The 144179-nt window shown below is 41.1% G+C and overlaps 2 protein-coding genes across 4 annotated transcripts; one reads left to right on the forward strand and one right to left on the reverse strand.

The window, feature by feature from the left end:
• Positions 1-31067: 31067 nt before the first annotated feature.
• On the forward strand, positions 31068-46977 carry ENO4 (enolase 4). Its single transcript, XM_058810160.1, has 13 exons — positions 31068-31202; positions 32424-32552; positions 33751-33941; positions 34760-34911; positions 36543-36706; positions 36907-37038; positions 38425-38490; positions 39439-39486; positions 41314-41481; positions 42698-42823; positions 45017-45212; positions 46159-46226; positions 46753-46977. The coding sequence occupies exons 1-13, from the start codon at positions 31068-31070 to the stop codon at positions 46942-46944; spliced, it is 1767 nt and encodes a 588-aa protein (XP_058666143.1). The 3' UTR covers positions 46945-46977.
• A 2525-nt stretch (positions 46978-49502) lies between these two features.
• Positions 49503-105014, reverse strand: SHTN1 (shootin 1). Of its 3 annotated transcripts, none has more exons than XM_058810158.1 (17): positions 104855-105014; positions 98144-98196; positions 91683-91743; positions 87515-87609; positions 85183-85351; positions 82570-82667; positions 81549-81630; positions 79719-79813; positions 70892-71038; positions 69459-69612; positions 68314-68419; positions 66134-66216; positions 63179-63288; positions 62475-62528; positions 59632-59752; positions 58536-58719; positions 49503-51407 (listed from the first exon to the last, which is right to left on the reverse strand). In XM_058810158.1, the coding sequence occupies exons 1-17, from the start codon at positions 104910-104912 to the stop codon at positions 51197-51199; spliced, it is 1881 nt and encodes a 626-aa protein (XP_058666141.1). In that variant the 5' UTR covers positions 104913-105014; the 3' UTR covers positions 49503-51196. The 3 variants fall into 3 exon arrangements, with proteins under 3 accessions (XP_058666141.1, XP_058666140.1, XP_058666142.1); XM_058810157.1 differs by having other exon boundaries at positions 63179-63291; XM_058810159.1 differs by lacking the exons at positions 98144-98196; positions 104855-105014 and adding an exon at positions 87738-87837 and having other exon boundaries at positions 63179-63291.
• Positions 105015-144179: the final 39165 nt, after the last annotated feature.

Below are 144179 nucleotides of genomic sequence, written 5' to 3' on the forward strand. Positions count from 1 at the left end.
CCACTGCTAAGTCTCCTCTTTATAGACACTTTAGTTTGTAATATTTCTTTATATGTGGCTGGCCCTTCTCTGAGCAGGAGCACCAGATAAGAGTGATGGCCTGGCCTCTTTGTAGGTCTCTTTGTTCACCAGACAGGGACCACTGCTCTCACCAAGTGCTGCTGCAGCATGTTTCTGTGTCTGTAGGTACCTGAATTCCTGCCAGCTGGCAGCTGCTGGTACTCCTGCACAGTTAATAAGCTGCCTGCAGCTTCAGCTCCAGCTGAGGCCTCAGGAACAGAAGCAGGATTTTGAAAGTGTGACTTTGTGTGTTTTCACTGCCTGTGCTTTCTGATCCTTTCAGGTGCTCTGAGCACACCCAGGCCAAAAGCTGTCCAGATGTGTGTGGTGGGGGAGAGAGGTGCCTGTCACACAGGTGTTCTAACACCGAGGCTTGAACTTGTTCATGCTATCAAGATTTGCAGGTTCAGGACCTTTCCAGATCATGCTGAGGAAATATCAGCGTTCTGCAGGCATATCTACCACTCCCTTCACGGCTCCTGTTCACACACTCAGGGTGTGCTCACACAATATGATTGAGACATAACCCTGATTCTAGAAAATCCCCAGGTTTAGGAATCCAAATGGAAGTGTCTGCTTACTCCAAGACCATCTAAGTTCTCATCTCAGTTCCTGATGTAAATATCTTGTTCACTCAGATTTTCTCTCCATGCAGCTGACATATGTGGAGCTGCTATGGGTCACCCAGCCCTTCCCTATAAATTGCTGGAGGGAATTCTGGAGCTGAGGACTTGGTTTAGCTTCGAAGCTCACTTAGAGACATGGAGAAAGGCAGTTCCAGGGACTCAAGTGTTCAAATACCTTTAAAGGTCTAGGTTGAAGCCAGCTGGATTTCTTTTTATCCCAGCAAGAGGTCTTTTAAATACCTTCATGTAAGTAATGTCGCTTGTCACAATAAATAAATCACAACAATAAGCCTGGAAAGCATTTTCAATTTTAAGTCTTTAAGGGAAAGATGACCTAAACTCTCTCTGAAATTCAAAATCAATGAGAACTCAGAAGAGTTTGTTAGTTTCTGTGTGCGACACCCACCCTGAACATGAAAAGAGAGGCAATACTGTGAATCCATTGAGGGATGAATTTCTGCTCAGTATCTTTGTTTGCAGGTAACCAACAGGTAGACTCCAACTTCAGACTTGTTTGCCTGACAACCATCCCCACAAACCAGCAGGCATTCCACCCCCACTAAACTAAAAACCTACAGAACTCAGATAAAAAGATCCAATTTGAATTCTTCGCAGAGGCTCCTTGCTCCTTCCTACTGAAAACAATCATTCCTGCAGGAAAATCCATGAGAACAGAAAAATATTATGCTCAATATCAAAAGCTCAAAAGCTGCACAGAATGCAAGTTAAACACATTCCCATTGGCTCAAAGTTCCCTAAATCCTTGTACCAAATTCCCTCGAGGTTTAAAGCAGGGAAAGGATGCACATGAGCCCCTAGGCCTGTACTCTCACTGTAACATCAACATCCAGACATGTGACTTCAGAATCGTGCTGGATCCAAATCCTTCAGGACTTTGAACACTTCATCATTCTCTTTAAATAAGGCAGCCACCACTTTCCACAGCAGCCCAAGTTCCCAATGACTGCAGTGTGTTACTCCAGATACCATGTACTCCCCATATCTCCTCAGGAGGTGATGGAGGCACAGAAAACCCTGTAAGGCCAAACTCTGAAAGGAAAGGTTGCAGACTCCTGGGCAAACAGGGATGATAAAAGCATTCCTGGCAGCTGTTGCTATCTAAGCATTCTGGAACAGTCAAGGACATCTTCAGATGGCACAGTATCATCTTCAGAAATCCACTCCCGTTATCTATTTTGTTTTTGCCCCTCAGTACCCTTGCATGACCCTATTTAAAGCTAATGCATGTTAAACATACTCAGGCAAGAACAAAATGGAAATCAACTCCTTGCAAAACATACATGCATAATCTTTGGGCTAAAGGCAAACCTGAATCCAGTAATTCATTATCCAGTATCCATTATTTTTGGATAAACATCACTTTGATTTGCCCCTCCAGACCCAAACATGTAACAGAGAATCAAAACCACAATTGCCAACATATTGGCAATGAACTGAACATATGCTAAAAACAGAAACAAAACCACACACAAAATTCAAATTTAAGATCAACAAAAATCTGAACCAATCTGAGAGAGCATAAGTTTGAGACCACGTCCTTACATTTCACAAAAGCCACAATGCTCAGACCAAACTCCTCCCAAGGCCTGAATTTTACAATAAATTTGTATCCTTAGGTTACCTTTTCTTCTCCGGCATAAATGAAAGAGCCTGGAGGTTTTATTCAGTTCTCTCTACAAAATCTGTAAGCACTCAACCACTGACAAAAACACTCATGCCATCTCAGTGTTATTCTCACTGTATCTGCTTTTGGGCATCCCCATGCATGGCATTAAACATGCCCAAAAAACTGCTATGACAGGAGCTGCAGAAACACAGAGCCAGGGCTTTCTTGATAGCCCATGACACTGGTCCAGCTGATTAATCTGTGCCCTGTGATGTGATCTTTTTCTTTCAGCCAAGTTGATATGCAAGCTTAATTTTGTGGAGGAAATCAGTCAAGTTCTGCTTACAATTCCAGCAGTGAAGGCAGTTCACTGTTCCATTCCCAGTGTCGCATTTTAGACCTACAGCACTGTGAAAGGTGATGCATATCTAGAATCAGACACTGGTAATGCAGAGAGATTACATTTTAGATAAGCAGCAATGTCCCAGTGGTGCACAAGGAAAGCAATGCAAGGAAGCTTCAGGAAGAATAATTTGAATATCCTTACATACAGTAAATTCCAAATGAAAAGTGTTGAGCTCTTCTATCACCTGCAAACTGAGTAGAGTCAATGGGGAAGGAGTTCTCAAACAATGTAGTGAACAGCTTTCAGCTGCACATCAGTGGGACAAGTCTGACCTTTCCTTTCCCAAACTGACCCAAAAGATCTCATGTATCTAATAGATAAATATGTGCATAAACACATGTTCTAATACATAAACATGTGCATAAAACCACACCATTTAAGAACTGTGTTGATTGCTTCTTGTTGTCTTTTCACATAGAAAAGATTTGCAGAAGCAAAAGGGCAGAGGAGCCCCAAATTCTCACCTTCTTTTGGAAAATCTCTGCTGAAATATCATCATGGAAAGTCCATACTTTTATCACATATTTGTTTTGCATATCTTGTTCACTATCCCATAGATTTAGCTTGTTGAAAATTCTTAATGCCATTTTGGTGCTATGAAACACATTAGCACTGGTGTTTTCTCTGGATGGCTCCTTTAATCTTTTCCTAGTGGCCCTTCAGTTTTATTTTTCTAAAGAAGTTCCAGCTTATTCAGAATCATGCTGCTCTTTTAATCTCTTGCTGAACCTGCTGTTCTCTTTGTGATAACAATGTTATGTCTTGAGCTACATTAAGATGACTTGAAAACTGAGAAACAGGATTAAATCTTTGTTGGTAATCTTTATGACTGTAACAAAGCCTAATGGGAAATTGGAAGGGATTCAGAGAAGAGTGAAAATTATGAAGGTGCTTGGGTAGTACATATTTAATTACCTTCAGAAGGCAGCAGCTCACTGACATGGGTGTAACCAGTGTTACCCAACCTTCAACACAAATCCGAGGAATATGAGGTCAGACTCACAGTAATGGGAGGTAATTTTTTTACTCTTAAAAAAACTGTAATGGGATAAAAGGATGAAAGTTGTTTGTACTAAACACCAGAAAGTATTTAAATCTGATGTTTTGAACAGATGATGTCACCGAGGAAATGGTTTGAAGGTGGAAGTGGGTGGCTGTTGTCAACTGCCCACCCAGGCGGCAGCCTGTCCCCAAGGCACTCTCAAGAAAGGCATGGCCCCAGCAGCTCCTGGACTTTGTGACCTGCTCTGCTGCACAGCTGGAATCCCACTGGCTGGAAATCCGCCCTCGTGCTCTCTGTAAGGTGCTGCACATACTGGCTGCACCTGTGCAAGTCCTTAATGGCTCTGTTTGCAAAATTGCCTGTAAACCCACAGAGCTGGGATTCTTCTACAGCTCCTTAAAAAAGCTGGGCTACACAACCCAGCAGAGTTTAAAGCTGAAGCATTTTGCCCACCTTTGAAAATCCCAGCCCAAATGACCAGTTTGGTTTCCTCAGAAACAGCCCCTCTCAGCAGTCTGGGTAACAGCAAAGATTCATCAGGCCTTAAGCTGCAACACTTCTCCATTCAGAACTGTCTAGGGGAAGGGAAGGAGCCTTAATTCTGGAGTTTGCTTTGCCTCTAATCTAGCAGACCTCAGCTATCAAACCACACTGTGACACTCCTTGATTACACAAAGTTAAATTTCAACAAATGTGAGAGGAAGGAGGGATGGGCTGTTCCCCACTGAAAACTCTGCTACGCTTTTTGCATGCTCTGTTTTCCAATTGTTTTAAAACTATGCTGAGGATTATGGATAAGAGTATTTTAGGCCAAATAAATAAATGGGACAGAGCAATTCTGCAGCGTCATTCTCCCCACTCTCCTTTTTCTGTGCTTTGAACAGCTAAGCCCACTGCAGAGAGTATTTGACTTGGCAGTTAATCACCAAGGCAAAAGGTCATGTACAAAATCTCAGCTTCCAAGAAACACTCAGTTTAGCAGCTGCCACTAATTGACACCAAGAAAAGATCAGACTCCAAGCACTCAGACACTCCATTTCTCCCCATCAGCAAGTTAATTGCTGCCTCTTTCTCCACCTTAGGAGACGCACTGGCCTCTGCAACCAGAGTGCCCAGCTTTTGAAGGGAGTCACACACAGTGACCCAGACTTTTGCAAATGGCCCTTCAAAAGCCATTCTCCGGTGCTTCTTACAAAACACATTAAAATTGTGATCTTTCCTTGCTGTCCCTGATTATAAGGCTAATCTAATTCTCACTAAATGTTACAGCAGTTTTAATACTGGCCCCAGCAGGAGCGGAAACATGGAGTTATATTTAGCATCCAAAGATGATCCAGTGTTCACAAGGTCACAGAGCCTGGAACTGAGAAGAAGCTGCCACTTCTTGAAGTTACTCTCGTGCTCTAGGGTTTATTGGAAAGGAGTTTCTGCTGTTTTTCAGAGATTCTTTGTGGATATTTTTAACCAGATCCCTGGGAAAATCCTCCTAGGGCTAAAATGAGGATTCGATAAGCCTAAAAACCAAAAGTTTCAGTAACCCTAGGTGGAAGTACATTCAGCAGAGTTGGTGTTCAGCCCAGTTTAGCAGTCCTTGTCTTTAGCCAACAGCACACTGCCATCGTGTGGTTCAGGTTGCCACCGGCAACTGGTGGAACATTGGGATGTTTTAATTTTAATTATGTTAATAATGTACCAACTTTATATTTTCAGGGTATTTATTGAAAGAATTTTTTTAGTGAAAGTTTTTACTGTGGTTCCCTCTTCAGTCTAGAAGAGTCAAAAATGTTCAGTAGCATTATTCAAAATGAACTGTATTTTGTTTGCTTTACTTTAATAGCGGGCTATTTCTAATGCAGAACATTGCCATCCTTCCATTTCCTTCAGTTGATCCAAAATTTATAGGTTATTTAAATAATTACATTATTTTTTATATATGTGTCTTCATGCACATAACTTCAGTGATCTGTTCAGATGCTCTTCTAAACTGAGAATGAACTTTCTAGTCATTCCCTCAATCAATTTGGAGAAGTCTTCTAATAATAACTTGCCACTCCTCTCCCAGTTTATATTCGTGCCTGGTTTTACTCCATCCTGGGAGTCCTGGGATTGCCAAATTTCATCCCATTAATTATTGCCCAATGCTCCAACCTATCAAGATCCCTCTGCAGGATGTCTTGTCCCTCAAGAGACTCAATAGCATCTCCCAGTTCGATATCAACAAATCTGCTTGTGGTGCATTCCACTCCTACATCCAGACCATTGAACAGAAATGGCCCTAAAATTGAGCTTTGAGGAACACTGATGATATTCTGGTGTGGTATTTTTTAGGAATTTGACTGTCAGCAGTTGTCACTCATAGCTGTTATTGCAACAGCTCACTCTAAAAGGCTGGCTTTATTTTATTCACAAGGATTGCAGCAGCACCTCCAAGGGACACTCAGTTGTTACTATCAAATTAACAACTTGCTTGGAGAAGATAGCATTCAAAGCTCATACCAGGTATTTGTTATTGCATGCCATGGAAAAAGGTCTTCCTGACCTACCACGAATCCTGGCTTTTTTCTAAGCTGGAGTTAATAAAAAGTCAGATTTGCTTTCCTTCTGGCACTTCTATATTCAAACATTTAAAAGTAATTTACATGCATACAGTTATGTATATATAAACATACACATTTATATCCCCTTTCAGTTTCCTTTTTTTTATAGTGTAGCCTTTAACTGTAGTACTGAGATGACAGATACACTGGAATATCCCACAGGTATGTCATGCCATACATCATTTTCCGTTTGGTTCCAGAAAACAGAATTTATAAAGAAGTCTTTCACAAACCCTTGTCAGTGTCTTGTTTGTTTCCAAACTACACACCCACAATTCAATTTTGGAAGCCTTCTCCATTGCCTCAGGTGAAATGCAGCGTTCCCTCGGGGGTCTGTGCCTTTGGGCACAGCAAGCGCAAATTTCTCAGCGTCAGGGTTCCAGCAGGGGCTCTCCCTTCCCTGTGCTGCTCCCATGGATGCTCCGTGCGCAGGACGTGCCCTGGACACGGCGATCCAGAGGAGGGCGTGCTGTGGCTTCGGAAAGTGACCGTGTCCCTGGAGCCGGGCACAATGCGGGGCAAACAGCCCGAACGCAGCGTGGGGAGCGGCACTGGCTGTGAGGGGAGGCAGGAGAGTGCGGGGAGCCGGGACAATGCATTTCCCCTGGGCACAATGCGGACAAACAGCCCGAACGCAGCGTGGGGAGCGGCACTGGCTGTGAGGGGAGGCAGGAGAGTGCGGGGAGCCGGGACGATGCATTTCCCCTGGGCACAATGCGGACAAACAGCCCGAACGCAGCGTGGGGAGCGGCGCTGGCTGTGAGGGAGGCAGGAGAGTGCGGGACGATGCATTTCCCCTGGGCACAATGCGGGCAAACAGCCCGAACCCAGCGTGGGGAGCGGCGCTGGCTGTGAGGGAGGCAGGAGAGTGCGGGACGATGCATTTCCCCTGGGCACAATGCGGGCAAACAGCCCGAACCCAGCGTGGGGAGCGGCGCTGGCTGTGAGGGGAGGCAGGAGAGTGCGGGACAATGCATTTCCCCCCGGGCAGAGTGATCTCTGTGCCCGCCTCTCTCTACGGATGCTGCCCGCCCGCATCCCTGCGCTCCCAGCCTTGCCCTTGCTCTTCCTCGGATTTCTCCAAGCAAATCATCACACAACACTCAGATTTCAAGAAGTTTTGTAGCGTGGGAGGTCTGCAGTGAAAGGTGAAGGTTTTAAACCTGGTCAGTTTTCTGAGCTGCTAAACACTAATGGCTTCTCAGAATTTTAGGCTGAACTCACAGCAAAATACGTGAAAAAACATATTCAATATTGAACCTGAGCTCTTTTCCTACCAGAAAAAGAGTGTGCAGGTATTTCCTTTGGAATTCAGAGATCCAAATCCTCTGATAAGCTTTTTATGTTGGTTCCTGTTGCAAAATTTCATAATATTTTGCAGAAAATATTCTGAGTTGGAAGTAATCCAAGGAAAAGAGCTGCCATAATTTCATATTTTTTTACAGAAAATATTCTGTAAAATTTCATAATATTTTACAGAAAATATTCTGAGTTGGAAGTAACCTACCAGAAAAGAGCTGCCATATCCCTTTTATGAGAAAGACTGTTCAAAATTGGACACTTAGCAGGTCGTACAGTCATTAAAAATAACTAATTTGTAAACAGATAGAGGAAGGGACATCCCAAAGACGAGCTCAGGTGGTCAGAGCATGGTGCTGGTAACACCAAGGTTGTGGTTCCATCCCTGTAGGAGCCTTTCACTTAAGGGTTGCACTTGATGATCCTTGTTTTACTTGATGATCCTTGTTTTACTTGACGATCCTTGGGTTATTTCCGCCTCAGAATATTTTCTGTAAAATACTATGAAATTTTGGGACAAGAACCAACATAAAAGGCTTAACAGAGGATTTGGATCTCTGAATTCCAAAGGAAATACCTGCACACTCTGCCCTCCCCAACAATTTATGAGATTTACTTTATCAATCTTATGCCTTTGGAAACCCTTAAGAATCATGAAGGAAAGAAATCCTGCCTTGAATAAAAGTTCTCTTTAACATCTTTCCTATGGTACAAGAATGTTTTTAAATGGGAGAAGCTAGACTTCTTAAAAATATTTCACCAACAGCTGGCTCCTGCCTTTTTGCTTAAAACAGCAAATATATTTCAAACCATTCAGTGATGAAAATAAAAGAAAATGTATAGGAACAATATATTTAAAGAAAATTATAATGTAGATGAATGTCGCATTTTTTAAAGCATGAAGTATTTTTAACCTTATCAACATCCATATAATTATATTATGCAGAAATAACTATTACAGGCATTTTTAACATTTAAATTCTATTGCTTTTCAATTATTTGATTTGGTAAGGATTTTTACTAAATGAAAGCTAGGATAGCTTTCATGTCTTCTAATGCATTCTGTTGTTGTATTACTGAAGTCAAGGGCAGCTTTTCCATGGACTTGAGTAAGAATTGAACTTTACAGTTCCAGTCAGAGGGAGGGATCTTAGTTCATCTTGATCAAAAGTGGGTACTTTGAATTATAAATATAATATAGTTTTTGATAACTTTTGAACAAATTAGTATCTTGGGGCACTTATCAAAAGACTAGACAATGTCATACTCTGCTGCCCTGGAAATATGCACTTTCACTTTTTCAAAGTCCTTTAAACCTGAATTTCCTATCTTGACCTGTGAACTGTTATGATGCACAATTAAACAGTTACAACCTTTTATTTCTGTGATGTTTCATTCCACAAGACCTGCATTTCAACACCTCACATGCTGGTGCTGTGTCTGCAGGACAGTTTGCAAAATGCTCTGAGGTGTGGATTTAAGATGGTCAAGCTGACCACTGTAACACATCAGAGAGCTGGCATATATCAGCTGATATCTGACCAATGGAAAATCCTCATTCTTTCCACAATATTCAGCAGGTCCTGCAATTTTTCTCTCAACAGGAGACAAAATGTTAGGTTACAGAACCCTTAAAATTCCCTGCTGGATCTCACAGAATCTGCAAGTCCCACCCCGTGGAGAATGCCACTTTGTGGCAGTCTCTGCACATTCCCTGAAAGAGTTCAAATTCTTTACATCAATTGAGTGCATTTCTGTCTCCTTTGAATGGCAGAGTGAATGGGGACACTTGAGAGTTGTTGGTCGCAGACATTCTAATTGATCTCTTGGCTGCAGTATACTGTAATTTGTATGGAAATATGCATTTCTCTCTGGAGGCTGTCCTGCAGTGGACTAAGCATAGCCATGTCACCTAACAAGGGCACTCTATGAACCATAATTTTCTCGGTTCAAATTATATCTCTCAACTTAGGACATGCATGAAGAACCTTTGCACATACACACACGCACACACACAGGAGAGAACCTGTCAAAACATGTAGCTTTGATAACATTGACTCAAAACTTGAAGGCTTAACAGGAGCTCTCTGTGAAACAAATGGAGAAGAGGCTAAAAATCATGTTCTCTTAGGCTAAACTGCTTTCCACACTATCCACAAGACAGCCTCAGCTGTGGTGTCCGTGGTGCAAATCTCATTAGATAGGCATGCAGAACTCACTTCTAAGGAGGGCTCTGCCAGGAGGGGGAATTGGCAGCACACAGAGCACTTCCCCTTGCCATGCTGTGGGATCTGGTGAGTCCCCAGCTGTTCTCTAGGGCAGAGCTGTCGGGTCTCATGCCCTGGCTGACTCCTTTGTACCCCCTCTGCCACCAGCACACCGCACGTTTCCTCCCGGCCGGAGCGCGGCTTCGCTCCCACTTTGGGGTCCCGCACAGCTGCAGGTGCTCGGTGTGCTCGGGGATTATCTGACCAGCTGCACTGCTCCCAGGGTCAAGGAGCAGGAGAAAGGTCACAGCCCTGCCTCTGCAGCTGGGGAATGTGCTCTTTAGCAGGGCCCAGTGCTGACAGGAGCCCTGCTAGAAGGCGTGCTCCCCTCTCAGGGCTGCGGGATTTGGCTCTGTAATGACTGGACAGATGCTTGTCACCCAACCTTGCACTGGAATCTGTGCCCCAGCACATGGAATCTCATGTCTGAAGACCAGAGACTTAAGAGGTTTGTTTCATAGGCTTAGCTTTCCCATGAAATTTCTGCAAGAGACACGAAGAGACCTCAGAGATCTGGCTGGTATTTCCACAAGGAACCTTTTGTTGACCTTACCTTTACCCCTGTGCTATTACTGATCAGCTATTGGAGACAGAGAAACAACTACATGAATTATGATTTTTTTTTTTAATTTTATTTACAGAATAGAAAGGCAATAAAGAAGTACTTATGGTGAAGGTAACAGTTGTGGACTGATTTATGCTTATTTCTGAGTCTCTCTTGGTGGCAATCAAAAATTACATGTCATAAATACATGTTTGTATACAGTTACTTAAAATGAAAAAGGCAAGTTTTCCATTGCTGAGATTTTAAATGTCATCCACCCAAAAAAAGAACTGTTAACATTTTAGCTGCCCTCAGTAGAGGAGGCCAGTGACTGACATATTAAAAGCCTCAAGGCTGTAGTTATTTACAAATTTTGATTTTCTAGATTCTTCCACATGTTTAATTCTGCTCCTCACCATCAACCTTCCCACTCTATTTCATTGACTGGCATTTTAAGAATAATTTTATTTATTCCTAACATTTCATTTTCTGGCCTGATCTTTCATCACCTTCAGTACCATGCCAAGGAAGAACAAGAACTGGGAAAAATCTTTATGCAGAAAACTTCCATTTGGTCTTGTGTACCATTTATTCCACACTGATGGATGCAGCAAGTTTTCACTGCTGCACATGACCCTCTGTGGTATTTCCATAAAAACAGGAATAGCACTTCCTAAACAGAGGCATAATAAATTAGCAGAATTTAACAATTTTCCTCACAAATGTAGCTCCAAAATCCAGTAAAATGAGATCGAGGGAAAAATTAGATAATCTGTACTTTATATTAATTAGAATCTTATGGTTTATTTGTCAGAAGAACTTTGTGTGGCACAGTCTCCACTGACAATCACATTTTGTTTAGGGTATCATATTTGTTGGAACATAAATATCTGTTCTTTAAGGCATTAAATCTTTCATTATACAAAAATGCACAGTCCTCACATGTAAGGAGAATTTCTGATCCTAAAGATTTATAATTTCTGTTATATTTCCTGAATCTCAATTAGCAGTGTGCAATTGCATTTATTTTATGTCCTGAGCACTAAACATCTGCGAGGCTGGAAAATCTTAGTGCATTTTAAAATTTCATTTCATCTAGAGATGCAAAAACAAAAAAAAACCCCATAAGAAACCATAAAAATGCCACCCTATCCAAATAATCCAATGCAATTAAAATAATAATGTTATTTTGTAAGAAAATCCCAGTCAGAGAGTCTTTTAAAAAGTTAAAAATAGTAGTTCACAGTAAAAAAACTTTTAAATGGAATGTGTAAGTTTGCTATCCATCTTATAAGATAACAACACAGAAAAGATATAAAAATTAAGTATTACTTCAAGAATTTAGAGTATGTTTCAAAGACAGGTGTATTAATAATTCCCCCTCAGGAATCTGTATCCATATTCAGAGGAGTCATTAATTATGCTCAACCTTCAACAGCAGTCTGCCTACAATACTCTTCTGCAGAACTTAATGTGTATCTGCTTTCTCTAAGCATTTTCCTCCTAGTTGTAGCATTTTTAGCAACCACTGTTGACTGCTGTATCTGATCAAAGTGAAATAAATATTAGCCCCTGCAGATATCATCCACCCTCCTTTTTCCTATGGTCAAATGAAGCCAGGTACTCAGGAGCAAAACCAGCAATCAGAATTCCTCACAAGATCTAAACCCTCAGTTGTCAGGTTCCAAGAACTTGACAATCCTGTTCCCATACCTTTATTTGCTATATTTCACCCATTATATTCCACTTGCTGTCTTTCCATGTGCTACCACCAGCTACAAGTGGGTTTGCTGTTGTCATTTCACTAACACTGAAGAAATTTAATTCTGTCTTCAAAGTCCTTGTACAGGTGGAGTCTCAGGCATCTCCCACAATGTGTAAAATAAAGCAGAAGCAGGTGGGAACTTGCTGGGCATTTTTTCTGTGGCTAAAGTTGTAACCTGCATGCAAGAAGATCTCAAGGAACCTTAAATTCTCCAGAGCCAAGCACCCCTTCTAAAAACATTCCCACCAGTTCACTTCTTCTTTCTTAATTTTTCTCACAGTTCTAACAATAGTTCATCTTACACATCTGCTTTAACACCAGTGGAAGAAAGAATGGGATCTACATTTCCTGGGCATTATTCAGCTTTGAGCAATGCACCCCCATGCCTCCACTCAGAAAGGAAAATATTCTTGGGGAGGTTTGGCAGATGAGCCACCTCGTGCAAAATTTTTAAATATCTGGTTGCTTTGGTTCCCTGCACTGCACATGTTGGAACCAAGCCCAAAGGAACAGCCTCACATCCCAGCCCTCAGCAATCTTCTCTCCCCTTCCTCCCTTCTCTCCCCAGTATTCCCAGTGAGCTAATCAGTTCTTCCACAGCTGCACAAAGGGCAGCTTAAAAAAACTCTCATTATTACACCATGCAGTACATCACAATGGTGATAAAAGGGGCATCTCTATTTAGCCTTACCTGGTTTCTAGGTTTCAGTCAAAAAAAGGCTTAATTTTAAGGATGACTCTTGCTACTTTCTCATTATTACATAAGATTCAGATATTACATTTCCATCTTTATTAATTGATAATCCATGCTGCTCTGGATGTACTTTATTTACTTAGTTTCCTGAAGAGAGAATAAACAATTTGATCCCCGAAAGCTTTCTGATTTCTCCCTCCCCCCCCTCCTTTTTTTTTGTTTCATTCTGCTATTGAACGTAAAACAGATGGACAAGAAAAAAACAAGGGTGGAAAGAGTGTTCTAATGGACAGGATTAACTAATCAAAGAAAGATGAGAATAATGTTTCCTACTGGCAGGTTTGTAACTCTGTATTTTGCTATTTTGCTTCAGCAGATCCTTAGCAAAATCTAGACTTAAACATAGGACAAGGAAATGAAAAGAATGCAGAAGCTGCTTTGTGTTTGGGATTGATTCTACTTCCTCCTATTCCTTTCCTCCATTATTTGAAAATAAAGAAAGAAAAGATACACACCCCATGACTATATTTATTTCCAGTTAAAAGAAGATTCATGCTTTCTTTTTTTTAGATACTGTAAAGGCTGAACGCTAAACTAACCCCCTGTGTTTAGGTTTTCCTGAGTGCTTCACAGAGATTTGTTAAAGATATAAAATAGCACACCAAACAATGAAAGAGCTTGTTTCCCCAACCATTTCTGTTGAAAGCTACTTTGTATTTGTTCCTATGCAACAAAAATTAACTTTATGTGTAGGTGTTCCATGTTTTTACAAACTCTACACTCCTTAGTTGTTATAAGATTAAAACAATTTTCTCCCTCAGTAAATGCTTCCCTTGAAAACCGCTGGAAGCACACAATTCATCTGTCCATTTATAGCTTCTATTTTCTTCCAGGCACTGAGAAACTACTGATTGTGATTGTTGTTTTCCCTTTTAAGAAGCTGATGTTGAACAAGTGACAGATAAGACAATTTAATGTTTTGGTGACCATACAGATCGATTTTTCATTTATTCTGAAGTTTAAAAGACAAAAAAGACAAGCAACTAAGGTATGATTGCAGAGATTTTGTTTAGCAAATTACTCTTCTATACCCAGAAAATTTAACAAGGCACTCTCATTAAACCTGCAGGGAGTTTTAAGGTAGCTTTAGTACCAATATTTTTCAAAAAATGCATTCAAAGATTTTTTCCCCTGAACCATTTTCTTCTCTATGGAATCTATCAGAACAGTTTAGAGATACAGTATGAGTCTTTAGGTGTGAATAATAGAAAAAGAAGAAAATAAAAAAGAAATTTATTACCACAGGCTGCAGAAGGTCTCAATAAAAAGATAAGTGAAAAGGGAACATTGTGGGATTTCTGAATTGGACAGAGAAATGGAAAAAACATTACAAATTTGGGAAAATGTTTGCATGGAAAAGGTAAGGATTGGTGTCACACTTTACATAAAGACACTAAACACTGCTGAAATTTGCTGTTCTGTATGAAGAAATCCTTCTGGGGAGAGCAGGGGGCTTTGGGTATCTGACCTGGCTGTCCTCAAGACGTTTAAGAATGAAGAACACCGAAGTCAAAATATTCTTTCCATTTATTCTTCAGGAGTCTAAACTTGGATGCCAGAACTTTTTATCTGTACCCAGTCCCGATGCCAGGTAAGGTGCCACTTGCAAGGAATTTATGAAGTTTTCATGATATTACACAAAAATAAAAACTGAGATGACTGATCAACTCTGAGTAGTCAACAAAGACATTTAAATTGCTTTCAGCATTATCCTAAATAGCTTTCAGTCATGTTTCAGTCATATCCACCATTTTCAGCTTACTGGATATTTGCAAGAAATTAAAAAATTATGTCAAGGATTTGACAGTGATATCTCAAGCAATCCTAGAAATGTCCTGGAGATACTATGTTGTTTTATATTCACACATCTTACTGCATTCACAATGTTAAACATCACAGAATCACTAGGAAAAAAGCAGAATTTTAGGTTCAGCAACTCCAGAAATAATTCTAGAGATAAGCCTGGTTCCATCTATCTCTAGATAGATAGATATAAAAAACATAAGGCTACTAAAAATAGCAGAAAATTCTCATCTTTGTTCTTATGAAGCAATTTTTTTTCTGCCTGCTCATTTTACTGATGGAAATTTTACATCCCAGGGATCAATATCTGTGAAAATAATTTAGAACATGTGTCTGTAGATAGTAATTTGGCACTGGCATTCACTATGAGATTTTTCCATGGGCTCAACTGTTATTCTCATTATTAAAAATACTACAAATCTTAAGCCATATTAATGAACATGTTTCTATGCAAGTTTTGCAGTACAATAGAATTACATCACTATCAGTATCCTAAAAATAACCATTGGCTCTGCTAAATGCTAGAAGCAGATTTTATTGCCTCATATACTACTCTTGACCACTTAATTAACTACCACAAAAGCTAATTAATTAGACATCACAGTCTCTAATCATTCTGGAATTTGCTCCATTATGTTCAGCTGGAATATCCTCTTTCCTCAACAGACCCCCTAAAGTTTAGATGAACACAATAAAGCACTGTGGGGTTTTTATTTTCATCTTTCCAGATACTCAAGATCAGGATTGATTCTTTTTTTTTAAGATTTTCCCTATTTAACTCTGTCTTTAATTCAGTGGATGTTTTTGTGAGCTTTAAAGCCTTCAGCCTGTTTGGTGTTAGCGTTCCAGCATTTTAACCTAACATTGCCAAAAAAATCATTCTTGAGAAGGCAAGAATTTCACCAGCTTAACTCAATGACTGCCTACTGCTGCTCTATCACAACATGCATGTCACATGCGCAGGTATTTTATCAAGTGACTTATCAATTAAACTCAAAAGCTGCGCCTCCACCATTCTAAACTGTTTTGTCAACAAGATGCAGCCGCTCTGTAAAGTCAGCCAGTGTATCGTGGTGGAATGAAAGTACCAATGAGAAACAAGCTGATAAATTGGTTTGACTAATCATTAAAACCCATCCAGTATAATCGTTTTAGCTGATCTTGTTTAAGTCATTCCGAGGAGCTGCCAAGAGAGTTCAGGGACAGGTCGATCTTCTATTCGCATCATGCAAGGATCAGGCAGATAAAATCCGATCAGTTACCTGACCATTCTTGCATTTATATGTAATTATTCCCTGTTGTTTTAAAGCTTCCATCTGGAGGAAAGAAATCTGTTCTGCTCCTGACCTTTTCAGACCTCATGTCACTGTATTTAGCTTTAACAGATGGATTCCACTGATCTGATATGAAAATAGAAATAAAAGATTGAAAACATGAAAAGAGCGGAAAAATATAGAATCATTAAAGCCCTGATTCACTGCTAAGTGCAGGTCAGTGGGTGAATCTTCACTGGATTCATGGGTCATTGGTCAGGCCTCACAGCTTGTTCCTGCCCTAAACTGCAAAAGAATTAAAGAGACTCTATTAAGAAGGTGACTGGCACTACCTTCCTCTGAGTGGGAGAGAGCAGCAAGGACTGCTAGCACACACTGTATCCCCAAGGTCATGACTACTCCAACACACAGCTCCAGTCTAAAGTGCCAGCTCTGAACAACACTCACATCTACCTTGTGGCAGCGAGAGCAATTGCTCTGAGCACAGCAGATTTCTGCACAAAAGTAGAATTCTTCCTGCCTGTGCATGTCTTTTTGTCAATTTATTCCATTTCTTATTCAATTTCACTGAATGCAACAGAAGAGTATTTGTTGTCTCCAGAGTGGAATGTTTTTTGAGTTGTCTCTTGGATCAGAGATAAGAGCAAACAAAATAAATAATTTTTTTTTTAAAAGGCAGTGTTCAACATCATTAATAAGAAGGGATGCAACTGTTTCCTATTTTATTCTTCCTGTTTAAAAAAACCCTTAACATCCTATCATTACAATATAGCTACAACTATCAAGTGATATAATTTCCTTTATTGTTTCCTGCCCTTAATACTATTGAGTATTATTAACCAGTTGTCTGTAATTCTCCAACTGCTGCCTTTTACTGCATTCCATAGAGGCCAGAGCAATTCCTGCACGTAGTGACTTTTATGTAAATGGGGAATGGTTAAATTCACCAGCCTAAATTTAGGAGTCACAAGTCTTGGTTGTAAGTTCTAGAAACCAGACAACTACTGAAAATTACATTTACCTTACATTAAAGAAATCCAGTAAATTATTTCACCCTTCATCAGTCTAATGCTTTGTGCCATTTATGGGTAAACAAGTTTGAAAATCTTCACTTACTTTTACAATGGTCAGCAATGTGTTTATGTTTTAAGGGCTATTTTCTCAGTTAACATAACTCAGTTGAAGTCAAAGTGCTATCAGCTAAGTGAGAATTTATGTTTTAAAAGCCAATTCTCCAATAAGTTTTTAATGCAAAATTTTCAAGACTCCTAAAACTGGCCAACTGTTCCAAAGCATGTGGCCACATATGAAGGCAGTCAGTATGCCACTAAAAAACAGGTGAGGTCAAAGGAAAACTTTATGTATTCTATTGTTCTTGCTATTTTTAAGAAACTCATTTTTCTACATTAGTAATGACATAAAATTTTAAACATGTATCTAGGCTTTTTATTGTGACTGCAGAATCATTTTATGTTTTTAAGTGCTACCCAGGGTGTTTATTTAATATACATTAATAATAAGGAATAAGTTTGCAACAAAGAAGTAGGAGGGATATTATTTATGCAAGGATCTACATTTATTTCTTTTCTTTTCCATATCTGGACTGCCCAGTGCCTGGCTCCTGGAACCTGTGCTGTTTCTGCCCCAGTGCCTAAGGTTTATCTGGGGAGGGGAGGGAGAAGGGCTGCTAATGATCTCCCAGAGATAAATGAAATTGCTGATTTAGTCAAGCTCATTCTTGACCTTGACACAAGATGGGACAGGCAAAGGGAAGAGCTCAAAATAGAGCAAGTGTAAGAAAGGAAGATCAAACGAATGCTCAGGTCTGGCCAAGACCCCCCCTACATTCAGCTAACACCTGGCTGGGTTAGAAAACATGACCAGCCCAACCTTCCTGTAGGAGCCGATTGAAGCTGTCAGCTCCCGGCTTGTCACCCACTGCATCAGGAGGCCTCTGGGCTGCCACAAGAGCCCTAATTAGGCAGAAATGGCACTTGGGCAACTGACCCGCCAGGACCTTTGGCAAAGCATTTAACATCATTAGTTAACATTTTTATTAAAAAAAGTGTGAATGTAAATGAACAGCCAATGCATTTCAATAGGGTTTGTCGGTGGCATTGCACGCCCCCCCACTCTCCCAACCACACACACACTTTTTTGCATGAATAGTTCACTTGTTTTCTCTAAAGGGGGATGGGGAGGTAGAGACTGTTTTTCAAAGGGAACAAGACATGTTCAAAGCAGAAACAAGGTCTTAAACAATCAGACACAAACTCTTGCCTTTTGGGAAGCGTGTTGGGGAGTGAACAAACAGCCAAATGCAATCCTACCTGCAACATGCCTAAGGGGATGTCTGAAAGGGAAGGCAGGCATAACCCACACCTGAGCACAGAGATACAAAATCACATGTTCGTCTGATTGTTCCAAGGGTATTCATTGTGCTCTTGTTCTTTTCTGTTACATCCAAGAATAGGTGCCTAATCCAGTAAGCCTGCAACCCTTTGCCACAGCTATCAAATGCTACAGCAGTGGAAAAGAATGAACATCTAAGAATATACTGTCCTCCTCTTTCTTTGTAATTCCTTTATTCATTGCACATTACCTTTGACAGAAGATTACCAAAAAATACCACTCAAGCATATTAGCAACCTACCTTAATTAAGTCCCCACTAGCAGCAGTTTATCTGTGAAAAGTTATTTATTCATACAGAAGAGTATGCAGCCTTGAGGCACTTTATTGGTACTCCATTTTTTCTGCGGGTTATTTAACTGAAGAGTTTCCATAATTTATCAATACCTGCCCAAAATCCTGGGACAGATTTTGGAAATAAGAGACATATGAAAATTAAACTATTACAAATACTTCCCAATAAAGAACAGGACAGGGCTTAGAAACGTGTACTGCCCTGTGATATTTTATGTCTGCTTCCTAGGAACATTCCCCAGTCCAGGCAACTTTTATTTTCTTTGAACCCATTATCTCCTTCTTCCTCCAATGGAAGCTACAAAATTCAGTACTAGGGCTGATTCCTTAGGCCAGAAAAAGCCCATATTACCCCAGATTTTGGAATTTCCTCCCTCAGTCTATAAGAGCCATACATTACCAGCAACACTTTTTTCCCACCAAAGAAAAGATTTTTTCATTCCAAAACATTCTACATACATTCCATTACATTCTATATACATTCTAGCTATATGGCCTATCACTTATGCTTTCTAATTAAAGTACAAATGTAAGAAGAAAATAAAATAGATCTCCCACAATTTGGGACTCTTCAGGTACTGAAGATATTGGTTCAAAACCCAACTCATCAGTCTTGCTCTGAAGCCCATGGAAGTTTATCCTTTCTCAGAACCATGTTTAAAAAAATGAAATAATAATATTATCATTTTATCATACATTGGCTTACCCAGAGATTCCAGTCCCTGACTGTTTCCAAGTCATGTACATGCCATATCAGGGAAAAAAAAACCCAAACTCAAAACTTGGCTATGCATCTCTCCTGGTTTGGGCTGGGACAGAGCTCATTTTCTTCCTAGTAGCTGGCACAGTGCTGTGTTTTGGATTTAGCAAGAGAATCATGCTGATAATGCACTGATGTGTTTAGCTGTTGCTAAGTAGTGTTTACTCTAAGTCAAGGACTTTCAGTTTCCCATGCTCTGCCAGTGAGGAGGTGATCAAGAAGTTGTGAGGAAGCAGGGCCAGGATATGACCCCAGCTTGCCAATGGGATATTCCACACCACAGAACTGGAGGGAGTTGGCCTGGAGCCACTGGTCACTGCAGGAGGATGGGCTGGGTATGGCTCAGTGGATGGCAAGCAGTTGCATTGAGTATCACTTGTTTCTCTTTCATAAATGCTCTGGGACCTACAGATTATGTCATGTAAATTCTTACTCTCTTTGTGTGTGTATGTATACACAAACAAGAGTTTGCATTCTCTTTTTAAACAAGTTTGTGTAGCCTTTGAAACAACATGGATTTCTAGATATACATTTTTAAAGCACAATACTAAGTCTTGGAATCCATGTAAGAAGTCTGGCTTGATGTCTTGACTCAGCTGTTGACAGCAAGAGTCATTACAATTACAGCAGGTAATTTTGGCAGCACTGAAATAATTTTTATCAGTGAATCAACAAAACCAAAATCCGTGCCTTTCTTTCTACAGCAGAAATAAGGTGAGATAGATACTTTAAAAATTTATTTGCTAATGATACTCATCTGGTGACTTGTCTATCCCCATGATGCAGGTTTTTGCCTTGTAAGCAGTAATAGGGAAAAAAAATCCTTGGGAATTGCCCAAAAGCAGAATCATCCAAGGCTCAGAAAGTTGGTAACTGTAAAGGGTCTATATGTGACCCCTTTTCCCATCACATGACTATTTTCCAGTCTGGTTCTTCAGTATGGCTGCTCCTCTCCCGCTGGGAGCTCGAGGGGTGGGTGAAGGGAGAGAGAGGTGACAGCCCATTGAAAAGCCACTGCTCCCTGCCTAGTTTTGGCACATTTTCTGCAGGTGCCTCGCACTATAGCCACAATAGGCTCTGGAAGAGAGGATTCAGACCTGTCAACAGCTACAGGAGGCAACTGCACAGCTTTGTCTTACAGGCTAACTGCATTGTCTGCTGCTGTGAACCCTGCAGCACAGGCACCCGTTAATGAGATGAGCCCCTTTTCCCTCCATTTGTTCCTCCCTCTGCTTCTCCTGCCTTTCTGTAATGATTTCACTCAATCGCATTGGTTGCTTTCTACTGGGGATTGCTCCAACAATCAGATAAGATAATTGCCTGTAGAATACTGCTCAGCAACAACTATTACTTCCTTTGCTGAAAATGTCAGAGCAATTGAAAGCTCTTAGTGAAGTTCAAGAACAAGGAGGCAGAGAAGAGGCAGCTCCTCTATAGGTACCTATCTATGTATATTTAGCAAGTTTGCAGTGGCCAGCTCTCCTGGGTGAGAGCTTTATAAGCAACATTTTGAGCAGACTTTATATTTCCATGACTTAAACATACCAAGTATTTCTCACATTTACTTCAGCCTTGGAAGACAATATTATAGAATTGCTTGATTTGCATTTCCCCCAATTCCTATTTCATTTCTACCGACCAAATTAATGCAATTTCTTTTTAATCTTAAATTTTAATCTTAGAATACTGTCTTCATACAAAAGTTTCTGAGGTGAAATGACAGCTGATAGACAAGTGACATACCAAGAGAAGATCATTTACATATTGCACTCCAAATGTAAGTACAATTAAAATACCAGAAATCGTTTGGGCCACTATTTAATTCACTCCTTCACCTGAAATACACACTGCCACTGCCAAACCACGTGATGTTACGCCCTGATGAACAATTCAAGAGCAAACCCACAGACATAATGCTTTTTATCACTAAAGTATACAGGCTCTAGAGATTTTGTATGACATCAAGATCTCCATTTATTTGACAGACAGGGCAAATAAGCAAGAAAAAAAACCACACATGCAAAAATTTACTCAGAGCACAATTGGAAAAACTGCACAAAACCTCATCCTTTATCCTTTTCCCTTTCCCATTTTCCTGTACTGTATATGCACTGTCAACAATAACACACCATCACATAGCCATAGCCATCAATTCTTTTTACTGTGAATTTCATAAAGAATAAATAGCTTTTGAAAGCTTCTTAGAGTTCTGTGAAAAGAGCAGAGTTGAATCAGCAGCTGGATCATTACAGGCTATTCATATGCTGAGTTACTGAGGAACCAACACAGGGAAATTCCTTATTCTTTGGAGAGGAACTTCAACATAGGCAACCATATGACAGTTGGTTTTTGCAGCATCATGGGATTACAGCACCTAAATCAGTGACTGATATCTGGAGAGATATAGGCCCCAGTCTTGCAATATTATTCAACCAGACTTACACTAGTTTAACTCTGTAGAGAGCCAGATGTACAGCTTGTTTATACATTGGATGTTTCAGAAACTGAACACTATTTGAGAGTTAATTTCATGGTTATGTTTTGCTATATAAAGCTATGTGCAGTAGGACTTGCTCCTCAAAAAACTGAATTAATCATAGTGTGGGTATCCAATTAAACCAAGCACTGATTTCTGAAGTCCATTTTAACTTCTTCTCAGTTACTTAGAGGCTTTTGCTGGATGATAAGTTTTGCAGCAGTGAACTAAAAGGATTCTCTAGACATATTAAATATTATTTCCTCATATTCTTTTAATGAATATAGTTTGATCATTGCAATAGGCACATTTTTTTTAAATAGTGCCATAACTTGTTTGTCAAAATTAAAGTTAAAATTCTGCCTAAAACTTCAACATGAAGAGCTGCCATACAGAAAATGGAGAGTAAGTGATCTCTCTTTGTGTCTGAAGCTGAGGCTAGCAGTCTGACTCTGGAGCCCTCGACAAAAACTCACACTTCTGGAGAAAAGCTGGAAGTGGTAATTGCTACTGATGCTTGTCCTGAAACAACTTGGCCTTTGAATGAACTCCCATTACAGGGCAGACTGGTGCAGGAGCTTCACAAACACTTCATGACAGTCCTGAAAAAATGACCCTTTAGAAGCAGGAAACACAAAAGAAAAGCTCTGCTATCTTCTAACAAGGAGCCAGGGAATTTAAGATGTTCCTGTGCTCTTTTTCTTGATTTTAATCCTCACAAAATGTGGGTAGAATTAAAACAAAATTGAGACCCATGCTGTTTATTAAGATGTTTTGCTGCAAGCAGGCAATAATCCAGCTCAGATTTAAGCCTAAAAGCCTTTCAACTTGTTCATAATATTCTTGATATACACAGGAGGTGAGGACTAGATGATCCAACAGCCCTTTGTGGATTTCAGCTAGTAAGTGCCAGGATACCATTTAACTTTTACAACAGAGCAATAGCGAGCACACTTCTTAAAATAATTTCATTGTGTCACCTACTTATACACAGAATGTTCTAGTCTGTGTGTGATGGGCTGCTTCTCTCCCCATGGAGCAGGTGTCTGAGAATTATTAAACTGGCACAGTCAAAAAACCTGAAGGTTTTACACCCTGACAAAGACAACTGTGTACATTTGGTACTAATCTTGGCTTAATAACTAAGCACCAGGAACATGATGAATTTTATGATGGATGTTTGGGCACATTAGGTGTAGTGATTGTTTTCCTGTTGAAGCTTCATGAGTTTTACACCCAGTCCTTCTCATTGCTTTAGGTGCATTTCACAAAACACACAAATGTAAATTTACTATTTCTTCCTGTTCTACAGTCTTCTGTCAAAAACCTCTTTTTCTCACTCCTCCCTCATTTTGTTACATTAGCTATTTTCAAGAAATGGAGATTAGAAAAAAGTTAAAGGTACATTCCTATCAGTGTAACAGACAGCAAGTAGACAATATTTTGAGTGGATAGCCAGCACATTTTCTAATAAATAATACATCCTGGCAGAAATCTGACACTGAATTCTATTCTTCAGCACAATTCCAGTTACGCTCCATTGAGCCATGACTTTTCTTACACTAACATAATGAAATACACCATATCAATACACCACAACCAAAGAGGGTTGTGCAAGTCCATCAGTGCAATTAATGCAAGAGAAGGACTTACTGGAGTGAGTCCTGTGCAGGGCACAAGGAGGATTAAAGGGCTGCAGAGTCTTTCATAATGGGAGAAGCTGGGACAGCTGGAACTCCTCAGTCAGGGAAGGGGAAGGCTCAGGGGGCTCTCATCAGTGTGTATAAATACTTGATGGGAGGGAATGAAGAGGAGAAAGACAGACTCCTCTCAGCAGATCCCATTGGCAAAACAAGCAATAGGAAAAATTTAAAAATAGCACATTTAGTGTAAGACAAGAATATAATTTTTGCCATGAGTGCAGTCAAACACTGGAGCAGGTGGCCCAGAGAGGTTATGGAGTCTCCCTCTGGGGACATTCCAAAGCTGAGTGCACATGGTCCTGGGCAATCTGCTGGGTGGACCCTGCCTGAGCAGGTGAGATGGAGTAGATGATTTCAGGAGGGCTCTTCCAACCTAAATTATTGTGAGTCTGTAATTTACATCGTAGGATAGCTTCAGGAAAGAAAGATCAAATTTTGTGAAAATTCATTCAATTTGAAAAGTGTACCCTTGTGCTCTAGGAATCTGAAATGCTGTGTTAATATTAAACAGCATTTTCTTCTAAAAGTCATCATGTTAATTACCTTATTTATTTAATAAAGTTTACAATTGTTCAGTTGAACCAAAAATATTTTCCAAAACCAAGCCACATTCAGAAGCAGAATATTTCTACATTTGTCCATATGTGTTTGAATTTTGAAGCATTTCTATCAATGTGTGAAGATAATGAATGCAGGTTTTCTATTAGAAACATTCACTATCTCTATATTTATATCAGCCACTGCTAAATTTTAGAAAACAGAGATATTTGAAATCTGAACTAATTCCTTCTGTGCAAATGGCCATGCCTGGTTATTGCTCCAAAAGTCACATCTCTTCCAAAACACTACAAACCCAGGAGACTGACCTCATGGCCATGGAACTCTTTAATTTCCAGCCTTTCTGTCAGAAATGCTATGCATTTACAAGTGTCATCGATTTTCAATGGAAGTCAAAGGTGCACAGGCTCACTCAAAGTCTTCTGCTTTGAGACAAGCCACACAACAAGCTTCTAATGGGATTCTCTCAGTACAAAAAATTTATAAAAATAGTATTTCATGGATGAGTACACCCCTGAGCACTAATGCCAGTCAATGGATTCTTTTGCTACAAAATAAGGTATATTTCATTGCAGAAGCTGAATGCCATTCAAACATGTCTGAGTGTCTTATATGGAACTGGTAATATTATGTATTCTTCCAAAGTCAGACTTCGAAAAGCTTTTCAGTTTACAATACCATCTCACTTCAAAAATGTGCATAGAGTATGTAAGATCATTATTTTCTTTTCTTTCTTTTTTAATTAACTGAGTCTTGAAGTGAAGAAACAATTAATGGTAACAACAGAAATAGGGGAACATCAGGAATTTTGCCTCCACACCTCACACAGCATATCCCTAGCCTCAGGGGAACTATTTAAAACTTGTTTGTAGAAAAAAAGGGATCAAAATGGTTATAAATGTCACAACTTTCATAAAATATCTGAAAATTTTGCAGAGTTGTATAAAAATACTGCAACAGGAAGAAAGTTTTTTGAAAAAAACAGACCAAATTTTTGAATTAAAGAAACCTAAATTAGTGAAATGGAAGAAATGAAGTGAGTTATAAATTCATATGATCTTATGGGCTTATCACGAAATGATAGTCAAGCTTTTGCTCCAGATGGTGCAATAGTGCTTGTGACATCCACTTTGAACTGCAATCTAGTTATGTGTCAGGCAGGAGAGTCCATTATTCACTGCATCAGTGCAGGGGAAAGAAGGTTAAAAGTTCAAGACATGCCCCAAGTGATTAAGGTTGTAAAAATCAGGAGATATACCATGGGGAAAAAATGCCACTCTTCCTTTTCTTCCATACTCAGTTTGTTCCCCAAAAAAATGTGCTTAAGAAAAAGAAAACCAAATCCAAACAAAACACCAAAATCCCAAACCAACAACAAAAAAAAAAGAATAATAGGATGCAGGAATACCACAATTCCCGACAGTAATGTACAAATTATCTTTTTATTTTAACTCCTTAAACCATTCTGCCACCAGCTTCATTTCACCTACAAAGAAACAATAAGGCTTCTCTTAAAATCTGTCCACAAGGACTTGAGTACTGAGTTAACACTTTCTCACTCGTTGTGATCTTCTTCTCAGATATTACACACTTGTAACTAATTCAAATTTAAAACTTTATTTTTCATGTACCCCACGGATCACCAGTTCATCTGCAGCAGTCAGGCTTCACTTCTCAGCCATGGAAACCTTTGCTCTGCTGACCAGTAACACAACCTACAAATTGCTTCCCACCACCCCAAAAGTTTCTGCATTTGGAACTCCAAGTGCTACTTCTCCAGTACTTAAGCAAATTTAGATTTCTAATTCAATATAAAAAGAAGAAGATGCAAAACTTAAATGGTGAAGCTAAAAACATTCCAATTAAAAAAAAATCTTCTGCAAATTCTTCATAGTGAGAGTAATGTATGGAAAGTATTGGGAAAAAAGGTGCTTTAGTGCTCAGAACCTTTGAAAAGGAATGAAGTAATTATTTTCAGGAAGGTCTCATCTTTCAACAAACAGGTGTAGAAGAGAATAATTCCATTGTAATAATTTTTCTCTCTGCTGTTTTCTAACTCTCTGTTTATCTTGAGCTTGACTGCACATTTGTATAAATTGTATTATGTATTATGTACTATAAATGTATTATGGCCATGTTGCTGCATCCTCATTGAAATTACCTCATATGCAGTAACTGATGTATTAGCACACATTTCATGTAAAGGAAAACACTGAATATGAATCTCACAAAGCCTGATAACATTCAGACTCTGTATATATTTGTAAGTGTGTTAATGTGTTACATTTCAGAGTAGCATATTGACAATGCAGACAAAAATCCTTGTAATCCATCACATCAGGGTCCTTGAACTATGTAGGATTTAGTAATGCCCTAAAGTTCACAACAGTTACTTCAAAATGCACACACAAAGAAATCCTGTAGCAAACTCCAGATATCCAAGACTAAACCTAGCACTCATCAATAACCCATGCATTACATTAAAAAAACCTACACACTACAAAACTATATCTAAATTTGAGGACAACCTTCTGCAAACTCAAAACTCAGCTCAAAAACTTGTCTTTAAATACTGTGTGTACCAAATCACCTTTGGAGCTAGGATGATAAATGAAAGCCTGTGAGCTCCCAGCCTGCAGATCAGCAGGCTCCTGCAGACAAGGCCAGGCTCACCCTCGCACAGCAGGAGCTGAGCAGACCCACAGGAAGGATCCTCAAAGTTTAGAAAGAAATTAGTACTGAAGCCCACTCAGCTTGAAGTAAGCACTGGAGCGGAGAATGATTACTCAAGGCAAATGAACTCACATAGGAGTACTCAGGAAATTAAAATAATAGTGCTGGGGGAGCTGGGGGAAGTCTTAAATAATTATTAGAAATTTCCAAACATGCCATATATATGTTACTTAAGTCCCTGCAAGTTTTTATCTAGACTAAAAGTCTAATCTAAATGTTGAGTTCAGCCACGTCCAAGGACAGAATCTTTTGTTTAATCTTATACATAAAGTTATATTTAGCTTTGTTACTGGAGTTTTTTTCTTAAGAGGATCTAGAATATTAAGAACAAAAAGAAACACTACAGAAGCATTTTATGTAAAAAAGTAATTTTAAAAAAGCCTTTAGGAAAATTAAAATGTGTCAAAAGCAGTAATATATCTGTAGAAGAGAATTTGTATCACCAAGCTAAAAAGACAATCCCAGTTTTATTGGAAATGTCATGCAGTTTTTATGTACTGAGAGCTGACTTCAAAGAGGCCCTTGTCAGTGGAATGAGCACACATTACTCCTCTGTGAAATCCTACAAGAACACAGACGGCAGTGAGACCATGATCTTAATTGATTTAAGGGTCAAGTTTATATCTTTAAAGAAGAATTTTAGAACAGCAAAAAGCAAATCCTTCATACAACCCTTAAGCATGTGGTTTTATATTTGGGTTTAGAGCATTAGCACCACATATTTGTACCCAAAGGAGATGCAGGTGAAAAAGGGAACACACACAACACAGTGTCACAAAAAAGAAAAAGCTGATTGTCATTTCTGTCCTGGCACAAGAGTTATAATAAAGGCTTGAGGTGAGATAAAACTGTACAGTTGCTCTCAAAAGCATTTCATTTGTCTCTGAAACCAAAATAAGAGACAATCTAGAAGATTTGGGGCAAAATCTGCTGAGAAGAAACTAAAATATGATGCCACCCCTAGGAATGTCATGATTGCAATTACACAGATGGGGTTTTAATGTATGTGTTGATATAAATGAAGTATCTTCACTGTTTAAAAACAAAAACAAAAGAACTGCTACAGGGTGTCATTTGTACCCAGTCATTTTTCAAAGGCCAGAGTTACACCAATCACAGGCTTTTCCTCACTGGGCTTGTTCCTTGGCTCTTGTTACATATACTTTGATTAGAGAGTTTTTAATTACACTTTAGCCTGTTAGCACCATGGGGCCAATAAAACTAAGAGAAATAGAACTAAATTCTTTTCATTCAACACAACTGGTAACTAAACACCAATTAATTACACCCACACAAGCCTAATGAAGATAATGGGGTTGCAGAGAGTTCACGGATGGTATGAAGTGGCTTGTGGTATCCTAACCTTAATCAGTTAACTACTTTGTAATAGGGAGGATCACAGGATAAGCCACCCTCTTTCTACATGCTTACAATTACTATTACTGTTAATGGAAATTACATGGCCATACAGATAATTCATGTAACATTCACTTGATCAGGAAACAAAAATGATAAATACTTGAGGGACTCCCTAGTAGTATTTCCAAGAGTTTATTGAAAACAAGAGTGTAGTATCATTCTTTTTCATCCCATTGCTTCACTTAAGGCAAACCTGACGAATTTCTTCTTTTCCAGGGATGGGACATCCATAGCATCTCTGGGAAAGCTGTGCCAATGCCTCACCAGTCTCACAGTAAAGAATTTTTTCCTAATATTTAATCTGTATCTATTTCAGTTTGAGGCCATTGCCCTTTCTTCTATCACTAAATACCCTTGTAAAAAGTGTCTCCCCATCATTCTTGTAGGGGGCCTTTTTAGATACTGGCTCTAAAGTTCCCCTGGAGTCTTCTCTTCTCTAGGCTAAACAATGCCAACACCCTCAGCCTGTTCCTCAAAGCAGAGGTTCTCCAACCCTCTGTGGGTCCCAGCTGCTTTCCTCATTCTAACATTCTACATCCTCCTCATGCTGTGCCCCCAGACACAGCTCTAGTGCTCCAGGGGTGTCTCAAACAATGGACTGAGAGCCACAATCACCTCCCCTGGCCTGCTGCTCCTCACCCCTTTCATGCAGTGCCCAAGGGTGGCTTTTGGACTGGCAGCACAGATTGCTGACTCAGGCTCAGCTTCTCCTCCACCCACAGCCCAAGTGCTCCTGCTCAGCCCCTGCCCTGCCCAGCTCCCTGTCCCCTGCAAACACCATACTCCAGGGGAGCTCCATCTGCTCCCTGTGCTACTGGCAAAGCCATTCAAGAGCCCTGGGGCCAAGGGCAGAGCCCTGAGGGACACCCTTCATCCCTGGCCTCCACTTGGACATGGAGCCAAGTGGTCCATCCATCAAATCCATCTCTCCAGTTTAGAGAAAAGGATGTCATGCTGGCAATGTCGAATGCTTTGCACAGGTACAGGCAGATGACATCAGTTACTCTTCCCTCAGGTACCAGCACTGTTACCCCTTTGTTCTCTCAGTCCTTAACTTTTCTTTTGCAACTTGGGTGGTGTAGCTGCAGCACTTGCCAGTGAATGGTAGCACAATAGCCACTGAGTGTATCAGCCTTCCTCGTAATCCTGGGCAATCAGTTCTCCCACTCCCTTCCAGAGAAGTCTGACATTTTCCCATGTCTCCCTTTTATCTCCAACATGTTCCTTCACTGTCACTCTGAGTTTTTAAGATTTTCTAAGCCTTCTGATGTTTACATTCTTGTAGCAAACTTTCTCACATACTTTCTGTAAATAACTTGTTGTTTTGCATTCTTTTATGGAGGAGGAGAAATTCGACGGACTATTGGTTTGTCCAGTGTAATTGGAGAGGTGGCACTTTCAGCCTCGAATCCACTGTCACTTTTGGAAAACTATAAATCTTGGAGTCAGAAAATAAACTTCCCTTTTTCTTCACCTTGAGAGCAGCAGTGTGCTTGTGTTGTTCCATGTCCTATAGCCACATGTCACATTTTGTTTAGAGCCTGTTAAAGGGCAGAAGGTGGGAAACTGGTAGAGAGAGGCACTTAAACATATCAGAAGGCGCAGCTCTCACAATGGATGGTATTACACAGCATATGATCGTGCTCAGAGACCACCACACCAGCACCATTTACCTCCAGAAGCCTGCTCTTCCAGGACCATTTAATTAAATTGGAGCTTTCTGGGGCAAGCCTGTGCATGTGACAAATATCTGGCATTATGTCACTACTGCCACCCAGGCCTCTCACTGCACAAGCTTCTCCTGAGACAGTTGTGTGCCCAAAGGACCAGCCACCCACCACATCAACTCTTCCTGAAGTAAGAAAATCTAATGAGGCATTTTGCTACCCACTCTCCTCAAGGAACAGGTAGTGTCAGTTTAGAAACTTTTTCAGAGGAAACAGCTTTTAAAAAAAAAAAAAAAGAGGGTTTAAATCTCTGGAGAGGTACCATAGTGTTTCTAAGGGATGTGAAAGGAAAAGAAAATGATTCCTTGGGGATTTTTCTTCATTATCACCCCACCTGGAGAAGTGAGCACACAATGGGCAAAGGTCCACACATATTGATTTTAGAGCTGGGGAAGTGTGCAGCTAACAGCTTTTAAGTATCTCCATTTTCAGTTACTTCAACAAAATTACCAGTGAACAGTGTAAGAAAGTGAAAGTTTTTGTAGGAAATTGCGGGCTAAAAATGATCATTTAGGTCGCGAAATGTTTCCTTTCATTGAAAATGGAGGGCTTTCAAACGTAGGAGTTACTGCGGGCGTATTGCAGCATCGTCTCCACCAAACGTTTCCCAAACCACAGCCTGTCCCTCTCTCAGAACCATAATATTACAGAGTTTTGCTGCTCGGAAGCTTTTAAAACCGAGGAGCGCTTGGTCGGGGTGTCCCGACTCCGGAGGCGGTGACCGGGCTCTGAGGGAAGTGCGAGCACCACGCGGCTCTGAGGAACCAAACCCAGACGGAACCAGTTCTGCCCCAACCCTGCGTGCTCCCTGAGGGAGCAGAGCCTCGGGAGCAGAGCCTCAGGAACGCGGAGCCGGGCACAGCGCCCTGCGGGGCCGCTGTCCCGCCCTGGGGCAGGCGGCGAGCGGGGGAAGGGGCGGGCGCTCCCTGGCTCCGTTGCCCGGCAGCGGCCGCGGTGCCGCGATGGAGGCGGGCGAGAGGCGGCGGCTGCGACAGGAGGCGGCTGAGTATTACCGAGGGCTCCGGGTGCCGGAGCGGATGGAGGAAGTGCTGAACGCCCTGTTCCCGCTGCCCCCCCAGGATCTCTACGGGGAGCTGGTAGCGCGGGGCGGGGAAGCAGCAGGGCGGGAGCGGGGCGGCCTCTCGGAGGGGCCGTGTGGGTGCCCGCCGTGCCCGTCCCTTTGCGGTGCCCGTGCCTTTGCTGTGCCCGTGCCTTTGCTGTGCCCGTGCCTTTGCCGTGCCCGTGCCCCCTCCCGGCCCTTGCCTTCAGCCAGGGCGTGCAGCGAGGGCCTCGGCGTCTCTCTGGTGGCAATTGAGTGGTTTGTCCCCCGGCCCGGGCAGGCATTGCCATGGTTCTGTGTTTGAGGCCCGTGGCAGCTGGGTGCTGTGCATGTCCGCAGCAGCCGGGATTCTTGTCTTGACACAAAAACAAAATAGTCCACAGATGGACTAATGTTTGTCCCTAACAAAGCTGCTGCTCAGCAGGGTTGGCTCCCGGGCCAGCGGTGGCCGGAGTCTGGGTGCTGTTCACACTGCAGCTGCTCGTGAAGGGCAAATGGGCCCCCATGGAAGGGTCAAGAATCAGACCAATTTTATCTGTTCCCACTTGACAAAATACTGTTGACAATAGTCATAATGAAACTTCAATTAGTGGCGATACTGAAATCACCAATACTAGAATAGTGAGCAGCTCTTGGAAAAGAAAGTTTTCTAGTATGGTCTTTGATGGGAGAGTGGCTGTGGGATGGAAATATTTCATTCCATCTTACACTGTTTCCCATCTCCAAGTGTTTTGACATCATCAGTGGAAGGGACTGGAGCTGGTAACATCTTTCCTTGCTTTGCTTGGAAGTTGGCATGTTCCTCTTCTTCGTAGCCCTACTTCATACTTTTCCCACTTGATAAACCATGGTTTGGTGCCTCTCCAATACTGGATTAAATAATGAACTAAACTAGTAAGGAAGTATGTAGTAAATATTACAGGTTAAAATGCAATCCTTTTTCTAAACCAACATTAGTGTTTATTAACTACGAACTCACACCCAGATGTATTGAGTTATGATATTTCATCAGGCCCAATAAAGACCATGTTGGAAGAAGAATGAGGACTCTGCCTATCAGAAGTCATGGTTTTCACTTTCTCACAGGGCTCAAAGCTTGCTGGAACATATAAATCATGGAATAATAGAATATGCTGGGTTGGAAGAGACCTGCAATGGATTTGTTTAGTAGTGGATTTGATTCTAAGGTATTTCATGGAATAAAAGCCTCTTTGCTTGGAAATAGACTTTTAATTGAGTTCTTTCTCTTTCATTTAAGGCTAACTACTTTTCTAAATTTTCAAAAGCTCCAGTAATATGCAAAGTAGTTGGAAGAAAAGTTATTGATGGAGTTGGTGAGCCAACGTTAGAAGTGGAAATATATTGTACAGTTAAGAACTATGAGAAGGTATGAGCTGTTTCTTCTTGTTTTATTTATTTTACTAGGGCAGTATCTGAGAAAGTTACTATTCTTCTCACATCCCAATGTATGTTTTATTTTCCATCTTTATGACAAGACATAAATCCCAGTTGAGTGTTGTAACTTGGAGAAAAAGGTGTAATGAAAAGTTAGACCATGGCAGCAGCTATGAAAGCTTTATTTTTCAGGAATTAGACAATATTTTGTGAGTGGGACCTGATAGTGTGTCTCTGTATATTAATTTTTTTTCTATCTTAATGATCATGTAGGTTTTCCTTACACATCTACTAACCTTATACATTCACTTTCATTTCACCTTTTCCTTTAATTTTCAGATCTTTATATTTCTCTTTGTGTGACACTTTCAGAAAAATACAGTACAGCTGAAAAACAGTATGGATAGAGGCTCTTCTTTTACACTGAGCTAATAGGTTGATGTGGGTGACAGTAAAGTCAAACATACCCATTTAGCACCTGCAGTGCAGAATTGATGGCTCATCTCTTCCCCAACCTGAAATATTCAAACTATATCTTTGCAGCTCTAGCTATTGTGGAGTAATTATTTCTACTTTCCCTCAGTTGAACTCTGGTTCACTTAATTCTTGAATTACATGTAACCTCATAGATATTCACAGGATATAAAGTTAATACTGTTAATGCAGGCAACTGTGGGAAATTTGTAAATTATGTCTTCCTTTAAGTGAATTTTCTTAATATCATTTGTTGTTCATCAGAACAGAAAGATAGGTTTGAATTATCTAAGTAGGACAAAAGTAATTGATCATGAGGGATGGCATTAATGCTGATGAATCATGGTACAACAGGCTACCAACAAATGCAATAAAAGGTGTCCTAATGACTGTGTGGTCCTTAAAATAACTTCATTCTATTCTGATAGCATAGGGCAGATCTGTCAAGAGGGGTTTTGCCTATGTAGTTATAATTTTAGGTCAAAAAGCTTGAGTAATGTCTGCACTTACTAAAGTCTAAAAAGAAGGTGCTGGATGAGAAAAGACAAGTGGAGCAAATAGATTTGGAGATATGTACTTGTAGAGTTGGCAAGGAGATACCTCTTAGCATTTCAAAGGACATTTCCAAGATAGAAATTAAATAGTGTTTTAACCCTTTTACATTGTTTTGGTGGTTTTTTTTTTTTTTTTTTTTTTTTTTTTTTTTTTTTTTCCAGAGGATTTGTTCCAGTGTAATGGCTACTCATTCTCAAATACCAGAAAATGCTTTACCTGAAACAATTGAAGCTGATGAGAGAGAAAGAAATGAGTCTGTTTATACTGCTGTGGAATGGGTCTGTGACTCACTGAACACAATGTTAAGGGACTTGGACCCTACTGACCAGTGTCAAGCTGATAAGATCCTTGGGTAGGTCTTGCATATTATGAAAATTATTGCATTTGAATATTTGAAATATTCACCATTAATTTATGGTGCAGTGAAAGACATGTAGAATATTCAATGTTTTCTACTTTTTAAAAAATATTTTTAGGATATAAGGTCTGTCTCAGACCCATTTCACTACATTATTGCCTGCTTTTCATAATTATTATATAAAAAGCATGCTGGTTTGGGTTGCAAGGCTGAACATAGGCTGTAGCAAGCAGACCTAATTGCCTTCCATGTGCATTTGGGAAAACCTTGATATAGGGAATAAGGACTCAGTTGGAAAATGAGTCAAAATAAGATTTTAATGCATTGTTTACACTACTTTATGTATCTCACATACTCAGTTTGCCTGAATTGGCTTTCTGTGACCCTTGGGTGAAGATTTCACTTCATGCATGTAATTGAAATTCATTTCACCTCACTGTCTTAACCTAGGCCAGGCTGATGGATGTCATGAAGTCATGACAGGATCTGTTCCTACCCATGCCAAGGAAATAAATCCTTCATGCTCAGTCTGCTCAGAGCTGACTTGCAAACCACAGTGATTTACAAAGCTTGTCCTAAGGTTTGCAATCCTTGTGGTCCTTTTTTGTTTAATCAGTGCTGCAGAAGACTACCAAAAAAGAATGATATAATAAATTTATGGACTTCTCCATCTTCCCACAAGGAATCTATGGCAGTAGCTCAAATACAAGCACTTTTCCTCCTAGCATGTTCTTTACCCTGCATCACATCTGTCTGCATGTCATACGTCTAAGAAAATTTTGACCCAGTAATTTTTATGCATCCTCCCTCAGTGAGTACTTTGAAGAGAAGGTAGAAGAAAGAAAGGAAATTGAAAGGCAAGAAAAAGAAATGAGAGAGGAAGAAGAATCAGGAAAAGTCACTACTTCCCCTGCTTCAGGCCATTCAGGCGCGACGCCTAAGCAAAAAAAGGGACGAAAATCAGGTTGTACTTTATTTAATTTTAATATTTTCTGCAATACAGATATTGAAAAAGGTCCTAAAAGACACCCTGTCTCATGTTCAGAGGGTTTGGTTACTCTCTCCTGACCTTTTTGATCACAGCAGTTTCTGCAGCAAAATGAGGGAGGGGAAAATACAGTTTCCTCATCATTCACATGCATTGGTTGAACAGTTTCTGCCTTTGTTTTACTGTTGGTTTAGACAGGAGGTTATTATTCATCAGAGTGAGGAATAAGAATGGAGGAGGATGCAAATGAAGAATGAAAATGATAAGGAAAGAAAAGGAAATCACAGAACTGAGTAGTAAAAAGGAAATAGAATTAAGATAGAAGCTGAAAACAATTGAAAGAGGAAGGAAAGTTTCCTTCTAACACTGAGAAAAGGAGGAAATACAGAGAAAAGCAAAAGAGAAAGAAAAGGGTGAGACAGGAATGAAGGGTAGTATAGAGTAAAAGGAAGTAAGCAAACATCCTACTAGAAGAAAAAGGAAAAAATTATGTGAGACTAGAAAAACAAGGTAAAAATACACAGCCAAAATGAAACAACCCAAAGAAAAAAACCACCACATGTTATCTCCATCTATACATTAAACTCAGACAAAAAAGTGTTGTTGTCATTTGTTGGAAGGGCAGAAAAATCTGGCAAATTATTATTCTTATCAGTTTACTTGCAAGTATCATATACTGTCAGTAAAACACCTCCTACTTCGTATGGGGAGGTATTTTACACTTCATATTGGATGTGTGCACAGTAAGTTCACCTTTCACCTGAGATTTAACTTCTGCAGTTGTCAGGTCCATCCAGATGTCATCATGGTGTGTTTGATATTTGAGTCAAGCTCCTGCTGATACATCTATTATGTGTTTTCACTAATTGTGGCATTGACTGTAATATTATTGTCAGACTCAGTGCATGACTATTTGGAGCCAATATCAAACAGTTCCCAATGCAGTGATTCTTGGGAATCATCACTTATTGCAGCTTCAGAAGGTGCTCCCTCTAAGTGTTCATGTAAGCAGTGTAGGCAATCAATATGGTAGTGGAAACTGCTTGGTTTAAAGCATTTTGGACAAAGTTATTGTATCTGAAAGGGAAATAAATTCTTCTGAAAATTTAGAGTGTAATATTTAAAAGACCTGTTTTCTCTTTGGGAATTCCAATTGTAATAGGCCTGAATTTTTTCTCACAGTCATTACTAGATGAAATCAAGTACTCCCAATCAGGTTATAATGTAATCTGAAATTTTAATGCAAAATCTGAGCATTTAAGGAACACAATAAAGAAGATTGAAAACAATACTTTTGAAAGGAACCTGAAAAACGATATAATGTTATTAGATTCAAACACAGATAAATAAAAATACATATTTCAGTGGCTGAAAGATCTCCAAAAGAAACAGACTTGAAATGCATTAGAAACCAGAGTGAGGACAGGTACTCTTCTTATTTGTAATGTCATTCCATATAAAACAGCTGACAAAATTAAGTTTTTAAAAAATAAATTATTGTTCTTTAGTGCATTGAGTACACAGTGAATATTTACTCACATAACTCTGATCCACAAGCATATATTTAGCAGCAAGAAAATGTTTAGCTACTCTTGTCTGTGTTATAGGAAAGAAGGTGTCAGAAGACACTCCCATCCCACCTGCAGAGCCTGCTGAGCCAGTGCTGTGTGGCAGCTTGGCCATTGGGGGAACGTCACTTGCCATAGCCAGGGCTGGGGCCACCATCAGCCGTGTCCCATTGTACTTGTACACTGCCCTGCTGAAACACAAGGTACATGGGGCTTTGGTCATTTGCTTTATTTCATCCCAGTTACCATAATTATTGCAGTTGTGACAGTGTTATTAAATCTGCCTCATAGAATACGCCCTTAACACCATTGCCCATGTTTGAATCCTGTACCATAACTCAAATATGTAAGAAATTATTCTGATTTTTACATTTTTATTTTCACCTGGCGCTCCCAATTACAGGAGACACCTAAAGAAATTACTTTACCACTCCCAATGGTTACTGTGTTGTACTGTGAAAAAAATTCACCTACAAAACTGAAGTTAGTCAAAGAAGTTATGCTTATACCACCAGTTGAGTTATTACTCCATCAGGTACTGTTTCCTTTTTTTAAAAGTGTATTCTATAGACATCATACTAACTACATATGTACATAAATATATAGGTCTTTTCAATATAGTCCTTACAAATGATAATTTTCATTTTTTCTTAGCTTAGAAGGCCAAAGTTTTAACAGATGTTAGTGCAGAATTCTAACACTAATAATATTAAATTAAGTAAAAAGATGATTTAAAAGAAGAACCATTAAGATTTAAGTTAAAAATGGATGCTTGTATAGAGGAGAAAATCAGTGCATTGAAGAAGATGTCAAGGAATTGTGTTACACAATAATAGATTTTGCATTAGTGGATTATAAATATTACCAGTTGTTTGATATAGCATACAAAACAACAAAACCCGTAACAAATTCACAGGAAAGCAGGAAATATTTGGGAATAAGTTGCTTTAAAATGAAATTGTGACACTGGAAGGGAATACAAAGAGCAAGAAGGATGGGTGAGACAGATGGGATCAGCCCTCTCTCTTTTTGTTTAGCCATGTGTTGCATTAAGCAATGTATCTGCACAAGATGCCTCCATTAGGGCTGTGATTTCTGCTTTGTGTGCTGCTGACCTGAACAAATAGCTGAGCTCGATTCTCTTTCTTTTTGCTTTTCCTTTGACTTTTCTGGATTGTCCCCCAGAGCTGATAACAAGGTCCCTGATTCTGCCCCATTCAAAGGCAGGATGGCTCCCAGTGCCCGTGGCAGAGCAGGAAGGTGTTTGCTGCACTGCAGAGCTCCAGGCTGTTTGCCCTGTGTTGGTGCCAGCTGTGACTGACTTCTGCCCCCTTCAGTATTCCTGTGCTGGCACTGTTTGAGAAAATCTGAAATGTCCTTTACAAAGTTCACACTCAGCATTTACTAGCTCAGCTGAAAAGGAAAAAGAGCCTTGCGTTAAAAACAATGAATTCATTTAATTGGAGTGTTTAAAGTCCAGACAGTGATATTTTTTTTCCTGCTCCTTGGGAGTATTCTGAAGGTAAATGCACTCAGTTCTTGTCAGAGTTTAGGAAGTCTCAGGCTGAGTCACAATTGGGAGCAGGGATTATCACCTTCCCACTTCTCAGATAGAAATGCACACCCAGATGTTTTTTACTTGTTAGATATCTGAAGGGCTGCTTCTGGGGAGGAGAGTGCTTTCTTTGACATCCCATAATCAAATATTCCTGCTCATTCCACTGCTACTAACCCTTTATCATTGGACATGGCTGCATTTTGTGGATGGAGAGATTGTGATAAGGAGTCTGTAATGGTCTGACCTTTTTTGAAGACTTTATATTAAAATTTTCATTTAGAATGAGTGTTGTCTCTTCTGATTTAAGCTGCTAAAATGAATTAATATAACTTTCTTTTGAAGATTACTGTTGTTTCATTTCAGGGCATAGAAATAGTCCTGGAAATTCAGAAAGAAATTACAAGAAAGATAGAGTCTCCAGGCAAAACGGTACAATAAAAAATGTATTCTTACAGTGAGATGTACTTCATTTGATCTTTTACTACCCTTGTCCTTTCAAACATCCTCATGGAACACTTAGCCTGTTACAGACCTGTGACACAGAACAGAGGATGTTTTTCTCTCACAGATGAATAAAACACTGCCCATTTGATGATACTCAATTAAAATTTAGAACAAATCATTGTTCTAAGCATAAGGCTTTCTGTTTATCTGAAGAAATATACTGGGAGTGAGTGGTATCAGAGGGCATATACAATATATATTCTGATCTTGCTACACCTCTCACACAGAACATATTTTATTCCAGGTACTACTACTGTAGCAGCAAATCAGACTCAGTGTGTGCATGTGCTTTTTGGAAAGCAATGTTGTGTTTCTCCAAGTACAGAGTCTAGATTCTCATTTTTGATGGACTGGGTGAGAAAGTCTTGAAAAACAAATGATGGTTGGACAGATGTCCACCTAGAAATAAATATATTAAATTAGTAACCACTGCAAAATAAAACTATTAAACTATTGAATAAAGCTATTTCCTAACTGAAATATTTGGTCTCTTTTGACCAAAATTCAGTCAATTCCTTTCCTTTCCTTTCCTTTCCTTTCCTTTCCTTTCCTTTCCTTTCCTTTCCTTTCCTTTCCTTTCCTTTCCTTTCCTTTCCTTTCCTTTCCTTTCCTTTCCTTTCCTTTCCTTTCCTTTCCTTTCCTTTCCTTTCCTTTCCTTTCCTTTCCTTTCCTTTCCTTTCCTTTCCTTTCCTTTCCTTTCCTTTCCTTTCCTTTCCTTTCCTTTCCTTTCCTTTCCTTTCCTTTCCTTTCCTTTCCTTTCCTTTCCTTTCCTTTCCTTTCCTTTCCTTTCCTTTCCTTTCCTTTCCTTTCCTTTCCTTTCCTTTCTTTGTATTTTTCCATGGAATTGATTTTATCTTCTTTCACTCCCAACAGCCTGCTTCACGAGCAGAGAGTAGGAGAGGAAGAGGGCACAAAGCTCAGGTAAGAAAAGAGATTTTATCTCTAAGCCTTCAACAAGGTATTAACAGCAGCAGGGAACTTAAAATGTTCTTTAGAAAGGAAGCATTAATCTACATCACCATTTTGGAAAGGTCAAGGCAAGACTTAAATATTCCAAATGCTCATATTTTACATAAAAATTTAAATTCTTCTGACTATACCTTCCCTTCGGGGGCAGTAGAGGAAATAGGGAGAAACTTCTGGAATCTGATAATTTTTCTCAGATAGAAATCCTGGTAATTTATCCAGATGAGCATTTTGCAGGCCTGTGGCACCAGCAGAGAACTTTTGATTGTGTAGACCATAAAGCTGTTACCTGTAAGATTTGTGGATTGTGCTGTTTCCCAACCCTGGGAGCATCACTCCCCTCCTTATCCTGCTGCATTCAGTGCCCAGTCCAGTCTGAGGTTATAGATAATGGCAGATACAAACCAGTAGCTAAAGGGCAGCACTCACAGTAGTCCACAGGACATTATTTTATATGGCTCAAATGATCTTTTTTGTCCCTTCAAAACTGGTAGTTTGTTGATGAGTTTTCCGAACAGTGGGATGGAAATAACATGCAGGTTTTGCTCTTCATTCTGAGATGATTAAATATTATTAAATATTATCAGGTGAGAGGCATTACTGTTGTGAATTTAAAAAGGAAGGATCAACAAAAGCTTTCCTATTTTATTGTTGCTAAAACAACAAAAAAACTCCTCATCATGAAGTGCTGGCCAGTGTTTTCCTGGAGGGTAGTTTCCATATCAGTACCACAATATGTACAGCAATTATAAAGTAGAACATTTCTGTAAGATATACACAAGGAAACAATGCATTAGATTCTCTGAAAAAAATTCCATTCATTTCAGTAGGAGAAAACTAAAGGAGACAGTAGTGAAACTGAATTTAAAGCTGATAAGGGCACCATGTTAGTTTGAACTTTTTTGTGAGGGGAAAAAAGGAGAAATTACAAACTAGGCAGTGAAGAAGAACTTGTTTAGGTTAAGGGAGTGAAAACTAGATAGAGAAAAATGTTTTTATACAGATAAACAATGCTTTTAATAGAATGTAACAAGGCACAGCATATGGGCATCTTGAAAACCACATGAAACTGCAGATTTAACCTCCATCTGAAGTGCAGGAAAACTGAGGCATCTTTTGCTGTCTATTGCTGCATCTTTATAATCTAAAATTCCCCAGACTTTAAAGTTAAAAATCAATGTTTGGAAAACTACAGAAAAGCTGACAACAGAGGGAAATACATGAAATATTTGCTCAATACTTGCAAATGTGGCTGATGTGCAGCAATACTGTCCCTGAAGCAGACAAGTGTGTGCAGCTGGGCTGGAGGTATTTCCCTTCTATGAAATTTGTTCCTTCTAGAACTCTTGGGAGATTCTTGAGGTTTCTTGAGCACTCTCCAGAGTCAAAATCAATGTTGTAGTTGAGGATTAATGAGTAAAACTATTTAAAAGTGGAGGATGTGTTTTTTTTGGAAAAGAGTTGGTCCACAGTACCAGAGCATTTATGGCAACCCAGTGGTTGTTAAGAGTGCCTTTAATATAATTTTTTAAACCAGTGCTAGCCATGCAAGACTGAGATCTGCATGAGTAGAAATATTTCAAGGACTGTTGCCCTCTACTCATTAGCACTTGATAATCCCTCTTTCCTAGAGAATTGTCCTTAAAGCCACTAAGGAGATTTGTGAGAACAAATCTATAATTTGATGACTAAATGCAGACTGAAATGACCGTGAAAAAAGCCCATAAATATGTATAATAACTATGTGTGTAAACAAAATGATTATTTTTGTTCTGCTTTCAGCCAGGATCCTTAAAAAGAATTTCACACTTAGGCTGCCTGATAACAGGATATGATAGTCTGGAACAACTGCTACTCCAACTGCAAGCAGCTTGCAACAGTTTAGGTCTGGAGCTGGGAACAGACCTGTACTTAGCAATAAATTGTGCTGCTCATGAATTAATGGATTATGTAAGTTATTTTTCAATTTCAATTTTCTTGGGTTTTAAAACAAATGTACCTTTGTTAACATTATTATTATTATTATTCTGTTACTGACTCACCTACAAGCACTTAACTCCCTTTTTTAAAGCTAGTAATCAAGCAAACAGAAAGAATTATCTCTGCAAGTAAAATTCTGGCTGAATCTGCTTGTTTTTCCATTATATTAAGCTACATCTCTTGTTTGCTTCAAACTGTCCTAACATTTGCTTGTATTTTTACTATGGTGCGTTTATATACACATTAGTGTCCATCTTATCAACATTAATGTTTTAATATCAGTTTTTTATGTTTTTATTTGACAAAATCTGTTTATCTCCTGATAAAGTCTTACAGTTCTTGCCCCTTATTCCAAGATCAATCAGATTTTTTTCCAAGCAGAAAAAGAAACTTCCAATTCCATTTAGTACCTTATAAGCTTTTGTGTGTTGGGGTGTTCTGTAGTGCCAAAGCTTCCATTACCAATATCTTTTGTGAAAGCAAAAGATATCACCTGGCTGTTATATTTGTATCCTGTACCAGAATGTGCAAAATCTTAACCATTGAATTACCAGTAATTCTGTAACTTTCTGCTATTGAACTGTCAAAGCCACTAGAGCAGTGGATATCCTGGCGCAGTTTTACAGGCTGCCCTTAAAATTCCTCCCAGGCTGCAGTTTGTGCTTCCCAGAATGATGAGACTGGTTTTAAATTAGTCTATTTTTTTTTTTTTTGAAAAGGGAAAGAAGCAGGGAAAGGCACTATCTTGGTTTTAGGCACTGAGAGTGCACTCCTTACCCTAGCAATATTTTCTTCATCAAAATGAGGAGAAAAAAATCACTTTTTTTTTTTTTTTAAAGAGAAAAATGAGATTTTTTTCCACACGAGATTCAATAAAAATCTCAGATATTGCCAACTTCATACTGCAATTGTGTCAGACTGGCAGTGTTGCCTAGAAAATGCTGAAATAGATCTCTCTTCCTTTGGCATTGTTCAGAGCCTTTGGCACGAGCCCGCTGGAAGGCACGGTGTCACTTGAGGCAGAGTTTTGTGTAACAATGTGCTGGCAGCTCAGACCCAGGGTGAGGCAGATGAGTGAATGCCTCCTGACTGGAGCACACACAGCCCCTGCCTCACAGAGATGGGTGCACTCTGCTGTTCAGGCTCCTAACTCCTCATCTTTCATGCTTTTTACTTTGCTTTCTAGGATAAAGGGAAATACGAAATACTCACTGGAACATTCAAAAGTCCTGATGAAATGGTTGCCATGTATGTGGAAATGATTAAGAATTTTCCTTTTATTACTGCATTAATAGATCCCATAAGAAAAGAGGTAAGATACCATAGTGCAGCCCTTTAAAAACTGGTGGTACTGTTGAATGCATATCACTAACCTTTTCTCATTTTTACAAAACATGTAAAATACAAAGCTTCTGATTTTCAAGTTTTTAAGCACAAAAATATTCCTGAAAAATGCATCTAACAATTAATTTGAATATATTTTATTAGCAATATCCAAATTTTTCAATACTTTTTACATAATTTCTGATGGAAAATCCTGACAGAATACAGTCAGTACATATACCTTAAAGAATTACAAGAATTTGCTTTTTAAATCTGATTCTACTTGCTAAACCACTGTTATTTTGATTACATTTTCCTCTTTATGTACACTATTCAAATTATAAGGTGAAATTGTAAAATTCAAGTGTATTACAAAAAATTGATGTGTAATGCAATGTTATATTAAGCTGGAGAAGCAAACATTTGAATGTTATTGTACATTCAGCCAAAAATTCACCAGAATATGTTATTGCTGCAGTTCTTTGTGATGGATATTTATAACCAAAGTCCTGTCACTGGCAGCATTGCTCAGCAGAATTTTTCAGGTGGGAGTAAGACACCTCTGTTATCAAAGTTAGAGGAGTTAATTAATGTGGCCAATCAAGTACAACAATAAAGCACAATAATATTAAGAATGTTATCAAGCTGTAGATGGATAAAAGAGATTGTGTAACTTAAAATATTCATATTTATACATGAGGTTAAATTTCCATGTGTTAAAAAAAGAATAAAAACTTAATTGCTGCAGAACCTACAGTTGTAGACTGAGATTCTGCAGTTGCCCAACTTAATACAAAATTTGCTGTTGGTGTCAAATTTCACTTTATCATCTTAAAAATAAATATAGGGAGTTCATTTTCATGAACAAAACACAAAGACTGTGATTGAAGGGAGAAGCAAAGTGATGTTGACTCTGTGAATCTGTCCAGTGCCTGAATCAATAATTCTAAAACTGATGAACTGCAAAATACATCTGATTTTGTCCTGAACTGGAACTTTAAAAGTTCATTTTTTGAATAACTGTGTTTGGTATTACCTCACTCTGGTTAGCCTTGCCTCCCTGTGTTGTTTCAGTCTGACTCTCTGAATTATCACATTCCAAAACACCAGGTCACTCCCCACTCCTGCCAGGGCTGCAAACTTCCTTGAGAATTCTTATGAAGGAAAATCTGTGCAAGATGAGAATCAGCAGGAGAATTACAGCCCACAGTGAAGGGCAGTTGGGAACAGAGTCCAGAGTTAAGGGAAATGCCTCTGCTCCTCCTCCTCCTCCTCCCAAATCTCCAAGGTTTACCCATGCCACATCTTTGCCCCTGATAATCAGATCCTTCAGGATTAGCTCTGGTACCAATTCAATAATTCATTGCCAGACACCAGACCACTTTGGTGTTAAAATTTAAAACATTTGTTCAGGTGTCAAAAACTTCATTTTCTCTTATGCACAGGCTTGAAATCCATGCAGGAATGGCATCTGATGTTGATTGCAAGTACATAAGTACAAAAAACTGATCCACAGACCAAGAATGGCAGAATTATGAAATAGAGATGTTTCTAATGTGAGAACTTTGCATTCTGTGCATACAAAGCAAGCAAATTTATTCGTAAATTTCTTCTTTCAAATTCTTTACATATCCTTGTCCTTTATTTGGCATGTGGACCATGCATTAAAATAAAGAAACAAAGACCCTGAAAAATGGAGCTTTGCTAGAAAAGAGAGCATTGTATTCCTCTGTTCCCTATGGGTCCTGCCATTGAGTCTATGTCTCCTGTCCATTATTTTACGTTCAAACAACTGTGACACTTGAAATATAACACAAAAATGAGTCATTTGAATAAAACAATAAAAAATTATTTTATGTTCCATCAAAATGAAATACATTTCAGTAGGGAAATCAAAATAGCAGACCCCTACATTTAATTTAAATATTTTAGCTATATTTTGTGCAAATAGTGTTGATTAATTTCAGATTAAAATTTATGTTTTCTAGCAAAATCTTAAAACTCAAGGAAAATCCAAGTGGTATGTTTTTCTTAGGCAGAAGATTTAAAATACAGTATAAAATGTAGTATGTTTATATGAAGGGCATATTTAGGATTAAACCCAGATTATTGTTTGATTTTTAGAGTTTCCATTCAGTTTAGTTTTTTAAACTGAAGTTGTTTGCTCAATTTGTTTCTGCAGGACAGGGAACAGTGGAGTAGCATCTGTCGTGCCCTTGGTTCCAAATGCTTCCTGATTGCTGAGGATGCTGCCACACAAATTTCCAAACTCAAAACTGACCAAAACATAAACATAGCAATGTGCAGTGGTGTTGTCCTGAAATACATTAACCAGACCACGGTGTCAGACCTCATAGAACTGACTGGAATTCTGGATGGTGAGTAGAGGGGGGAAAGGCTGAAACCAAACCCTGCAAGCCACACCAGTAAATATTACGTGTTTTTATTTAATTATTCTAATTAATAAATTCTAATTTAGAAGGCACTTGTCAGAACAAACTGAAATTCAAGTTTTGATTCAAAAATTGCTGTCAAGGGTCTTAAAACAGCAGTAAAGGCTTCAGCTATTGCCAGTTAATACACTGTGAGTGTTTTGAACGTGGGTGCCCTTTGACACTGCAGCTAAGTGTCATGCAGTTAGATATCAGAATTAAAGAAAATAAGAGAGATGTGGTCAATTAATGTAAATTTTGAATTATTTTAGCATGAATAATTTTAAAATTCAGACACGTGAAAACTGTTTAAAATTGCATTTAGATAGATTATTGACTACATATTATCGAGCCTTTGTGGTGAGTATTAAGAAACTGTCCAGCTTCATATGTAAGATTTCTCTTTGTATCAGATTTCCTTTATTCATTTTTACCTAAGGAATAGATGGACAAATTTAATATAGTTTAGTTTTTTTCTTGTTCCTTAAAAACACCCAGAATTGCTGTATCAAAGTGAGTAAATAGCAACTAAAAGATTCCATTCAGTCAGGATGGTAAAGTCTTTTTTGAATAGAAGAAAAATAATTACTATAGTGAGGAACACATTTAAAATAAATAGCACAGCCTGATCAGACAGATCAGTGAGAGGCAGAGATCAGGACAGGATATTAAATGTTCCCTTATCCATCTGAAAATAAAACAGAATGTTAATGTAGCAAAGAGCAAATATAGCAATGCAGTTTACATTTTTGTCAGGTGGGGTTTACTCCTGTTTAAGCTTGCATAGCCCAAGGGTAAAAAAAAAAAAAAAAAAAGAGAGAAGTCCAAACAATTTCTGTGTCAAATATATAAAATATACTCTAATGAAGGTGTTCCCTCCTGTTATATACAGGTCAAAGACATATTTCCATATTAGGAAGTCCAGATAGAGAATCTTCAGATGAGAGCCTCGTGGATCTGGTAAGTACTGAAAGCTGTTCAATTGCAGAATTGCAAAAATACTGCTTTTAACATGCACTATTTTTTAAGGAGAAAGCCTTTTTGTGCTTGAGAAAGAAACAACATTTTACAAAATGGGCTTTTTCTAGGGGGTTGGGTTTTTTTTTTCCCACAGAGAATGGTTATTCTTTTGAGTGTAAAGAGAGCACACAGGAAATTTGCCAAAGCAGGGAGTATATTCAAAAGTGTGTATGATCCATTTGCTTGCATTAGTTTATAAAAACCTGAGTTACTTACAACATTCCAGCGTAGTAACAACACTTTAAGCAAATATCCTTAACACTACTATATTTAATCTTTTGCACATAAAATTTCCCTTCACGTGCCAGCTAAAATTACTGTTTGCATCGGGCAGATCTTTCACGGGGAGGTTTTATTTCCCCGTTTTTCTCAGCAGAGAGACGAGGGTGTTCAGTTAGGCTCAGGATACGGTGTTGAATTTTTGGGAATGACTTCACTTGGCCAAGTGAGGATTTTCTCGTTGCAGGCCGTGGGCCTGGGTGCCAGGTTCCTCAAGTTGGGAGGTCTGTCCCGCGGAGAAAGGGTGGCCAAATACAACCGGCTGCTGGCTATAGAGGAGGAACTGGCCGCGAATGGAGCGCTGCGTACGAGCTTCTTTCTTACTTTGTTTTCAGCCTGCCATGAATACGGGCACAAAGATTGGAGGGAGAATGATTGAAACTGCACCCCAGGAGGGAAGCGGAATCAAAAGGCTATAAATAAGGGCTGACAAAAAAAGCCTAGGATAGCACTTGCCACAATGTATATTGTTGTCCTAATGGATTATCTGTTTACTGAATGTTAAAATAGACCCCTTCTTGAGGAGTAGCCTACATTAAGCTTTTTTTCCCCCAGAATTAATTGGTTGGAGTCTTGAAGCCCACGGTGCAAAAAGGAACAAAACAAAAAACCGTGCATATAATGTGTCGAAAAGCTGCCAAAATGGAATTTTAGGCCAAATACCCCACCTCCCTCGAGGCCCGAAACATATATTGCTAACAAAACTTCATTTCACAACCCTCTTTTGTACGTTACATTTCCAGCAAAATGTGTTTGGAAAGCTACAATTGCGTGGGTAAGCCTCAAATAAAACCCAAGAAAACCCCAAGTTGACGATGCACATTCAGCCTTAGCCACTTGTATGCATCTGCCTGCCTGTTTCAGGATCTGCATCTTCTTTTTACACTGTACCAAGGCACTGTTAAATGCTTAGCAGTTCATTAGAGCCACTTCTCAACTTGCTCAGGTATCAATCAAGCCAGAATAAAGACATGCAGTCTAAAGGGGAGGCAGAGAGACAAGGAGAGGAAGAATGGAAGGAAAGGGTTTGCAGGAATTGTATTATGCCTAAGAAAAGGAAACACGAAGCAGAATTAAGTCATTTTACCCTCTTGTTTGTAATAATTTCCAGTGTTCTACACATAGGGTAGCAGCACGTGACATGCACGCTATAGAACAAAGTTTTAAATTTTTTTTTAAATTGAGAATATGGTGAGTTTTTTCAAAGCTCCCCCTTGCTCATAAATAACCATTGTAAAAAACAGAAACATAGAAATTATTTTTTTTGCTGATAGTTTCACAGAATGCACTTTTCAAAGATAAGATAGATAATTCTAGAACTATGAATTTTAACTGCATCAGCAGTATTAATATATTGCCTCCTCAAATAGTATAGTCTAAGCAAAGGCTCTCGAGTCTGACAAACATTTAGACCTATATCTGGTGAAATGAAGCAGCAGCAATCCCCGACACCGTTAATCACTTGGCAGAAATAAGATCCAGTGGCTAAATCAACAGCAGGGCAGGAGTGGAGCCGGTCTGAGCTGCATCCCAAGCTCCTCATTTGCGGGGCTGGGAATGCCCAGGAGAGCCCAGGCAGGGCACTCCCGCGGCTGCGAGGTGACTCTGGGTGACATCAGGAGCCGTGAGGAGCCTGCTCGTGGCTCAGGAGCATCGAGCCGGCTCTGCCATGGCCTGGCCCCTGTCCCGGGGTGCTCAGAGCAGCCCCGGGGCTGCTGGGCCATCACAGCTCCGGGAGCTGCTCCTGCCGGGGCACAGCAGCGTCCCCTCCCTCCCTGGCACTGCCCCTCCTGCAGGGACACCGGGCAGGGCTGGGGAAGGATCACAGGGCTGGGAAAAGCAGGGAACTGAACTGCTGCTGGCTGAGCTGCCAGCGATGGGATCAGCACTGGGACAGGGCTTTGTGAGCACTCAGCTGGTGGGAACGGGGCAAGAGCAGCAGTGCAGGGGGAGAACAGACGGCAGCAAGGTGAGAGATCAGTGAGGAGAGGAATGCAGTGAATATCCCAGCTCAGGATGCAGTGCACCGTGGCCTGGTCCTGTAATCAAACTGTTCTTCCTTTCTAAGGAAAGACCAGACTTCTAAAGGTGTGTCCAGTCTTGTAAGCATCACGTGGCATTTCCAAAAGAACATTACAACAAACCCCATTACAGCAAACATGAGCTGCCTTTTTCTTTTTCTTCTATTTCAGGTAAACCAAAACTTGAATTTGTTGATTTTGCTGAAGAAAAGCCAGCACAACTTCCTGATGTGCTTTCTGCCCCACAGAAGGTTTAGTTGCCTCCACAGCTCTCAGCCAGCCCTGCAGATTCACAGCCTGCCTGCTCAGCTCCCTGACAACAGCACACTAACCTAGGCTGTCAACACTAACTTTGGGACAAATTTCTAAGAAAAAAGATTTGCTAAGAAACTTATATATTAACTATTCCTAAATCCATTTATTTTTGAGCAGTTCAGCCAGATATCTCTAAAAGATTTCAAATACTGGCTTCTCTTTTCCCAGGGACCATTGCCTTCAGCTGAAACTAAATTAACTGAGCAGTGACTATAGTCACTGAAAATACCACAAAATTCTGTGCTACGTTTACAAATTGACAAAACAAATACTGCTGTGTTAAGTCCAAAACAAAATGTTTGTTTTGAGAAAATCAGAATCTCCCTCCATACAAAGAGCAAGCTGTTGACAAACAGTAAAAAAACCCCAAACACAAACAGAACACCACATTTTACAAAAAAACAAAGGCCTTGAGTGTTCTGCTGCTCCATCCTCCCCACCCCCTCAGTGCTGCTCTGAGATCCAGCCTGCAAAGAAGATTTTGCTCCACTTGTAGCCTTCAAGACAAGTGCAAACCCCAAATGCTGGGCACAGAGCTGGGACTGCCTGCTCCAGTTGGCAGCAGTGAGTAACAAGTCAATGCCACAAGGTCTGGGAAACTTGTCAGGAGTCTTTTTAATAAGCAACAATGAAAAGTTAAAGAAATAATTTATGTTCTAGGTAACAAAACAGTTTAAGTAAAAGAAATGCTTCTTGAAAAATTTCTGGGTTTTGCATAATTTGAAAATCTGAACATATAATACAGCAGCAATAATTTGAGGAAAAAATACATATATGAAATTTTGCATTTTAAGTTCAATGTAACAGACAACTAAGTAAAAAATTAACAACCAGAACCAACTGCCCCCAAGAAATGAAAATATCAGTGAGAGACAAATTCCTGCAAGTTTATGAACTGTATGTAATTCAGTCATTAGATCAAGTCCAAGATTTTCGTAGCAAACATGCAAAAACCACCAAAATAGATGTGAAACCACCACACTCATTACTATCATTTTATTTTTAGGAAAAGCACCAGACAGTTGCATGCAGAGCCAAACCAACAAACTCAGAACATTCATCCTTTCAATACTATCACTGTTTCAAATAATTAAATAAAAAAGAATCCAAGTGCATTCAAGTACGTGCCCACCCAATTTCAGTTACACCAATCTTTAGGTAAATCCCTGATTCCATTTGTTCATTATAAAAGAATGAGATCCTGTGCTGAATTTAAAGAGACCACAATGGAATGTGAATTGGCAGTGGAGCAAATCAATGATGTTCCTATCTCACCCTTGCCATAGAAATAAGGGCTGAGGGAAACTGGGATTTGTGTTATCAAATACAGACACCTGAAGTGTCACCTAATAAAGAAATTAATGCCACCAGTGTGTGCCAGGTTCAAAGCAAGGGCTCATTTGTGAGCACTGAGCTTTCAGCTGGGAGTTCTCAGAATGTTGATGATTCCCAATAACTTTCAGTCCTAGAATGAATCCCGAATGCAGCCCATACCCACTGGAGCCTAAGGCAAGTTATTTTTGTGCAGCAGTAAAAACAGACTCCAGCTGCAGCAGTTCCAAAAGCTGCTGTGTAGCATTGAAACAAAACTCAGGGACAAGTCTTTCTTTGCAAAGCTTTTAACCCAACTGAGAGCACCAGTCCCAGCCCACAAAGCCCTGACTCTGGTTATCACTGCCAAAAATCCTGGTACCAGAATGAGATGCTGCACTGCCTCTGCATTTCAGTCTCTGTCCCCTGGCAATCTGAGACAGAAGGGTTGTGCTTGTGCTTTTCATTTCCTGCCTGTGTGGGGACAGCAGGCAGGGGACCAACAAGATCTTGGTTTAAGTGGGTATCTTTAGAGCAATGCATCTAAACACATTTTTATTAATAATCAGTAACACCCCCATACTGAAGCTGATGAGGGTGTAATCACTTCCAGGGTCTAACCCAAACCTGTCCAGCTCAAGAGGGATGCAAGGGGCTTCTGACAAGCTTTGGAACAGACCTTCAACAAGGCATCTTCTCAATAAAAGAAGAGTTTAAAAAGCCTCTTCAAATCCATTTTTAAAGGTAACTGACACAATCTAAGAAATTAATGACCATACCTGCAAAATTAAAATGGGAAAGGGATTTTGAGTGACACACAGTTATTTAACACTTCAGTGCATGTAACAAAAGCTGCATACAAAAGACCATTTCAATCTGTATTATTTCTGTCTGGAGTACAGACCGTGGCCCCTAGTAACACACCTAAGCAATTCACATGTCCAGATAATGATTCCCAAAAGGTACAGCCTTGCAGAGTAACAATTAACAGCTAGAACTATCTGTTTCTTTCATTTTCCCAACGTTAGTTTCTTTATGCAGTGGCTTGCTTTTTTCCTCTTTCACTTTGTTCTGGTTCAGGGCATTTTCAGACACTTGATCCCCACTGGTGGACACAGGATCTAAAACTACCACGGATTCTGTCTCTTTTTCACTGCTAGAAGCTTTTCTTGTCAATTCTGTGTGACTAGTTGATCTAGAAGAAAAAGAATAAATATATAAATACAAATGACAGTTCACATATGCAGAAAAGCATAAAAACACAGAAAAGCATTTCTATTAGTAGCACATACAACAAAGACAGGTCTGCTAAGCTAATAATAGATTTATGGATTTAACAGCTGTTATGTACAGATAGCAGTGCACAAAATGCAACAGTCACATTCCCTCTCCTGAATCATTTGTTAAGCCAGGCATGGAAGATGAAAAATGAACTCACAAGGCACTGAAAAATGGTTTCTGCACACCTTTAGCCCAGAGCCACCTGTCTGGGGGCTGCACTGCATGACTCTGAGGCACAGAGTAACCAGATGTTCCCTTGGCTGCTGCTGGTCTCACTGGGAGCAAGCACTGAGCATTTCTGGAGATTCACCTACTGGTTTGCTGAACTGTCAAGGGCGTTTGACCCACGCTCTGTGCTGCAGAAATAGGGTTACACCACCATTGTTTGCAGAGCAGGGATTCGTGGGGATAAAAAGCCTCTGAGCAGGGAGGAAGGAAAGGTCAGAGACACCTGGGTTATTTGTCAAAGCTGGCATCAGCCTATAAACACTAAAAGCACTTGTGTGTATTCAGAAGCTTTGTACTGATGTTGAAAACATGCAGGCAAATCCTTAGATTAGCTGGAATGCACCAGCAGAGAACATGGCAAACACTGGGAATTCTCAGCCTGAACAAGTGGCAGACTGGGGTGTTCCCACTGCCACCTTAACCCTGCTGGGTGGGCACACAGAGAGCCTGAGAGCACAGGCTGTGCCTCCTGCACCCTGCATTGCAGAGCCTGAGCCCCTGAGCCCCCAAAGCCTGGGCATTGCAGAGCCTGAACCCCAAAGCCTGAGCATTGCAGAGCCTGAACCCCAAAGCCTGAGCATTGCAGAGCCTGAACCCCAAAGCCTGAGCATTGCAGAGCCTGAGCCCCTGAGCCCCCAAAGCCTGAGCATTGCAGAGCCTGAGCCCCTGAGCCCCCAAAGCCTGAGCATTGCAGAGCCTGAGCCCCTGAGCCCCCAAAGCCTGAGCCTTCCAGAGACTGAGCCCCTGAGCCTGAGCATTGCAGAGTCTGAGCCCCAAAGCCTGAGCATTGCAGAGCCTGAGCCCCTGAGCCCCCAAAGCCTGAGCATTGCAGAGCCTGAGCCCCTGAGCCCCTAGAGTCTGGGCATTGCAGAGCCTGAGCCCCTGAGCCCCCAAAGCCTGAGCATTGCAGAGCCTGAGCCCCTAGAGTCTGGGCATTGCAGAGCCTGAGCCCCCAGACCCAGTTCCCCCATAGCCTGAGGCCCCCAGAACCAGATCCCCCAAAGCCTGAGCCTTCCAGAGCATGAGCCCCCCAGAGCATGAGCCCCCCAGAGCATGAGCCCCCCAGATTCTGAGCCCCCAGAGCCCCCGGCCCAGTGCCTGTGGGCAGGGAGCTGGGCAGGCTCAGGGATGGCAGCCACATTGCACTGGCCCATCCTTAGGCTCAGCCTCACACCATCCACACCCACAGAGCCCAAACTGGGCAGGTGCTGAAATCCTCCAAGCTGCAAGGTCCTACATGCACTGTAGGCTTGTCCTTTTTTCCTCTAAATTTTCATGTTTATTTTTAAGGAACAGTTTTCCATTCTGGTAAGGTAACACCCTTGAGAGGAAAAGGTAGAATCAACTCGGGGCGAGGGAAAGAAATTTAGCTACAGGATCCATCTGCCATGAACTGCCCTTTATTATGACAGTCTTTGTCCTAAAGAAAATGACAAAGAAGAAAAAGGTCACCCCACTCAAAAATCAGAACACTGGGTGGGGACTGCACCAGCTCCCATGTGATGGGGAGAGGGTAAATGAACAGGTTAAAAATAAAAAATAACCACAGAAACAACAGTTGCTGCACTTTCCATTTCAGAAAGAATTTACTCAGCTTGCTGCTGCAGCACTGGATAGAACAAATGAAATCCATGTTCAAGCTTTAATTACAAGAATTGTCTCTAACATTAGAATTTTGGTATAAGTTAATTAATGCAGAAATTGGCACTAATAGATACAGTTTCAGACTCATTTGATTATCATCAGAAGCTAGTGATTTCAAAAGGAAAATAATGCTTATTTTATGCAAAAGTTGTCAATCATTCCAGAAAAATACAAGGCGGGGTATTTTGAATGTTACAGCAAATTAAACTTTTTAAAGCAGTGTTACCAGAAGAGGGTTATTTTAAAAAGTGCTACTTTTGAAAAGCTGATTGCCCAACACTATAAAAATGGTCAAAGCCATAAATGCCAAGTTCATTTTTATTTCACTTTGGAGGTAACTATCTTTCAAATCCCAACAGCTGGACTATTTAATACAATCTGGTGAATCAAAGTATAATTCTTCACTGGGCTCACAGTGGGGAGTCTGCATTAGTGTATGGCAGCATTCCAACAACTGATGCACAGCCAAACGCTCTGAAGTCTGTTTCATTTGTAACAAAAATGGATAAAATGGCAATCATATTTACCACCTTCAAAGGACAGAAAAATGAAAGATGTCGATATAAAGTAGTTTAATGGAGAAAACCGGTGATTAAATCAGTGTTTGCAGCATAAAAATAAGAATTACTATCTGACTTTGTTGTACCAGTATTGCCTTCTTCAAATCCTTCACACTGGTGCAGCACCAGCCTGACAATGCTGCTGTTACAGCTGAGGCCTTGTTAAAAATTATTAACCCTATTTATCAGTTATTCACAGCTTACTTTCAACAGTTTGCCAAGAGCAGAATGTTTCAGTGGGAAAAATGAACATAATTTTGGTGCTCCTTTTCAAAAAACAGCATCTACTCATACAAATAAAGCTGGGAAACGCAATGAGCAAAGACAGAGTTTGCTACAGTTCTGAAAAACTCAATTTTGTCCAGCCAAGGTATTTGCATTCAGTTCTGTGCAAAGCTTTTCCCTCACTGAGATTATTAATGCTGTTATCAATATTCCTGTTATTTTTCCAGCTTTATATTTAAACCAGAAATTGAGACCCTAGTTCTATTGTACTCATGCACACACAGTTGCTCACAAGTCTGCATGTATTTTTTAATGACTAAACACATCAAATCTGCACTGTGAAATATGGATTTAGATGAGAAATGCATTTGAGATTAATTCTCTGGGATATGCAATGTTCCATGCTTTTTAATGTAAGAATATCAGAAGCAATCTGTTCTGTTTATATAGTTACAGAACCTACAGAAAGTGTAAATACTAAAGGGTTACTGAAGCCTGTGACGTAGCACTGCTGTGACCTTTGCATAAAATTTACAGTAGGAGTACAAAAAGACAAACTAAGGATCAGATTGTCAACTGAGACTTGGATTTTCTTTGTTTCCTCTGGTAATATTAGAACCTTGGCATTATTTAACCTGGGTCAATGTTCTATTCATGAAATCATTGTAAAATCATTGTAATATGTATCCATTAGAAAACAGAATTTTATGCCAGTACTCACTGAGAATAAAAGCAAAAAACTGCACGTGTCTATTATTTCAGAATTCTTAACAAGGTAGGAGAATAAACCAGAGAAGAGCACAGGCTAATACTGAGCAACAGTAAAAAACACCAATTCCAAGTTTTGAAAGTCTTAGATGAACAAAGAATTCCATCACAGCACTACCAGTATTAGTCCAGCAGTGCTTATAGGGAATATTCACAGTGACAGTGGTGAATGAGCCCTCTGCTCCCTACTGAAGTACCAGTGCCACCAGACATCTGTGAGGGAAGGCAAGAAACCTTCTCCATTTCAGAATGCCCCTGCTAAACCCAGCTGAGTACAAAGGGGGTCAGCACAGCAGCCAGCAGGACAGAACTGCAGACAATCTTTAGCATGGACATTGTTCCCACTTTCAGGTGCTTCTTTTGGAAAAGCTCAAAAAGATCAGAAAATTTACTTAAATGAAGAATCTTGGAGAGGTTCTGCCTGCACTGAGAGGGCACACAAAGAGTACAAGCTAAGAAAAATGCCTCAGTGGCTTTTAAAACAGTTAAGACTGAGGAGACCTCCAACTCCCAGAACATCCCATTGTTTTCTTCATCTGTTGTTTGAACTAAATTGCCACGTTCAAGCTGCACTGGAAAACCTTTGCAGTTCATTCCAGCTGAGGCTGAGCTGCTCCCTGCAGAGCTGGTGGATGATTTGGGGTACTAAGATTACAGCTGGGAGAGGGAGGACAAATCCTTTAATTGTATAAAATCATCAGATTAACCCTCTCTGTGGTGCACTTTGTCAGCAGAGAACTCTGCACCCCAGAAACACAATGTTTACCAAGTGCTGAAAAAACCCCACCAAAAAACCCAAACCCCAGGGGCCGGGCCAGACACACCTTTCCCTTCTGTGCCCACACACTGCAGGGGGTCATGGGAACTGGCTTTGCTGCCAAGGAAAGTAAATTGTCACCTCTTCTAAGCAGCTGTCCCAAAATTACACTCATGCTGGGTTAAACACTGGGGAAGAGATCTGCAGAGGAAGTTACCTGCACACTCAGGTGAGGCCTCAGTTTCTCTACAGGACACAATTACTGATGTCTCCCCCCTAAGCACCACCTCAGCAAAATTTCACACATTCCAAACCATCTCCTTAATGGCTTCAGACACACAAGAACCTCTTGCACTGAAATGACACCTCACCTAGGGGCTCTGAACTCCTTCTATAGCAAGTTGTACATTAAAATCTAGGTGAAGAGAAAAGAACAAACCCTGCCCTGCAAGAGACACCTGGCAATGATGAGACAGGCAGTGCTCCCTGTGATGGGAAAGGTTTGCTCAGCTGCTGCTGCAAACACATTAACAAGTCCCACCTTGGTTAGGTTGCAAGGAATTGCAAATGATGGGAGCTGCATCTTTTAATCTCAGGTGGGAATAAGAAGAGGATTTCTCCTGCAGGGTATCCAGTCCAGGCAGGGCACTGTTTGTCCTTTAGGGAATGGGGTGGTGCAACAGGAGCAGAGTGTGGAGGGAGCAGCCCCTGGTGCAGGGCACACAGCTCAGGGTGATGCACTGTGTGCCCCCCCAGGACATCCAAAACCATGGATGGATCACATGCCCTGGTTTAGCTTCACTCATGCCATGAATCCAGGGATCCAGGATGCACTAGGGGCACTCCAGATTACAAATCAAAGCATGGCAAGCACAGACAATAGTGAGATTTGCTTCAGAAGTGCTCTGCTGATCCAAACTAAGCTGCTTGTAGGGAAATCCAGAAAACTGCCTGGTTACAGAGCTGAGTTGTGAGACCTGCTGGCCAGAGGAACTGCCCTCTGCTGCCTGCTTCCAAGGAGCCCTGCTTCCAACAGCTTTCACACCTCAGAGTCTGGAGGCTGCTTCTGCCAACCTCTACTGCAAACAGCCCCCAGGAGAGAAAAGCAAAGCAGCTGCTCTGTACTGTGGTGTGGGGCCTGCAGGTCATCCCTGCTCCTCCTGCCAGCCTGGCACACAAGAGGAGGAGAGCCCCAGCACCTCCTCTCTCCTGGAAATCCATCCCCAAAGATGAGTGTTCCCAATTAAGCAGGTTTACACCAGTGACTCAGAGCAAGCAAGCCCCGCAGCACTAAGGACTCTGGCCCACCACATTTGTTTTAATGCTTTAAACAGATAAATTCAAGTGAAATGTGTCTTTTGGGATGTCACTGAATAGGCAAGCTGAGAAATAAATTGAGCTTCACATATGCTTTTCTAACACATAACAACTGTGACTGTCAGCACAAGATCCTTTCCACAGCCAATTCACCACGCATTCTGAGAGACCTTGGGGCCTGCAATTATTTCATTTCCTTTCTTGTAAATGCAATTTCCACTTAGTTCGTTGAAATAAAGGTACACAAAAGGTGGCAGGAGTTGTCTTGTGTTTTCTGGTTTGTTCCAAATCACAGAAATCCACAAACTACAAACACAATTTTCAGGATCAACCTCACCTTTCTGTCAAGGGTACCTGCTCAAGAAAATGCAATGGCATTATTCATGCCTAAACAACTGCTGAAAATATCTTCATCTTTCTGATTAAATTAAAATGAAGATAATTTTTCTTCTAAGGATACTTAAATGAAAGGGGAAAATGCATATGAGTGAAAATTGCATTCTGCTTTTAATTCTCTGTGGGAATTAAATACAACTGCAGAGCACAAAAGGAAATTGGGCTCTTTATCCACTCAAAAATAAATTATGAAAGTACCTGCATAAGAGTGAAGTATCAGTTCATAAAAATACATGCAAACTGAATATTCAGCTCATTTGTCATGACTTCTTCCTCTGAACAAAACAATGAACACTTGCTAGAATAGGTACTGGTGGTATGAGTTTTCTAACTGACAGAGCAGGAAATCAGGAGTTTAATTAGCCATAACTACAATATTTTGCCAATCTGATTTGTCTCATCTCTTTCCTTTTCTTGAAATGACAAACTGTCAAGCAACCTGGCAAGGCAGCAGAAGCAAGTGCACAGCCCAATTCCAAAAGGAGCATGGTACTGTTGGAGAACAAACCAATCCTGCAGGGAATCTGAAATAAATATTGCTGAAGTAGATTTAACTCTGAGGCTGGTTTCAGGTCTTCAGTTTGCTGTGATGAAAGATTCTGAAGATTCTGCTGTCCATCTGTGCAAATGCAGCACCTTTTTTTTTTTTTTTTAACTTGAGATTTCAAGGTAATTCAACCTTTTTACCAACAAACTTTTTAAGAGTAATAGTCAGGACTTGTTTTGGTTCAACAGAAACTGCCCTGCACACCAGCATATAGACCAAGATGACGCACATGATTGTATTTTTTTGGAATATTTGCCAGAACAACTTTTAATCAAGAGTTAACAATATAACTATCATCCCTCTTCAGGATATGGAAAAAACCTTTAACCTTGTTATTCTTCAAAATCTCTTGAGGGTTTTTTTTGACAGAGAAAATGAACTAATTTTTTGGAGAATGTTTTTTTGGAGAAGGTTTTAGAGGAAAAGAACTTCATTAAAGAGAATTTAATTTCTCCTTTCACATGAGATGCAAATTATCTGAGGAGTCGGTGGTAAACAGCTGCAGACTGTGCCTTTATCTTGTTAACTAAAACTGATATTAAATCACTTCCCAAACACATCTTGTACTACAACATATCTAGAAATTCATGTTCTACTTACTGTGAAGTAGGCTTGGAGCCCGTAGCACCCTTAGGCTGGCTGGGGACAGGACCTGAGTTGGGTACTTTGGAAGTGAAATCTGTCTCCACATCTTTCTGGTTCAGTGCTGCCTGTGGGGCACTGGCTCCTGAACCCAGCACAGGCAGAGACTTTGATTCTGATGTGGCCAGGATTCCAGTGGGACCTAAAATCCAAAGAAAGTTTAATACTTCTGTTACCTAGATTGGTCTGGAAACAACACAAGAGCAGAGCAGAACTCAACTAACTGCAGAAATCAAAATGGAATTTTAATGAACAGCATCCAGTGCAAGAGAATGTCAAAATACTTCATTTTCAGCTCCTGCTCTCCCTTCCTTGTACCACAGGCAGCACTTGCTGTGTTGATCCTCCTGCCTTTGGGGGGACGAGTCCTGCTGCCCCCAGCCCCACCCAGGCACAGCTTTGGTGCTCTCCCAGCCTGACTGCAGAAAAGCTGCTCCCAGTACTAATGAGGAGCCAGTGAGCTGTCTGCAAATCCAAGATAAAGCTCTACAGTGACATTCAAACCAGCCACAGACTCACATTTGTACAAATTGTGTTTGCAGCCAAGCAGAACATCAACAGTTTCTTACAGAAGATGACAGTAAAGCACAGCATAAAAACTGGAGACCACTGGTCTGCAGAAGAGGTTAATTCAAATCACCACTCCTAAATCTCATTTCTCTGGCTAGCATTACTCTCAAGAGAATTTTCACAGTAGGTCTGTCATGGTTTGATGCTGGTGCAATGCCAGTGCCCCTATGAAAATATACTTTCCCTAGTGCCTACTGTGAGATGTGACCAGAAATAGAGCAAAGCAGAGACAAGGTTCAAGCAAATAACATCTGAGCTCCAGGATGGAAAGAGGAATTTATGTGTCTGTGTGTGCATAAAATCCTGACAGAAGCATCTCTTGGAGAAAATGGGACGAAAAGCAACAGGTGAGACAGGGAAGAAGAAGAAGAAGAAGGTGAAGTTCTCCTAGTGGCTGCAATGGCAGTGGTCTGGAAGAGCATGTGAAGGTTCAGGAGTCCCTGGGGGCAGGGAGGGGAGGGGACTCCTGAAGGGCAGCACTCACTGCCACTGTCCTGCTCAGTGGTCACTTTCCGGCGCCGCAGGACTCGCTCCAGCTCCGTTTCACCACTGTCTGTCTCCAGGGACTTCAGGCTCCGGGAACTGGTGGATTTATTCAGGGTTTCCTACAGCAAGAGAAAGGCAGGAGAAGCTCTCTGAGGACAGATGACGCCAAGCAGCTCATGTGCACAGCTTCAGAATCTTTCACACTGCAGCTCCAGAGCAGCTGCCAGGCTCTGCCATTGGTACAGCAGGAGCAGCTGGAATTCACTCCCCACAGCTCACCTTGACCTGGATTCATGATGCAGGGACAAACCACACTCACTACACATTAGGGGAGTGATATCAGGCTGAAGAGAGATGCCCTGGCCCTGCCACTGATGAACAAATTCTGATGTTTGTGGGAAACTGCCAACTTCCTCCATCTTAACGTGTGAAGGATCTTAAGAAACTGCTGGAGAGTCATCATGCACATAATTAACCTCTGCTAACAAAGAGCCAAAGATCCATCTTTTGCTGCTCCAGTGGGTTTTATATTTTAACACTGTCCTGTGTTGCTGCATCCTGGTGTATACATGTGCAGAAGCCAGTATTTACCAGCTACAACTGCAGCAGATGATATCCTATAATGTAACTGATCTGCCATAAACCTGACTCTATGTCTATATACTATATACTCTATGTCTATATACTCTTTTGCACAGAGTTAGATCTCAAGCTGAAACAGTTTTTTATACATACAGAACATAAATAAATTATATTAATAAATATTATTAAATAAATGCTATTAATAAATACATAAATAAATGCTATTACTGCCTTGTGCCAAGGCCAGCATGTGGTATCGGTGAAGCTGCAAGTCCAGGAGCACTTTTCTTAAAGTGGGAGGAAAAGAGGCTTTAAGCAAAGCCTGAAACTTCACAAACTTGCCTACATGAATTTAAACACACATTTAGCGCATACTGCATGCATTTCCCCACTCCCAAAAATCAGTTGTTGGATCAGAACATACTTGATTGTAAAATTTGCCCCAAATGTTTATAATGCAACTGGAAATTTGGTGCCCATATACTATTTCATTTTCCCTCTGAGTCTTTCCATAAATCTTATTTATTCAGCCTTCCAAAACATTTCAGATTCATACAGCATTTCACCAGATCATAAATAACATTCTATTGACATCTTTTGTTGATAAGCACATAACCTTTGATCAGAAATAGCCAAGGAAATAACACTCTAGTTGCAAAAGCTGTCCTATTTTCAGGAACCCTGCAGAGAAGCCCTTAATTCTTCACTCCTGCCTAGAAGTTAAAACATTTTCTTTCAAAACTATTTGAAATTTAACTGAGCAGGTTATTCATTAGTAGTATGCCCCAGATCTGTACAAATGTACATGTACAAAAGCAACTTAAAAAAGGGAGTCACTCAAACTCTGGAATTTGCACAACATAAATGTGTTTTGTTTGTAACAATTATATGGAGGTCTACACAAAATGCATAATTAGCATAGTAACAACAAATGTTTACTCCATCACATTCCACCCCCATGTTTGTTGTCTGACTGTGCATAATCACTGCTCTCAAGAACAGACTGGAGCTGCATTTTATCCAGTTTGTCTTGCACTGCAAATACCCTGAGAGGCTCAAAGGCAAGGAGCCTGGCACAGACATGCAGGGCCTGCAGGATTCTCCCTGCTCCCCCTGAGTGCACAATCCAGCTTCCCTGGTGTCAGTGACACAGTGCTGGAGAAATAAAACAGCTGTTGGAGAAAGGAGCCTGGACAGGACAGCCCTGTCCAACCCTCACTACTATGCAAACAGCACACCACTCCTCTAATTATGGAATTCTGCTTAAAGAACACTCTCACTGTTGCATTTTATTCCTTTCCTATTTACTGCCACATTTAATGAAGTGTCCCTCTAATTAGGGCTCAGCATTAGGGTCTGGTGACTCTCTAGACCATTTCTTCCTTTCTTCTCCTGCTTTCACATGACTGGAGAACAGCAACTTTAACCCATCACTGGTGATTTTAAATCCCACTCTGCTGTACTGCCTTGCATCCCACAAAACACCACTGAACTGTTTTTTGTATGGGCTGTTTAACCACAGGGTGATGAGAATGATGAGCTTCACCTTCTAGAGTGGAAGTGAAGCATTTTGCTTCAAAACTGGCAGAATTTCACCTGCCAAAGTGGCACCTCAAAAGTTTCAGTGTTACAGAAGCCAGGGAGCAAGAACTACAGCTCCTTCTGACACAATTTCAGCTCTTGTGCAAAAGAAGCAACAAGCAATGACTTGAGTAAAGGACACAACAGGAGCACATTGCTCTCAGCTGGACCAAACATGCCTAATGTTTTTATTTTGTGGTGAGGGGTTATATGGACAGCTATTCAGAATCCATTTTTTCCACATATAAATGCAGATAGACCAGAGCTATTGCTTTATTTAAACCTCACCTATGCTGACAAGAAATCTGGTGCCACAGGTAGGAGACCAGTTGATGAGCACAACTTTGCAAATACTGTATGTGCAGTCCAGGGGCTTTACTTTGGACTAGGTATCCTCCATCCTTAAGCATCCCCACTGTGAGTATTTGGAATTTTTCCAAAGAATCTATGGCAGACACAAACCACAAAATCCCCTCTAGTGGCAGGAGCACACAAACCCAGAGAAGAGTGCAAAAACTAATTCTCCTTAAGTCCTTAAGTCAAACCAAATCAAAGGTGGAACTGGGGAATTTGGTTTTATGGCTTCAACCCAAAGTGCAGAAGTTTCACAGTTTGCACAGAAGGCCCTGCCAGCTCAATGAGAAGAAAATGAAATTTAATATGAAAGTTTCCTCTTACCAGAATCCCTTTTAGTTCTTTCATTGCACTTTCAGAGGGCTTTGGTGTTTCTGGCTGTAAGCAAACACAAGACACAAATGTTAAAAGCCACATGAAGTGGCCCAGGACAGACTCTGTACCTGCAGACAGACCTCACCCAGGGACTGAGTGACATTCCTGTCCCCTCCTCTCCTGGGCACAGGGCTAACACTCCATCTGTTTCCTTACTCAGATGAAGAGAAGAGCCTCAGCTCTCAGCACTGTGAACCACAGACTCAAATAAAGATTATGCTTTTGTGAAGGAGGTAAGCAATGTTCTATAGTAGCCACATCCACGTATAAGTTGTGTTGCATAAAAGAAAAAAAAATGTGTTAATGCAGCCCACTTGTTGATCATCCCCTTTAACCACTTCAGGTATTCTCTCTGTGCTTTTTGTTTCTTAGCAGCTGTTTGTTTACAAGCTTCTTTTATGTGTCAAAGAAACTGGCCTTTACTTACTTACTGCTGTGTTTTTTGGTTTTGTTTTTTTTTTTGCTTTCTCTTCTTTTTTTTTTTTTTTTTTTTGTTCTTCAGGCATATGCTGCTCTAATCCATTTTATCCAAAATCAAGCAAAGTAAACGAGGGGAGGAAAATGTATTCTTCTGAATATTTAAAAGAAAAGTTTATTTTCAGTGTAAAGTACTGTACTTAGCTAAAATTATTGGTCTGCTACTTATTCCAAACCTTTGTTTTAGGCCTGCTTGACTGGTTGACTGGTCTCAGGTGAACTCCCTTTTTAATCCTGTCCATCATTTCTTCCACAGCTTGCCTCTTCAGATCTGTAACTTCTTCACCTGCTAAAAAAGGCAAAGAACAGATCACATTTCAGACAGGAGCTGCAGAGAAATGGTACAAAGTGAAAACCATGTTCTTATTCTGGATACAGGGATCTCTGCTATCAGCTCAGCTGCCCCCAGCTCCTCAAGGATAAAATTCCACCCTGCACTGAGCATCCTGACTTTGCAAATGCCCAGCTGCAGAAGTTTGGACAGAAGCAGGGCCCTCATCATGACAAACACAAAGCTCCAGGACTGTTTGGGAATTGCACAAGCTCAGTGCTCAGGATGAAGCAGCAGGGGCTGGAAGAACCCAGCTCTGCTTCCACTGGGGCTCAGCAGGAATCTCCACAGCTGCAGTGACACAGGAGAAGCTGATAATGCCCCAGGACAGGGACTCCCCCATTTCTCATGGGTTTGAGGAGCTGGCAGGAACAACACACCAACACCTCAGCCTGGCCTAAACCCACCCCTCCTAAAAACACTGCATCACCTTAAAGGGAAAAATTGAAATACCACGGAAGGAAATGGCTGCTCTCTCAAGAGATTTGGTATCAGGACTGCAAATTATTGAGATGACAGGAAGCTCTGTGATGAACCTAAATAATGCCTGTTAACTTATTCTGGATAACAAAAGAAAAGACCCTTAACATACCAGAAAGGGGAGGAGGGGAAGAGCACTTAAATACTTGGAGAAATAGGGCTGATGCTATTCAAAGCTGCCAACCTTGTACCTTATGTAACAGGAATTTTTTAAAAAGACTTCTGCTCTCTCACTTGTCAGGGTACTCTTGATGATTCATAGAAATGTGGTTTATGTATTCTAAGTTGATTTAATGTCAGCCTTTAATTTCACAAACAGCCTGTTTCAAATATAAAAGCTTAATTGTTGGTATGGGATAGAAACCACTCATTCTAAGTCCTTAACAGGGATTAAAACAAGACTCAAGTTTGATATAATAACTAGATAAAGAAAGAATTTTCTCCCTTTTTTTTTATTTTAAGGACAGCTCAACTATTAAGAGGAAAAGCAGTTTATACGTAATTGAAGAAAGGTCAGAACTGTTAGTTTCCTAATAAATAATGAAAGAATGAGGAGTTGAGAACTTAAGAGTGAATTTCAGAGTATTTCATGCAATCACTGCTTGTGACAGTCTCAACAAAAAGTTGTAATCAAAACATCTAGGATGCTTCAAGGAACTCTGACAAATCAAGGCACCATAATTGGACTTCTACTGAAAGATAAGACTGACCCTTCATCAGAGATCTCAGACAAGGTCATCTCTCTAACTATTCTATCCAGACCAACAACCTTGTTTCTCTCAGACTGGTAACCAGTTCCCAGAAATTCCCCCAGGGACCTGCCCAAGTCACTACACTCCTCAGTTCCTCACCTGAGAATGGGAGGAGTAAAACTCTCCTTCCCCCACTTCCTTCCTGTTGGTTCCATGCAACAATCCAGCCTGACTTACATACCATTAGTCTGCTAACAGCAGGGGTCTTTTTAACAGTTATATCCTATAATTTCAGCCAGGTTCCCTTCTTTGTTTAAGTGGCAGCAAATGAGTTAAGCAATTCACTAAAAACAAACTCCTGCTGCTTCAGAAGGAAGAGAGAAACAGCAAGAAAACCCTTGGTTATTTAACTGGCAATGCCTGTCTAACTAGCCCTGACTCCTCAGGCACTCACAGTCATTTGCAAATCTGTACTTAACTCCTGTTCTCAACCTGCTAAGTTTCCAGCTTCCATTAACAACAATAAAATGCAATTTCAGCTGTTACTTTGCATGCAGAGCCACCTTAGTGCAAGACTGTTTTGTTTTAGGTTTTCAGTGTTATTAAAGGATTAGAATTACAGTCAACTCTGAGTGGTAATTTCACAAGATATGAATTGAGGGACAAAAACTTAAGTATTTAACAAACAAGCTCTGTGGAGAGGCTCTGGACAGAAGAAATTGCCATGTGGAAATTCAGAAATTTCCCTGTATTATGCTGAATATAACCTGCTCTCTGTTTAATGCTTGTAGGTTTGGTCTTCTGCCTCTTGCAGGTAACCTGTAAAAGCACAATGCCCTGCACATGCTGCAGCTCAAGCAGGATTACAACTTTTCTCCAGTTACAGCAAATGTCAGGTGTTCCCTTGAGGTTTTTGACCTCAGCCTCAAAGACTGTTCATACTCAAATCCTTTTGGAAGAAGTAAATTGGATGCTGATGACCAGCTCAGTTGTGGAAGCAGAGATGGCTATGAGGGCCACACAAATTACTTGGGATCTCGAGGAAATTTGGAGTACAATACAAGAAAATGTTTCAGCTGTGACCATCTGGTCTAACAGCCTGACCACTTCAGGGCTGAACAAAAGTTACAGCCTCAAAACCTTACAAGCTTGGGGCACCAGCCACCTCTCTGGGAAGCCTTTTCTAGTGTCTGACCATTCTCACCATAAATAAATTCTTCCTTATGTCCAGTCTAAGCATTCCTTGATGCAGTTTTAAACACTCCCATGTGTTCTGTCACTGGATCCCAGGGAGAAGAGCTCAGCATCTCTCTCTCTACCTGTCCCTTCCTCAGGAGCTGTAGAGGGCAATAAAGTCACTCCTTAGCCTCCTTTTCTCTGAACCAGACAAGCCCAGAGTCCTCAGCCACCTCTCCTAGGAATACCAAAGCTAAAGTACCAAAAATACCACTTCCCATCTTGGTGCACATATTCCTGGGCTGCAATCCCATTTCTGGGATTGTGCTGGATGTGGAGATTTGTAGTTAATGCTGACAATCAGAAGCATCTGAACCACCGTCTTTATGCCCAGCTCCTTTCCTGCAGCCCCAGAGGATAACCCACACAGCCTGAGAAGGGATGAGCCATACCTGACTCCTGCTGAGGAGGTTTCTCCTTCTTGCTCACGTTGGTGTTGGAGTGAGATCTCTTGCGAATCATTGACATGAGAGACCTTGGGGGGAAATGAAACTGCACATTGTCATTGTGTCCTGGGCCCCCACTGTCATTCTGTCCTGGGTCCCCCCACTGTCAGAATGAGCCTGAACATGACACACCAGCAGCCTGCTTACACCTGATTATACAGCCACTCACAAAAGACTCATTTAATGATTCTTGAATGCAGATGCACTGAATTACCCCCCACAATGCCTCCCATCAAAATGCACCAGAGAAATTTATTTCTTTTTAACAGGCATTAGGCACAAATCAAAACACTCCAGATTTGAATATTAAAAGCCAGGGTCTCATTGTGACACATGACAAACAGAAGCTGCTCTGGCATAATAAACAGAAAGAAGAGCTGTAGATGTTGAAGTATTGTTCTCCAGAGGACACTTAAATATGGTGATCAGTATCTCCTCACCATTTCCAAGTTTGTAATCTCTTACAGTGTCAAATAATTATCCCCTCACTATATTCACAATGTATAAGTCCACACCAGCAAATGATTCATCTTCAAGAACAATACAAGCTCCTGTGCACATCTGATGTGTCAGTGAGGCCAGTAACTCCCTACTGAACATCATTCCTTACCCAGCAGTGACATCCCTGCCTAAAAGGTCAAAACTCTGTCCCAGAAAAATGCAGCAGCCAGTGCCTATGTCCTAAAACAACTTCTATTCACATACACATCACAGTGCATGAGGGAATAGTCTGACTTTGCTATGACAGGGCTTAAAATTAATAGTTTCACCTACTCCAAACAGTAAAGGGCACAAATTTGAACAGAAAAATCCCACAACACTCCTACACAGTTAATTCATGCTATCCATCAGTGAGAAAGGAGCAGGCAAGCCAAATGAGTTAATGGACATAAAAGAAGCAAAAGGCCAAACACAATCTGCCTGAATATGTTTAGTTTCTAAAAACAATGCAAGATGCACAAAGGGATGAATTGTCCCCAGTAATCAGATCTATTCATAAGTTTAACACAGTAGTTAACAAGACTCCTGGATGTCATTTCTATTACAGAAGGTTGCAAATTGTCATCCAAGTCCATTTATTTTTAAAACCAAGCAGACAATGTGAAGATTAGCAGTTTTTAAAATTAACTAAGTGCCTTTTAATGTTTTGTCAATTAATTTGGGTCTAATGCCTGATACATCAGCAGAGACTGGTCATCCTCTTTTACAGTCCTTTGTAGAAATCAAGCCAAATTTTGATATTTTTGCCCAAAAATGCTTGATGACTGGGTGGTGATTTTCATTTGTTATTTTTTCCTCCTTTTTAACTTATGAAAGTAATTGTGAGAACTCAATAGAGTCTGCATTTTCATCATCAGTATCTGACATGAAGGGACACACAATAATCCAACATATCCTTTGGTTCAAAGGAGTTTTCTTGGCAATAGAAAGCATTTCACAAGTCTATAATTACAGCTATCAGGTGAATAGGAAAAAAAAATCTCCTAAATTTAGAGGAGACAGGTATCCCTCCTCCTCCAAAATCACAGTCTAGACAGTCTGTTAGGCTTGGCAAGGCAGGCACTGCTCAGAATTGGCCTGGCTGTTAAGTCTGGGGGCAGGTGGGGCACTGAGCATGTCCTGCAGTAATACAGTAAATAGTAAGTATAGTAAATACAGTGCAACCCTGATGACAAAGGGAGAAAATGATGCATCTGACTCCACTGGTATCAGGAGGCTAATTAATTACTTCCTTATACTATATTATTTTATATTATATTACACTGAATCTGCTCAAGCACTCAACTCCACTCAGCTGAACTACACAGAATCTTGTGACCGACTGCTGACCAACAGCCTGGACACAAAACCCTCTCACTCAGGGTAAACAATCTCCATATTGCATTCCACTTCTGCACAAACACAGGCACAGCCAATGAGACAAGATTTTTTTTTCCTTTCTCTGAGTTTCCCTGCTGCGATTCCCACAAATCTCCTTGGGAAGTTGTGCCTTGCTTTTCTCGGGGAGGAGAAACGCGGCCACACTGCAGGTGGAGAAAGCCTTCTTTGCTTTGAACACACCGTTCCTGCCTGGATGCCAGCGATGAAGGAGCGGTCTCTGCCCTGCCCTCACTGGGAGCACTCACCGGATGGGGTTGGGAGGAGGAGGAGGAGGGAGAGGAGGCGGAGGAGGAGGCGGCGGAGGCGGGGCAGGATTTTCAGACTGCTGGATTCGCTTCTGGAGCTCATCAACTGCACGGGGGCGAAGAAACAAACCACAGTCAGCTCTCTCATCCCCTCTGCAAACCAGCTTTGAGAAAAAAAACTCTACTAATTGACCAAAGAACAAACAAGAGTAAACCACACAACTGCCCAACGTCAATTTTTTGACATTTTCTACCAAGAACAACGCACAGGATTCCCATTTGAACAGCTGCCTCCGACCTGAGTTACCACTGAAACTCTCCCTCACACAGGACTCTTCATATAAAATGACAGAGCAAGGAAAACTTGATCCCATTTCTGCAACAGTGTATCAGAGGTTGTATTTGAGAATGAACTAACAGGAGATCAAAGAAATGGACAATTTCAACCTCCAGACCTGTCTCTGTCTTGCTGGTGGTGTGGGCTTTCTCCATAAAAATGGATGAAATTGGGTTGTGGTAAAATGGATTTTTTTCTCTCCTGTTTTCATGTCAGACCTAAAATGCAGAAATTACTTTTCTGTGCTTGAAATGCTGTCAAATATAATTAACTGGGGATGGGCAGAAACAGAGAAAAAAAAATCCTAAATTTCTTTTAGTTATAAAAATCCTTAGCAACTGTTTTGTGTGCAGTAGGTTATGGGAGAAGTAAGAACATGATTTCCAAAGTGGATATGGTTCTTTGTTCTTGCAATGATGGATTCAAATTAAAATTGCAGTATTTTAAACTTGCTTTTAAATTTTAAAAGGTAAAAAAAAATTAAAAATCAATTGAATGACTTTAAAGTCCAGGTATAATCTTTTGTGTCTTTCACACAGACACCTATTCCCATATATTTATCCATCTGTAAGACTCAGGGCAACCAAACCACAGGATTTTTGTTCCTTTACAGAAGTTTTACAGGGTTATTCCTTCACACACATTTTGGACACAGTTGTTCTGCAGATGAAGGCAGCTGCTGTACTTTGTCTAATGAAGCAAAGCTCTGGGCCACAGCTACACAAAAGCTTCTAGGGTCTCAAAGGCAGATGTGCACCAAGCACACACACACCTTACGCCTAAAATCAAAGTTATTACACAGTTTTACCTGAGTGCTTTAGGTCTCTAGCTTTTTCTTCTGCATGCTGACACTTCTGCTCCAGTTCTTTTTTATCTTCTTCCAGAAGTTCTAGTTGCTGTTTAAGGCGACCAATCTCCTTGTGCAGTGACTGATTCTCTAGTTGCTCTTCTAATTCTTTAATCTGCAGTTGGCAAACAAGAGCATTCATCCCAATAAAAGACATTTTCTGTCCCTCCTGTTGACAAATAACCCACTAGGCACAGTTATGCCTGAAAACATCATGTTATAGTACAGGAGTGAAGCAAAAGTCCCAGAAGAATTTTGAATGAAAGCTGGAAAGATTTTTCTGAGAGATGTCAGAATTTTCTGTTATGATCCCAACTTGCTTTAACTCTTCTTTAAAATATGTATTTAGCTCCAAAGTACTTAAGCTTTACATTGTTCCCTTTTCTTTTTACAGAGTTTTTATCACATAATTAATTTCAGAACATTTCCTCATTTGAAGCACGAGAACGTTGACATTTTTGTTCTTTTACTGCTTCCACTGACAGGCTCATTATTTAAACTCCCTTGTCTCAACTCATGCAGATGCCAGTGGGGGAATTATGGAATATCTGAATCAGAGGCAGCATTCAGATGCAGAGCAGCAGTAACTTCACAGCTCCCCAAATATGTACATTTTGTTCTAGACTTCAAAGTAGCTGAAGATGCAGAGGTTTTCTATAAACTGGAAATGATTCTTCCAAAATATTCATTCAGAGCATTTGAGAATGCAGTCTTAGTATTGCTGCATTAATGAAAGAACATCTTTACCTATCCCTAGTACTACTCTACTAACAGAGTTTTAGGAAAAGGCCTCAGGGCTAAAGCAAAGCTCATTTTCAGGCTTTCCTGGGAAGCAATGGTGATTTCTCCCAGTTAAGAGATTGATCTAGTCTAGTTTCAGAGAATAAATTTGTTTATATCCTATCAGTTTATATCTTCTCACAGCACTTTGCAGATTCATCTTACACGTCCCTGCTCCAGTGTGTCTGTCTGGCTTTCCCCCATCCATTTTTTCAGCAGGAACCAAACCACTGCCCACCTCTCACCTCCTGTTCTTTCCTTATACCCCCAAGGCACCCTTTGTATTACTCAATGTCCAAAATATGCTCTTGCCATCTCTTCACTTAATGGAGCCTGACTCACTGCTTGTAACTGCACTTCACTGGCACCCAGAATAAAATACTTGCCTAAACCAGAGCCTCTTCAGGCTCAGGAGCCTCTGAGTTCTGTACTCATATCTGATCAGTGACTCAGAAGGGAATCACAACTTTCTCTGAAATTTAAGTTTTTAAACTCGAAGCTCTTACAGGGGATGTGATTTCAAGTAATTCTGAATGTAATTAAGACACAGCACTCCTTAAATTCAGGAGGTTTTCAAAGACTTCCAGAAGAGATGAAAAGAAGTTCTGCTTTACCTTTTGCTGGTGTTGAAGCCTCTCTTCTTCTAATGTGTGGGTTAGCTTAGCATTGTCATCCAAAGCCTTCAAAAGCTGTTGATCAGGAGCAAAATTTTGCAGAAGCAACTGACTCTGCCTTTTCATCTTGTTTTGTTCAATAAACATCTGCCAAAACAAGCCCACACCCAAGAAAAACAACAGTCAGGCAAGCACAGTCTGATGCTAAAATGGCAACTGGAAAGAAAATGAGATACTAACATTGTGTTAATGTGGAAGAAATAACGAGTAAGAAGCTGAAAAGGAAGGGGAGAGGAAGTTTGAGAGCAAAATTCACAAGGGCTAAGCTCACACTGAAAGGAACCAGGTGTTTGCTCAGAACCACCCACTGCTACACCTCAATTACCCACATGTTGGCAGCATTCAGAATTTAAACACATCTCTCAATTCTGTTTCCTGGAAATGGGAACAATCTGAGCCCCATGCTGGGAGCTCTGGAAGGACTAAAAGAACTCTAGGTGGAAGATAAAATGTCTATGAATTCACAAGCTATCTCCTCAAACACATCTGCAAGCCTTGGCATAAAGCCACTGACTTGAGGGTGAGCTGGGTATGTGAATGATGGAAAATCATTTCTTCAGGAAACGAATTTCAGTCCATGGCTGTGTAATCAGTGTAGGCACTTGCCCTGGGAAAAGGCTTTTTAGGACCATTTCAGCCTTTTAGTTCTGATCCTTGTGTTCCTTCCCCTTCCCAAGTTATATTTTTGATCTTGCAAATGAATACATTGTGGAGGGCAGGCAAAAATCAAAAGGTCTGGAGACCTGACATTGATAAAAAAATCCCACACATCTCTAGGCTTCACTTAAGAGGTGCAGAAGCTGTCAGCATATGCAGTTACCCTGACAGATCTGTTCCTCCCAGACTGTTCAGGAACTAGGAAAAAAAAAAGATTGCTTCCCAACAACAAAAAATTCCTAGTGAATTTGTTCTGCACCTTGACATCTCTTTCAGGTGGATGTTTGCCCCCAGGCAACGAGGGCTTCCACTCGACAAGCTCAGCTGTGCCTGTTCTTGGAGCAGAAACGGGGACTGGGTCATGCTGAGGTTTCAGGTGAGTGTGCACAGGTCAGCAGAGCCACTTCTGGCAGCAGCACAGAGAATAGCCTGAGAATGCAGGTACTCCCTCAGACTGCAAAAACACTGTTGTAGAGCTCAGCAAAAGCAAGGACATATTTTAAGAATGAAGTATTAGAAATATAAAAGTGCTGTGACATCTTTTCAGATTCCCATTCTGTTTATTCACAAACCAGAATTACAGAAACAACACATGGTTTCTTCCCCTCTGGTGCCACTGCAGTGCTCTGTGATTTATTTATTTAATACAATTAGATATTAAGTATGAGCTGATGCTTGTGGCAAGCATTCTTTGCACAGACACTTCAGCTGAGCCTTCCCAGCAAGCAGCTCTGTGCAGACAGACTGAGAAAATCACTGAACTTTTCCCTGCCCTGGCAGCCTGTGTGACCCTGCATGCCAGGAGGAGTCAACTGATGCAGCCCTAACACCAAAAACCTGCAGTGAACACTCCACTGGGCAAAGCTGTGCCAGGGGGGCAGGCAGCAAAGCACGGGAAGCATTTGATGGAGAGGAAATGATGAACGTGGGCGCTGGTGCTGCAATTTGTTATACAGCAAACAGGACCAAACTGCTGACAGTGCAAAGTCAAATGTGCACTGGACATCAGCTCTCTGTCCCCACCAGTCAAACCAATTCATGCTTATGTTATCCTTTACTAGTAGGGCTGGGGCAAAAACAATTCAAGGGCAAGAGAATTTCAGAATCAAAGCTACCCACAACAATCCATAAAGGTTTGCCTTTGTACTGCAACTGATTTAACACTTGGGAGTATTCTTAAAAGAAACAGCATCTTTGAACCTTATACTTGAGAAAGGCCTCTAAATCACTGCAAAACAACTCAATACTGTCTCTGAGTTTTCTGTGTTCCTGTCAAGTCACTCACAGAAGTTATCTACCCCTGACAGAAAACAACCTCTCTCCAGAAGCCAACTTCAGCAAACATCAGTTTACACACTTTCAAAGCAAAGCAAACCTGGATTTTTAATTTTTTTTTTAATATGAAAAATACTTCAAGGCGATCAATTCCAGATTTTTATTCACCAAGTTTCTGCCACTAAATCCAACCAGAGTTGTTCCAGCCTGAGGGAGCAGAAAGCTGCCAAAACAAGAAGAAATCAAGTAGAGCAACTTGATTTCTTCAACGTGAGCAGATACTTCACCAAGTGTAGAAAATTCATATTCACTTTGTTTCATGTTCTTCTGCAACAGAATGATAAAAATCCTTTTGAAGACCTGGATGAAAACTTTTTCATTCAGAAGCTTTCACATCAAGTCCTGCATTTTCAATTAGCTTTATAAACTGCTTTAGTGATATTGCAAATATTTTCCTGCTCACAAATATGAAAGCATCTTCAACATCACAGAAGAATAATTTTGATTATAAGGTAATGCTGCAATCAGACACATGGGAACCAAATTCTCACGGGGAGTCCCATCCATCTCAGAAGTTACTTACATAATTTCAACAACGAGTGCCAGCATATTCTAAGTGGAAGGGACAAAACCAGACAGGACAGTTGTGTCAAGCAAACTAGTGGTACCGATTCCAAGTTTTTGGGAGGCTGCACTGTTTGACATAGGACAAAAAAGACCCTTGCAAATTAATTTTAACTTAAAATTTAAAAAAATCAATTCTTGCTTTAGCAGGGTAGAAACCTGCTGTCTGCACAACCCTGAATATTAATTAAAGTGACTGCTGAAAGGGCAAAACAGCTACTAACAAGATTATTTGGACTAGGTGGAATTTAACCAATTGATGGATTAGTTCCGACTTTGCCACCTGCTAGACAATTATCTGCAGAGCATCCCAATCAATGCTGGAAACACAAGTCAATGGTGCAGGAATCTGCTGAAAACCACATCTGCAGCTGAAGGCAGACCACAAAGAAAAACAATTTGGTTACACCTATCAGTCTCATTTTTAAAATCACCCATTGTTGTGCAAACCAGCTATGCATCTTCCTCTCCCTGAGTTTACAAAGAGAAGCTGCAAAGTACAGGACATCTGGGAGCTGGCCACTTTCTATCAGCAGAGTTTTCACAAGAGCTGGGGAGGTGGAAAGAAGGGGGTGAAAATAATGGAAGGTTTTCCCTCAGCCTCAGTGAGGCCACAGCTCATGCTCAGCCCCTTACCCGACAGAGCGTTCACTGCAGCTGGTTTTTGTTTTTACAGCAGGGCTGAAAAAGGAATTCTTCCTCATTAAAAATGTTAGAAGGCAACTCTGTTAGTGTCAAATCCCTGGGAACACCAAGCCTTGTTCAAGCAAGGTTCAGGATAAAACTGGATACTTTCCAGCCAACCCTTCTCCCAGGGGCAAAACAATGACAAAGGGAATTCTTTAATATCCATGTGAGGCTGCACTTCCATCTATGCATCCTTTGGGTATTTGAGCAATAATCTTTTTGTCTTAGTTACAGTTTAAGGGAGAAAAATGTCCTAATACAGCAGGTGTTGTTCTAATAAGGTAATCAATGGTTGCATAAACTAAAATAAAAATTAGTGGCATGATGTCCATTATAAATAGAGTAAAAAAAGGTAAGTAGTAAGGCAGAGTCAAACTTGGGAGAGTCAAACAGAAGAGAAGATCACTCAGCTGAGCAGCTGGTCATTTCTTCAATCCTTAGCAGCACTGCTCCATCCCCTCCACAACCCAGTGAGTCACAGAGGGGTAACCCATCCACATCTGTCACAGTTTACAGGAGCTGATGCCTTTTGCATTATGTGTACCCCAAAGCCCCACAGCTTGTGTTCACACCTCAGCTAAGTCCCAAGAGAGGTAGGTTCTAGGTATTTGTATCTCCCCAAAGAAGAGGCTGTTTGAAGGATTTTATCTGATGGGGAGGACAGAGTGATCATGTCTAATTATGGCTTGACAGGGCACTAAGTGGCACTAAAATTAGGATTAAAATATAACTCTAGGTATGGTTTTTAGTTCAATGGCTAATCAGGAAAAAAACCAAAAAAACTCCTTTACAGGAGTCAAAGTCTGATCTAGCTGTATTAAGTGAGCAGTGTGACCATGAGACAGCCAAGAGTCACTCATAGATGATTCATAATATTTCTGACCAATAAAGATAAAATCCAGTTGATTTTAGTTACCTGGCTAATTGCCAGACAGCTTCTGAAGGGACTGTTTAAAGAGCTACAAGCGGCAGCAATAGTAAGTTTTGTGGCTTAAAAGAAGAGATCTAATTCATTCAGAATGGGAGAATTGGAGTAGATGAGTTAAGCCTATTTTCTGTCCATCATTTGCTTCTCAGCACAGAGGTGCTTGGAGCATGTACTTTGGAGTGTGAGCAGACCGTACTCCCATCAACAATGTGACTTCCTTAAAAACAGAGCATTATTTATAAACTTATAATAAACATTATTTATTTTCCCAGCCTTCTCTGTACAAAAGGGTTTCTCAAACTACAGCACTCATTCTTCACTTATCAGGCATAACTGCACAAAACACAGAGGAAATATAATCTCAATTGTTATTTATATCTTAATTTCCTGCAGTTTTCTTTTTGTTATGGTAGAAGCATAGTGATACACTCAATAATGCTCACAGCCTTACAGCATTTAGACACCATCTAACAGATTCACAACTAGATCATACACCACATGAAAAAGGAGGAAACATCTTCACTTTTTTTCCCCCCACAGACTAATTGCCTGAACAAAAAGAGATGGGGGAAAAGAGACCAAAGATTTTCCTGGAGCATACATCTGTTACCATTCCCCAAGCCTCTTCCTGGGAAAAAGCTTGATGAAACAAATTAGCATTACATCATGCTTCAAAAGTGGTAACATCCAAGCTCAGGAGAATTCATGTACTAACTACTTATGTCTCTTTAATTATTAAATCCAGTTCAGTCAGCTGGACTGTAAATTAATTATCCTCAGATACCAGCTGCAGTTGAACTATATCTGGGTAAAGCACAGAGAGTGGCACTGGCAAGCACAGAGTTGCTTCTCCAGTGCTGTTTTTGCAGTATCCACTCACAGATGCAATATGTTAATGCAAAAGTCCTCACAAATTAACCCAAAATGTCACAAATGCATCTCAGGAAGAGGTCTTTGGGAGCTCATGTCATCAAGATAACCAAACCCATTGCATTCACCCTTCTGAGTAGTGCAGACACCTGCTAAGAGTGACAATGATTTTCCCCAAGTTGACAGCCACCTTTGATCTTTCAATATGGGAAGATTCAGTCCCAGAGTAAGTAAAGTCAGCTGTGCACTGGCCCAGGTATGGGATGCAGGTATTTTTAGGAAAACAAGTTAAATACACACATTTTGTTGTGCAGTAGTTACTTAAAAGCACAAACAGCTGCAGGATGGTGAAGGCATTGAGGAAGGAAAGTCAATGAAAAAATGAATGATGCACATTAGAGATTCACTGAATTGTTTTAATTCATCTGGATCATATTTCCTCTGAATGCAGCCTTTCAACTTTTTAACTGCAAACTGTTTTACAGGTTACCATAAACACTTGGGAAACCTTTCTTTTCTTTTTCCAGTTGTGTATTTTGAGCAAAAACCCTGTGTGAGCCTCAGAAGTGAAAGGAACCCCAACAAACTGCTCAGCAGTTTCACACTTCATTTCTATTTGTCCAAAACACAGAGGGCAGGGAAAAATCAGCTCAATGTCATCTCTGAGAGCACACTGCTCCTTCTCCATGAGGTTTCCAGAGCACTTCAGGTGCAGGGATTATCTCTCCACCAGCATACACTAATAATAAACTGTTCACTTCTGCTGGTTTTGGCTGGAAGAGTTAATTTTTGTCACAGTAGCTGGTATGAGGCTGTGTTTTGGATTTGATAACAGAAAGATATTTTCATTATTGCATGGAGTCAAGGCCTTTTCTGCTCCTCACCCCACAGTGAGTGAGCTGGGGGGGCACAGGGACGGGACACAGCCAGGACAGCTGAGCCCAAATGCCCACAGGGACGGGTGCCACGTGGCACCACGCTCTGCATCTGAAGCTGGGGGAAGAAGAAGGAAGAGGGGGACACTCAGAGTGATGGTGTCTGCCTTCCCCTGTGGCTGTTGTACCTAAGGGAGCCTGGCTTTCCTGGAGAAGGCTGAGCACCTGTCTGCCCATAGGAAGCAGTGCATGAATTTCTTGTTTTGCTTTGCTTTTGGGTGCAGCAGCTTTAGCTTTACTTAGGACACTGTCTTTATCACAACCCATGAGTTATCTCATTTTTAACTTCCAATTTGCTCCCCCATCCTGCTGGGGGAAGGTGAGCAAGCAGCTGTGTGGGGCTGAGTGGCCAAACTGGTCTTCAACCCCAACATCACTTTATAAAATATTGTTGCAGGGCAGGATGTATGTTTAATAAACAACTTATGCAAGATTATTTTGTTAAACTCATGAGATTTTGGCATGTCTAAGAGTTTCAATTTTCTTCTCACACCGTGTTCCTCTGCTTTTGGCCTGCTTTGGCTGCATGTACTGTATTTTGCTCATCTTTGTGGGAGAGTGCTTTTCAGGGCTACCTCTATATTATTGCAATGGCCTTCAAGATACTCTCTGCCTTCCTTTGTTTTCTTATAATCTGCTTCACAAACAGCTGAGAGATCTTCAAGTGTCTCTTAAAACCTGACACTAGAATTCTGGTTAAGCTTGCCAAGATTCCTGTGTTAACAACCCTGTTTTATTCAGGTAGGTACAGATTTTTCCATGCCTCCGCCCCTTACACACTCTATTTATTTAGTTCTTTTATGCAGATTCCAGTACCTTTCACAATGGATTGTGACTCACTTCAAAACCTCTCTCCTTTTCCTTCCCCCTCTCCACACCACGGCTGACAATATTTACTCAGTTTCTTTAGAACCTCTAAAGAGCATGAATTCTAATGTTTGAAGTTGGATCACTTTTGATTAATTAAATATATATTATGGTGGTGCCAGCAGCATGACTATAATTAAAGCTGTATTGGGCTTTTTTTTTTATAATTTTAATCAAAAGCTCTGATTTTCAAGTGTTGCCTCACTCCTATATGTGCCTGCTCCCTCCATGTCTCTGCTCTCCCCCATCTGTGCTGGCTTCTGCACACAGCTCACCTGCCCTTCCCCGTCACACCTGCACTCCCCAGTGCTCCTGTTCTGGGAACAGAATCCTCCTCACCTGCCACAAGGGCAGGAGGCCAAGGGCACCCCTTTGAAAAGCAGCCACAATGCAAAGAGAGAAGATGAAGCCATGCCATGGAGAGAGGGAAAGGGCTGAGTCTGAGTGCATGGGCTGACCACACCATAAAGGCAAACCTAAGGTGCTTCAGCCCCTTGGACAGACAACGTGCCCACCACCACACAGGCACCTCCATGGGATGTAGTTCTGAATTTCACTGAGCTAAAATAAAATACATATTTGGCTGTTTGAGACATACAAAAATACAAAACACTAAGATGTGCTATTTTTCAGCTGCAGTGACAGCCACATTACTTGGAGCCTTTTCCACTTCTCTAAGTGCTCCATACAAATCAAGAACAAAGCACTGCACATGCAGTGTTGTCCTTTACTCAAAGCTCTTCCTTCTGTTGACACTGCACAGCTTAACACAACCAACTACAGTGGCTTTTGCAAAATCCAAGCAAAATCCTGCAGAAATTTTGAGGTTTAAAAGAAACATTTTACAGAGACAGAGAAAACAGGCTAATGCCAGCAGGCAGAAAATCCCTGAACATCCTTACCATAATCCAAACATAGCTCCTGTAAGCACATCCTAGAAAACTTAGCTCTCCAAACAGAGCTGTGACCTTGCAGCATGATCCCTGTGAGAGGAGGCTGACACAGCCTCACTCGAGCAGAAAGCTGTGCTGCTGTGGATGCAGTTGTGGCCAGAGCCTCTCTGATGCCTCAGGTCACTCAAGGGACACCATCAGTGTGAAACTAGGCCAATGACAACAGGTTTTTAAAGCCATTTTAAATATTGGTTCCCCAAACGTGAATCAGCAATGCCTTTGTTGTCATGTGGTCATGTATTTTAAGAACTGTTCTAAAAAATCTTTCTGAGCAGCACAATACCACAGGAAGACAAGCAGGTACAGAAAGGGAAGAATAATACAGGCCTAAAGTTCACTGTTATAGTAATCCCATTTTGGATAAGAGACCTTTATGGAATTTAAACCTTCAAGTGAACAGCTTCTCTGACAGTCTGCACCAACAGGGCCCCATAGTCTGGAAGTGGCAAAAACTAAATAATGACAAAACCCAAGAAATAGCTGTTTAAAAATAATCAGCATTTTTCTGGCATTGTACCTAAGTTGCCTGTCAACTCATCAGTCAATTACAGAAAGTACTTTCAACATAATCTTTCAAAATGTGTCCCTCAATTGATACTGTAGTTTTGCAATGTCATTTTTAGGAGTCCACGTATTTTTCAAGAAAAAAAAACAGCCCTTTAAATTATATCACTAGAAAGATAGCTAATCCCTCCCAGCTCCAACCACTACATATTCCACACTGGGATGTTGTAGCAAACTAAGCCCATGATAAATTTAAAACCCTGCCTTGAAAGGGGACATAGGTAAGACTGCATGAATAATTCCAAAGTGCTTTATAAATGCTTGTTGAAACAGTAAACTCGTTTGATGGATAAAATACAGATGTTACCTAAGAAGAATGGATGAGAGCTGGGAATTGAAATCAAGTCATCCAAGCTGGCAAGGTTTTGCCCACTTGCAATGTCTTTGATTTTCCCTTGACTACTCACCTCCTGTGCAAATGACTCTGCCTTCTTCCGCAGGTTCTTTTCCAGCTCAAAGTTTTCATGAAGCTCTTCATATTCCTCTACTGCCAGCACAGACACTGTTTATATGAATTAAACAAGATCAGAAGGAAAAGTGGAACAGATCAAAAGAAGTACTGTTTGATTTTCACAGATAAGCTGCTATTCCCTAGCACCATGGAGCCCTGACTGACAGCATGACCTAGTTTTACATTTTCATATACAATCTTCTTTGCAGTATTTGTCCTAAACCTCACCACATATATGCACAATTACTAATCTTCTGAACAGAGAAATAGTCCTCCTTTTCAGACTCAAAATCTCCAGTAACAGGCATCAAGTACCACAGACCAGATTTTGCCTCTCTTTGCCTCAAAAGAGCTTTACTGAATCTATCAAAGATTATGTTATTCTTGAGAAATCCATATTTGTTTACCTGGTTTGGAGATGAGCGTAACAGTTTTCAAAGTGGTAATTTAGTTAATTTAATTTAATTAAAAGTAAGTGGTCATTTAGACAGTGGGATACACATCCCAGCATACCTGACTCTCAGAGCAATTCTAACTTTAAAAAGCAAATAAACAAAAACCAACCGCATACACAAAAAATACCCAACAAACAACCCACATATTTAGAAAGATTTAAAAATCAATTCATAAACTCTGACTGAAATGCACTGAGTGCACAGCTCCAACACAGTGCCACATAAACAGAGGGTACAGGAGGTATTGAATACTTTGGTAGCACATTTTATGCACACAAAAAAAAAAAAAAAATCTTCCTTTAATTTAACTCTTCCCTCCAGGAAAACAGGCAAATGTGAAACTAGGGGTTGTTCTTTCCATAATGCTTAGAAAAAATTTCAGAAAATTTTTCATCTGTCATATTATCCCATCAAAATCTTCAAGCTAATCTGTTTAGTCAGCTGTTCTGAAGTTTGGTGTTTTGAGAGCCTTCAAGTACTGCCTGTCATAGGTTAAGAAATGCAGACACATGGAAGGGGTAAGAGATGGACACCTGGAGAAAGCTTACAGGATATGCTCTAGTAGATTTCAGCCACTTCAGGAAAATGGAAAACACCCAATGATGCTTTTTACCAAACAATTTTTAATTTTTTAAGGCTTAGTAAGCAGCAGAAGGAAAAGGCAGAGTAATCTAAAACCTAAAAACTTTTCCCTCTCCTCTAAATTTCTTTGGAATCAACCATTACTCATATAGAAGCATGCACCCTCATTAAGCAAAACCTTTCCTTTTTTAAGCTATATCTCTTTTTGGTCTTTCCCTGCCCTGGTTTTACCTCTCTTTCCAGTAAAAGAAACTTCATTATTTTCTTCCATAACTTGGAAATCTTAATTCTCACATTCTAGCCCTCCTGCCTTTTTCTCATCATCCTCTGAACATAAAACAAGTTACTCCCAAGACATCAGACATTCAAAATGAGAAGCTGTATCCCAATGAAAAGGAAGACTGGTGTAATAATTTAGGAAAGCAGGAGATTAAGGTTCAAACCCCATGTCTGTGAAGGACTGTGCCCCTGCCCTGGTTTCCCACTTGTGGCACACGGGAAAAGATTTCCCTGTTCTCACATAACACCTGCTGCTCACTTTGTCACATTTTCCTGGAGTACAGAGAGTCTGGAACAGTCCAGGAGTTGGTGTAATGCCTGCAGCAATCAGGCCAGGTGTCAGATCTGAACCACAGTCACTGTGCTGTAACCTACTCTGTACTGCAGCAGAAAAGCTCTGCACTTCTGCAAAGGATGAAGCAAACTCTTGGAGATGCAGATCTCTTAGAGAACCTGCTGAGACTACACACCTCTGTTACATTTCTCCAACAGTTTTTGTTGCTTATTAACTTCGGTCGTCAAAACAGCCTTTTCTTCTTTCAACTTATTTACCTAGAAAAGTATAAAGAACACATCAAAACCAAGAGCATTTCAGTTAATGGCACCAGGCATACAGCACATACAGAATTCAAGCAGTATTTTGCTGTCAGTAGCTCTGTTTCCTAGGTTTGGCTGGATGCTGGGGTTTCCAGTGGGATGGAAAGCATTTTTACTCCACCTTACAGATGTTGTAACAGATGTCACAAAAGGGTTATGAACTAATCCTCCCATGGCATGTTTCAGTCACAGCTGCAAATACATGATCTTTGGAACCTTTCAGGATCAGGTGCCACAGCACCTGGCTGGAAAGTTACTTGACTCTTTGCATTTTAACACAGTCAGAGCCCTGTTTTGGTTGTTTTTTTCCTGGGCTCTGTCTATTGTCCAAGTGCTGTCAGCTGTGTCTTTCTGAATGCAAGTGCTGCATGGACAGGAAGAACCACGAAGTCCTGATTTGCATCAGTACATGGCTTATCCAGTTTTCAAGCAGGAATGAAACTCTGCTGGCTTAAAAAGCCAATTTGCTGGTCTAATTATGATGACACAGCACTGCCAATGGCTGAACTTAAGGATATACTCAAAGAAGCAGCACCAGTGATTAAACTATGTGTACTTCAAAAGTATTTCTGACACATCTATGGGTTTAAGGAAATCCAGAAAACCCTGCAGGCTGTGATGGGTGAGGGGCTGTCAGGAAGGGGACCTGACAGTTGTAATATGGGCTTAGATCAAACAGGTAAGGAGAAGTCATGTGCCAGCTACAGTGGCACTGGACTGTGATGCAGAGGATCCCTTCCAGGGACATGCCCTATGTGATCCATCACTGGCAGGACTTGAGATTAGACAGTATTCAATTAACTTCACAACTGTTTTCAGCAAAATAAGCTAAAAGTTACAGAAAGGACAGACTCCAGGCTAACATGGTCTCGCCTTCCATGGTACAATACATACTTCTTCAATTACTTCTGCAAGTTTGCACCTCAGGTTTTCCAGTTCAATGGCCAAGGTCTTCTTTTCCTCATGAACAGATATGATTTGATCTCGCAGCTCTAGGGTTTGAGGAAGGAAATGAAGAATATATTTCATTGGAAAAACAACAACAAAGGAAATGTCACAGCAATGCAAGTACAGTTGAGTATGAAACACCTGAACTACGTATCAAGCATCAGTTGTAACCAAGGAACATCCTCAATAATTTATGAGCTTTGCATAAGTGTCAAGTAACAGATCTATAACTGGGTCACAGTTTCAGATTTACTCTGTTGAAGTAAGCTCCTTGTTCAGGCCTGCTGTCTTTATTTGCATTTTGAATGATTCATTTCCTGCTACAACATGGCCAATCCTGCCACCACAGAGGGTCCTAAGTCCTGTTCTTGAGACTGTCACATCACAGACACTCTGGTATGGAGGCAGCAGAAAGCAATTTTTAAGAAGCATCCTTTAAAACAAATTAATACACTTCAATTCTTTTTGGATCGTGAGCTCTTGTCACAAGGGAAATAAACAAAACAACAGGCAGTTAATACTTGGGAGGTTTTCACAGAAGAAATTGTCCTGAACAGCTGCCAATTTATAGCCTTTGTAACATTATGTGAACAGAGTCAGAATATAACCTTTACTGATGGAAGAGCTAATGCTTGTAATTTTCCCCTCAGAATTTTTGTTCCTTAATTATTAAAATATGAAATAAATTAAATTCACAATGGAATAAAACACTTGATTATAATCACTTCTTAACAGGAGATCAGTTTGCATACATAATATATCAAGGTTTAGGTTAACATAAAATCACCACAAAAATCAAAATTTATTGATATATATTAGCTTTCAGTAAGTGCTCTCATTCCCCACCTGCTTCCAGTATTTCACAGCACTGCTGTTCATTGAACACCAGCCATGAGTTGAGAAAATTGGGGCTAATCAATTGCACATGATGATGGTGACATGCTGGATGTCATTCTGGTAGGTCTCACATCTTGAAAATGTCCATTCTACACCAGCATCCCCCTCCCAGTTCTGAGGCCTCAGATTTATTTTCCTCTAAATTAAAAGCCTACACTTTTTAAAGTAAATAAAAAGACCTGTTTTCCCAGAACATTTTTGATACAGCTTGTCCATTTTATGGATTTGTGTTCTCCAGAGAAATTAATGGGGGAAAAAGTCTCAGTGAAATTTATGAGACTTGGATTAATTCTGATTTTACAATGCATGTATCAACCTCACTATGCAGAGAAGAAATCATATCTACAGACCACAGAGAGCCTCAGGTTTTACTACCTTATTTGTGTATCCTTACAGAAAAGTGGTGGGGGAGAAGGACTTACTCCAAGGAACAGCCAATACTTTCTGGAATGGTGAGAAGGCTAAAGGACTTAGAAGATTCCCAAAATACCACTTTCCATGCTTTAATGAATGGTTCATCAAGACAGAAAGCAGATACATCAAAACCTTTCTTCAATATTTCTCTAATTTGACCCTACTACACTCCTCCCATCTGATCTGTAGCCAGTGTTTATTCTCTAAATGTATTCCTGACACCCTTCTCCACTACAAAAGTCTCATTTCCCATTCAGATGGGTTGCATCACACCATTTGTTGCCTTTCCCTACATCTAGAGGATGGAAAACTGATTACAGAAGGGTACTATGACACCCTATTTCTTCAGTGGGACTGTTTCACAAGCATTTTTACAACACACACACCATTTTTCTTCAGTGATACTTTGTACCACTCCTTACAGCTGCTGCATGCAAAAAGACAACAGTTAATAAGGTCAAACTGAAAGTTCAAAAAAGTTGTACTTAAACATCATGTGCTGCTCCAAGTTACAACAAAAAAAAAAACTGAAAGCCTTTTTTTAAAGAAGTTAAACACTTAATCTTGTCACAAAATCCAGAATGCTGGCATTCCCCTTTTTTGGATACTACGACACAACAATATAGAAAACCATGATGACTTCATCACAGGGATGAGAAATAAGGCTGATTTTGGACAATGGAAATATTAACTGCCTTTCAAAAAAGAACCAAAAATTTCTGCAAAAAACCCCCCACAGATCTGTCTTATCAATATCTTTCCATGTTTACCAGCTGTGCTGTTTTACTCAGTACAACAGTCCCTCTTTAGGCTGCTTGTTTGGTAATAGCTCTGGAACATGAGTGAAGTTTGTGCATACAAAGGTACATAATGGAAACAGAGTTCTGTCTGACAAGCTCTGAAATTGTGACATTGCAGCTGAAGGTGACCTTGTCCTTCTACGTAACTTTCATTTTTTTAAGAGTTTTAGGAAATGTTTCTTTTACTGATTCAGTAGCATTGAACTCTCTTAGCTGGGTAGTCTCATTTTCCTATTGCATTCAACCTCCTCTGCAGGCTGTGCATCCCCCACCATTTATGTTACACTCTACCAACCCTCAGCTCTCAGCCATTCCAGGAAATCCTTTGATTCTGACCACTCCCAGAAGCATGACTTGGAACAAGACCAGTCTCTGGTCCACACCAACACTGCTGTTCTTGAGACAACTTCTGCCCTGCAGGTGGTGCAGGATCAGCAGCAAGGCTCACCTTTTATTTGCTGCTGACAGTGCACAGAATTGCATGATCCAGAGGTAGCTTCTGTATCCGTGGATGATTCATCCTCATCAATGTTAATCTCTTCAGTGATAATTTCTGGGCCCAGTTTGGCCATACAAAGCATACTAATTCTTTTCAAGGTTTTATTTTCCTTGTTCAGCTGAAAGGTGAGAAGTACAAACAGTAAGGACCTAGTTAGTCTGTCTTTAAGCTGCCGGACAAGAAAAAAAAATTCAACTGTCTTTTGTCCTTTATCATTAAAAGATCTATCAAAGAAGACAAAAGTAACATTAGATTAAGTTCCACTGAACATGAGAATGGTCTGAAGACGGGGTGGTTATCCACTTTTTCCTCTGAGAGGTTTCAATTCAACATGATGGTTTATCCATGCCTTTTTTTCCTTTCTGGTACTTCTGTTTAATAAATACTGTGTAGGTTTAAATCAATCAAATCAACTATCAAGCTGACTTAATGCTACACAGGCTTTGTGACAGCTGCTCACCTTTAAACATGTACCAGGAGTCCCAACTGAATGACCTCAACAAGAGTTTGTGCCCTGAAAGCTCATCTGGTTTTTCAAGTTGGATCGATTGGTTAAATAAAAATCCTTGCTTCTCCTATATATAAACTACAAATTATATAATAAAATAGAAACTATAATAATAAATAATATAACAAACTATATTATCTATTATATAATTATAGATATTATAGAAATTCTCTCTCTATATATATATAATATCTATAATATATATATTCTACAAATACTACTACTACTATATTCCTAGTCACAAAAGAATTATCTCAAAATTCTTTGGAGTTATTACTGTAGAGTCAACATACATAAGATGAGAGCCATCTCATGAACCAATTCTTTATGGGTCAGACCACAAGTCAGAAACCACTTAAGGCTGGATGCCTGAACACATGGCTGGCTGCTGGATGGTACAGAAGAGATTCTACAAGGCATCTTTGTCTTAATCAACAAAAACTGAACAGGAATCACTGCAAATATTTAATTCTCTTTCACTGTCCTGCATCCAGACACCCCAGGGGTGTTCAGGTAAATGTCAGGGTGACTGCCCACCCATCAGCCAAGCATTCCCTGTGCTCAGGTTTAAGAATGAAACTCCATTTTCTACTATTGATACACCATGTGCCAAAGTCAACACAGACTTCAGAACTCCAGTATGCATCTTCAAAGAAAATATACACTATACTGTTCATCTGACCCCAAATTTTCACCTAAACAATCATCTCTGATCCCCCTTATCCTCAGCCCTTCAGTTATGGGAGATTTATTCAAGAATTTATCTCCTTCCTAAGGAATGAAAGTGAGACAGTGGGGAGAGAGGTGTGAGGAGCCCTACATGGTACAGCCAGCTCACAAACAGCCCCATGGAGCAGAGGGAGTCTTTGAACTGCCCTTGTCTCTGCATTACAGGCAAAATGCAGAGAAGAAGACAAGTTGCATAAATGTGTTCATTTTCTTACTTATATGCTGATTGTCTATCTTATGAATTCTAATATAGTGTCATTATGCAAACAATTAAGTAAATACCTCCAGAAAGTACATTGCTAATGCATCTAAATTAAAGTGATTTCTTGCTGGTGTGATTTTTACCATAACTAAGGATGTACTTTGGGCAGGGAATGGGGAGGGAGGGAAAAAAAAAAAGGAAAAAAAAAAAGGCAGTCAGCATTGCTAATGAAATTTGGTTCAAAATTGCTGTAATCCATTTTCTGATGAAGTGGCTCAGATGCATTTTACACAACCAAAAATATATAAGAGAGATAAAAACATTCTTTAATAATAATGCACTTCTGATGAGATGGAATATAGAAAATTACACACTTGCTAAATTCATCAGACTAGACGCAATCAACAGAGCAGTGGAGGTCACCTTTCCCCTGCCCTTGCTTTGCTTTCATAAACAATCACCTGAAATGTAATGCAGTGGTTGACTTTTTCCATTTGATTTAGACACTGAAATGCTCATTATTGTTTTCACACAGAGGAGTTCTAAAACTTATTTTCCATTTAACCTAAATGCATATGAAAGCTAGAGATCAGGATGCTGGTCCATGAAAATAGAAACAACATTAAAATGGTTTTTTTTTCCTTTAAAGGCAGGAACAGTATTTTGCATCTCGCATCTGGCTGTTAGTTTTTTTCCACTTCTAAACTATTTCACAGCTCCACAAGGTTATACAGAAATATATAAGGGTCATGCATACATTCTCAAGTTTTAAATAAATAAATAGATAAACAGGTGAATAAATAGATTTAAAAAAAACCCAGCATCACCATAATTCTTCTCACCTTAGAAGCCAAAGCCTCAGCACTTTCACGGCATGTCTTCTCAATCTCAAGATGGTTCTGAATACAGTTCACTTCCTCAATAACCATGTGAGAAACTAAGGGAAGAGTTCAAAAATTAGTCAGTATTTTCCTGAGATTGACACATGCCTCCCATGATCAGAAATAGAATATCTTCCTTTGTTAACTTTCATTGTGAGCAATTCAAACACAGGGAGGTACATACTTAGATATCTCCATGGATAGGAACGGTTCTGAGCATCGGATATTTGGGTTGTTCCTTTAAGCAGTTCTCTCAAGTCATGTTTGCAGCATTAGAGGGGCAACTGTAGAAATGAGCATAAACTTATGGAAGCAGAGGAGCAGCAGGAGCCTCCTTCACAAAACTCATTCATCATCTTTATTTCACTGACACTTGAGGAATCAGAATGACACCTTTAGGATAACCCCTTAGGAGATGTTTACAAAGTTCCTCTTCACTTTCTGGTCTGTTTCTCATTGCCAGTCTCTCTGTGCTTGAGCAGGCCCCAAAATGAGCACCACGGTCTCACCTACCTCCACTGTTCACAACACAGATTTCAACACACTCCCAAAATCTTCCCTGAAACCAAGACTGGGCTGTCTGACTGCAGCTGGAATGCATGGCTGCACATTTGATGTCACGGCTGGAGGAGCAAGTGCCACATCTGTCCTCTTCACTTAGAAAATCCCTATTACAATTGTGGGTACACATCACTCTGCCAAAGACAGGCAAAAGAGTGACCAAACAGTTCTGGAACAAATCTTGTTTTATAACATAGGAGACCAATGTGAATCAGAAAGAATTTAAAAGCACAGATACATTTTATCTTGCAATTCTACTCATCTCCCATCGGTACGTATGTACTTCATGAGTGTTCAAAGTCTTAAGGGACAGGTTTTAGGCTGCACAGGGGAGCAAAGCAGAAAACTCAACAATAGTTTTCCATTTCTCAGGCTCATTGATGCAATTCCCCCTTGGCTCCTGGCACCCTCATCCCATCCCAAACAGCAGCCTGGACCCTAATTCTGCACGTCACTGCATGGCACAAATTCCTCCTCAGCCCAATGTCAGGATTTCAATGCACAGAAAACTTGGAAAAATGGACAGGTTACTTGCAGCTGAACAACAGTTTGAAGCAGGAACAAGGCTGGAAAATACAGTGTAAATACAGAAGAATTTTTCTAGTATTTTTCCTCTTTTTCATCAAGATAAGCTTTAAAACCTAAGGATTTTATACCACTGGGTAGAAAACCCTCCTTGCCCTATTCCAAGAGTTTTGACCAAAGACTGAAGAGAGATATTTAAGCCATCTTTGATATACAGAGGTCATCTTAAAAACTACAAAACAGAACTTCATGCTAGGAAAAAGAAGGTCACTAACATATGTTATTTATGCAGCTTTATACTTAACATCTCCTGAAGCTTTCATTATTGAAGTTTTGATGTTGTCAGAGGAAACTAGCAACACATTGGTTTGCTGAGTAGCTGCATGAAAGACCCAAAATCTACAAAAAAGAAAAGGCAGGGCAGTGTACTGGTAAATCTTGGTCTAAAAACTATATTCACATGAAGTCTTCTACCAGGAGTGCAACCAGACCTCTTTCTTTGAATGTCTTTTTATTTTCATTTCTCCTGGAGAAATTATCTTAGTTTTATTTTATTTTCATTTCTCTATGGAGAAATAATTGGCTCCAAATGTGTCCTACCAGCTGCTACATTTGAGAGACATACAATAGACACAATCAGAGAGAGGAAAAGTTTCAGGCAGTACATCTCCCTGTCTCTTCTGGTTTTATACTACTGAGCCCTGAAAGCTTTGAGCAGTGAGATGCTTTGGGCTGGATGAAGGAGCAGTGGAGATACAGAGCTGCTCCCATTTTACAGACAGGAATCCAAGGGCCTCAAGCAAGGCTAAAGTTGGGAAACAAGGATCGGGCTCTCATGGCAGAACTAGGGATTACTCTTGGTTCATTTAAACTTAATTAACCTGCAATTATGATTAGCTCAGGGGAAAAAAGTCTTTCCAAATTAAATACAAAAAATATATTATTTCCTAAGTCTGTCCAAAGTTCTTATTATGTTAATATTAATATTCATAAAGAAGCACTAAGTGGCCTGAAACATCTCTAACCTTGACAGTTTTTTTCAGGGGTAATAATAATCCGCAGCAAATGCAGGCCAACCAAAAACCACTTAACTAATTAGTAGTTGCAGTCACCGAGAAAACATGAATCAACACTGTTATTACAAGTGGCACATTTGAGTGGCATCTAATTATGACTTGATGAGCACGATACTTGCATTATCAACATTACTACTGCATCCCATCAGGGACTAAAAGCCGCTGATGGCATTGACTGCGAGAAACTCCCCCTCAATGGTACCGCAGCACCCAACAATCTCCTTGGCAGGGGCACCCTCACTAAATGACATGTTAAGCATAATTACTGGTAGACATTGTAAATAAACAGGATTGGAAGTGAAAATTGTACCAAGTGCATAAGACACAATCTGACACATTGGAAGTGGCAGCCTTAATTGAGAGTTTCTTTGACTGCTCAAGATCATTTCAACTGCATTTCTCAGAGGACAGTGATTATAACTGTGGAGACAGACGGCATAATGGTATCAGCACTGCTGACAGAGCAGTGAATTAAATTGTATCTGCTGTTGTGTGAAAGCCTTGATGAGAGGTACAGATCCTTAGTGGTCTTATCATTATAACACAATGGTCATGTTGTCATCAACCTTGCTGGCTCCAATTGAAAAGAAATGATTGTGTGTTGAAGCTTTCCCCCCCACCACCACCTTCTATCTCTTGTGCTCAATAGAACCAATTTTCAGAGAGCTATGAAATCACGCAATAGGGCCTAAAATGCAGCTGCTTGGCATACAAACGGGGCCCCATTAAACTGGAATCACACACAATATGTGTTTATGCCAGGAGAACAAATAGAAGCTGAGTACAGGCCAAGTTTATTCACAGACACAAAGCCAATGTAGCTCTTCATCAATATAATTGCCTTTTATATTGTCGTTTAAATAATGGGCTCTATTATTGCTTTAAAATCCTAATATTCCTGGCATTTTATCACTATGTTTACAAGGTATGTCCTTTAAAAATGTGAAAGGAAGATAAAAGAAACCTATAAAATCTTACAACATTAAATATTACCTCAAATTTTAAGTCTTAACTACTTGACATTTTCTGCCACACTCCAGTATTCCTTGTATCATAACAAAAACAAAACAGGCAGCCGTTTTTCCAGAGGAATTGTACTTCTTAGAGAACATTCTTTGTTACCTAAGATCATTCAAGGCAGTAGACAATTCCTGTTGATTTCAGATTATTTTCCATAATTGTACCACACCAACTATTATAAAACAGAAGTGAGCAAATTCCTCTTTAACACAGTACACAAAAGTACAGACCATGTGATTTCCTCCTCCTGCATTAACTTCACCCACATTTCTGATGCTTCACCGTGCAGTTCACTGTACTGGCACAAACCAGATGTAACAGACCACAATCCCATTGTAATTGTCTCTTCTAAGGAGCTATTCCACTAGGATACTTCCACTCCCATTAGATGTGCTTTGTTGCTTCCAGACACCACACAGTTTCAATAGAACCATTGCCATAAAAGTGCAAAACTGAATATTGAGGTTCTCACAGCCCAGACGAGATAGAACTTGCTCTAAAATTTAGCACCTGAGAACAGTTCATCCTAAAAACCTTTCCTGGTGTGTCTGTGCTTAAAGTAGTATTAGTCCTTCATTTAAAAAATGGCCATTTTTTTATTATTATTATTATTATTAGGAATCTCAGCATCAAATCACTTCAAGCATGCATCATTCCAAAAGTCACTTGCAGGATCCAGGTGAGATAGAGCCACCTTTGCACCACTGTATTTTCACCACTTTGCACCTTGAGAGTGACTACCCGTGCCAGAGAGTACAAATGCTGTAAAAGCATTTATTCTGACTACTGTGGGCAAAGTCTCACTGGATTAGCTCCTTAAACTCAGCTTGCAAGAAGAAACAGCAAGTGGGCCTGAATCTCAGCATTGTTAACACTGCTGTAGAGTGTGCAGAGCTATGTTCATAATTGTCTACGTCAAGAAAATCCCACTGACATTGTCAGCTTACTTTTCTGAAACTCCTCCAGCTTTTTGACAGCCTCATCTCGTTCTTGCTTGATTTTGTCACACTGTAGGAAAAGAGAAAATTGAAATGAAACACTGATCCCAGTTATTTAATTAGCAGTCAGTCACAACATGCAAAATCAACCAGGATCAATTGCCAGCACAATAATGTACAGAAGCCTATCAAAGCATTTCTTTTTCCTTTCAGCCATGTAAGATCAATGGAAATTATGCATAAAAAATTCATTACTCAGAGTACTTCCCAGCCAAACTGGCACACTGTACTTGATTTAGGTTCTGATTCAGAGCTACTCTGAAAATATTTTAAAGAGACACATTATCCAAAACTGAAATAAGCAGTTATCCATGTTACACCAACAGTAGAAGCAATACTTTGCATGTCAAAAATAGGATTTAGGTCCAGTTTCTTCAACACAAATAGACTCAGAAAAGAGGCCTACATTTCTATATCCACCATGTGCAGGGAAAACCTCAAAGCCAACCATCAGGGACATGCTGAATTATTTCATTACATCATGAGCAAAGTTTCAGCTTTGTAGAGAGAAAGGCACTCATGTTCATGCTTTAAGGAGTTCCCATCACCTCAGTTTTATTAATTTTGTGGTTATTGCTAACACTACACAGGCTTGCAATCATTGATCTTATGATGGAATGGGTTCTTCACAAAGCAAGAATAAAACAGATGTGAAATAGAGTTCTCTAAGAAAACCCATTCTGTACGTAAATGAAAGAACTCAAAGAAATGAGTAAAATTCACAAGAGACACAGTCAGTGATTAACCACAGTGTGAAAAACCACATGACCCAGGGGGAAGTATGACTGGCACACAAGGTGCCTTACACACACATCCTTCCTCACATGCAGCTGGGCATGTTCACAGCAATAAATCAACCTAAAACCATGAGTTAACTTCTGGAAGAGGTCTGTGTGACTGAGCTCCTTACAGCGCAACTCCAATTACAAGGATGCTGGCCACTGGAACAGAACTGAGTAAAAAAATAAAAAGACAAAAAAACCCAAAACCCTGAAATGATTTTGCTCGATTTTCGGTTTTTCCACATGAGGAGCCACTTTGAGTTAGCTGGGAAAGGAGCCTGCTGTTAAGAAACAAGAAGTGGGAGAGTCTGATTCAAAGGCAGCCAAATTCAAGAGAAAACTTCTATCAGCTACAGAGGACCCTGGATGAGACCCAAAGAAGGATCTGCTCTCAGGCAAGGCGAGGATGCCACTGGTGCTGGCTTGGGGCAGATGGTGGCTATCTGTGGGAGCAAAAGGAGCTACACTCAACAACAATCTCTCTTCTGATGGCACTGGGGTGATGAGGCTTCAAGGGACAGGGCTGAGTAGGGGGACAGGTCAGTCCCAGCTGCTGTAAGGACTGTGAAACAAGGCAGAGCTGCAGAAGGAGCAAAGACACGCTGAGCCAGCAGCGCCGGACGAGGACTCACCATTTCCTGGGGCCCTGTTAACAAAGAACCTGTCGAGAGCATCTTGCAGAGGAGAGGTGGGGAAAGGAAATCTCTGCATGAATCTTGCTGCCCTCCCTCTGTTTCCTCAGAAAAAATCTGGGTTACCTTTGTGGCAGAAGTGCAGTCTAAGAGCAGAAGGCAGTGAGAGATGCAGAAGGTGTTTCTGGCTGTTCTGCAGAGCACAGTTCTGCCACAAAAGGGAACTGGTGGGAGCTGCTGCCTCCTTGGATTTCCAAAGAAAGACCCTGGAGCCACAATGACATATTTCACCCACACATGATTTTTCTGCACACTGCAAGCTTTCAGCCCACTGCACATTAAATGAGCAATTTAAAAACCAGAAACATTAACATTTTAAGGATCTGATCTGTTGGCTGTAGAAGTCAACAACTTTCCTACTGATGGAAACCTTGCTGTAGAGGACATAGCACACTCCCTTATCCCAACGACAGGAAAAACTCCTTTTAAAATCCTCCAGGCAGCAGGCTGTAAGGCATAGCAGCTTTCCCTGTGCAGTGAAAGGGGAAGTTAAATGACCTATTCCACTTCACCTCGAGTGCTATTTGCAGAGAGAGCTCCATTTGGACCACGGCAAGCTGACTATTCTCCTCATAACTGCCACATTTCTCTGCACAATCAGGGTCTCTAGGCTTGGGTCTCTGCAGAGCAATTCCTGCTCCCAGTTGCAGTTTTCTCAATACCTTCCTTTTGCTGCTACTGTGCTTCAGAATGAAAGAAGAAGAAGAAAAGGAGAGTGGGAGATTGCTGCCCTTGCTGAAATGATCAATGGAAAGCACTTTGCCTTCTGTCTTGCAATCACAGCCATGCAAGCAGAGCTGTTACAGGTCCTTCCAAAAAATACCCTAGTTTATCTTCTAAGAATTAGGAAAAATTTGACATTTTCTTTAACTACTTAAACTGTCTCAATTTTGAAATTTACACAAAAATAAAAAGCCTATAAACTATGTTTCATAATAAAAACTACTGTCACCCTTTAAAATAAATTGACCTTACCTTTAAAACTGAAAAGGTTAAAAATCAAAATTTAGATGTATGAGCTGCTCTTAAAATGCTCCAGAGATGTCCTAAAAGTTCATAACCATCTCACTTTTCAAAAATGCAGTTTTAGGCATACACAATAATCATTAATGGACAAAAGTATCACTATTCCTAAATATTAAAAGGCAAATATCATAACATGACTATAAAATCTTCACTTTCCACATTCAAGCACATGCAACTGCTAAGGAGAAAATCTCCATGTATTTAATAAGCTTTCCCTTTTCAGTGTTAAGGGGTAACTCCAAACTAAAGAGTAACCTTGAATAAAAATTAAGAAGTTTGTAGCTCCTGGATTGCCAGTCAATTTTCAGTTTTTAACTTAATTAAGAGTTCCAGCTTCTCTGCAAAGTAAAACAGCCCTTTATTCTATTTTATTTAATATATCTAGTATTAGTATTAGTAATCTAATATTTATACCACCATTATATCACCTATAAAACCCTAACAAAGTAAACAGAAAATACTGTAGTGCTGGACTGGCTACAGTGATAATCTCCTAGCAGTAAAAATACATAGCATCTGTATTTTTAGAAATTAACAGTCCATTTTCCAAAGTTGATTTTCCAAAGTGAATAACTCCATATATTCTTCATCTTTGCAGGCACAAGTTCAGAAGATTTGTCAATCCCACTCCTTTCAGATTTTAGCCTTCTAGGTAGCCAATACACAAGGCAATATTTTAATTTCTAGTTTCTTGTCTATTCTCTACTAACAGGCTTCTTTTTTGCCAACTATTTTGCACATAAGCTCCTACAGACTTCAGTAAAAGGCCTTCAAAGGGCAAAAACAACAGGGAGATTGTTCAGCCCAGATATTAAGATGCAAAAAGTTCACGTAGTAGTCATATAGTCAATTAAACCATTGCTAAGCAACACAAGACACGATTCTTCCCCATTTACACAGATTGTGAAATGTATGCAGATTTAATGCTTGTTCTGAAATTGTGAGTTTGGTGCAGTGCTCAAAAGTATCCAATGACATTTGCAGTGCTCTGCTCAGAGAAACAATGAGTATGTGATCAAGGCAGAGTCCCTTCCCCATTCCCACTTGGTGATAAAACACATAATCCACTCCATCCTGTGCTTTAGCAGAGCAAGCACCATGAATGATGTATCAGAGATACAGAATTACACCTACTGTTTTGGATAGCTGTCTTGCTTTTTTTTTTCCCCCTACTGGCAGCATGACAAAACACTGTCAAAACCAGCGTTCAGAGTCATTTCTGTCTGATTAGCAAGTAGTCAAATATTTATTCATGATCTGACTCTGAATATGTCAGAACTGCATGTTAAGTTACCCACATTTGTGTGCAGCTGAACATTTGTTATCCATTTTTGGGGGGCTGGTATGAATGTTTTGTTGGCTGCATCAATAAAAAAAAGGTGACCTAAGAGATGTAATCTGACAATATAATTTTGCCTCCATTGTTTCTAAAAGTATTTAAAAACACTAACAAAAAATGTCTGGGGAAATGTTGTCAGAGACTCCACCAGTGGTCTCCAAATTGGCAGTTTTGCAAGGCAATGAGGAAGAGACATTGTGGATGAAAGATCTTGTCTTTTGCTCCTGAATTTTCATGGTTATTAGCATCCCTTTCAAAGCAGCAGTGCTTTGAACAAAGTAACCCACTTAAAAGTCAATTTACTTCCTAATTTTAAGGAAAAATATGGAACAAAGAGGATAAATTTTCAAAAATTAAAAATTAAGTTACCTGCCCATTATCCACTAAGTTCCACGTGTCTAATGGAAACTAGGACGATTTCTGCATGCACAGCTCATCTTTCAGAGCCACACAAGCACTGCCGTGACCTAGGAAAGTATTCCAAGTGTACCAAAAGCACATACACACACACACTGCTATTTAATTTCTCTGTGGCACTTTCCACACACAGTCTGCAAGTCACCTTCTAAAAGAATTAACATCTCATTCTCCTGTCCACGCAATTTTGTGACCACAACTGATACAGAGGAAGCCACCTGCTGACATCCACAGTGACAGATGTGGCAGAAAAAGGAACAGAAGTCACCCACAACTTCCCAGAACCACAGGCAGAGAAAGTCTGTGCTGCATTTTTCCAGCAGCAGGTTTGATCCTGCAAAGCACAAATAGATACAAAGCAAGAGATGCTAAGGACCTTTAGGATTACTCTGCCCAGCCATAACACAAGGAATAGTTTCTTTCAGTATTGGCCCTGGAAGCAAATATAGCCATGAACTCTGTGTCAGTAGATTTTTTTTTTTTTTTAAACCACTTGAGTCCAAGCACTTGAACAATGAACCATGACTGCTTACACAAGCACACCAATTTGCAGGATGGAGATTTTGGAGGTAGAAAACTTGCACAACAACTGAAAATCCAGCCCTGAGCACGTGTTTAACTATTTGCTCAGCTGGGAATGTAATCCCCATAGGCTCAGACTTGGGGGATTTTTGGGTGTTATGCAAAAATTCTGCAAAAGTTCAAAGCAGCCTCCAGATGAAACACTCAAGAGTAGCTAGAGATATGCAGCTGTAGGAAAGAAGTCTTGTGAGAAAGAGGAGCAAGGAGGCAAGAAGAGCAGAATGGAAAAAACAACCTCAGAACATCTCATTCCATCTCAATTTCAGAAATAAAATTTTTCATTGACATTCCCTTTGAAGAAAAAAAAATAAATAAAAATGTAGCTCAAGGGAAGTCTCCCCATTCCTCCCTTCTCAAGCTAAACAAAGTTTTGCTGAAGAAACACCAAAGCTGATGTAACTTGGGTTCAGGGCAAGCTGGGGAGTCTGTTTTTCATGAGGTGTACTCATGTCCTGGCACAGCACTCCCCACATGTGACAGAAGCCAACAGCCAGCATGGGACAAACTAAAGGCGCAGAGCAGTGCAGGACAGGATGCTGAAACCACTCCCAGGCTGAAATTGGTTTGGAGACTGCAAGAGAAACCTGCCCAGGTGTTAAACACGCTCCTACATGCCTCCCTTTCTGCTGTCAGAGACAGCAATCTGGGCTGGATGGAGTCTTGGTCCTAGTCAGTCTTATTTTCTTCTGTGCATTTCCTCCAAACAGCAAAGAGAGAGGACAGATTTCCTGGGATAAGGTCAGCAGAACAGGAATGCAGCAACAACCAAAGTGAAAAGGACAAGGAGGTCAGAGCATAGGGGGAATGAAGCACATTGTGCTGACCTCAGTAAAAATACAAATAATCTTTGCTGAATCATAAGTGTACATAAGTATCAAACTTTCTTCAGCAATAAGAAAAGAGTTAAGGCCAAGGTCTTCTCAACACAGCCTTGAATTGAAACATTTGTAACTAAAAATGACCATTGCAAAATGATTTCAAAAGAAGCTAAATTAAACCTATGTCTCCTGGCAGCTAACAGGGATTTAAAAACCAACAGATTTCTTACATCTTCAGCTCACTCATACTGGAGAAGGAGAACTGTGCTTACAATACAGTGTAGCACTGACTCCCCTGCATGCCTCCCTACCTTCAGAAATCATATTCCTACATTATGAAAGTTCAGAAGCTGAGGGAAGGTCTTCTCTTTTTTTGTTTCTTTTCAGTAATTAATTCCCCTGTGCAAATGAAGTCATAATAAAACAAGACTTAGATCAAAGAGAAACAATTTTATCTGAACACGTGACTTGGTCTATGCTCCCACTGTTATCACATACAAATCTAGTAAAGCAGCAATCACTTAAAATATATTCAAAGGAACTTTTCTGGAGTGGGACACCCAGACTAGTTGTGAAAACTGCATTTATTGCTCCATAAAACACAAAGGTACAAGTAATATTTATTATTATTATTGTTATTATTAATATTATATAACAGTGAACTCAAAAAAAGCAGTCAACAATCTGCCACAGTCCACAAGGCATTCTGGCATTCAGCATTTCAGTATTAAATGAATAATTGGTTCATACAAACCTCTTCCTTCGTTTTCTTATTTTCTGCTCTAAGCTCTTCATATTCGCCAATAGCTACACAAGGAGGAAAAGAGAAAAAAAGTTAATATAGCAGTACCTCTTCCCAAATTAGTTCTCCAATTGATTAAATTGAAAACTCTTCTTTTGTCTATGCAGACTTCTTAAATAACATGGGTCATAATCTTCATTAATAGCCTGTTAATATCCTTTGAACTGGACTGACCTCTAGAATTGAAGCAATTAAGAAGTGTCTGAAAAAGATGATAGCTCCCAAAACAATCAATTTTTGATCAATGTAGAGTTAAAAAATTACAAAGTGGATATACTGGTTTGCAGTGACCATTTTAAACCCACACTGGCTCAGGTTATAGATCAAGCCCATAAAGAATGGTTGGTGTGATATATGGGTACTTGCAGAGCAGCTGATCTGTGCACCAGTAAAACCAGGGTCTCCCATCCATCCCTTTACTTTGTCCCCACTTCTCCTTGTGTACCCCAAATTCCATGCCCAAGAAGAAGGAAAAACAAACAACAAAACAACAAAAAATACCAACAGATAGATGAGCAAACAAGAAACCACAGTGGTGAAACAATGTATTTCCTACACAGGAGCACAAAGGCTGTACCTCTTGGTCACTGCTCCACTGCCAAGCTATTCCCTGTCCCCTCAGGAGACATCTACCATCCAGATGCAAGAAAAGGAATGTAAACTGTACCAACAGATGCAATTCAAGTTTTTTCATACTTGAAAACTGCTGGTGTTTGCTTGCCTTTAAGGCAAAATCATTCTTGACATTCAATACTTTACAAATGACTGGAAAATGTAAATATAGATTTGCTCCACCCTCAACAGCTCTCTTCACACACTCCATGAACAGGGAATTCTGACTCATTAGCCCTGAAGGAGAAAATAACAGAATATTCTGGGCTATAGCTCTTAACCCACCCAAACTATTCACAGCCAACCCTGCTCTTTCTTACAGTAAAAGAGTAAAACCCCAAAAGAGCCAACATGAGTGAACACAGCATGTTCCTCCACAACAGTGGCCTCACTTATTCACCAACTACTCACTCCACAGCTCAGCTGGCCAGAAGGGACCGTCCTGCAAACATATCAGGTAACTCTGTACGCAGAAGCTCCTTTAATTGTAACCTAGTCTTTTGATTTTCCGTTGTCAGCCTGTGTCTCCTGAACCCGAATTTGCTAACAAAATATGAGTATTATCTAATTTAGATGTTTTACATATTAGATACTTACTATGGCTGAATAGGACTTATTACTAAAACAAGGCCATAAGGGTAAAAGTCTATAATGACTACAATTCACAATGAACAACAGGAAAGACACCTTTATTCACACAGAGTTGAGGGGTGACTCTTCCTACTCTTTTTATTAAAAAATTAATCAATCCCTTTCTAAAGCTGCATATTAAAAAACACAAGTAAAACAAAAAAAAACCCCAAACTTTAAAAATGCTACATGCATAAACTTCAGCATTTATATTGCAAACCAGGGCAGCCTTCCAGTCAATTAAGAGCAATTCCATGCCACATCAATAAGTAATGGATTTAAAATCTATTTATTTACTCAAAAAATAAGTAGACCTGTCAGAGGAAGCAAGTGTCACTCCAGTTTTTTTGCTCCCATACCATGGACCAGGCATGTCTTCACTGGTAGAGGCAGGAGAAAGAGCTGATGGTGCAAGAAGTGCTCTTCTCCAGATGAAACAGACTATCCCAATTAAGTCATATTTTATTTGTAGAAGTAAACTAACACCTGGCTTTTTGGATATATCATTAGAGACAGAATTACCCCTGTCAGCACCAGAAGCTTTAATGGAATTGCTGCCACCACATTGCTCCTCCCAGTGTACATGGAACAGGAAGAATCAGGCCAAGAGTGCTGTGAAAACTCTTGAACAACAATGGCCTCCTACATGTACAGCATGCACAAGACTGTAAAGTGCTGTCAAAAGGATAAAAAAAAAGCCAAAAGGGATAATTTTTTTCCCTTGTTCACCATTTTAGGTTCAAAGATTCCTTCTGCTAAATCCAAGTTGCCAGTATTTCAACAGGATGCACTAAGGCACCAGCAGCACCAGCCAGGTGCACACTATTTTCAAATAGAGCCTGGATGGCATTTTCAACACCTCCTTCTGTTCAGGGCAATCTATGGGACAGCATTACACCCAGCACCTTACAATGACTCCAAATCCTGACTCACAAACCTATTAGCAGCAGGCCTAAAGCTTACATGGGCAAACCAAGCTCTGGGTCACGTATCAGTTGCATTTGCTGAAACCTACACGGCTCAATTACCTTACAGTTCTTTAAAAAATAAATAAAAAGCACCTGTGTAAGGACACAAAGATAGGTGTTAGGTACAAATACTGTAACTCAGCTCCTGTATCTGTGTTCCCATATGCCTGGATTTTACTCAAATCTGTGAAAGTGTGTACAAGTACATTTAATAAACCCTGAATTTGCATCTTGCAGTCTTACACCTTCCTTGAAAAAACAGAGCAGGAAAAATAAGCACACCACTGCCTGATAAAGACCAAGCACTAAGTTCACACCAAAAAACTTGCCTTCACAAGTTTCTGAAAAAAAATATTGGGTTCAACACAAGAAACTGAAGTGGGAAAAACATCTGAACTCCAATACATTCAAGCAGGATGGGTTCTGCTGGGGAATTCTGTGTACTAAGATACACAGGTACATGAAGAAAAAACAAATTACAGAGCAGGTGACTATAGAAGGGAAGACAGGGGCCAAGAAGGTGTCCTAGGAAATTGCTCTGGCCATAAAAATTACCCATCTGCCACAAAGTAGAATGAATTTGTCAGACCACATTAGGAGCTTGTCAATAGCATACATTTAAAAGGTACTCCTATGAGATACTGCTGTCAGATTGGCAGTCTAGTCTGTTCCTAAGAAGATATATATAAAGATGCTCCCTTATTCAAAGGTACCAACATTATAAGAAAAAGTTTAAAGAGATCAAATAGATCATAATTTCAAAAAAAAATGTATACAGAGCCACAGTGCTTGGGACTAGAGATTGGAAATCATCACACTTCATCAAATCCAGCCAAAAAACACAGAGCAAAGTTAGACCATTTGAAAATGAAGAAAAAAATCCAGGCAATCTACCTTTAGTATATGTGTGGTTAGCACAATTGTTAACCACTTTAATTTAGTGAAGTGACCAGAAATGTGGCTATGACAGTGCTGAAGTGTAATTTTACCTAGTTTGTAACTCCAGACACTTTGATCATTGACTCCTGTTTTCAGCTGGACAAAAAAAGGGACTATTGCAGAAGATGACTCTGTCTTTAAGGGCAAGGTTCCAGCAGTGCCAGTAAAACCAAAGACAAACAAGGTAATCTTCCAGGCAGGTAATCAATTACTGTTATGATTCATCTGTTAGTCTAGTTTGCTAACATTCCTCAGGTTCTACAACCAACCACTAATAACACAAAGTTTTGCCAATATGCTTTTTTTTTTGTTTGTTTTATGTCTTACCTACAGAAATATAAGGGCCAGTTGAATAGAATGTACATCACTGGAAACATCACTTAAAGTACAGTGAGGTGACAGTAATATTTATAGTGAAACTGCTGTACTAAACCACGACATTTCAGAAAACTATTTGAGGATTAAAACTCAAACAACACTTTTAAGTCCAAAATATCATCAATACAGAGATCTTGTTTCTTCATGATGCTCACCTTAAACTTTGTAATGGAGCAAGCTGAAGAATGATCAGTATCAGGTATCTGAGTCTAACACACAGGGCTTGGAAAATTCAGCATGGGTGAAAGATAAGAGTATCTTACACACAGACGGCTTCAGTGTCCTTGTTACTGCCCAGAGCTCTGCCAAACAACCAAGCAAATTTGCCCAAGCCCCAGAGAGCTTCACAGCTGCCACTGAGAACTGAGTGGGCAGCTACAAAACACCTGCCTCAGGTTCAGTCTCCTGACCTTGGTGAGGAGCAGTAAGAGCAGCGGCTGAAATGCGACAGCAGTCAGCCACAGACGCTGCTATGGCACCGCTCCGCAGACATTCCATTTACCTGGTGCCAGGCAAGCCTCTCAAGAGCAGAAAAACACATCCTGAAAAAGAAACCAAGCCAACAGCTACTGAATGAATGTTTTCTGAAACCTTTCCAAACCCATTTGCATTTTCCAGAAATCTGACTACACATCAAAATGCTACAAAAACCCGAAGCCGTACACTGCTCTGAACAAAATAAAGATAGGATGAGTCTGTGTACCCATTACCCCAAATATTCAGATCCAGCAGATCCTTCCACCAGCTGCATTTATTCCCAAAATAATACTGTTATCTGCATTTGGAAGCAATAAACAAGAAAATTAAGAGACTGTTCAACAGACCATCCTAAAATTACTTGAGGGAAGTTGGTAGTATCTAAAATAGTCTTGTTTTGTTATCAATAAGAATGGAGGGGACACTATTCCAAATTACAGTATATAAAGAGTTAGCAAATTTACTTGTCTACAGTAACAATGCATTTTATCTAACAACAAGAATAATTTCATTTATGTCATTACCTTTTCACTGCTTGAGTTTTTCACTCTGGGAACCAGACTCATCAGTCAACACAACTTAACTACTGATTTAACTATGTGTGCTACCATTTTTTTTGCATAGTTTAGAAGTAAAAAAGAAGAGTATTTTTTTTTTTTTCCTACTAGCTAACTTTTTAGCCTACAAAAAACAACTTTCTCACCCACACATCTTCACAAAAGTGTATGTTAGCCTAACAACAACACACCAAAACTCCTGTGTTTAAGGATGAACAACCATCAAGAACGGAGCCTTACAGGACTGGGTGTGCCAAGTGCAGCTTCTGTTTCAGCTCAGGTGGATCTGGGACAGCCAGTCCTCAAGTTACAGTAACTTTCCCTTGAACTAATTCCTCTAGTCCAGTGAAATTTCCTTACACATTAAAGGATACCCAGCCCACTGGAGGAGAAGACTTTCAGAGAACAGAACTAAAGCCCTGCTCTAAACAATTTCAACAGACTCAATTTTCTCTAAAGAATAACACAAACTTGTCTTTTTTGCAACTTATCATTGTCATTTTAATAAATGCTCTCTTGGAGGCAACAGTACTGGAGAGAAGCAGTCAGTCAGCACAAGAACCAGATTTTGAGCCCTATTTTTTGGTCTCAGATTACCTAAACACCCAGCTGTAAGACTATCATTTTACACCTAATGAATCCTTCCAAGGCAGAATGTATCTTGTGCTGATGGTAATAATGAATGTCCAAAGCTGACCATACAGGAAAAACTCAAAAAGTGACAAAGCATGTCATAAATAGTCCATGAATATTCAAATGAAACTTGGTTAGGAAAAGCTTCTGCTAAACACAAAAGTGATGGAGCACATTTATGGTCAGAATGAATGACAGAAAGATGGGCACTGATCACAACCCTGTAATTTCACTCCTTTACACAACTTTGCCCAATAGTTCCTTTCCAAATTGCCCCTCCCCAGCTCACAGGAGACCAGGCGAGCTCAGTAGTGGGAAATATCAGATGTGAATTCCAGCGTGGCTCCTTCACACCTCCTGCACATGCAGGACGCAACACCGACCGCTTGGTGCACAGGAAGATGTTCACAATTTAAACAGTTGGGTGCATGGGAAGATGTTCACAATTCAAACAGATCTTCAAACGTTTCAATGTGCCCACCTGACTAACTAAGGCTGCAGCTTTGCTGGATCAACCTGGCTCAGGGACACGCTGACCACAGGGGAGTTAAAAATGGATCATGAGCACCCCAACTCCTTTCCATGTGCCTTCTTGCAGAGGATTAAGCATTACAGTGTTCTAGTTTCTGAGTCAGACTACGATGAAATCATATGAAACTCAATGAAACTGAACATGCTGAAATTCTGGCCTTTCCTACTAAAGCACCGAAAGTGACTCATACACACCCAAAGCAGCCCAGGGTGGAAGTACTGAAGTGCTACAGAAACCGACAGCGCATCAGGACAGCCCTGAGCGACCAGCGGGAAGTTTGATCGCTGATGGGGACAGGGATGCCAGGAGCTCCATGGCTCGGGCCAGGACCGGACCCTGCAGCACGGAGCGGGACATGGGACACTGACAGCTCAGCACGGCCTGGCTCAGCTCCACGCGAGGCTGAGCTCCTCGGAGGGACAGCGAGGAGAGCAGACTGTCACCCCTGGAGCTGTCCGGGGCTGCGGGCTCCGAGCTCCCCGCCAGGGCAGCACCGGGCACCCGGTACGGCCCATGTGCGGCACCGCCGCCTCCCGCCACCGCCATCGGCCCCCGCGACGGCCGCGCTGGCAGAGCCGCTCCGTCAGCGGGGCGGGAAAAGCCCGCAGAGATCATCGGCTCCGAGCCACCTTCGGCCACGGCGGGCACCTGCGGGGGGCGAGGCGGCCGCCCACATGGGGAAGAGCCAACACGTTCCACTACCCTGCTTTATTTCATTAAGGCTTTTATTATTTCGCTCCGCACGGGCAGAGCAAGGGGCCTGGGAGCGGGGCCGGGGGACGCCCAGGCCGCGCCCGCCCCGCCGCGCCCCGTTCCCCCAGCGGGCACAGAGCCCTCGCCCCGCGGCGGCCGCGCTCCCGCCGGCCGAGCCCGGGCCCGCGGCGGAGCGGGGGGAGCCGCTTTCTCCGGCGCCGGAGGCGGCGCCGCCCGCCCCTACCTTGGTCCTTCAGGCTGGCGAGGAGCTCCAGCTGCTTCTCCTCGTCGGAGCTGTTCATCCTGCCCCGCCGCCGCCGCCACGGGCCGGCGGCTGCCCCGCTGCGCTCCGCCCCGGCGAGCGCGGCTTCACCTGGCAGCGGGCGGGCGGCGGCGGCCGCAGCCCCGGGGCGCGGCGGGCGCGGCGAGCGGCCCGGCCCGCTCCGCTCTGCACATGCCCAGACTCCCGCGGCGCCCCAGTGAGCATGTGCGGGTGCGGGCACGGCGGGCCCGGCCCGGGGCGGGGGTCCCGGCTGCGGGAACCGAATGGCACAGGGGTTCGGCTGGAATGGGCTTCGGAGGTCATCGAGCCCAACCTGTGAGCGAGCACATCCGTGTCAGCCGCACCATGGCACCAAGCGCCACGGTCAGACTTTGAGCATCTCTAGGGATGGTTGCTCCACCACATCCCTAGGCAGCGCATTCCAATGTCTAAGACCCTTTCTGTGAATAAATTCCTCCTAATGTCCAACTTAAACCTCTCCTGCCTTAAAACGGTGCCCTCTTGTCCTGTCTGATTTCTGGGGAGAGAACCTGACCCCCATCTGGCTCCAACCTCTTTTCAGGGAATTTTAGAGTGAGGCGATCTCCCCGGAGCATCCTCCAGGCTGAATACCCCTGCTCTCTCAACTTCTTATAGGACATCTGCTCCCGACATTCCACCAGCTTTGTGGTGTGTCTGAAGCAGATGTCCTACAACGTCCTACAGCCCTTCCCTAGACTCACTCCAGCACCTCAGTGTCCTTCCTGAACTGAGGGGCTCAGAACTGGACATGGCACTTAAACTGTGGCCTCACCAGAGCCGGCTACAGGGGAAGCATCACTTCCCTGGGCCTGCTGCCACGCTGTTCCTGATCCAGATCTGGATGCCTTCTTGGCTGCAGACCAGCACCCCCAGGTCCATTTCCACTGGGCTGCTTGCCAGCTGCTCTCCCCCAGCGTGTGCTGCTGTTGGTGTGGCCAAAGTGCAGCACTCTGCCCTTGGCTTGCTCAGCCTCGTGCTGCTGGCCTTGGCCCATCAATCCGGCCTGTCCAGGTCCTGCTGCAGACCCCATGCAGGGTGTCCCACAGCATCAGTCCCCCATGAACTGGGATTAACCCTACTGATCCATTCCCACATTGCCGCCCGTGTGTTGCTGCATTTTTAATGGGCCCTTTTGCACAGCTTGCATAGCACAGCTTTCCACTGAGGAGCCCTTGCCCAGAGGAGTGGGGAGACATAAAATGCTTGTTTGAGTGCTTTGGTACAAAGAAAGCTAAAAGGTTTTAAAAGAACCCTGGAAGCTTGCATTACTGTTTGTGAGGATCCAAGGGAAAACAACTGCATGCCAGTGTCCAGCACTTTAAGGAAACTTTGGTACAACAGAGGGCTTTGACAGAGACCTGCTGTGTTCTCCTCAGAAGAACACACTTCTTCTCTCTGCTATTCTCTGATGATCCCTTTCTGAAAAAAGGAGGGGATCCAGTCATAATCTCTGTATTGAAATGGTTACCTTACCCAGCTTACCCCAAGGCTGACAGTAAGTGCAATGCAGAGTTTGCTCCTGTTTATACATTTTGCTGAGCTCCAGCAGCAGGCAGCTGAGCAGCAGCTATCTCCAGAGTGACATGGGCAAAGGTGCAGTTCATATCCCTCCCTCCCTCCTTCTTTGGCAAACACCCATCAACCCCTGTGGCAGGCAGGTCAGAACACACCAACTACGTGGCAACATTATTTAGAAGTACCAGAGAGTGAAAGGAAAAAGAGCCTGCTACAAATAGTTGCCCAGTCTTCCTGCCTCCTTCCTCCCATACAGTATCCTCTAGTTTTCCCATTTTTACCTAGTAAACCTTTAAAACATGAAGAGACTCTATCTGGATGATTTACAGCATTTTCTGTCCTACAGGTAGTTAATGACACGTGTAACATCCTGGAGAGAAGCCATAAGAACCATGTGAGCTGTGCTGATGTCTCAGAGGCATGATATGCCCCAAGGCAGAGGCAAGTTCACAGGCTAGTCAGCTTATTTTGAGCTCGTCAGCACAAACACCTTTAACTGTACCAAATGCAAAATTATGGATTTGTGCTCCTAGTCATATGCAAAGAATGGGAAATGACCTTGGAAAACGCTGGCTCTGTAGAGGAAGTGGGAGGCAAAGTGCAAGCAATTATGTAAGTGCTGTCAGAAAGTTACTGCTGTAAAAGAATGGAGGTATGCTGACAGCAGGGTAAAAAAGTTTCTTCTGCAACACTAACAGGACCAAAATAAATTTTCTGCATCCAGTTCTTTAAAAAATGGCACCAAAAATTTAAAGCAAAAGCACAAGAGAACAAAAAAGACCTAAGGTTTGAGGAGAGTGCTTTGCAACAAGAGACCTTAAACCCTTGATCTTTTTAATTGAGCAAAAAGGAAACAAATTATTTGGTTATGGCAGTTTCAATACTTGAGGGCTTTTCAGCCTAGTGGAAAAGAGTCAACCAGAATCCCTGTAACCAGAAGCTGAATGTAAAAGCTACAAATAAAGCCACACATCAATAAATGCCTCCGTTTGAAGGAACAGAGGTCCTATTTAGGTCCTTGGAGTTCTGGGATGACCTTGGTTTTGAATAGCCCCCACTTTAAGTCAGAGCAGTTTTGCCAGTGTTTTACTTTTCAGTGTCCTTTCTTGGGCTGCCTTGTTGGCTTCCCTTCAGCCACAGGTCTCCTTCCAAGTCCCTCTTCCCACTGCCGATATCATTCCCTTTCATTTCCAAACCAATTTCCTTTATGCAGTGCAACAGCAGGATTTGCAAAAGAGTCATTGTAGGGTTGCTTATCCCTGCACCAAGGCACTGGACATTTTCATCCTCCAACAATGTTCTGTCTGTTGTATGCAGCCAGAACAGGACATAAAATCCCTTTGATATCTGCAAAGGCTGCAAGTCAATTCTTCCATTATTTTATTTGTTTACTCAAGTTAAAGTAATATGTCCACATCAAAAGAATTCACTTCCATAGTTTCTATATTAGGGCTTCATAAGTTTTCTTTTTTTTTTATACACTTATGTTTACATCCAGTTACAATACTTTGAAAAGTCAGTATCTTAAAACAAGGATCTCCTTGTTTCAGACCATGCTGGTTGCAAGAATAGGATGGCTATCACTGCAGTAGTATTATTTGCTATTACTATAGTAATAGTAGTAGTAATGATAATAATAATATATTAATCAATGGTTGCTAATATTTTTCTAAGTTAGGAGATAGCTGAAAAGTTAACTCTATTGCTGATAACTGATGTTCTTTGGGAGACCAAAATTCAGATGGATTCATCATAGCTCTAAATTCTGCCAACTCATGGTCGCAATGGATGAGAATCTGTCTGATGTTCTCAATTACACAGTAGCCATCAATTATATAAAGTAGGCTAATTGCAGGGGAAAAAAGAAAGAAAATAAAAGATGCTGGAAGTTCTAACTTTGTCTTACTTTGGGATAGATCTTAGTGAGGTGTTGGACACCTCCTGTTATTCTACTGCTTGAACCTGATGCAAATGATCAGTTCCCAACAGGTGTGTGTAACTCAAGCTGATGTACCTGCTTGCATATAATTTTTTCAACTTTTTCCATGGTTCCCCTTTTGGATAGGACTTTGATGAACAGTCAAATGATGGACTTGGCAAGTTGAAAATATTACCATATGACAAACTGGAGCAGGTTGCAGTGATTAGTCACATAACTCCTAAATTCATTCTAGGATCTAGAGTGAAGACCTAGGAATTCACAGCATAATAGAATTTTTGAATTTTGAAATTTTGAAATTTTGAATAATTAAATTTGATATTAAATTAAATTTGATAATTGAAACCATTATCATGCGTATGAACAACTTTGTCCTGGGACCGCCTAGAAACAGTGAAGTGTGAACTTTATCTGTAAATCCTTAGAATTTTTTTTTCTCATATATTAGCTGTTTAGCATAACAACACTCATAACTGGGCATACAGAAGTAAAGATTTTGATACCCTATCAAGTAGGTCGGGAAGTTGATGCGGTTGTTATCTATCTATCTATCTATCTATCTATCTATCTATCTATCTATTATCTATCATCTATCTATCTATCACTCATCTATCTATCTATCACTCAATTATCTATCTATCTATCTATCAATCATCTATCTATCTATCTATCTATCTATCACTCAATTATCTATCTATCTATCTATCTATCACTCAATTATCTATCTATCTATCTATCTATCTATCTATCTATCTATCTATCTATTATCTATCATCTATCTATCTATCACTCAATTATCTATCTATTACTCAATTATCTATCTATCACTCAATTATCTATCTATCTATCTATCTATCTATCTATCTATCTATCTATTCTATCTAAAACATGCATTTTCCCATTCCTCATTTTGGGATAAAATTTACTCAGACCTTCTAATGGATACCAAGGCAGCCTTACCTCTCTCACATAAATAAACCCCCAGCATCTCCAAGAACAAAGAGCAAGGAAGGGAGCAGGGGACCCCTCTGGCTGGGAGAGAAAGGCGTTCCCTTTGGAAGCAGTGCAGCCCATCAGTCCCTGCAAAGCCTGAATTGACTCCTGAGGGTTCATCACCCTCCTGTTGAGGAGAGCTGCCTGGTGGAAAGAGCCGTGACTGCAGGCTGAGCACACCCCCATGGCACCACTACAGCCATGTGTGTTTACTACTTCCACAACACACAGATTTCATCAGAAGTGGGGGGACAAGGTAAAATAAACTACATAATCACTGCACAGATAAACAACTATCAATAAACTAAAAAAAAAATAATAAATGGCAGTAGCTATTTGAGCATCTAATTAACAGGATGAATAAGACTAAGCAGCTTGTCTTGCTGAGGTAATGTATATTTTTCCATCAAACCAATCAGTGCTGAATAATGACCGGCATAATATATTAGGGTAAATATAAGCACTTCTTGTCTCCCTAGGACAGAAACTAACTAATCAGCATACATTCAAACTAGAATATAAGTATGATTAAAGATTAAAAAAAACCCCTCAGATAATACAGATTCATTTAAAAAACTTTAACCATTTGATTAGAGACACTAGCATGATCTTTGCTAGTCATCTCCATCTAGGATGGCAAACATGTCTGTCTCTGCACAGCAAAAAGGCACAAATTGATTGGGGGATAAATCAGAGGAAGATTAAGTATTTATCATGGCATTTTTAAATGCTCTAATTGTACCATAATTGACAATCCTGGATATTCAATTTGCAACTGTAAACTATAACTAGGCAAATTAAATCTACTCACCCTTCCTAGCAGTTCATTGTACTTTATGGATGCTCACCTGGTATAATTTGGTTGCTCCATCTTCAAGCACAGACAGGTGGTGGATTTCACCCACTCAGGTGTGAACATCAGCCAACACCTGTGAGGAGACATATTTAGAGATAACAAATAGCTCACTAGTGAGATTTCCCATGCTTCCAGCCTGTCAAATACCACACTTTTGGAGAGTTAGAAATTGAGTCACTTTTCAGACCCCTTTCCTGAAGTGGGAAACCCTGTTTCACCATCACTGGGGAGGCTGTTGTTGCAGTGGCTTTTATGAGCTCCTCTGGGGTTCTTTACTTTGTTCTGCAACAATTTGGATAACTGGGCTGCCAGAGTAAAGGAGAAGATAGGTTGTACAGGAACCTCTAAACCACTAGGTGTTATGTGATGGTAAATGACAATAGCAAAAAATTTTGGCTTTTTTTCCTTAGGAGGAAGGGATGATCTGTTAAAAAAAAGGGAGGAAAAACCATCTTATCCATATAGGATCAAATATATCTGCGCTCATAATTTCATGGTCACACATGGACATAATCTGGTTTTGGTGTGGACAGATGTTTATGATGGAAGAAATCTTAGGGAAACAGCACACTGCAAGCTGATGAAGTGTCATTGAATACAAAAACTTGTTCCTTAGTAAGTTATTCCTGTAGCTTGCAGTGCTGTTTCATACCTTGTTCTTTAATAAACAACTAACATCATGTCAAACTAAATAATAAAATCAGTTAGTTGGGAACTTAAATACATTGCTATACAACAGTCAAGGTCTTTTGGTACTGATCATAAGCATCTTAAAAGACCATTCATTATGCATAGCTTTTGAATTCAATGCCACTCTTATTTTGCCTACATCTTTATTATGCTGATCTACAAAGTTGCCATCATAATTAATTTCTACAGAAAGGGCAAGTCATTTCACTTTTATTAAGCAATTTTGCAGCTTATGAAAAATAACCCATTGCCCTGCTTCCTCAACACACTTTCCATTTGGTATTTATGTGCAACTGGAGCCACTTTGTCTGTCTCTCTCTCCCTCTGAGTTGAACTTTGCATACAGCTCAACAGCAGTTGATGCTTTTGTTCCTGTTGCAGACTTGTCCCTTTTCTGGTGCTTGCACTACCTCCATTTTTCCACATAATTAGGGTCAGATGCTAGTTCCCTGAATTAAAAGGCATTTGGGCTCTCCTTCCAACAAGCCTTTCTACTCCCTTCTTGCAAAACAAAGCTGTCACATGCATTCTTTAGCTGGTGTTGGATTACATTACACCACTTGACCACACTTACTACATTAAGATAATTATGCCAGGTATTTTGCTGATAAAAATCACCATGGCATTATTGTGTGCCGTGGAACTCTATCAGTTCATGTCAGCAGAAAATTGGGTTCTTTGTAAGAATTTAGAGACAAACCTCAAAGTTGCCATAAGGATTCTCATCAGCTTAAGCAGCATTTCTGGAAGTCCTTCAAGGATTCAGAAGTAAAGTGGAAGTAAAGAGACCAAGGAGTAAGCAAATTTATTTCCATAAAAATACCCCACAAACTTTCTGCCACTTGCCCAACTGCACATCATCAAGTAGCAGAGAAATTCATCCTTTGCAACACTTGATTTTGCTGATTTGCAGTGCCACAGGCCAGCTCCTACAGCTCACACAAGCACTGCTCCTGGCTGTGCTATAAACAGAGATAAAGAAATTCTGTAATGAACCTTGAACTAGAAAGTCTGAGAGGATTATAAAGGGCTGTTCAGGAAGGATAAAAAGCTGCTCTCAGTGGAGTTTTACTGGTACTAAGCTTGGCCCAGAATGTTAAAATTTAAGAGAACTCCTTGCTTTGCTCTGTGGCTTCTCAGCATTAAATGGCTTTTCAAAAAGCTGCGAGTTCCCACCAGAGTTTGAAACCAAGAATCACAGACAGTGAAAATGGAACACAGTGTGCCCACTAGGGATTGCTGCCATGGAGCCTTTTGGTCAACAGGACACTGCAGTGTGTCTTCTCTATCAGAGCAGGTCATACAATGCCTCCTAAGAGTGACATTGAGGGGGAAAATCCTGCCTGTCATGCTGGTTCCCAGTAACCATCTTCAGTTTAAAATTATTCTTAGTTCACCCATTTTATCAAAACAAATTCCTTGGATAAGAGTATATACTATCACCAGAAGTAGTATATATGATATTTTTGCTCTGCCAGTGCTTTTGGTTTTTATTATTTTTCTACATTAATGTTTTTTAATTAAAATAGATGACAAATCAGGCATTAGCCACATCTCTGGGTCTGATCAGTCAGTTATGTGCTGGCTTAATTGCATTACTTTTAACTGACTTGCTTCACATTCCAAATATCAAGCATATCATTACTCATATATAATAAATATATAGTAAGTATAACCTAAAGCTATGTGAAAATACTGCTTTTATGCAAAAAAATTGAGGTATTCTCAGAGAAGAAAGCTATTTCCTACATTGTACAGAACTAGTGCAATGAAACAATCTAATAAATGAGAGTGTTCTCACAAGGTAAGTTGTTTTGTCAGTTGAGTGCTTGAAATGCTATCTAATGTCTCTGTGGAAACGGCTGAAAGAAACAACAGATGTCTCAGATTTTTACCTTTCATGTCTTATTAAAATCAAGGAAAGATGGAAAGGCAAACAAAGGGTTACTCATCATTTTTCTTTCCCTGGAAAAAGTTCCTGTGAACACCACCTACAAGAAGAGGCAGTGATAACTGAAAGACAAAAAGCAATTTAGATAATGATGAACATTTATAAAAGAAAAGATTCATTAGGAACACTGTTCCCAAGGATAAAAGGTGGAAAGGAGACAAGAAATTCTGCAAGCAGCTGATGTGAAGAGTGTGGCAGTGCCACTGCAGCCTTCAGCAGAGCCATCTTGTGTTGTTCCCTGCCACTCACATCCACCGAATGAGAGGCTTCTGATCTGATTTGTGCTGCATATTTTTGACTTCCCTCCCTCATTCAGACTCTGAGGCACATCTGGCCTCTGAGGCACATCCCTGCTCTGCAGGGACTGAGAAGCTCCTGCCTAAGTAAGGCTCAGGGATTTGGGGCATCTTGCTGGGTGTTTGCATCAGGCTGTTCCACTGTCACCACCTGAGACATCCCCAGCTCCTGCTTTCATCCGCTCCCCACGCTGCCTTACATGTGAAGCAGCAATGTTTGCCATTGTTCATTATCTGCTAAACTACAGGAATTATTAAAATCTGCTTCGCATTGCTATGGTAGCCACTTACACTTTGCACTAGAAGCCAAAGTAAACACCCAATCCCTCATTCTGTTATTTTCTCCTTCTGTTGCTGCAGGAAGATGAGTATGTAATTTGCATTGGCTATACCAAGCATCTCCTGATAAGATGAGGATCTTATCAGGCTATCTTAGAGAAAATGCGCACGCAAAACGTGACCCAAGCAGTATTTCTGACCCAGGTTTCAGCACAGCCTGGGGAGCACATGTCCAACCACCATGCTGTGTGTGTGTCACTGTGTGCTGGGTGTCACACAGCCCACCTGGATGGCTGGAGATCCTGACAGTCCCTGAGGACACCTCTCCTGCCACTCCCACACCTGCACAGGCAAAGTTCTGAATCCATCCAGGCTCTGATTGGCAGCACCTGATGAAACTTTAGAGAAAAGGTGCCAGAGAAGAGATCAGACTGTTCTGCAGTAAAAGCCACTTAGAGGAGACGTGCAGAAATCCAGCTGAAATACTTAAAAAAATAAAATAACAATCCTGCTTTTGCATTCCTGAGCCAAAATACTGCAGAGGAGTTCACACAGAATAAGTAGGCTTTGATCTTAATAATTTTACACTTCAAATAAGGAAACTGAAGAGACAGTGCTTCTTTCCTTAGTTATTTTCATTTAAGGCCTGAATCCCAAGGTGCTGATACCAATGGGATGTGCTGATGCTAAGTTTTTAAAAACAGTTTTTAAAGCATTCAATGAATGATATCATACATAATGCCAAAGGCCCCAGGCACTGGAAAAGATTGGACTGATGGGTGATATTTGTGAACTTGTCTTTAGACAAGGCTGTCCTCAAATAGAGAGCCATAGAACAATTTAAAAAACCCCAAAACCTCTAATTAATTAATTTTTGGACACTCCCTACAAAGATTCAGACCTTTTATTTATATACAGATGCATGAGAATCAAAACACTTCTGTACCTACTGTAAAAGTTTTTAGACTAACTGTGGAGCTCTGTTGTAGACATGTCTTTTTAAGGTTTACTTTTGTTTGTAGAATTGCCAAAATTTAATTATGTGGACTAAAGCATTCAGTGGCAAGTTTCTGAGTAAAACCAAATTTGGGGTTTGTTTCAGTGATGCCTGACACTAATTTTTTGTCCTTTAAGGAAAAAAAAAAATCAGACCTAAACCAAAACAAATTACTGCTGCTTGGTTGGGAAGCTGTAGCACCTCTCCACCTTGTGGCAGCTCTAAAAACCCAGCCAGGGATCCCTGTGGTGGCTGGGAGATTTCTTGGCCACAGAGTTTGGTTTTGTCAAGGCAGAACACAGGAGAGATGGGGCAGAGCATCCCGGAGAGCAGAGCCTCTGCTCTACCTGGGTCAGAGCAACCCAGAGATGGGCTCTGGAAAATCCATCCTAAATGATCACTCATGTCAGGGGGAAGCTGAACAGTGTCCTTTCCTGCCTCCTGTCCTTCCCCTCCCTAGGTTTAATATGCTATAAATTAGGAAATACCTCTAGGTGATGTTATAAGACAAACCCAAAACAACCGCCCTTTTGAAGATGACCTGTCAGGTGTTCCACTTTCCAAAGAAAAGATTTGGGCACGTGTGCCCTAAACAAAGGTTCTAATCTTGCCAATTCTTGGCTGGAGCAGGAATTTACAGCTGCAGGTGCAGGATGAGGGAAGGGAAAAGGGAATGCTGTGAAGGGGGCACTAACCCCTCTATTAGGCCAGGCTGCTGTAACATGCATTCCTGTCTCAGGACAGGATTACAGCTGCAAGTCCAAGCAGCTGCATGCCCTCCAGAGAGGGGAAGATACAGAGCCATTTCACTCTCTGCTGGGATTGAAATCAAGTCTCCAATGCCTGTGGTACAGCTCATGTGAGACAAGAGATTCATCCCTACAACACCACCAGCTCCAAGATGTTTCCAGACCAGCTGTTGAAATAGGTATAGAGTGGTTTAGGTATTGAAAATAGGTATAGAACGGCTTTGTAGCAAAAATGTCACAGCAACACGCTTCCACCCAGGCTCTGGGTGCTCGCCCTAAGTGAACTGACCTACAGCCACAGCAGCATTTGAAGAAACCCTCCCTTCCACCAAACCCATCCACAGCCCTCCAAGCCACTCCAGAGGCATCAGAGGAGCCAAAACCAGGCAGTCTGTATTGAACAGCAGATTTCTTTGGAACAAATGCTTGGCAAAAAAAAAGCTTTTACATTTTTGCTTCCTGCAGTGCCTCAGAATGGTGTCTGTTTAACTAGCATATGCTTATTAATCTGGTAAGGAAGGCATTCTGGTGTGGTTAGTGAAAAACACAGGCAATTGTGTTTTGTGTGGGAGACAGTCCAGCTTGCCAAGCTTCTCTCCACAGCCTGTTCTGCCCTATCATTTATGAATAACTATTTTACTTCTCTAAAGGAACCAGCTCTATTTTATGGAAGGAAGGGTGATCCTCTGATCAAATCCATTGGTAAAAGGGTCTGAAAATGAAGGCAGCTTGCAGAAGTGAGAATTGCTGCCCATCTGGGGAGAGCTGGCACTGTGGGTCTATGAGATCTCCAGCCCTGGCTCTGGTGCCAGCATCAGGGTCAGTAATGAGTCTCAGGCCCATCCAGATCTGATAAAGTTCTTGGCAGGCACCAATGGCCATTTAGTCTCCCTTCTTTCTGCTGAAGAACAAGAGACTGCAGTCAAAAAACACTCCAAATTGTCCCACTCACAAGTCATTCACACAATTTACCCATGCTGGCAGATGCTAGTACCTTTCTGTCTCTTTCTAGAAGCTAGATTTATTTTATCAACAGATAAATCTTGAGCCAGTCTGAGTTGGCAACCTAAAGATGAACAGTTTGAATTTCAATTTCCTCTCTTATGCAGTCTCACCAGAACACATTCCTGTGTGTCCAGAACTAATGAGAGCCAGCCACACTTTCAGTAAATATAAATTTTCTAACTCTGCTGCTTCTAATGCTCTACTGTCTTTGTCTCTAGTGTCTTGTATCTCAGTAATACTTTTGAAATTTTAGCCTTGAGTTCCAGGTTAAGAACCAACTGGATTTTACCAAAAAACAGAAAATCATCCTCCCATCAGGAGCTGAGGAGGAAATATCTTGAAAATACCAATTGATTTCCAGATCTCTGATGTGTGGGAGGAAGCCAGCTGCCTCAGTGGAGCTGCAGCAAGTTCAAGGTGTGTACAAATGGTAATGGAAGCTGGACAGAAATGTATGAAAAAGGGAGTAGCAGGGGAAATATTAAACAAAGAGTAGGTCAAATCCCAATAGGAATGAGTTTACAGTGAGGTGGGCAGTATTTAGCATAGGAACTCAACATTCTGGTGTGCACTTTGTCTTCCCCTGCAGTTCTGCCCTCTTATTTCTTTCAGCTGCTCAGCCAATGGAAAACATTGCACTGATCAGGTGTTTTCCAGGTTGCAGTTCCCTCTGCTCACGAAGCCCACCAGCCACCCTTTGGAGCTGTGGGATTTCATACCTGGAATTGCTCAGGGCTCTATTCAGTCCGTCTGCACTGCAGTGGCACCGAGCAACCCTGGCTGAACCCTGTGCTCATCATCCCAACTGCTTTAAAAAACTCTTGCAGGCACTATACAGCTGAACCTCTCCACCCCAGTCCCTCCCCCCACCCCAAAAATAGTCAGCTTCAGTAGATAATGCACAGACTGGTACAAAGGAGGCAGTACCAGTGCTGTCATTAGACTGCCTCTGTTGCTGTTTTTTTCCCATTTCCTTTTGCCTGTCAGCAGACCTTGAGCTCATGACTCTGGCCCTTTTGTCCTTGCTTTGGCACATTCAACACGTGGGATTCATCGCCCTCATAAGAGTAGCATCTGCTTTTAGCTATGCAGGAATTCTATAAAGCATTGTTGTCATTGGGCCAAGAGAGGAGAGCTATCAGCACAAATATCACAGATGAACTGAAATAAGATTTTCAGGATATATAGGTCTGAAATATTTCTGACAGGTCAGCTAAAAGATGCATTAAGGCAGAATATAACACACATCAATCTCAAGAAATGCTTTTCTTTCCTTGACTTCTACCCATTGGAGCAAATCCTGAGCCTCTGAGTCAGCTTGTTGACATACTGGGGCAGAAATGACTGAAAAACCCTTGTGAAAAAAACATTGCAAAAGCTCTGTAATAAACCTCTATATCTTAACATTATTGATATATACAGCAGTCATTCTTCATAGTCTTCTTTGCTCAGTGTCCTGGGCAGCCAGGAACCACACTCATTTTAGATTATTAAAGTACAAGTGCATCTCTATTGACATAAACTTGGAGAAATACATCAAAGGAACAACAGTTAGGTCTTGCCTCCCATGAAATCAAATCACGAGAGATTAGTGCAGGAAGGACAGTGACAGAGAGAGAGCCTGCCATTGAAATTGTGGTGTTATAACCAGCTCAGTTGCCTTCCCTCTTGGTTTTGTCAGGAGAGAATCCAGCACTGTGCTTTCCGGGGGTGAGTGGACACCTTGGAGCAGCCACCAAGAAGTCCAACACAGCCAGCAGTGGTGGAGGGATTGTTCACAGCTCCTGGATTGTGTGGATCAGGGAGGTTTGAGCCCTCAGCCCTTAGCTGAGCTGCAGGGCTGCCTAAAGAGGCTGGAGCAAAGCAGCCCCAGCAGAGGCTTTTGGGCTGGTGGAGTCTGGCTGGACTGGAGTCAGGTCTGACTGATTAAATAAATTCTGATTGATTAAATAAAGGGCATCTTTATGTCTGTAGACCAGCAGGAAGGTCTGAGTGGGAGATCTTCCTGCCTGGGAACAGAGAATGACCCAAAATGCCTAAATTCAGACAAATGTGTCTCAGCAACTCAGAGCTGAGAGCAGGAGCCTCCTCTTAGCAGGTGTCTCTGTGTGCAGGGACACTGCATTGCTCCATCCTCCCTTTGCTCACAGACTGACCACAGGGAGGTTCTCAGTGCTTCAGCTGCTCTAAATATCATTTATCCCATGCAGTCAAGTTTACTGTTATGGAATTATGGAATTATGGAACCCTGGACACTTTTAAATATGAAGACTGCATTGACTAATGCCTCTGCCAATGTTACATGAATATAGTTTAAATTTAACTGCATTGCTGATTCTTACTGAAGGATGGCCTAACCCATCCCAGGGATAAATGTAATTCTGCAAAAGCTCACTTAGCTGCCAAATACAAACTGGAATATTTATTCTTATATGAATAAAATACCAACTGCCTCCCATGATGGTAAACAGGAGCAATATTTAAAGGACCTAAAGTACATGATGAGCAGTCTCAACCATTTTACAAAAGCAAATGTAATAATAGAGAAAAAAAGGGGTCTTATAAAAATATTATAATGAAAATGGCATTCAGAAATCCATTAGCTGTGCTTCATCACAGCACCAGGAAAGTATTTCAAACGTAAGCAAGGATCTTTGCTTTTAAAATCCTTAATGAAGATGTAAAGTACTAAAAGCCACTGGGAAATCTTAAAAAATGAAAGCAGGACCGTGCAGCAAAGCGAACACCTTGGTTCATAATGGATTACAAGTCAATACTGTTGTTCTTGCATACATTACTGCAGGCTGCCATTATCTGAGTGAATGAAACTGCAAAATTCACCTACTTTTTTTTCCTTGGCCTCCTTATTTCTACTAAGATTTGCTTCATTTATTGATCTCCCTGATGGGTACCATAGCAATGGATGAAACAGGGCCATTTATTGAAAATTCCTTTTATTAAGTTAAACAAAATGCATTCAGGTAAAAATTGAATGGAAAGATAAAATGGGCACTGAAAACAGGTAAGGGGAGTACTTGTGGAGGATTGGGTTTTGAAACATAGCTAAAGTTTGTTCTTTTGGTAGGAAATTCAGTGTAATCTGTACAGTGCAAAGATCCCAATGGTTTTCAAGGAGAACTTTAGGATTTATTAGGTACAGAAGCTCCTAGTTTCTGTATTCTGCAGCAACATCTGGGGATCAGAGCCTCCCAAAGCAGATTGTGAAGACACTGCTAAAGACTTCTTTAAATGTCCTGCACTAATAGGGACCTTTTTCCTGTAGATGTACACTTCAGACAAAACCTGTGATTTTTTTATGACCACATTTTTTCCAAGTGCTCACCCCCTGTCATTTTGTTGTCAGGTATGGCTGCAGCAGGGTGTGTTGTGCAGCCACTGAAAGTCTCTGAGGAGAGCAAGGGGAGTTTATAAGGGCATAATTTCACTTCAAACAAGTAATTCAGTAGTACATTGCTCACCCTGCCATGACAAGGAAGAGAAAATGCCCTGCAAGTTGCAAAGCCCTGGAGTTTATCCTTTACCAGTAAATGAATCGAGGAAAACCAAGCTGATACCTCACATTTATTAATGTAAACCATGATTAATGGAATCCTGGCTTCCAAGGCAGGTGGTATCTGAGAAAAGGATAATTGGAATATGTTCTGCAGCAAGAACAAATGCTGTGCCTGGGCCAGTAATGCAGGGCAGCTCTGCTCAGTGAGCTGGTGCCCACGGCTGTGCTGTAAGCAGTGCGTTTGTGCTGCAGGCCCTGCCCATCCCATGTTTGCTGTGGCACACAGGAGGGAGCACTGGGGATGTCCCATGGCTGCTCATCAAGGCATGTCCCTCCACATGTGCCTCTGCTCTATGGCAAGTTCCAGCTCTCATATCCCTGTAGTTCCAACTGCAACAATATCTGAAAATTACCTGCTTGTCTAGGACTGAACTCCAGCACATTATAATGAGTAAAAAACCCCAAATCCCTGAATATAATCAGCTGTAGAACCATCCCCAGGGTCTCACCTTTGGCTGTCGTTCCATCAGAAGTCAAACAAGCCCTGGACTCACTGGTCACTTTCTGCTACAGGCAGGATCTGCTCCTTGTTTGCACCCTCTGAGTAGCTCTGTGAGTAGCACAGCCTCCTTGCGTCCTCTTTGCAGTGCAGGAAAGGTTAATGTTCAGCCCTAGATTGAAAGAATCTGGCTTTGAGCTCCCAATTATCTTAAATACAACCAAGTTCACTTTTTTTTAAAAAAAAGATGCTTTAAAAGCACACAGCTGCATAAAGGATGAATGATTCACTTCCTCATGCCTGATGGAAAAGAGAAGTCAATGTCTTAAGTGTAATAAAGTTGATGAATTATGGGCTTTAAGAGGCAGATCTTGCATTGGAATAAAGAGAATGCAGCAGGCAATCAGTGTGGTGAAACTACTGTTTATGCACTTCACAGCTTAACAAATAACATAACAATATATAGAGATTGATTTTATAATATAACATAATGATTTCATGCACAGTGGCTGTTCTAAATGATGTATTGTTTATTGGTTCTGTCAGTGCCCAGCAGTAACTGGTCATTTGTCTCGCTGTGCAAGAAGGGAGTTGGCAGAATCTTACCTTGAAGGCAGTGCTGTTTTCTAGTGGTTGACCATTCAGAAGGTGTTACAGAGGCTGAATCTGGGCTGATAAACAAAGGAAGTCCAGGAATAAATCACTGTCCCCAGGGTCAGCAGGCTCAGCCTGGCTTATAAGCTTTCTGCTCAGGGCTAGGTCATCTTGATGAGCCATGGAGGTGGCCCTTGGTGTTTCTTAGGTACACTGTGGTTCGAGACAGAAATAATTGTAGTTTTAGGGCTTCTCTTTAACTTTCAAAATACATGAAACAACACAAGGGCTATGGTGCATCTTGCTAGTTTTGTGTACAGATTACACTGAATTTCCTACCAAAAGAACAAACTTTAGCTATGTTTCAAAACCCAATCCTCCACAAGTACTCCCCTTACCTGTTTTCAGTGCCCATTTTATCTTTTGGGGTTGTATTTGGTTGCTTTTTAAAATTAGTGTGAACCATCCTATGTGTTGGGCAGTGGGAGTGAGACATGGGTGTCACCCAGCTGTCACCCAGCCCCCTGCTCCCTCCTGCACGGAGATTTTAGGCACTCAATATTACTTTGCTGATATAGGTTTTTCAAGTGGCTGTGCGTGATGATTTGGGGCCAGAAGTGAGAAAGAAACTACTCCCTGCAAAATCAAGGTGGGCACCGAGGGACGGCAGATTGGGAAAGCAAAGCTCATCCTGAGCATGAGAGTCTGGACCTGCATCTTTTGAACCCTTCACAGGGATTTACCACACTGCCATGTGTTCAGGCCTGGTGAGGTGGCTGCTTGTTTCTCGTGGTCCATGGGTATCAGACCCAGTTCTCTCCTGAGCTGGCTTCTGCAAGGTTCCAGCATCTGGTGAAAGTTGTGCAGCTCTCAGAGGACAATGGCTGTGGGGTGGGACAAAGACAAAGGAGAGATGTTTGGAAAACAACATCCAAAGAATAAAATGGCTTGTGCAGACAGACACAGTGAGCCTGTGAGTGTAGGTGTGTGCAGCACCTCTGTGGGCACATGCACCACTTGGGTTCTCTCTGTTGCGTTTGGTGGTTCCAGTCACACCTGTCAAACCCGAGGCCTGAACCTCCTTCTTTCGTTGGACTATCTATTTCCTTTTTTTCTTAATTTTGCAAAAACCCCCTACTAGTTCTGGACAGTGGCAGAGAGGACTCACTATTCCAAAGCATCTTTATTTGTATGATTTACTCTCTTTCACATCAAGCTGCCTACTCTTGGGGCACTGGTAGAATCAGAGCTGTGTCTGTGCTTCTTCTGTAGGATTTCAATGTAAGATCTCAGAGCCAAAAGGCTTCTAGCCATGCTGGTACCAGTGGAGATATTGAATATTTGGTCTGATATTATTGGGTCAGCAAAGAGTTTGGTGTTGCATCCTCAATGGACTCTTTTTATTCTCATTATTTTTTCTGCGAGAAAATAAAGCTTTGAAACTACTCAAATGTTGTTGGCCTTGCCTTATTGCATGTAATTTTGAAGCATTTGTTCCAGGCACACTACAATTTTTGCCATTTAGTGATTACCTTTAAATTCCACGAAGCCTTTTCTCATGTGCCCTTGTGCAGTGCTTTGGGAGATTGTCTGATGTGAAAGGCACTATTACACATTGAACTGATTATTGTTGTTTGTTGCTGTTAACACAGACAAGAAACCCTCCTGGCAGGGAAACAACTTCTTTGCTAATAAGTATTCATAATTTGTATCTCAGCAAAAGATGTAAACATATATTATCATTAAATAGGCTGTAATTTTAATTGCCTATAAATGTTATTAATTCTGATTGTGATTATTCAATAGGTAATAAAGATAAAGGCTGTCAAAATTAATTAAGTACATATTCATTAAATTCAAGGTAGCTTCAGTTTCTTTATTGCACAAATACAATTAACACTTAATCTGAATCTCAGTAAGTTACATAATCATGTGACTCAAAATAAAGGGAGGATACAACCTTGGCCTTTTACTTTTTACATGGGAAAACATTAATGATGCTGACATTGGAGACAATTAGACAGTGTCGGCCAATTGTTTTTAGTCAGCTTTCTCTCACATCTGTGGTGTCTACAAGCAAGAAGGGCCATTGTTTCTGCAGGCCTCCGTCGCGCTTTGGCTCTTTGTGCTAACCGTCAATCTCTTGCTGAATATCAAAGCTGTGAGGAAATTAGAACAGACCAGCTCTACTGCACCACACTAAAGCTTAGCAGGGTGCATCCACTATGCTACTAATTAGGCAGTGGCCAACAAAATAACCTGTCAATGTGTGCTTGCCATTTCCCACACACCTGCATTTCATACACTAATAAGCGTACAGCCGCGGAGAGAAAGGAATAACTGCTGAAGTGTGAAAAATGAACAAAATATAACAATGTTTCTCTCCCCACCTATACTACTGCCAATTACCATTTAACATGAGGTAGAATCAACATGTCGGAAGAAATACAATACAGTATCTGAAACTAAAGAGGGGGTAGGAAGGAGCAAAGCCACACATAGCGAGTGTATTCATGTTTGCTGCAGAACATCGCGCTAAGTGGAATCTCCCTTTATTTGTATAAACCAGGAGGTTGAAAATGATCGTGATTAGGGTTTTTCTGTTCACGTCAGCCCAGAGAGAAATCCATATTTTTGTTGCTCACCAAAAATATGTGAATAAAAAACAGTGGCAAAGGACTCCTCCAGTGCTGTTCTAGCAGTCTGCATCCTTCATGTGCAGCAGTGCTGCCAAGCCAGCACAGGCTGGCTGAAGTTCTCATCTCCCTTTCATTTACTTTCTGCCAGCCAGTTGCAAGCCTCTCTAAAGCTTCTGTGCACCATCCTTCCACCTTGCAATTCCTTCATTTGAAATCATATCAATCAGGATGTCAGTACCCGCTTGCCCAGTGAACTTATCACATTTGTGCAGTTATTTCCTGCCATGAATCTTTCCCCAGCCATACACACAGTTAGAAAACTCCTGGAAATTACTTTTCTGTCCGAGTGCTGAAAGTACACAGAAGCGTCCTATTATTACTATTTTGCTACGAAAGTGGGAGGAGGAATGCTTGTGCAGTGATTAGAAATATTGTGTTTGAAAGCATCTCATCCCCAAAACACAGAAATCAGTTTTATTACCAGTGTTGCGGCATCGCTGCGAGCTCGCACAACTCCCACTTACGAGCCCTTGTAAATTGCTAGGTTCCATACCACAGTAATTCTCACACCATATATTTCTTTCCCTTTCCCTTTGCTTTAATGCCTGATCAGATTGCAGGAGTGATGATTTAGAAGTGATATGCACCAAAAACAAAGCAGAGCAGAAGTAAAGATATTAAGTCAGGTGCAAAGCACCCAGGGCCAGGCTGCTAAGGCCATTACCTTTGCTAAGGGTCTGACTCAGCTGAATTCAGCACTTCAGACTTGGAGCTCTTTATTTTTTTTTCCCCTTTGCACAAACCCAAGGGTTATAAATGCAAATTTACTCATATGAAACACTGTGATTCCGTGTACAACTCCCTCCTCCTCCATCCTGATGCATATACTTAAACTCTCTGTTTTTGTTTTCTTCCATGGACTTGAGCTTTGTTGGATCAGGTAAATGAAGGGCAGAATTCTCTTCAAAAACAGATTTATGGAAATATATCACTCCTGAGTAGCCATCCTACCAGGCATCTTCAATATAAAGCTGAATTTAAAACATGAAATGAAAACCAGAAGGGCCGACACTTTGTGTGGATGAAGCTGTTTTCCTCTACAAGAAAAATCACTTCATCTCAATATGTAGGAGAAATGACTATATTGTTATGCTATCCTTGATGGAAATCATACAATAAAGGCCAATATTCAAATGGTATTTGTTAGATACTTTTGAACACCACTCTGCCTTTCATTAGACTTTATCCAGGAGCAGCATTTTCAATTATAAATAAAAACTTTCTCCGCCTCTTCCCACTTGAGCTCAAGTACAGAAGGCCCCTATTTAAAATGCAGCTCCCGAGCAGGCCACCAGGCCGCCTGTTCAGCTGCCAGTGGCTTTTGTGTACAAAGATGTTAATTGGTCCTAATCCCCTCCTAGAAGCTGTTTTGGTAGCCTGACCTGGCACCCCAAAGGACACCTTGGTGTGAAAAACTAAAGGGCCCATTGAAAAGAGAGTGAAAAGCAGCACTGAGCATTCCAACACATTTTAATTTCAGGAATTAAAAAAAAAAAAAAAAAAAAAAAAAAGAGAGAGAGAGAGAAAAAAAAAAAAGAAAAAGAGAGGAGAGGGGAGGGTGTAGCCAGAGGGGTTAGGGCAGAGGGGGGGATGGCACACATCATCTTGCTGATTCTGAATTGGTCATACAAAGCTTTAGCAACCATGAAGTAAGCTCTACAAACACCCTTTACACACACACACACACACACACACACACACACACACACACATCCAAAAAGAAAAAAAAAAACAAAACAAACCAAGATATTCTTATATTTCAGCTTCAGGTTTGGATCTTTCTTCCATTTTGTTGTTCCCAATGCACAAACTCTGCTTCGGAGAGCTGAAGGAACCCAAACACAACCCAAGGCTCTGACATCCCTTTTTCTGTCCTCCCCTGGAGGAGCTGGCTAAATCCAGCCCAAAGTTAGTTTCCCTACGGATTCTGCTGGCCCGTTATGTGTCACAAACAAGCATCCAGGACCTGAAGGAGAGAGGACATTTTTTTATTAGGGACTTCCAGAGCAATCAGGGCAGGGGCAGGGGTGGAGGACGGGGAGGACAGGGAGAGGGAAAAAGGGCAGCTATTATGGCAAACTTATAATCAAATGTACACAAGAAATGTTAGATACAAACACTCCCCCTTAGGAAGTTGTAAAATGCTATCTGTCCAGCATGCCGTTGTGCAAAATGTACATTTACAGCTTGGGTGGTAAATTATGCTAATAGAATGCACAAACCTCAACCGTGAGGTTTTGAATTTTTTGACACAGTTCACAGATCAACTTCATAGGTCAAAGGAGTTTGCCTCCCACAGCCTGATAAAGTAGATAGATATACAGTCTGTGTGTATTATTATAATTTTGCTGAAGGCAAGTTTCTGGGTAGGATATATTTGGTACATTTTCGTCTCCGAATTCGCTCATAATGATTATTTTTCATTAGACACTGCTCTAGGCAAGGACAAAACACTTAGGAGACTCTTTTCATGGAAGTGTTTCAAGGTGTTGAATGCAAAAACCCAGTAATAAAAGCTTCCATAGCACACCAATGTACACAGAAAAAAAGCTACAGTAGCAATTCTTTCACCAAAGAACAACTGCTCAGATGTACTTTTTCATGAGCTTTTGCAGTGCAAGGGGAGGAAAAAAGGGCATATAAAATGTTGGATTCCTTAATCAGCAGAGATTTTCTGCTCAAAGAACAGGGGCCCATGGTTAGAGTTGGAAGGTAAGACAAAGCCATGATTCTTGCACAATTATTGTAAAACAAACAAACCAAGCCCCCGAACACAAAGCGCCTAAGAAATGTGGAGTATCCATTTGGAGAGAACAGCAAAAAGTGCTGCATTCTCCTGCCGACCTCCTAAAGCACTTCTGGGCAGCTGAAGTTTGCAAATCACACTGTTGGCATTTTCCAGACTCATAGAAAAATATAAATATATTTTAATGCCAAATTAGGAAAGGGTAGCTGTCAGAATTTCATCTTGGTCAGTTATCTCAAGGTTCATTTTTGATTTGAATGCCTGATTCACTGCTCTCATCATGATAAAATTACTCTGTCTCTGGCATGGCATTTTCAGGATCAGCTGCTTGAAAATGTTATGGTAAGGTATATCTCAGAAATATATATCTCAGAAATATATATATCAGAAATAAAGTGGGACCATAAAAACACCTTAAAAATGAATGAAAATGAAGATGATCAAGCTAAAAAAAAATTCCCTTGGAAGCAGAAAAGTTAAATGAAGGGAAATGTTAAAACGTCAATGCAGAGTTAAAATTCTGATAACATTTCTTTTCCCAAAATGTATTTGTCTTTTTAAAGCATACAGACATATTTTATAATTTTGGCTGTTTTATGGGTTTATTTCTGTTTCAAATAACTATTTTGCAATGAAAGCAAAGGCAGGAAGGAACGCAAAGGGATGCAGGGAGACAGGGTTTGGGTGAGTGTCTCTATGTGCACCCCCTAAGATGTGCTGCAGGAGCTGCTCAGCAAGCACAGAGCATCTGCTGGTTGAAAAGGAGGCATTTTTGAGGAGTTTTAATTAAAAAAATGAGTCAGAGTCAGACCTAGACCTCAGTCTGTGAGTGATCTGCAGGTGAATAATGCTCTGTCTCCTGAACTGAGCTGATTATTCACATGAGTCAGGTGAGCAGGGCTTGTTCCAGCGTCATCCATGTGAGTCCTCATTATAGAACAGCCCTCAAGTTGCCTGAAGTGAGGCAGCAGAAGTGGCTGGACAAACTAACCCAAAAAATCCTGCTGCAAACCCCACTGTGTCTCCCCCAGCTCTGCAAGCTTCTCTGGCACTGCACAGGGTCAGAGCAGAAGACAAACCTTACCTCAAACTGTCCCTGGAAACCAGAGCAGGTCATTAGAAACGTTAAAAAATAGTATTTATTTTTCAAGGGAATTTAAAATTAACTGCTCCAGGGCACCAAATGGTTCTTGTTTTTCACTGGACTGCTCAGAGGAAGCTTTCAGATGAAGTCTTGCTTATGAGCTGCTGCTGGTGTGTGTGGATCTGTACTTTCCTCTCAGTATTCCTGCACTTAAAAAAATATATAAAAGGGAGAGAAGCAGCCTCTGAAAACCACTCCTTCCTCTTTTGGGAGGTGAGTGTATGGTGAATATGTCAAATTTTTTTTTCTCCCCATTCCAATAATTTCCCTCCACTCCCCCTCACATTTCCAGCTCTAGTGGTACTTCAATCCAGTTAATGTTGTAATCCAGTGTTGTAAATGTCACAGGGGTTAATCTCCACCAAGCTTTTAAGAAAATAAATCAGCATTTTGACTGATTTGATACTTTAAAAAAAGTTTCCACCCACTCCTCCTTTCTTTTCCTGATGTGGCAGGAGGGGTATTAAACTCTGGGTGAGCCCATAAGACACTGTTGGATATTTTCTGTTATCCCTGCCAGGTGGCAGAGAACCACAAGAGTATACAACTCCTTTTTGCAGGAGATTAGTAAAATAGAAGGATTCCTAAATGAGGGCCTGATCCTGATGGGCACCCATCTGTCCCCCTTGAATTCTGTAATAACTGGGAAAAAAGAGATTAAGCAAAGAATTTGAACAAAAGGGGAAAAAATGAAAAATGAGTGAGAGCATGAGGTGGCATTGTTGCTGCACCCACAAAACTTTGAGCTTTCTGCTGCAGAGCTTCCAGGAATTTCCATAGTTGCAGCTTTTGCTTTTGAATTAACATCTGAGGCTCTTGAGGGGCATTGGTGGAAATCACAACCACACTCACACCTGTTTACACTGGCACTCAAAGGATGCTGCTCACTCCACACACCTCTGTGGCCGGAGGCTCCAGCAGAGCAGAGCTGGGGAGGGCAGCACGATTCCAGGGTGTAGGAAATGCCCTTGTTCCCCTTTTTGTCAATGCCAGCAAGCAGCAAACGCCGGGCTGGGAAGGAGGGGCCGTGCTGAGCGAGGTGCCAGCTGCTGTGCTGGGGGAAGAAAGGCACCCCAGGAGCAGCAGCAGCAGAGAATCAGCGAGCTCAGAGCCACCAGGGGCCTCCCCCAGCCCCAGGCAGGCACTCAGGGACCCCCAGTGCCCCCATCCCCAGTGAGGGCCTTGGGCCAGCTCTGGAGAGCAGTGCCAGGGACCAAAACAGGGGCAGCAGGACTGCACAGCTGACCTGACCTCCTCAGAAGGATGCAGAATACTACTACCATCATTTTATTTAGAAATACCCAGAAAGATGAAGCAATAGAATATTACAGGTGTTCTCTGCACGCTCTGGGTGTATAAACTTCTACTACCACCCTACTCCAAATGGGAAGCACTTGTATCTGTGTTTTAGAAATGAGGAGGTTCAATACAAAGCTGGCACGTGGCTTTCAGAGAAAATCTGTCACTTAATCGGGAACAGAACACAAACGTAATGTTTAAAATCTCAGAGGGCTGTTGGGGGGTCCTGGCCCTACAGCACACCCTCTGAAACCTGCTGGCCTTGAACCCAGGGCTGAGGAACCTCCTAAAGGAGGTCTCACAAAACTCCAGAATGTTTAATCTCTCACATGGGATACACCATCCCCCAGCTCAGATTCAGATGATAACAGCAGTTTTGTGAATCAATTAATTCCTACTCCAAAAATCTCTATTCACCTTTTTCTGCAAAAGTCTGGCAGAATCAAAACGTGTAGTTTTTCTAAAACTGCTTAACAATTAAGTACCCAGAAAATCCACCCTTGTTCTTTCTAAATAACCTACATGCCTAGAAAACAGTGAATACCCAGTGAATACACAATTTAGGGAAAATCAATCTACATCTGTCCCCCAAAAGCACAGCAAAGGTAGCAGATGTGGATTGGCTTCCTGTATTTGCATTTCCTTCACACAATGAGTGGATCTAGTTACATTTGTTTCACCTTTCAGCTATTTCTCCAATTTTCCTTCCTGAATGGAGGAATTTATCCCTTTTTTTTTCTCCCAGAGTCAATGCTGGGGAGGGAAGCAAGGAAGTTATCAAAGGGGGGAGGGTGGGGAGAACAGCCTAGGCAGAGCTAAGGCTGTAATTACCTTAGAAACATAAAGGTCTATTCTCTCATTGCTGAAAAAGGGGAATTACACACATAACTTCCATTAACATTAATGGGGCTCACCTACATAAATCCCTGGCACATCAATGGGAGAATAGATCCTGTATAACTATAGGTACTGTTTACTCAAAGGAAGTGTGTACCAAAGCATGCTGCCTAAATCAGGATAGAGTGGGTGAAAGCTCTACCTTACTCATTTCATTGTCATTTGCTCTTGAAGGGCAATTATCAAGAAATTATTAGGTAGTGGCATCTTAATATCATGCTCTCCTGCCTTTTTACTTCTTCCCTGACAAAGGCAAAAGCTGACAGAATGTAAAATATTTTCATAATGGATTTTTTCCTAGTTGTTTTTCTGGTACTCCCCCTTTCCTACAAACAGAGACACACATCACTTGTGTTTATCCCTCTCTGCTCTGTCTCTGTGTGTGATTATGAAGGCTGGGCTGGTTTATAGCCAGCAACATGAAATAAAAGGACTTCATCTCCCTTTCTTTTCATGGATATAGGAAAGAAAGTATTTGCCTTTCTTTTTTTCAAGTTGATCCACTGTTCAGAATGGCTATTGCATGAATGTCGCTCCAGATACTGGAGTGGCAGGGGATTTAGTGCTCACCAGCACTGTTAAACACAGTGCCACAACATCTCATTGGGTCACTGCAATCATAAGGAGGGAAACTGGGAGCTCCAGCTACCTGCTAGGCGTTGAATTGCTCCACATTTTGGAGTGGTAGGACAAGAATAAAGAATATTTAGAGCAATCCTGGAACTGCAAATCACCATCTGACACTTTATGGCTGTAAAAGTTAAGCTCCAGTAATTGTGCAGCCTTACCTTGGCAGGCTGTCTCAAGGCACTGCCAGCACCAGCACGGTGACAGGGGGGGAAATGCTGGCTCCAGGCAGCCCTGGTACTGAACTCAGTGTCCCTTTCCCTGTATTCCTAAAATACAGCCCTCAAAGTACCAAATGGTTAGTTCTTATTTAAATTTTACATCATTTACTCTTGGCTCTGGAAGGGTTTTATAGTTTGGGGTTTTTGTTTGTTTGGGGTTTTGTTTGTTTTGTTTTGTTGAGGTTTTTTGTTTGGTTTGGGTATTTTATTTTTTTTTGTTTTGATCTTGTTTGGTTTTGTGGGTTTTTTTGTAATTTTTGGGAGGTTATTTTTTGGTTTTTTTTTTTTTTTTTTTTTTTTTTAATTCAGAAGGTGTAAAATTCATCCACAGAAAAGCATTGATCTTTGGATGGAGCAGATACCATCCTCATGGAGGAACTGAGTGAAAGGGAAATATCCTCCAGGCCATGCAGAGCAGGACCCAGACCTGCCCTGGCCCTGACATGCCTGGTCTGATCCACTCCTTCCTTGTTTGCTCTTCAATGGTTTTTAGGAGGCTCTGTGGTTTTTAGAAGGTTTTTAGGTTTTTTGTATGGCTTTGGGAGGGAATGCCTTCCCTACTGTTCCAAGGGGAAATTCTCTTTTTAAGGGGCTCTTTAGCCAGTCTGTGGTGCTCTGCATCCCCTGCGTTGCTGACAAAAAATCCAGAATGAAAGCAAAATATTGTGTAGCAGAATGTAACTGAGACAAATGTAGGTGGTGTTTAAGCAGAACCCCCAGCTTAAAGTCTGGAAGCACTGTATCAAGGTCAACTTTTGGTCTGGGAGTTGTCAGTGTCTATTCCAAATGCAAGGATAAATGGAGGAGCAGAAAATAAAATCCAGACCTATTCATGTCTGATATATATACCAGGGACATAAAAGGGGAAGATTGGATTTGTGAAGAAGCACAGCTGATGTGAGTGGCATGAGTCTGCTCAATGTATCATATTCAGAGAGGGAAATCATTTGTGATGGTCCTGCAGCTCTTCTAGGCATCTGCAGAGATCATATCAAATCTATTTAAAATGTGAAATTTCTGGTTCTGTACGGCAGAGTCAATTATGTCCCTGGCTTTGAAGAGGGCAGAGTTTCACTCCCTATAAACACAGATGGAGTGAAGTTCTCATTGTTGGCTTCTTTGGAGCAGCTCCTTCAGTGATTCCCCTTTTAATGAGCCGTATTGCCCTGGCTGTGAGGGAAGGCCAGGTTCTGCAGACCTTGTTTCTGTGAGGTGTGGGTGAACCAAGGTGAGTTTTGCTTGAGCAGGGGCTGCAGATGTGCCCCTGTGCTTTGACAGCCCCCAGGAGAATTGTTTTATAAGCAGCAAAGGCAGGCAGAGCAGGACCAGCCAGTCAGCACCAGGGAATTACTTTGGAAAACTTGTGAAAACAGGGGAAAGATTTGAAAACCAAAAAGATGTTTTAGTTACAAACAAGTTTCCTGTAAAGCTCTTAAAATTTACCTGCTCAGCACAGTATGCAACAGTTGAAGTATAATGTATTGACTTTTCTAGGAAAAATTAACTTCTCTCTTGTATTTAGCTGTCCGTTTTTATGCTGAACTTTTGCCTTTCCTGGAGGTTCCTCACATGAGCACTTGTAACCAGATTTTCCCTACCTGTGTAATGACCAGGCAGGAGGAATACACTAGGCATGCTCTTTTCATCTTCTCATGGCTGAAGCATGAGAGTCTCCTGTATCAGTCAAGCCTGATAATGGGCCCTGAATACAAAATAAACTAAAGTAACTAACTCAGCATCACCCAAATGTACCTCCTCATAAAAAAGCAGCAGTGCCCTGGACCACTTGGCCTGCCTGACCTGCTGCCATCTATCAAATCCTATTGATAGAAATAAACCTTGAATAGAGCTGCTAACACATCTCTTCTCTGAGAATGGCTCCTGACACCACACTTATCATGGTGCCAGCTTGGGGCTTTAGATTCCTCCTCAAAATGCATGTTTGCACCCTGTGCATGCTACTCACTTCTTACTCTTTCCTCCAAGAGAGCACAACCACCTTGATTTGGGGGTTTAACTTGTGCAGGCAAAGAAATGCTGCCACATTTCAGCAACAAAGACTGTGATGCCAGTTGCTGATCTCGGCCATAATTATTGAACAATTTTTTTTCTTTGGAAACACACAATTATTGAGTTCATTGTAGACATACTGTATGTACTAACTTAATTTTAGCTGTATAATCTTATAATGGACATCAATGAATAGAGGATTAGTAAAAACCTATTAATAAAGAGATAAAAGAGGCCCTCAGATATTTTCTTTCAAAAGGCACAGTAAGGTTCAAGTTCTGCTTCTAGAGCCCAGCTTGCACAGTGGGCAGCACAGTAGGGCAAGAGGGAGAAATCACTCCCTTTAAATTGTGGATTAAAAGCAAATCTACCTTGCAGGTCTGACTTGAGTTTTGACTTAGCAGTAAATCTGTGTCTCAGTGTCTGTCTCTTTTGAGGTCCCTGAGAACCCCTCAAGGGGTGGTGGTCTGCACAGTGCCCCAAGCCCATGAGTGTTGCTGGTTGCTTTTGCATAAAAATCTAGGCTCTTTTGCATAAAAATCTAAGGTTACAAGGCCTGTGATGGTGTGGGACTGAGCTGGGGCTGGCAAAGCAAAGAACTAGCAAAGGGAGCAGCAGGGCAACCTCATTCCCACACTGCTTCAGCTCTGAGCTGGCAGCAGAGCAAGGACAGCCCAGTGTGCAAAACATCCAAATGTGATCTGTTCTAAGGTGGATCAGACAGAAGATGCTTTTTTCTGCATGTGTGAACACACACTTATGTGTTACAAACCTTAGGAGGAATAAAAGCTCCAAGTGGTTCACACGGTGGCAACTTCCTGCAGCTGGCCTGATTCCATGCATCTGAAGTTGACAGGAACTCCAGCAGTGCAGGCTGGAGTGAAGTTTAGGTGAGCTGTATTTAAAAATTTATTTCAACACACATTGGAAAATGGTTTGGAAAATGTGGACTAGGAACAGAGGAGCAGCTAGAAGGAGAGGTTAGCTGAACATCATCTCTGTGCCACTGGGAGTATATTAGCTGCCTGGCTTTTAGAAATTTGGTAAGGGGAGAGTGGCACATCCTGAGAACTCTCCAGTACAATAGATCATTGTCATTTCTTTTACTGCCTAGAGAACAGACTATCCCCAGGCTGTTCCTGCAGCGTTTGTAATTTCCTTCTCAGAACCCAGAGAGGTAATGGAAAATGTCACCAATAAGAAAAACAATATTACCATTCCTCCCCCAGAAAACCCCGAAACCATGAGATGGCTGGGATATAACACTACCATGGTAGTCCTATGCCTGTATTGTCTGAGGCTTCTCAGCTAAAAAATTTCAAGGATATTTTTCACCAAAAGACACCAAAATCCACCTTTTAGCACCATTTTCCATTTCAAAGCTCTGTCAAAGTATTCTTCTCCTGAAAAAGGTGTGAGCACACCAGGATTGTGCTATTACTGCTGTTGTTGCTTTCATGTTACAACAGCTCATAGTGAGACTGGAGACAGGAGCCCTAAAACCAGCCTGCACGGTGTTAGAGCAGATGGACTGTGCTCTTCCCCAGAGTCCAGGGGCAGTGTAGCACCAAGAAGTGCTGGCTGGACCTTAAGAACTGCTGGCAGAGCTGAGGGGCAATAGCTGTCACTTTATTCTGCACACTTAACTCCTATTAGTATTAACGGAGCAGCACAAAAACAGTCGAGAGCAGATCATGGCCTGCAGCTATTTATGAATTTCTGTCTCATGTCTTGCATTTTATGGCATTGTTCAGTGGTGTCACCCATAAGCTTGCAGTCATTGTGTTTCTATTTTGACATAGATAGGAATGTGCATGTGAAATTTGCACTGGCAAAAAGGGAGGTGTGCATTTTGAACTGAAGTGTATCTTTCAACGGGGGAAGTGAATTTCCTTACGTAAATTCTCCTGCTGCACAACCCCCCACTCCAAGACTTTGTGTGGCCCCCAAGAGCTGCTTTTTGTAGGCTGCTGGTGCCCTCACCATCTTGTGCAGGACTTGTTTATTTTTATTCCAGTGGCACTTAGAGCTTCCCGAGGAGTGAGGTCCATTGTGTTATGTGCTGGGCACACAGCTGAATTGGAGCGAGCACAGCTTTCTCTGTGAGTGCTCTAGAGAGAGAATAGATCATTAAGGTCACTTGTTTTCCTTACAGAGGCCAAGGCAGGATTGATTCCTGCATTATATTCTATCCCTGTATGTATTTTTCCTTCCCAGTTTCAAATAGCCGAGGTACCAAGATATACTCACTTCCCTTAGGAGAGTCTTCTGCCACCCAGACATCTCGTTCAGACAAAGTTATGCCTGAATTTTTTAAGCCCACATTTTTAAAAATGTCATTCTATTATTTCCAGATGGGGATTGTTCATGCAGAGAAGGACACTTGTCACAGAGGGAAAGGGGAAGGAAACCTTTGCCCCTGCCAGGGCAAAGAAAGGGTTGGAGGAGGCAGCCTGAGCCAACCACAAGAAGAGTCCCACTAGCTCTTTCTACCTCCACCCACTTCCAGACACTCTTGGCCATGTTTGAGACAGCACTATTGAATCCATTCAGCACTACAGCATTGTATCTGTGCAGAGAAATGCACTTCAGCAGGCCAACCACCCTTAAAACCAGCCCCATTGTTTCTCCTAAAAGCCTCATTGAAATCTGTATATATAACTGGCTGCTGTTTTGTGAGTTAGCCATACTTGTGTGTTACTGATTTGAAAATGAATGCTCCTTGGAGGGTTATTTGCCTTGAAACACCCCTTCTCAAAAAAAATGTTCCTCCTTCCTCCAACAATATCAGTGTGGAAATGCCACCCTTTAGAAAGATGATCAATATTGCTTTGTGGACTGGGATCTGATAGGAATTGATGTTGGCAGGGGCATCAGAGCAGTGGTTTAACAAATCTGTGTCTGTTTACTGAGGAGCAGTGTTACCTGCCCAGCAGAGAGAGACACAGCCACTGCCACACCTCACAGTGCTCCTCTTGCACGCTCTCAGTGAAGCAGTGAAAGCAGCTGGACTAGAAGGAGCTGGGAGGAGCTACTCCACAGACTGCATTTTTCACTATCAAGAAATCTTGCAGTAGCAGATTTGTTTGAGTTCTTAACAACACAAGCACAGGCTGGGAGCACTGGCAGATCCAGCAACCATGGCACCTTTTCCCCCAGGTGATGCTGCAAAGCAGGGCAGGGTGAAAAGCATGATAGATCTGTGAAGCACCATTCACAGCTGGGTCTGACAAAACTCTGGTTTGTTTCATTAATCACACCTAGAAACCCCTCAAAACTATAAAAATGCATTGTCAGATGTTCCAAATGAAAACCAGCAAATGCACCTGATGTCTAAATATCCAAAATGGTGTGCCAGCCTTCACCCCTTTAGTGAGCCCCATGCTGGTGATCAGCAGCTCAGCAGCTTGCTCAGGGCTGTGTAGAGATAGGTGCCTCTTTCAAGGTACAACTGGAGTTCCTGCCCACCAATGCACCAGCAGCCATAAAATCACAGACTGGTTTGGGTTGGGAAGGCTCTTTAAAAGCCATCTAGTCCAACCCCCTTGGATTAAGCAGGAGCACTTTCCATTGGACCAGGTTGCTCAAAGCCTCATCCAACCTGGCCTTGAATGTTTCCAGGGACAAGGCCACTGTTTGACCACCCTCATTGTACAAAATTTATTCAATATATTTAAAATTATTAGCCCTTACTGTATCTCTATCAGCACAATGAAAAGTCTGTCCTCACCTCTCTTTTAAACCCCTTTAAGATCAGGTGCACCTGCAACCCCACTTCACTCAGCCCCCGGCTGGATGAGGTTTTACTGCATTGCTTGTGTGCAGCACTGAGGTGCATGGCAATACTGGCTTCCAGGTGCATTAAGACACATTCAGCTGTGGGTGAGAGGGGAAAATCTCCATCTCCACCCTGAAATGAGGGGTTAAACAAACCTGTGGCAGATTGGAGTGCCTCACAGAGTGTGGTAATGGACTTGGTGCCACGTGGATGGCAGAAAGTGTACACGATATTGGCCAGTTGTTTGATACTGCCACTCTAAAGGCCCCAAGAATTAGACCAATTTCACACTAGAAGAGGTGCTTGTTTCTCACATTTTCTTTCACAGTTGGAGTCCCGGTCACTTGTTGATCTTCTGTCCTCATAAAATCTTTCCAGTTCATTTAAAAGTTGGCTCTCTTGTGCATTTCTTAAATTCCTTCTGAAGCTCAAGGTTTTAAATGCTTCCTTACTTCTGAGACTCCAAGGGCAAAATTGTAAAGTGAGCACCCTGACCTCAAAAGCCTTATGCTGCCAGATACAGTCAGCAAGGGTTTGTGGTAAATGGGGCCGTGGGATCATGCTCCACTGATAAGCACTGACTAAACAGTGTCTTGTACTTGAAGGCTTCAAAATCCTTTGCTTTGTCTCCAGCCTTCTGCAAAGCATCTCTGTGATACAGAGTAGTGTTCTCCACGGAGAGATTTTCAAACTTCTCTTTTTAAAATTTTACTCTCGCCATAAAAGAAAACAGGTGGTCATATAAGGCTGGTAAGTTATTTCCTTTAAGTTAAGGACATGTCTTCTTTCCCTATAATTTTAGAAAATACTGCTGTTGAGTCCTATCAATGTGGTTGTTTGCAAGATAACTCATGAAAATATGGTTTTGCCTGTGCTATTCCCTTTCCCTCTCTCAGAGCACACTGTGTACATGGAGATGAATATTTCTTACATAACAACATAGACCAAGTAGCATTATATTAATTAGCAATTGTACACAGTTCTAGCTATGTAGGGAACTGAAGTCCTGCATTGTTTTGTGGTACAAAACTCACCAGTTTCTAGAAAATTCATGCAGGAATTCACCAGTAGATTAACTCTTGAATTAATCAAGACTGAAGGTGTTGCCCATTAGCATTGTTGCAAAACATATTTTTGGTTCATGTCCAATCCCAGACTACCAAGAGTTAATAGATTCAATATTAACTCATACACACTTGGGTAATCCCCACAGGTAATCCCCACAGTACTACCACCCAGCAAAGCACACCTTGAAAGTACAGAACTCCCTTGTCCTCTTATTATGATGCAGACATATTGATTTTACATAAGTTGAATGGCTTTTTCTTCTTTTTCTGGTACTTGTCACCTCTTGATTTTTATACATCAAGAACTTACAATGAAACATCTGATGAAAAAGTTCTTTATGAAAATGTCATTAAACCCTTGATCTGGATGTTTAAGTTAGTCTCTTCTTTTAAATCTTATGCAATATATTTCAGAGTAACAAAGCAAAAAAGATTTAGCTTTACACCAAAAATTGCTTCCTGGATTCGCTCTTCTGTTAGGATACTCTCTATTTTAGCCTGCACAAACAGACATTACCAAATCTTCTCTGCCACTGAATTCTTTTCTGTGTTATCTGCATATTCATACCAATTACCTATGGAGTGCAGGCGGTTTCAAGGGATGTTCTTAGCAGAAGCATAATTGTATTTACATATAGCCAGATGTTAAATTTCTTGGAAGCTCTAGATAGGTGAACTCTGGAATTTTTTATTTCAATAAATTGTTCCACAGGTATGAGCAGGAATATTTCATAGTGCTAATGTATTCACATGCATCTAGAGAGGAATACATCTGCCCTCTAAACTGTGAAAACAAATGATCAGGTAGAAAATTATCATTTATCTTGAGTTTAATATAAACTAGCATTACAGTTCTTTAAAGGGTTTGAACTTGTGGCTGTAGACTTTCCACTGTTTACTGTATTCTTAAGGACTAACAAAGCTATTTATTATTGTTATTCATATGAAAGAAGTGCTTCTTGATTGGCCTAATTATGCAAATGCACAGCAGGGGAGAATTTCTACCTGCAAATCTTACAGATAAACTAAATAAGAGTGGGAGCAGAATGGAAAGGGAAAGCAAATGAACAAAGTGGAGCTCTGATTACCAGCCAAGGTCTGCACATTCTGTCCCCACTGAACTTCTGTAGTGTTGTACTTTCTCATAGAAGTTTGCCAGACACACAACCATAGTTCTGGAAAGAGCATTTAATGCTTCTAAATAAGGATCCTGATCACCTACAGATCTTATAAATATCTTTTAACTGATGTCAAAGAAATAATCTTACTCCTGTTAACTGTGACAAGACAAAATTGTGTTTCATGTACATTTGGATTGTATGGAGGTTATGAAACATGGTGTGCTGATTTTGGCTGTGGTAGGCTCAATTTTCTTCACAGTAGCTGATGTGGGACTGATGTGGGACAGTTTGCATGTGTGATGAAAGCAGTGTCTGTAATTCAGGGATGTTTTTGTGAGCAGTGCTTGCACAGAATCAAGGCTTTTTCTGCTCCTCAGCCCACACCACCAGTGAGCTGGCTGGGGGACAGCTGGGACAGTTGATTCCAGCTCCCCACCAGGGTATTTCCTACCAGTGGCATCATGCTCAGCATACAGACCTGCTCACAGGGTATTTCCTACCAGTGGCATCATGCTCAGCATACAGACCTGCTCTCAGGGGTATTTCCTACCTGTGGCATCATGCTCAGCATACAGACCTGCTCTCAGGGGTATTTCCTACCTGTGGCATCATGCTCAGCATACAAACCTGCTCTCAGGGATATTTCCTACCTGTGGCATCATGCTCAGCATACAGACCTGCTCACAGGGTATTTCCTACCAGTGGCATCATGCTCAGCAAACAAAGCTGCAGGAAGAAGACCCCTCTGTGGCTGGAGCTCTAGGGCTGAACCAAGCAGGCAAACCTGCCAGAGGAAGATGTGCACTGTGGTATCAAAAGGGAGTTGCAGCAACCAAGAGTTTCATTTGAAACAATTTTGCCTTTCCTGACCTCTCTTTCCCGGTTAAAGAAATTCGTGACATGGCACCTCATCCCCGACCTGTCATTTTGGTTGTATCAAGAGCTGCCTTAAAATCACAGCCGCATTTTGTGGGACGTTCAGATCTATCGGTTTGAACTCCCCCGTGTGCCGTGTCGGTGCCAGCCCTGCCCCGCAGAGGTGGCAGCGATTCTCCCCGCGCGGTCCCGCTCCCCCTGCCCGGGTTCCCGGCCCGGCCCCGGTGCTGCCGCCGCTGTCCGCGGTGCTGAGCGGCCCCGGAGCTCCCGGCCCTGCCTGCGGAACAGGCTCGGCCTCCATCAGGCACAAGGTGAGGTCCCCCATCACCGGGACCAGGGTTTGTCGGAATCCAGGACATCCCTCTGGCTGCCCCGGAGGACTCGAGACCCTGGCAAGAGGCTCCAAGACCTTGGCACAGAGTCACAAACACCTGTGTCTTTGATTTTAGCCCATGGAAACAATTCCCAACTTTGTGTGAGGAGTTACAAGCCACACAGGTTTGAATAGAATGCAAGTGAATTACCACAGGGTGGAAACGTCGAATTTTGGGGATTTACAGAATCACAGAATCACAGAAGTTCAAGACTGGAAGAGACCTATAAGATCATCAAGTCCAGCCGATGTTCTAACTGTTCAACTAGATCATGGCAGCAAGTGCCACATCCAGTCTTTTTTTGAATTCTTCAAGGGATGATGACTCCACCACCTCACTGGGTAAATGATTCCAGTATCTGACCACTCTTTCTGTGAAATATTTCCTTCTTAATTCTAACTTACATCTCGCTTGACGCAACTTGAGACTGTGTCCTCTTGTTCTATCTGTTGTCGCCCAGAGAAAGAGACCGACCCCCAGCTCACTACAGCCACCCTTCAGGAAGTTGTAGAGAGCGATGAAGTCGCCCCTGAGTCTCCTTTTCTCCAGGCTAAACAACCCCAGCTCCCTCAGTCGCTCTTCGTATGGCTTGTGCTCCAAGCCCCTTATTAGTCTCGTTGCCCTCCTCTGGACATGCTCAAGTAACTCGATGTCCCTCCTAAAGTGAGGGGCCCAGAACTGGATACAATACTCCAAGTGAGGCCTCACCAGTGCTGAGTACAGGGGAAATGAAATTTAGAATGAGGGTTCAAGAGGCAAGATGGAGGAATCTGGGTGTCTTCTGTCTTTCTCCTTTTCCTTCTTGTCCTCCATCTTCTGCTGTGAATGGTGGCACTTTTGGGTTGGTTTAGAGTAGAGACAGACTGTCTAACATAGGTGATAGGTATTGGAAAAGTATTGTAAATAAAGTATGTGTTATGTGTAGTTTTTAGTATAAAAAGATAACACCGCCCTGAGGCAGTCAGTGTGCCTCAACCCGACCTGCTGGACAGATCTCAGCAGGTCACAGAAAGAATGTCGCAGATAAGAAAAAATAAACAACCTCGAGAACAAGAGCCAAAGAATCCGGTCTTCTTTTTCAGTCTTGGGGCTGAGGAAAAAAGAGACTTTCTAACATCTTGGGGTCATCTTGACACCAGAGACCTTGTCAGGTTCCTCTCTGAACATGAACAGTTACACATAAAAGGAATTGTATTGATATTTCTGTTAATTCATTTTTCCAGCATCACTGGTGCTTAGGGCACTCTTGCAGAAAAAGACCATTTGCCTGAAATTTTTATGCCTTGAGGCATCTCTGGCTAAGCTGGTGCTCTGGAGCATTGCATTGTATTTTCCCTCTTTGATTCATGTGTCTGATTGTCCAAAAACAACACGCCAAAATTTAGCTAGAACATTGGAATAATTGCCTTAACTGTGGATGAAAAGATAGAGATAAAGCTCACACCTTATGTTTCATACTAATTATATCCAGAGGGATGCAATTGGCTCATGAAGTTTTGAGGCAGTAACACCATCTCAGCACAGAAACAGTGCTTACTGGCCCACAGAGCCCAAAAAATAGAAGATAAATACATGCTCAAAACTCCTATTTGCAGGGAGAGATTTCTATAGAGATAGCTGGGCAGCTGGATTTGAGCATCTTCTAACAGAGTGAAAATATTTCTTCTTTACTTGGTTCCTTTTTTATAACTGTGTTTCATGATAACTACTTATATTCATTGATTTTTCATCTTTTCCACATTTATCCACTCTTCTCAAATAACCTTCACATATTTGTCCTCAGCATTGAACATGCTTCTAAGGAACTTGAGATGTGCAATAGAAGAGTTTTTACTACATGATTAGATGGCCATTTCTTCTTCTTTTATATACACAAATTAGCCCTTGCTTCTATGAAAGTCTGTGCACAGAGTCCAAGGCATTTCCCTGAGGAGCATTAAATCAGGTTACCACATTTCTACTTAGAAACTTCAGGAGCTCAAATTTATAATGAAGTACAGACTAACAGATGAACTGGAAATGCAGCTTACAAGTCTAGTGCTTTCCCTTTGCAACAGACAAATTTAATTTATAAAAGTTTTAATCAATTCCTCTGGGTTTTTCCCGACTTGGCTCTTCTGATAAAAGATGAAATTTGTTCTGAACACAAATGGTCTATACTGAGACTGAGGGCAGTCCCTCTATGGTGATCATCTTCTCACAAAATACCATTTAAATTCTACCTGGCAAAGGATCTGATTTCTTCAGGTAAAAGGCAGGAGGACACTTGGCAAGTGGATGATAAGCAAACTCACCAAGTTTCTCAGGATTTTAATCTTAACAAAGGGCAACTATTTCATGTATCTCATGTTATTTTCCCTACGACCACATTCAAATTACAACAGTGGAAGAAAGTATTAAATATACATGGAAACATCATTAAGCATGTGTATGTATCAATTAACTTGGTAAATAATAATAATGACAGTAAAAATAGCTAAGAAAACACAATGCACTGAGAAATAATAAGCATAATCCCTTCCATTCAAAATGTTTCACTCCATGGGGCCAGTAATCCAAGACTGTTTCCATAAGGCTCTGCTGTTTTAGCAGCTGTGACACAGTATAAAGTTTCCCATTTGGAGCCTGAGCACAATTAAAGTCCTCCTCAACACCTGATGTAATGGGCTCTTATTTACTAATTCATCTCAGTAATCAGCTGATCTTGAGGATGTTCACAATGCTGTGTCCAGAGAAATATAGAGATTATCTTGGAGCATGCACTCAGGATGCCTTGGATTGGCTATTTATCCTCCTCAGCCCTTTATGGCAACAGACACTTCACTCTCCTGCCTGTTTCTAATTTCCATTTAGGATTTGGTTTATGAAATTGTTTAGAGGTCTCAAGGAGATTATAACTGTCTAGTGGTAGACACCCTTTGGAGGTTTAAATTAGAGACAAGGCAAGAAAATAAAGAAAGGAAAAAAGATCAGGGCTAACAAGAGGCAGTAAGTGCTAACACTGAATTGGAGTCAACTACGGTGGCTGTCAAATTTTTGACCACAATTTTGTCTCAACTTTATTTCAGTACACTAGTACTTGACACTCATGCCTCCTTCTGAACAGGTTTAGATGAGCATCAGCATCCCCATTTCAGAGGAAGAGCAGATAGAAACTCACTGGCCAATGACTAACAGTGCTCTCAGGATTGGACAAATTCTGGCAAAAATGAGAATTCGTCTTCTTAATTTTCTTAATTTTTCTTCTTAACTTTCATGGGTTTTGAATTAAGCCAAGAGGACATCCTTCCATGCTTCTGTACACATACCAGGTTATCCTTCACTTGTTTCTCTCTCTAACAGCATTTTTGTAACCAAGTATGACCTCAGTAACCTTTTTCTGTCTTTTGTGTCCTGGCTGACGTTCTTCCCAATATCCAACCTGAATCCACAGCTCATGACTTGCCAACTCGTTGCTTGCCAGGATGAGTTTCCTTCTACTTTTTGTCCACTAAAATAAAAGGAAAAAAAAAAGTAGAAGGGAATTTAGAAGAACAAAAACTCTTGCAAATGTTTTTGCTGGATTGATCCCTGTGCAGCTAGACTAATAAAAAAAATCTTCTGATATGTAAAGGATACCAACCTTAGGAAAAATTTAAATTCATGTTCATTTTTTAAAATTTTTGAGACGAAATTGGAAAACAAGTTTCCCTTTGGTTTTCCATCCATTTCATGGACTGTTTTTCATGCACTTTCAGTGAAGTGCTTCTGGATTGTTGTGGTGGTGCATCTGCCACCCTCCTCATCCTTGGGCCTGCTCTGCGACCTCAGAGGCTCCTGATAAACCCTGGTGGAACCAGCTGAGGGGTGAAGTGTCCATTTACCACACCATAAATCACTCCCTGGTTGTACCAGGAGCTCTTGCACTGTAGAGGTGGAAAGCACCAGAAACATCAGCTTCCAAACAAGGTGGGAAACAAAGCATAAGCAATTTTCCTTTGTAACCTTGGTAAACCACTTACCTGAGCTGTGGCCGGAGTGGAGTGGCACCAGTGTGAATTGTAGCCTGGGTGGAACGGTACCATTGTCACAGCACTCTGGGAAGCTGCAAAAAAACCACAGCAGTTATTGGCTTGGGCTATGGTCAGGAGGGAAACCTACTGATGGCCAAAGTCAATCATCCTGTGACCCTGTAAATGGTGGTCCCAAGTGAGACCCTTTGAGCTCTCCTGGACTGCAGCAGCTGCAGCAGCACCTCCCTGTGACTGGGGCACCTCTCAGAGCTCCCAAGCCAAGTCTGTGGTACCCAAGGAACCATCTCTGACAACAAGGCTGAGGCTGATTCCCCATCCCACCACATCTCTGCATTCCTCAGAGTGAAACCCTTGCCTGTCAGGAAATGTAAAGTGTGAGCATTGATGATTTGGTGTGAGTACAATGATTTGGTGTGAATATTTCACTGAACCTGAGGGGAATTTTTGATAGGAGCCTTTACACCCACAGAAATCTGTGTACACATAATTTTACCTGTGTGCCTGTGAATTGATTAT

Source organism: Ammospiza caudacuta, chromosome 9, assembly GCF_027887145.1.
Source record: "Ammospiza caudacuta isolate bAmmCau1 chromosome 9, bAmmCau1.pri, whole genome shotgun sequence".
Taxonomy (NCBI): Eukaryota; Metazoa; Chordata; class Aves; order Passeriformes; family Passerellidae; genus Ammospiza; species Ammospiza caudacuta.

Excerpts from the sequence above, each read along its gene's own strand:
- SHTN1 (XM_058810157.1), bottom strand. The coding sequence starts at position 104,912 with ATGAACAGCTCCGACGAGGAGAAGCAGCTGGAGCTCCTCGCCAGCCTG. Across the intron at positions 66,217-68,313 it reads CCTCCTCCCAACCCCATCCG|GTCTCTCATGTCAATGATTC; the intron begins GTGAGTGCTCCC and ends TTTCCCCCCAAG. Across the intron at positions 63,292-66,133 it reads ACCTCCTCAGCAGGAGTCAG|CAGGTGAAGAAGTTACAGAT; the intron begins GTATGGCTCATC and ends TGCCTTTTTTAG.
- ENO4 (XM_058810160.1), top strand. The coding sequence starts at position 31,068 with ATGGAGGCGGGCGAGAGGCGGCGGCTGCGACAGGAGGCGGCTGAGTAT. Across the intron at positions 45,213-46,158 it reads ACTGACTGGAATTCTGGATG|GTCAAAGACATATTTCCATA; the intron begins GTGAGTAGAGGG and ends TGTTATATACAG. Across the intron at positions 46,227-46,752 it reads ATGAGAGCCTCGTGGATCTG|GCCGTGGGCCTGGGTGCCAG; the intron begins GTAAGTACTGAA and ends TTCTCGTTGCAG.